Here is a 121,896-nt window from a genome sequence, read left to right as displayed (position 1 = left end):
GGAGACAGAGGGCCCAGAATAGCTGACCACCAAGGCGACCAAGGCCGATTTACACCTTCCAGCATCCAGGCCAGGAGGGGCGGCCTTGAAGAGTCAACTTCTGTCCCTCAAGCTAGGTTTCAGCAGCAGATCGCCAGGCCGGTTCTGAGGCGACCATTTCTCTCTGGGGACTTGCCCAACCCTCTGTCAAGCCATGGAAACCAAGATGGCGTGGATTAAATCCCATCCTCTCCAACATTCCGCTTGATTAACGGTCGCTCCCGACCTTCCGGAAGGAAGGAGAGCCTGGAGAAAGAGCTCCAGGCAGCTGGAGAGAATTGTCAACTGGCAACCAGGAGGAGCATTCCCCTCAGCTGTTTGTGTGGAGAGCATGGTGGGAATTCGCTTTTTTGTTGTTTACAAAGGAAACTTCTCAGGAAACCAACAAGCAGGTGGCTTGGACTGCTGCACCCACAAAGGGGCACAGAAGATTATCTGAAGCCACTTTCACGCAGCAATACATTGAGTTTCTACTCCCCTTTTCCCCCAGCTTTAAAGCTATATATTCTGTAATTGTTTGCATGTTTTACACATCGTATCTAAAATAAGCCAGCTGTCATTAACACTGTGTGTGTGTGTGTGTGTGTGTGTGTGTGTGTGTATACAGTGCTTTTTTCTGGGGGGATGGAAGGGTACGCATGCCCCTAAACATTTTGTGAATACAAGTTTGGCCTCATTGAGGGGTAGTACTTCAATATGTGTAGGAAAATGAGAGTACCCCAAACAATGTTTTTTTTTTTTTTAATAAAAAAAGCACTGTGTGTGTGTGTGTATTCCTGAAAATGTGCATTCCAGTAATCAACAACTGAAATTACAGCTTTCGTTTCTTGCACCAGCTTTTCTCATCCTTCTCAAAACTGTGCTAGGTGTGAGCTTAAGGGTATGTACAAGAAACCTCTTCAGGCATTCGGCCCAGGAACTTGAAGGCACAAATGTGTAGAAGGAAATGGTGGGTTCCTTCCTGCCCCCCCAGTGCATACCCTCCAACATTCCTCTGGTGAAAATAGGGACATTCTGTTCTACATCAGTATCACTGCTTGCGGATTTCTTCCAGGTCAAGTACAAAAGTTATTAGAGTACACACACATACAAAATGGCAGTAATTTAAGCAAAGAAATCTTTGAATTTATGCACTGCATTCAGGGAAGCCTGAGGGGGACGGACCCTAAATCAATAAATACAACTCACTAGCAGTGATACTGATGTAGAACAGAACATCCTTATTTTCACCTGGGAATGCTGGAGGGCTCCAGGTGTGCTGCCCAGTGATATGGGACAGGTAGTCAATGTGGAGTAGGTACTCCAGGTGTTGTTGGACTTCAGGTCCCACCGACACATGACTACAACATAGAACAAAATTGTCAAAGTGGAGAAAAGGGATGTTTATTTTGGGTAATTTTGTATTTTTGAATTTTCTTACATTAGAGAATGAATAGGGGTTTTGGGGTGGGGTGGGGTATTTGTTTTGTTTTGTTTATAAAATGCAGAATTTGTAAAACGTGAAACATACCTTCAAATAAGAAGTTCTTATAAAAATATTATACCGAATACACATAGACATAAGGCTAAAAATTATGTTGTTGCAAATTACTTTCCCTCTTGAACAGTAATATTTTCCAAATTGCAGATCTTTACACACACACACACACAGAGAGAGAGAGAGAGAGAGAGAGAGAGAGAGAGACCCCACCATTTATTGCATTAATTGCATTTATTGCATTAGTCCTTGCATGAATATGGGTCTGGGGTCTGCAAGGTCTGAGGCTGTTTGTATCTTAAGGTCATGTCTCCCTAGAGTGTAAAAAAAGTGTCAGCATGAAGGAGGGTGAGGGGCTTAAAAGATTAAAATGTGAAAGGAACATGATGATGATGATGAAGATTACTCATTTCATTTGTATACCGTTTTATATTTTTAAGGGGGGAAATCTCAAAGTGGTTTACAACCTACATTAAAAGACTGAATCAAACAAGCCAGAATAAAACATTACTGAAATATGTCAAATATAAAGTATTCATTCAAAGCAACATAATTAACAAGAAACTAAACTATTATCTTAAAGATTTCAAAATAAAACATTACAAAAAGAGGTCAACTACACAGAATGCACATCCAGTGTAGCAAGGTTAAGAAAAATAAATCTTGAAACATTTCAAAAGAAAACATCACTAAAGGAAGCCAAATATGAAATCCCCATTTAGAACAGCATAATTAGCAAGAGAATAAAATATCCTCATAAGCACAGAACATACCTGCTGCTGTTGCTGCCAATGGTGGTTCATAGCAGATGATCTCTGGCCTCTTCAGCTGCATCAGCTTTTGTAGATGGAGTCAGTGCGCTGCCCTCCCAGGTCAAGTGGGAAAAGGTCTGCAAGGCAGGTAGCAGGTCTTCCAGGATGGAATGATTGAGGGGATTTGACCCACAAATGCAGTTTTCCTGTGCTTTTCCTTTCAAAGCTAACTTGTGGTCTCTCATTAATCAGGTTGTGAGAACGTTGCCACCCCTATAAAAGCTGTTACGTTCTGTATGTCAGCAAAACACCCCAACGATCAGCTCAGAGGAGAGTCGGGCCGGTGATGAGGTCTTCTTCAACGCAACTGCCTTGTCTTAACAAACAGCAGACTTTCGCCCTAATCAAGATTTGATTTTTCTTCCACGTTACCCTTACATGACTTGTAATCCTGTCAATCAGTTTTAATACTTAGAACTGAGGTTTCCAAACTTTTCATTTTGGCGACACACTTTCTAGACATGCATCATTTCGCTGCACAATAATCCAGTTTTGCATCATTTCGCAGCACAATAATTCAGTTTTACTACCAAATCAGAGGTTAAACTAACCCTTTTCCAGCCCTGGGAGGAGATCGAGGAGTGTTCGCATGACATACCTACACACTGCATCTGACACATTAACGTGTTGCGGAACACAGTTTGGAAAGCTCTGACTTAGAGCATTACCTCCTTCCATACTTTGCCCCCACATATTTTTGCTGGTACTAATGCTTACATTTATTATAGATTGAAAGTGTACCAAGAAGTGGCATTCTGTCTTGTGTGAGAATGGGGAATACCTGTTCTGATGCCTACTGCAGCACATGCACTGCACCATCTAAAAAACAAAGTGCATAGGCTTTTCTTGAGAACATTTGTGCAGTTTTTCAAGTAATCAAATAGATTAATTAAAGCTTGAATCATATACAGACTTACCTGCCATTTAAAGCTCTGTGGGGCTTACATCTCAGTACACGTGTGTACAATTGCACTGCAATATTCTGTTATTTGGGCGAAACCTCTGTTTAAAACACTTTAATATTTTAGCATGTAAGAAAGGAAACTAAATATCAGGTGGTGAAAGTTTATTCCAAAGACTGGGAACATACTGTCTACTGAACATGAATGAGCAATGGAATGCCTTTACCAGCTGTTTGAAAAATCCAAAATCTCACTTTTGGTTATTTGTTTACATTATCAATCCTGTATACCTCCCTGCTCCAGAACTTAATAAATTCTCAGGAACCACCTCAAAAGTTTCCTTTTGTTGGCACTCATATTCCCAAATCAGACCAATCATATTTCAGCAGTGAAGAGTCATGTCCAAAGGATGTACTCTGCTTGCGACAGCTCTCAAGAACTTCCAGGTCAAGGCTGAAGAGGTTGATTTAATTCAATCATATTTTTTTCCATCAGTCCTCAGATCGCAATGTATTCCATGGACTTTCAGGCTTCTGCAAGCCACTACGAGACACTGTGATACCTAGACAGTGCAGATTACTGTACTGATTTATATGATTCTGGGGCCATCCCCTGACGCTTACACTGCTTCAGATGTTTCCATTTCTTCTCTTCCTTCATGTCCATGACCATCACTGCTTGTTTCAGTAGCCTTGTGTAGAAGTCGGGGCCCTGCCAGGCCAATTATCAGAGCTCCAATTGGAGCTGTGATCAGGATTCCCAGGAAAGCCACTGTCAAGATATCCATGCCGTATTTCATCTCTGTGACCTTTTCACCTTGACTTCGTGCTGCATCTAAGGCAACAGAACCAATTGCAGCCTGGCAGGAGACAGAACAACAAAACCATCATTGTGAAGACTCATACAATTGTAGAGTTGGAAGGGATCGCAAGAGCCATCTAGTCCAACCCTCTGCAATGCAGGAATCTCAGCTAAAACATTCAAGAAAAAACCCACCTTCCGGTTCAGAGTCTCCCTGTGTTGGTGTTACAGGGACAGAAGTGTGAAAGAGTGTCCCATGTGGGGATCCAACAGGTCCTTTCTTGTAGTATCTTCAAAGCTTGATTACATAACAGACCAGTCATCAAAGGTCCCTGTCATGTTCAATTGCTATGATTGATTCAGAATGCATCAGCTTGCCTCCTGAGAAGTCCATTATCAAAGCAATCGTTCGGGATCATCGCTGGCTTGCCAGAGCCTTAGGAGCACAATTCAAATGATCCACCTATGCCAGGGGTAGGCAACCTAAGGCCCGTGGGCTGGATGTGGCCCAATCGCCTTCTAAATCCGGCCCACAGACAGTCCAGGAATCAGTGTGTTTTTACATGAGTAGAATGTGTCCTTTCATTTAAAATGCATCTCTGGGTTATTTGTGGGGCCTGCCTGGTGTTTTTACATGAGTAGAATGTGCATTTTTATTTAAAATGCATCTCTGGGTTATTTGTGGGGCATAGGAATTCATTCATATATATTTTTCCAAAATATAGTCTGAGGAACGGTGGACCGGCCCACAGCTGAAAAAGGTTGCTGACCCCTGACCTACGCTTCTAAAGTTCAGATGGATTAATCTTGACTACCTTTGGTGGTGCAGGGGCCCAATCCACCTCTAGCAATGTGCCCACCTTTATTATGCAACTCGGTTGCTTTCTTTTAATCGAGGGACAAAGAAAAAAGCACCAAGAACTGGGGCAGAATGCTCATCTTATGTTCTTCATCCTGCTGACTCCTGAGCATGTGCCAAGTCACAACCAAATAGGAGCAAACCCATAGCAGAAAGGCTATTCCCTTTGGTGGCCATGGTGTGTTGTGGGTTTGTATTGCTGACTCCTTCAAAATATGACCCATTACCAGTTAGTTGTTGCCCAGGACTCGCTCTTGACACTTTATTAGATGGGCTAAAAATACCTATTTGTAGGCGCTGTGGTCTCAACCACAGTGCCTAGGGCTTGCCGATCAGAAGGTCAGCGGTTCGAATCCCCGGGACGGAGTGAGCTCCCGTTCCTCGGTCCCTGCTCCTGCCAACCTAGCAGTTCGAAAGCAAGCCGCCAAAAAGTGCAAGTAGATAAATAGGTACCACTCCAGCGGGAAGGTAAACGCTGTTTCCGTGCGCTGCTCTGGTTCGCCAGAAGTGGCTTAGTCATGCTGGACACATGACCTGGAAGCTGTACACCAGCTCCCTCAGCCAGTAAAGCAAGATGAGTGCTGCAACCCCAGAGTTGTCCGCAACTGGACCTAACAGTCAGGGGTCCCTTTACCTTTACCTTGTACCATAGTGTACCATAGCAAAAATACCTTTAACTAGTACACTGTTAACCCCCTTTTTTGTAGAACATACAGGTATGTTACTGCATACTGCACCTGGATGGTTGCTTTGGGAATCCATGCCAGTGAAATAAATATTTTCTCCTTGAGGTCAAAGCCGGCACAACACACCAACAGGAATGTTGTCACAATTCGAACTATCAGTGCAATGCCCAGTGTAGCCACACAAAGCCCTGCAACAGAGAAATATGACTCACTGGTCCTCCTGGAATAACAGGCCTGGCCTTCATCTTATTAGTAAGAACAACCAAAGGCGTGAGTCAATAGAGACAAGCAGATATTATTCAGATGAAGCAGCACAACTAGAAACCCTTTGCAATTGTTTTTTCCAAACACAGCCGTCAACAGCAACACTATTTTTACTAATCTGTTGGCATCTTGTCTACCTTCAAAATGAGAACTCAAGGTAGATGTGTTTGTTCATAACAGCTAATTAATAACCTAAAACACCTAGAGTCAACACTGATGCATTTTCATCACATACAACCTCTGCCAGATTTCATCTCTTTGTAAGAAAACAGAAAAGGGAAATCTATGTGCATTGATTGAAGGCTGCAGGTCGCTTCCAGATCAGACAAGACAAACACGGAAACAAGATGAAGCAGTTTTGCAATGCAGAGCAACACAAGACTGAGTATCCTGAGAACCGTAAGCCCAAATTTATATTTTACTTAAAACAATTATTGAAACACTGCTGTAATTAACCGATTTGATTAGGACTTTATTAGTTGCTAGTAGCTGTGAAGTCATTTAGGAGCAAGTGAGTTCAACTTCAAAGCTGGCAAGTGCTGGTGTCAGGTAGTGGCTTAGTCTCTAAGCTATGAATCGGGAAGTCCCCAGTTTGAATCTTGCACCTGCTATAAACTCACTGGATGACTTGTTAGGGAGTTGGTCTCTCCCAACCTCGGTTTCCCAACTATAACATGGCAATAACTGCCACTGACAAACTGGACTCAGGAAAGATCATTACTCCACCCATATGATAGAGAAGGAACAGGTGAAGGGAGCTCTCTTCACTGCCCCTTGCCCTGCCAGAAAGCACAAAACTGCAACAAACCCCATGGAATCCCAATCCATCAACCAGGGAATTAAAGGCTGCTGGGTTGTGTGCATTTTGAGATTATGTTTGTGTGTGTGTGTGTGCACCTGTATTGAAATCAATTCTAAACCATCTTGCACATCATTGTACCAAATGGTTGGATTTCAGATAAATAAACCAACCTACCACGTAGGGTAGATATAAAGATTACAACAACATAATAACATAAGATTTTTCACATTTTCTTATGTAAAGCTTCCAAATTTTCCTAGCTTTGGAAGGACTCTGAACTGCCCTGAGACCTCGGGGTATAGGGCATTATATCAATTCTAATAATAATAATAATAATAATAATAATATCCCTCAAAAGGTGAGCTAGCAAGCTGCCTAGTTCACAGAATGTCGGGGGTTTCTTTAGGAGACCTACCAACTGTTTCAAGTCCGAGAGATGAAATAGATATTTCAGCTCCAATTAAACCAAACAGGAAGGGTTCAAAGATTTCCCAGGCAACCGCAACAATTTCTTCAACTTTCATCTGCAGGGGGAGAGCAAAGACAGGCAGCATAGCTTCCCACACCAGTATTGGACTGGGGGGCTGGAGACACATGTAAAATTACCCCTTCGATAATCATATCAAACATGAATTTTAGAAGTTGTTCAAACAGTGCAAGTTTGATTCTATTTTTATTTATAAAACAGTATTAATTGACGTTCAAATACGTCCTGGAGGAACTATTCTGATAAATAAAGATAAATAAATAATTTCCTGGTTTCTACTCATAAGAGGCTACCCAGCCCCCTAAAGTTGCCTGCAAAAATGTTTATTGGCACCTGCTAAAAACATTCCTGTTTAGACAAGCCTAACCCAGATGCTTAGAAAGTTGAGGCGACTGTAATCTGTTTTTAGTAGGCCTATGGTTTAAAGCAGGGGTTGGCAAAGTTTATGTGGCTTGGGCCAGTTCATGGTCCTGCAGACGCTGCAGTGAGTCTGAGTGTGTGCGCACACACGCATGCGCAAACGCTATTTCCGGCGCTCTTTCTGGCGCGGAGTGCGCAGCTTCCCATTGGCTGCAAGACCTTCCTATAGCCAATGGGAAGCCAGCCAGCATCGCAGAAGGTGGTCCCCGCTCAGCGCGGTGCATGGGAGATGACCAAGCGGGCGGTGGGGGTCCATGGGCAGGTTAAACAACCCCCATGGGCCGCTTGTGGCCCATGGGCCTTAGGTTGCCGACCCCTGGTTTAAAGTATGGTTCTAAGTTTCTCTTCGTTTTATTGTTTTAACTTTATTGTAAACCACTTTCAGGGTTTTGGGTTGTGTTTTTTTTGCAATCAAGCGGTGCATACATTTTATTAAAAAGATAAATAATTTCCTGGTTTTTACTCATAAGAGGCACCTGTCAAAAAAAAAAAAAAGGTTGGAAAACATTTTGCAGATAGCAAGTTCTGTTCCTCCTTTGCTTGTACTCTCACCTGTGTGGAATTCCTGGTTGCCAATGGCTACCAGGCTTGTTTTTAAACGCAGGGCTGACTTGATAAGACAACTTAGATTATGAAAGACACACCTTTTAGAATAAATCCTGGCTGAATTGACATTTTTTGTGATGGTTTTAAAGCCTATTTGTTCAACAGCTCGTTCCAACATACCATTCCCTCTATTTCCAAAGCTCAGAGGCCACTGCTTTATGTAGCCAGAAAACAGCACCAGCTGCAGCCTCAGGGCAACCCCAAGGTTTGCAAAATTAACATCCTGAGCTGCTGCATTTTCTATTGCAACATTTTGCTGAAGCCGTTGCTTGTAACTGTCTATTTCCCAGACTTTCAGCCTCTAGGATTCACTGGCCCTGATCTCGCTCTAGACATTTGCAACAAACAGTGGGACAGAGATGCACATTCCCATTCTCATTGAAAGATGGACCCAGTCAGTTCAATGGGATTTGCATCGCCATCAAGAGGAGAAGCCCATCTTCATGCACGAATCTCCTTTGCTGGCCAGGACAATTGTTTCCAGTGCCTAAGTTAATAATAACCAGCTACTGTAAGGAAATCTTAATGGCATTAGACCTATTTCACAACTCTCAATATTTCGGAATCAGCGTGATTTTGGGAGTGTGTTAACTGAACGCTCACCTTCTCATCAGACCACACCATACCAGCCAGAAATGCCAAGACAATTGTGCAGAGCCCACCAGATCCAGGGAAGCCAAAATATGTGCTGCCAAAAACAGCAAACACAGATAGACCCAGCACAAAGAATACTCTCTTCCATACAAGGGATGCCTAGGATCAGGAGATAAAAAATGGAAGAGAGCAGAGAAAAATGTCATGCCACAGATGAGAAGAAAGCTTGAAGATAATAAAATGTTAATAGATCTGCATGAGCGAAAAATCTACCGTATTTTTCGCTCCATAAGACGCACCTAGTTTTTAGCGGAGGAAAGGGGGAAACACCTGTTTTTGGGGGGATCAGCTCACAGTTGTGCAGCTTCTTTTGCAAAGGGGAAAAATCCTGTTTTTATGGAGTTCAACTCACAGTTCTACAGCTTCTTAAGGAAAGGAAAGGGAGACGTTTCTACAGTTTCCAGACAGATAATCTAATCAGCCAGTCACATGTCTCTGGGGAAACAAACAGCCTCCTCTGCAGAACATTCAACAATGGAGGCCTGGGCGAGGGGGTGGAGCCAGAAAGGGAGCCAGTGATCACATTCGCTCCATAAGACGCACAGACATTTCCCCTTACTTTTTAGGAGGAAAAAAGTGTGTCTTATGGAGCGAAAAATATGGTATATTAATTTATTATTACTATTATTATTATTATTAATACATCACTTTTAAATATTTTCCAGCTAAAGCATAGAGGCTTCTTTTTAACCATTCCCTGCTTCTTATGCTCCAAAACTGAGAGTCTCCAAAATATTTTCCTCTTTACCTGATCCTTGCTTGGGAAGTAGCAAACGAAAACTCCCAAAAGGCCACCAGCTACTATACCGACAGCAACTTCCAGCACACCACGAAAGATATTTTCAAGGACGGAGCCTGTTTTGGCAAAGCGGGAGAAGGCGGCTCAAATGGATTTTTGAACAATCTCCTTACTAAGCAGGGCCGTTTTACCCATAGGCAATAGGGGTGTGGGGCACCCGGGCGCCAGGCCGAGAGTCCGGGTCCCGAGAGTTGAGTTCAGGGAAGAGCTCGCATGTCAGTTGTAGCACCGCGGCAGGCTCTTCTTCTGCGGGGGGCTCTGTGCTGCGAGTTTGGGGGCGACCGAGCCAGCGAGATGCTGAGGCAGCCGGCCAACTCTGCCCTCCTGCGCGCCTGGGACTGGGCAACCTGGGGTGGGGGGCGCGGGGCAGATCTTTGCACCCCAGCACTGCATATGCTTAAGACAGCCCTGTTACTAAGTAACTACCAGAGGAAATATCCAAAGCAGTGATTAGCTTTATACAAAAGGTAGGACTATGGAAGAAAGCCACAGGCATTCTAATTTAACTCTTTATGGCAGGAGTGGGCAATCTGTTGCCCTCAGCCACATTTCATGCAGGTAGCAAGGAGGGCAAGGTGGAAAAGGAGGTGTAAGTAAGAGAGAGAGAGGAGGGAGAGGAAAGGAGGAGAGTGGAAGAAAGAGGAAAGGATTCGTTGCATCCATTTTTTACTTCAGGCCAGCCTCAAAATTCGTTGCCCACTACGGCCTTATGGCAGCAGAATCAGCCTCCCACCAGCTTCCACCCTAAAGCACCAGGTTTCACAAGCAAAGGCAAGTGCCACTTCAGATTGCAAGTGGGGTGCATTGTGGGTTTTTTATTCCATGCAAAGCATCCATGCAATTCACCATCTGTATGTAGCAAACGATCACATCAATAAGAAAGGCATATTCAGGTGTTCATCGATTCTATGAAGTAGACAGGATACCTGAGGAGAACGCCATCCCTAAGCAGGTATTGAAGCCCGTAATAGCCAGGATGTCATCAAAGCTCCCAGCGGCCATGAGCAAGGTCGGGACGCCCTTGTCAACACCATAGCCCCCCGCTTGTAAAATCAGCATCGAGGGGACAACTACAGCAGGGGACACAGCGCCTAAAACAAATCTGAACAAAAACACACTATCAACTCTTCATGCCCGTTTGTGGACACATTTCCTCCACTTCCTCTTATGAAATACAAAAGTGGACCCTCTGGATACGAACTTAATTCGTCCCAGGGGTCTGTACTTACCCTGAAAAGTACAGTGGTACTTCTGGTTACGTACATAATTTGTTCCGGAGGTCCGTTCTTAACGTAACTCTTCTTAACCTGAAGCACCACTTTAGCTAATGGGTCCTCCCGCTGCCGCTGCGCCGCCAGAGCACAATTTCTGTTCTTATCCTGAAGCAAAGTTCTTAACCTGAAGCGTTATTTCTGGGTTAGCGGAGTTTGTAACCTGAAGCGTCTGTAACCTGAAGCGTAAGTAACCCAAGGTACCACTGTATACACTTCTGGGTTTGCCGCTTTCGTAACTCGGAATTACGTTACCCGAAGGTAACATAACCCGAGGTACCACTGTGCTGATTTTTGATGTTGTTTTCCCACAAACTGGCTTCCATCCAAACTGAGAAGAAGAATGACCTAGCTGTGTTTCAAGCCAATAATGTGTACAGAGCCTCAGCCTAAGGCAGCTTCCTATGTTTCCTAGAACTGCTAGAAGAAGGAGGAGGAGGAGGAGGAGGAGTTTGGATTTGATATCCCGCTTTATCACTAACCGGAGGAATCTCAAAGCGGCTAACATTCTCCTTTCCCTTCCTCCACCACAACACTCTGTGAGGTGAGTGGGGCTGAGAGACTTCAGAGAAGTGTGACTAGCCCAAGGTCACCCAGCAGCTGCATGTGGAGGAGCGGAGACGCGAACCCGGTTCACCAGATTACGAGTCTGCCGCTCTTAACCACTACACCACACTGGCTGAGAGCACGGATACTATTTTACAATGCAGAAATTAAAGAAAACCAAAATATAAGTGGCAGACGCACCTTCAATCAGTGTTTTTCATGTAAGGTAGTTTTAGTTCAAGAAAAAGAAATACATCGTTTCTAAGCTGGAAAAAGCTGCTCACCCTAACATAAATCCCCACTGCCAAGGCAGATGCATGAGAAAGTGGGACAAGACAGCTGCCGCACATGCTTCCACTATGCAGGGCCCCACGCTTAATCTTAAGCACACAGCCTTCAGTTTTTTCAGAGCCTGAAAGACAAGCATATTAACACATCAGCAGCGTCAGTGCAGAAGAAACCCCATTGAGTTTTGCTCTGCTCAACTTTCATAATATGGGACAGAAGAAGGGTGCTTGGAGGTAAGGGATGTGAAGTTCATCTCTTTCTGGGATCAACAGAGGTTCTCCCTACAAGAGCAAACAGGGATAGAGAGAAGAGATCAGGATATTATCAAGCGAGCATGTGGAGTTGGAATTGGTGATGGGGAAGAGTACTTCCCCCTGTGAGCTGAGCTTACAATGACCTTGTCCGGAAGCCATGCTAAACCATGGAGCCACATGTCTCTGAATAGAGACATTGGATTCTTATGTCATTATACATGACAAAGCTACCTTTAGCCATCTCGCCCCTTGCTTTTTCCTGTAAGACCAATTGCAGTCGTTAACAGTCGTTAACAGGTTTACCTCACCTATCAGCCAATCACCCATTCCCACCACCCTTTTGAGTAATACCCCTCCCCACCCTCTCACTATATATAAGGGTCTAGTGACTTCTTTTTCAGTGTATCTGAAGAAGTGTGCATGCACACGAAAGCTCATACCAAGAACAAACTTAGTGGGTCCCTAAGGTGCTTCTGGAAGGAATTTTTTTATTTTTATTTTATTTTGACATGGAGCCACAGTGAGCTTATGTGAGACAGCCACAAGAAGTGCAGAAGCCTTCATTTTATATTAACCACTGCTTGCTGTGTTGTCCAAACCTGGAGAAACTGTGACTGAAACAAGCCGACTTCATGCCACAGTTCATGAAGCTGGTTTCTTGCAACAAACCATAGTTAAGACTAACCATAATACAAGATTTGAACAATATGTTGAACTGTGGTTAATCAAAAACAGAAGCTCCCGATTTCTGCCTCACAACCACACCAGAAGAGGGCAGGTAAGGGATGTGTGTGAGAGTGCCTGATTCTTGCATCCAAACACAACTCATAGCTTATTAAATTCTGCCATCTGAACATGGCTTAGAAATAGATTGAAATTAGTTATAGGTTCAAAAGGGCCATGAACTGAACAATCAGTTCTCCATGGGGGTAACAGGCTTCCCCACACAGAACAGCTGTTTTCCTCATGCAAAATTTGCAAGAACTTAAGCTTAAACCAAGCCTTATGAGGAATGGTTTAGGGAATTTGATATGTTTAGCCTGGTAAAACAGAGACTGAGAGGAGATATGATAGCCATCTTCAAATATCTAAAGGGTTGTCACATGGAAGATGGAGCAAGCTTTTTTTCTCCTGCTCTGGAGGCTAAGACTTGAACCAATGGATTCAAGTTACAAGAAAGGAGATTCCAACTAAATATCAGTAAGAGCTATTTAACAGTACCATTTAATGCTCTACCTTTGGGTCAAGGCCAAGGCCAGCACGAGCCAAGATAATGGAGAGGGCGATATTTTTCAGGGCAACTGCCCACTTCACGTTGATACGGACTATGTTACTGATCAGTGGGACATTTCTGAGGAGAAATCCAACAAGCAGCATTCCTAAAAAGGAACAGAGAATGGGAAAACACACTGCCTGAAAAAATTCTGAATAAAATTAGATGCCTTCGCAGGATAAGCATTCTGTCCCCACAGAAACACAGCCTGTACCAAAAGTTCAAGAGGAAGAAGGTGAGCCAGTGGTTACACAGGGGTAGATTAATGCTAATTCCTGAATTTGCAGATCTAATGGAAAATCCCATTTCCATACTCCTGGCATTCAGTCAAATATGCTTCCCAGCATATAATTTTTCATATTTGTATTCCACCCTTCCTCTTAGGAACTCAGTTTAGGCATACAACAGGTTCTCCCCTATTAGCTTCACAACAAGTTAAGCAAAGTCAAGCAAAAAGACAGTGTACCTGATCTGAAAAAGTCACATTCTCAATGGAACTTAAAGTTGACATTCTGTAGATTGGCATATGTAGAATATGTAGAACTACAAAGTCACTCACTCATAGGACCATAGCCTGATAGAATCTACCTACCTTCTCAAAATGTTGCAGAAATTTTAAAAAATTAAACAACATGCTTCAATTTAACTAAAAATAGTACCTCCCCACTCCAAGAGTTTCTTCAGCACCAAGAAAATCTCTGTGAAAGATTTAAGTAGCCTAGTGGATACCTGCACTGTTAACAGAATGGATTCACATGAAGGCTGTCAAGTGATTGAAGCTGATCTTTAAGTGAGTAATCACTTGCCCTTTAGCTGATTAATCAATTCAATTTAACAGTGCAAATGTATTCTTGAGATTCTGTCAATTATTTTTGCTTATTAATTTTTACAGAAGCACCATTTCCTTTCTTTTTAACTCCATATTAAAGAAGTTCTCCAGGAATAATTTAGTCTACCCTCCACCAAGAAAAAAAGCCCCACCCATGCCCAAGCAATTAAAATTTGCCATCACCAAATAAAACTGTTCCTCTCTAATTAATCAATTAAAGCTACAGTTGATTAATCTAACACCAACAGGTTATATAATCTGACTGCAGATAAACCTCCCTGTAATCTCTGCCCTGTCATCTCCACAAATCAAACCTACGTAACAGCAAGATGATGGCAGGCTCATTGACAACTTACCAAGAAGGGGAGGGAATGGAGGCAGACCGGGAAGTTTAATGAGGCCCATAAATTTACCACCAATTACAGCGGAAAAGAAGAGGAACAAAATTCCGAAGAGGTTCCCACCAGGAAGGCACTCATGGCCTGTAATGGACCAGGCCACAGCCCAGACCAGCACGATAGCTGCCACTGGAAGAAGAAATAAAGTTGGAGAGGCATGAATATATTTCTTAGCATTCGTGGATATGTTACTAAAACAACTTCACACATTCCTGCCTCTTCCCTTTCTTTTTACATACCATTTGTCACAATTCTGGCAATTATGCCTTGTGGAGGACAGGCACATATTCGCCTCAGTTTCCCTGATGTCTTTGACTCAACCACAGGCTCTTGAGTTTGATGCCCACAGCTGTTCAGCAGAGCAGTCTCTTCAGTTTGCATATGGCCATCGACAGCTTTGGAGTCCAAAATACTGGCTTCCTGAATTAAAACGAGGAAATGTTATCAACAATAACAACCATAATCTGTAGACTTTCACCGAAGCACCAAATCACCAAGGGGAGTCCTCTGCATATTTACAAGGAAGCAAGCACTGCTGAAATTGATGGGGCTTACTTCTGAGTAAATGCATTTAGGGTGGCCTGTGCATTTCTCTGAAGAAGACTCAGATTTTTAGAGTTGAAGGGGATCTTGGAGGTCATCTGGGCCAACTCCCTTCTCAATGGCAGAGGTTCTTGAGTGTCAATGGAGGGGTTTTTAGCAGGACCCCATCTAGATAAGGTGTGAGTTGGAAAGGACCCCAAGGGTCGTATCTCTGCAATGCAGCAGGGATATGCAGCTGGCCCATATGGGGATCGAACCAGCGACCTTGGCGTTATCAGCATCACGCTCTAACCAACTGAGCTAACGGCCATGTTCCTGCATGGCAGATTTTTCTTCAAAATATAAGTGGCTTGCATAAGCATGATTTTTAATAAGCACACATAACATAACCTAGAGCCTGCCCCTTAGCGAGAACACAATTGGGCAGAGAAGAAGACCCCAGGACTGAAAAGACAGATATCTTGCTGTGCCTCTGGTACAGCAGGTTGAGAACTTGCAGGCATCCAACGAAGCAGAATGTTTGAAGATTCAGGACAGCCAAATTAAGTGTTTGCTCACACAACACATTACTTAAACTATGGAATTCACAACCACAGGGTGTAGTGATTGCCACCAACTTGGATGGCTTCAAAAGAGAATCAAACAAACTAATGGAAGAGAAGTCCATCAATGGCTTCTAGCCACAATATCTATGTTTTGCCTCCACTGCCAGAGGTAGTAAGTCTCCAAATGCCATTTGTTGGGAATCACAAGTGGGGAGTGTGTTGTTGTACTCAGGTCCTGCTTTCAAGGTTCCCATAGACATCTGCCTAGCCACTGTGAGAACAGGATGATGGATCAAGTGGGCCATTGTCCCTGTCCAGCAGGCTTTTCTTCTTACGTTCTTCTATTCAGGTCATCCATAGTTGTAAAAGATGTGAACCAGCAGTACCTGAGTTACTAGATGCATGGGAATAACATCTGAGCTGTCATTTGCAGCAGGTAGTGTTTCCTCACTCTCTGCCACCAGGTCCTCTGGCATTTTGACCAACCTAAGATAATACAAGAAACAACAACAACAACAACAAGTAGAGTTGCCTATCAATCAAATCAAATCAAACTTTATTCATGTAGCCAACAGACCATTGCGACTAAGAATACAGATAAAACAGATAAAAATACTGGAGCAAGACCAGTCAAGTACACAAATATATAAATATACTGATAAATCATATGAAACCCCCAGGCTAAAAGGCCGTTCAAGTAGTGACCTCGTTCTCAGAGAGTCAAACGATTTTCTCTGTTATCGTTTCTGTTCCTGCTAGAGATAAGGTAGAAAATGAGGCCCTAATTTGGCGGCCTGAAATAGTCAGTAAAGATGGTACGATACTCTCGTTCCTCAGAGCTATATAGATAAGCCGATCGAAACAAATATAGACCTCAGGTGCATGGGCTAGTCATATATGCCGAGTTGTCTTTCAAATTGAGGCCCTTAGTCTCATTGCCCTCTCAATGAACCTGGCGACCTTCTCTGTTGTCTGGATGTTCTGGTCCGCTAACAAGTAAAACATTGCAGCCGCTGATGAGCAACCTGGGACGGAAAGTAGGAGGGGAGTAATAATCTCGCTCCTCAGGTCTTTGTACAGGGGGCAGGTCAGAAGAACATGTGACGCTGTCTCCAAGTTTCCGTCTCCACATGGGCAGAGTCGTTTCTCCCTGGGGAGTTTCTGATATCGGCCTTCGAGCACGGCAGAGGGTAGTACGTCCAATCTTGCCAAAGTAAAAGCACGTCTATACTTTGGGATATTTAAATTATGCAGATAAGATGCTGGGGCATCGAAGTGCGAGGGGGGCAGGTGGGCAAACCATGCACAAAATTTCTTTGTTTTGGGTTGCCTATCAATCAACAAATAGAACTTTCAGGTATAATAAATCCTACCAGTTCCATATATATTTTTTTATCAGCATTATGACGTTCTGCTATTCATCTTTTAAAAAGAAAGAAAGAAACTAAGAAAGAAAATTGTCCTTTCTTGCTTGAGTTCATCAGTGGTTGTCTGCACTAAACCAGGATTGGTGAACCTGTGGTCTTCCAGATGTTGCTAGACTATATCTCCATCATCCCTGACCATTGGTCCTGCTGGCTGGATGGGGCTGAAGGGAACTGGAGTCCAAAATCATCTGGAGGGGGGACAGACAGGTTGCCCCTATTTCCTGATCACAGGGAAAGGCATACACCATACTATTCAATCTGAGCCATGGAAGGATGTCGCCAGTTTTGTATCTGGAAAATTTTTGAGTCACTTCATTGGAAAAACAGTGGCATACAAATACAAAAGCAAGCAGCAATAAACCCAAATTAGTAAGACCTTTCAAAGCTGTGCAAGGACTACACACTCCCAGCACACTAATGCTTTTTCAGTGGGCAAAATCAAGATTTTCTAAGCACCAAATGCTATAAAGTAATGAAGACCAAGGGGTCTCTAAATTATATTTCATATTCCCATAATTCAATGGCAGCTCCCCCACCCAGGTTAATTGTTGTTCTAAGCAGGGGTTTTTTTTTTATCAGGATCATGCCTGGAGAGGAAAGGATTAAATGTGTGCTGCCATCCTGATTAGAATTGCCCCCTTCCCTGCATCTACAGGTGAAACTCGAAAAATTAGAATATTGTGGAAAAGTCCATTTATGTAAGCAATTGTTTTCATTAGCTGCATGACATGCAAAGCGAGATATGTCAAGCCTTTGTTTGTTATAATTGTGATGATTATGGTGTATAGCTGATGAAAACCCCAAAGTTGAAATTGTTAATTTGGGGTTCTCATCAGCTGTACGCCATAATCATCACAATTATAACAAATAAAGGCTTGACATATCTTCCTTTGCATGTCATGAGTCTATCTCATATATTAGTTTCACCTTTTAAGTTGAATTACTGAAAGAAATGAACCTTTCCACGATATTCTAATTTTTCGAGTTTCAACTGTAGTATTAAATTTTAAAAATACTGGTGTCATTGCTAGCTGTGCAAGTAAAGTCTAGGTTGACCCTAGCAGGCCTGCTATGTGGCTTATGGCATTCAGATACCCTGATGGTGAGCATCTGAACCCACACCATAGCCCAAACTGTCAGTTTACACAACCTTGCAGGGCTGCTGCTGCTGGATTAAATTGGGGTGATATGCAGCTATGTGTTACCCAGGGTACAGCCACAGAAATGAATGAGCATGACTAAGTAAGGTTGATTAATTTTAATGGGTCTACTCTTGAGTAATCCTTAGTTGAAAACTACCCTGGGTGTACCGGTGCAGTGTTGACCAGCCACATGCATGCATTCAATATTTAACTGCCTGATGAACTGTGAGTGGCTGGGGGGGTCACTCAGTATGAAACAAGCAATCACAGGCAGGCAGGAGCGTGAGTATGCAGTGAAAATATGGCCAGGCTGACTTCAGAATGAATTGGCATTGCACATATGTCCCTTCTTGAGAGCTTCCCATGGACATTTGCTTGGCCAGTGTGAGAAGAACACGATGCTGGACTAGATGACTGGCCTTTGGACATATTCATCAGGGCTCTTCCTGTTTTCTTAAAGCTTTTCCCACCCTGTACTTTAAAATAAGCTACATGATGAATTTTGATTAGTGGGTTCTAAATGCATTTTTATATATGGTCAGAATATGGCTAACAATATGAAAGCCATAGCAGCATGCATCTTTTAAAAAAAGGTAAAGGACCCCTTACACTTAATTCCAGTCACAGACAACTCTGGGGTTGCAGCGCTCATCTCGCTTTACAGGCGGAAGGAGCAGGCATTTATCCACAGTTTTTCTGGGTCATGTGGCCAGCATGACTAAGCCGCTTCTGGCGAAACCAGAGCAGCGCACGGAAACGCCGTTTACCTTCCCGCTGGAGCGGTACCTATTTATCTACTTGCACTTTTGGGGGCATGCTTTCGAACTGCTAGGTTGGCAGGAGCTGGGACCATGCAATGGGAGCTCACCCCGTCGTGGGGATTTGAACCGCTGACCTTCTGATCGGCAAGCCCAAGAGGCTCAGTGGTTTAGACCACAGCGCCACCTGCATTCTTGTCTACCTGCAAATCTGAGAGCCAAATTAGACACAACCACCATTCACATAATTAGTAAGAACCATAGCTCAGGGGTAGAGCATCTGAGCTGAGTGCAGAAGATCCTGGGTTCAATCACCAACATCTTCAGTTAGGGCTGGGGAAGATTCCCTGTCTGAAACCCTGAAGAGTGTGATCTGACTCAGTGTAAGGCAGCTTCCTGTGAACTTAACCATGTGATTGGCATGTAAATTGCAGGTGCAGGCAGCACCCTAGTTTGGACTGGAAAACTAGTGTTGGGGTAAGGGATGCTTTAACCCATTGTGCAAACCTAAATTTTCTGGTATGGTCTTGACTCTCTCCTGCAAAATACTGGCAGTCTAGGACAGGCACCACCAAACTTGGCCCTCCAGCTCTTTTGGGACTACAACGCCCATCATCCCTGACCAGTGGTCCTGTTAGCTAGGGATGATGGGAGTTGTAGTCCCAAAACAGCTGGAGGGCTGAGTTTGGGGATGCCTGGTCTAGGAGCTTCTAATCGTCAGCCCTGGGAATACATTACAAAATTGAAAATGACTTTCTTTGCCACCATCCAAGTAGGTGACCATTCCACCCTTGAGGCATAAAATCGCTGCAAGGTTTCAGGAGCAATGCTGGTCCTATCATTAGACAAAGGAAGGTGGCTGAGATAGGCAGCTGACTGGAGAGTTGCGGAAGAGCAGCAAGTGAGGAGAGGCTTGCTGGCTTATCTGCCTCAGGTGCCAAAACCGGGTGATGGGCTGTGGGTATTTGGCATATTTGAAGAAGGTCAGTACCTCATTTCGTGCTCCACCCTGGAGGGCAAAATGTCCTGGGTCACCACTGTCCAGGAAGCATTCTGTTCCTTTGCTAACAACTGGAGTGTTTGTCAAAAAAAGACTGGTGGGGGCCAGCAGCGCCTGCCAAGCCACAAGAGCATGTGCTCATTCTCAAGAATGCCAAGCTGGTCACTGCCAACTCTCTGAGTTCTGCTTTCTGCAACTAGATAGACACGAAAAGGATTGCTTTTTCCAACAAGTCAGACTCAAAGCAACTGATTCTTAGCGTTGCCAAGGGAGGATGGCACGCCTGGAGGAGGCAATCCCCTGCCTACGTTAACAAAAACAACCCGAGAGATAATGTAAGGTGCATCTGAGCGCACATGCCCTTCCCCCGCGCAGAGAAATCTGATCGTCGGGTGCTCCCTCCCCTTCCGCTAAGAAGCGGAGAGAAGGGCGTCATCACGCCTAGATTGCCGCTAATTCCATGCGTCTGATGGAAAGCTTTCTTTGCCTCGATTTCGTTACATATATGCAGATGGTTTTATTTTGATCAAGGTTTAAATGCTTTTTAATGATCGCTTTTTCTATATTTTAGCGGTTCTATAAATACAATGGAATAGAACAGAATAGAATAGAATCGTGGGTGATAAATCGGCCGGTTCCCGGTGCGCGCGCCTTTGCGCACAGACCTGCTTCCAGTTCAGCTCCTGGGGGATTGAAAGAGGAGGACGCGCGGAATAATCGTGCCTACCTAGGAAAGGAAGAGCCTCAGGCCTTCTAGAGATTGCAGCAAGGCGACGAGGGTGGCTGCTTATCCGCAGGCTACCGGCTTTCTGCCGCTGCTAGCGGTGGGGGCCCAGAAGGCGATCTCGCCAGGCCGTTCAAAACGCTGTAGCGAGACGCGCGAGCAGAGCCGGCTTGGAGACGCCTATTCCGCCCGGGTTCCTTTGCCAAGCCTCCCTCCAACGCAGGTCGCGCCCGCCTTAATAAGGGGCCCTCCCTTTTTCCCATTTGGAGGGAGCGGGCTGCCAGGCTCCGCTTGCAGGGATCAGATGTAATAGCAAAGCGGCAGCGCGACGGAAGATACCCTGCACCTTGGAAAGCTCAGGCAGATAAAAGGGAAGCGGACATCAGTTTCCAGGAAGCAACCGGCTGACAGAGGGCAGGCCAAGCCTGGTCTGCAAATGCAGCACCGTGAGTGGCAGGATCCCAGCGGCCTATTCCACTTCAGACTAAGGGTGCACGCCAATTAAAGGTGGCCTTTCTCCTTTAATTGCGCTCTCCAGACCTATAGCAATTCCCTGCTGTTGCAACGAGAGAGAGAGAGAGAAACTCTAACAAGGGGAGCATTTGATAACATTCATCTCCGCAGATGGCTCTTTGAAGTGGTTTTGCTATCTATCCTTATACTGTCACAGAACTCGGGTATCTAATTCTGCTTTGTGCATCTCAAGGAAGTCCTTTTTGGCCTATTTCAAGCCAAGAGAGATGCACTTCCTGTGTTTTGGGAGACTGCCCAGGCTGTACTTTCTAGCAAGGCTGCTCTCTGGTGCTAAATGAATTTTGTTTTGCTTTTCTCTCTCTCTCTTTTTCTCTCCCACTCTCAGATTGCGCCTTAGAGACCAACTAAGTTTGTTCTTGGTACGAGCTTTCGTGTGCATGCATGGTCTCTAAGGTGCTACTGGAAGGATTTTTTAAAATTATTTTTTATTTTGTTTTGTTTTGACTATGGCAGACCAACACAGCTACCTACCTGTCTCAGATTGCGCTAATTGATAGCATTAACTGCATCATGTCACACTGGGCGCTTAGGAAACACGAGGAGGCACTCAAAGCATTTATTGCAAGTAGAAAGCAAACACGACAAGAAAAGTTAAACAGTCTGCCGCTGGTCGCCACTAAATTGATTTTTAAAAGGGAGGCGGGTTGAGACAAATTCATGGAGAATAAGAGTAGCATTGGCTACCGACCAGCAGTGTACACACTATACCCTTAAAACATATTTGAAGCACATTTCTCCCCTCAAATAATTCTGGGCACTGTAGTTTGTTCAGGATTGTTGAGAATTGTAACTGTGAGGGAGTAAACTACAGTACCCAGAACTCTTTGAGAAATAATGCTTTAAAGGTATAGAGTGAACACACAAAGTTGCTGGGAATCAAGTGGGTGGTACTATTGCACTTATGTCTCACTTGTGGGTTTCCTATGGGCATCTGGTTGGCCTCTGTGAGAACAGGATGCTGGACCAGATGACCTGAGCTCCTCTTAGGCAAATTAAGTTAGAACCTTTCACCCTAGAGTATTAGGGTTTGCCTTGTTTGCTAGGGAAGATGCATTTGTTTTAATGTTTATTTGTTCTTACACATAGCGGTCCGTTAATAAAACAGCAAGCACCCCCCACTCCACTGCAGCCTTAATGTGTCACATTCATTTACTTAAATGTCAGAGGTGCTCTGAAAAGCCTTTGCCTGTCCACACTGATGCTGCAGTGGCGTTTCACCGCCCCCAAAGCAGGTCTGAGTAAGTATTGCTGCAATGATTTGACAAACACGTGGTTTAGACTGGCTTGTAAAAAGCTCTGTGAAAAGGAATAGTATGGAAATGAAATCTCCTTCGCAGAGTGGCAATGGGATGGACCCCTTCCCACAGTTTCATGTTATGAGATGTTGAACAAATGAATACCTGAAGTGGCCTTCCACCAACACAGGCCATTGGTCCACTTAGGGTAAATATTGTCTCCTACACTGACTGCTCTCGTGTAATCATTATTACACGGGTGGGAAGCCTCTGGCCCAGGGTTCAAATCCAGCCCCCTCCAAGCTTCTCTAGCCTGCGAGATTCTCCCCAGGCCACCCCCACTACTGGCCTTGCTTCATGCATTTTTGCCTGGGTGGAATGTGTCCTGCAGCACTGATAATGCATCTTGCTTCCTTTGATGGAAAGGTGTGTTTGTGTGCATGTGGAAGCTACCCTTCTATGCCAAGACGAAATTTACTATCACTGTTGTGTCCACTGTTGCCTCTACCAAATATGGGCATGTGGCCCTGTGTAAAAAGATGCTCCCCTCTCTGAATTATAAGGTCTGCTACTAAAGCAAGGCGACTGTTTTTTCAGATGTACCCAGTTCTTTTACCCTGTACCAATCCTGGGCACAACTCTGGCACAAGCTAGCAAACAGTGAGACGGGAAATACAGTAAGCCTGTGATATTTTTTGAGGAAAAGGGAAAAGAGAGACACTGCAAGCAGCTTAAGCCTTCCTTTTGATTTCCAACTGGCAATTATTAAAAGCCTGTTTTTAGCCGTCACTTTCCATGTTGTTGTTGTTCAGTCGTGTCCGACTCTTCGTGACCCCATGGACCAGAGCACGCCAGGCACGCCTATCCTCCACTGCCTCTTGCAGTTTGGCCAAACTCATGTTAGTAGCTTCGAGAACACTGTCCAACCATCTCATCCTCTGTCGTCCCCTTCTCCTTGTGCCCTCCATCTTTCCCAACATCAGGGTCTTTTCCAGGGAGTCTTCCCTTCTCATGAGGTGGCCAGTGTACTGGAGCCTCAACTTCAGGATCTGTCCTTCTAGTGAGCACTCAGGGCTGATTTCTTTAATAATGGATAGGTTTGATCTTCTTGCAGTCCATGGGACTCTCAAGAGTCTCCTCCAGCACCATAATTCAAAAGCATCAATTCTTTGGCGATCAGCCTTCTTTATGGTCCAGCTCTCACTTCCGTACATTACTACTGGGAAAACCATAGCTTTAACTATACGGACCTTTGTCGTATAGTAACTTTTATATGCCTGTTGGCTTTGTCCATGGAGTTTTCTTGGCAGGGATACTGGAGTGGCTTGCCAGTTCCTTCTCCAGGTGGATCACGTTTGGTCCAAACTCTCCACTATGACCTGTCCATCTTGACCTGTCCATAGCTTCCCTGAGTAATTCAAGCCCCTTCGCCACGACAAGGCAGTGATCCATGAAGGGGAAGGCAGTGATCCATGAAGGAGTCACTTTCCATAGCCTTCCTTAATTCCAATGGCTCTCTGTGTTCTAGAAGAAGAAGCAGGGTTGTACCCACACGTGCACGGAAGTGAAAAGAACTACATTTAATTGGTAGTGGAATTAACTTTATTAGGCACTTATAAGACAATAGCATGTAGCCATTCTGGAACAAAGGCACACCATGTAATTGTGGAACTGAAAGGGCACCTAGTTCATCAAAGGAAGCTCCAGCATAAGAATGTTGAATAACAATAGATTCAGAAATCAGATTCTATGACTAAGAACTGAGATGAGGATTTTTGATTCCATTTCTTGTATTAATCATTTTATTAATGCCAGGATGCTTCTGTTGCCATCGCTAAAACTTTTTGCTTTATGCAGCTGCCAGCGTTTGTTCTTTATGCTCCTTTATTTGCCTCTGACCTCACTCCTCTGGATCCTCCCCCATCCCACTATGTGCGCATGCGTGAGTGCACACACCTAGCAATTTAGGATTGCATGCATCTGATTGAAGTGGACACAAAAGCTGGAGTGAAGATGTCATGATGAATGAGAAACAGAATGTAAAATAAATCCATTGCGTAGAGAAAGACTGGATTAGCACCTATTAGACGGTTGATTAAATTTTTCATTTTAGGCATTAAAACCGTTACAAGCTCTGACGTTCAGCATTTGCAAACAGAAATCTCCAGGCACCAGGTCACATGCTCCAGCCCCCATCAATGATGTACTCCCGGCCAGTCATGAATGCTGACTGAAGAAAGCAAGGACAAAGTTTGAGCATATAGCATTCAAGTCATTGTGTCCTCAATAAATAGAGTACTGTAAAAGTAGTAGTCCCAACCAATATTTAATGTTTCAGAAGCTGATAGAACTCCATATGACTAAATGACAATTGTAAAAGGATTAAGGCTGCAATCGAAATCCTGTTTGGGCAGGGCTGGAAGTGGAGGTAGATTGCCAGTGGTAGCCTGTGAAAATCCCCAAAATGGGGCCTTGAGAGGACCCAGGATCTACTAGATTCTTCTCTTGATGGCACTGGGCCCAGTCACAACACCAGCTTACATTAACACCAGTGCATTGCTCATTGCATTGATACTGTCATGCTTAGTTTGGCTCTCACTGGATGGGGCAGGGCAGCAGAGGGAGGAAGAATTTGAGACAATTGTGCAAGTATGTAAGGTGGGTTTTAAGTAGTAGGGATTGCAACTACAGTTTGTCCCGAGCACACACACCCCGCCCCAGTGGGGACAAGCGATTGAAAGCATAGTTCTTTATTGGCAAAGCACTTGATTACATCTGTTCCTAAGGTGCAAGACACACCAGGGATGCAACAACACAACCACACACACCCTCATCTGACGTAGTGCACGCAAGCAACTGACAACGACTCCTGTGTGGCAGCTCCAGCTGCTCTCGTCACTGTAAGCCCTTCCTTGTCCTTGGAGTCAGTGAAGGAGGAGATGGGGGAACTTCTAATGGCCCATCTCTCTCTGGGACTGCCTCTTCCACTTCTGTGGCTTCCTGCAACTCTCCCCCAACCTCCTCTCCTCCAGTCCCTGACTGCCCAGGCTCTTTCCTCTGGCTCCTTCCTCATGGGTGGCACAACTCCACAAATCGCTGACCCCTTTGCCTGGACCATCCTGTCCCACCAGCCTCCTTCATTCCCCGTGTGCAGTCATGGGATTGTTGTATATCACATGACAGGAATGGGATGTGGCGTAGACAGGATGTTTGTCTTACTGTGTTTCCTGAAGTGGGACTGTTGTCCTTTGTTATTTCTCTTTGCTGTCTGATGTTAGAGAGAGAGGGAGCCATGTTGAAGTGCTCTATGTGTGTTTATATGTAAATAAAGTAGATTAGCCTAAATACTGAGTTGCTGAGTTCTGTTACGCAACTGCACAAACCTCTGTGGATCCCTAAGTGTGCTGATGTCTTCTGGCATCAGTCGCTGTGATGATAGGGCTGAGGAATGCTTTTGAAGCTCCCAGACAATTGCCCAGGAGGGAGAGAACATGCCAGTCGGGCATGTGTCTCTGCCAAGCTCCTACTCGTGTGTGGGACATCCTGACACTGCCCACCCCTCTGACTTGCTGACACAGTTTGGGATTCAAAACCCCACTTTGCTAACATTACTTGCTTCGAATTAAAGGTTCTGAGTGGCTGGAACAACAAATGAACACTTTATCTTGGTGCCATAACTTTGCTGGTATACAAACACCCCTCTCTACCCTCCTTCTAGACAAATGAGTTCAGGGACCCATTTCAGCCAGTCAAAAGCACTCAAACATGGACTGGTGAGCAATGGGGCCTGTGGCTTGTTCTGGGGGGGGGGGGCAGACAGGGGGGGCTGAGGCAGGCCTCCCACTCAGTTCTATATTATTAGAGTTGTTGTTGTTACTACTGCTTGTCCTTCACCAGCAATTCCCAGGGTGGGTTGCAATAATTTAAATTTCAGAATTAGAAACAGCTGAAACCGATTACAGTCAAGGGAATAGGGTGGGCCCTGAAAACACATTATCTCAGGTGTCAACAAACGGAACCCTGTTGGCACTAGCTGTTAAAGAGGCACTATTTCAGACAACCTGGTGTACTGCCATGTGACTGACCCATTGTACTTACTTCATCAGAAGCCAGGTATACAAACAGGTGGGCTACTTCTTCAGCTGTCCCAAACCTACCTATCCTTTGCCTGGCCATAAAGTCTCTCAGTGCCTGGAGATAAAAAGCATTCACTGCATCAGTAAGCCTAGACTTGGTTCTCAAACACAGGACTTTCCCCTGGTGTTATTTTTCATCATGCGATACTTCGAATCCACACCCAGATCATCTAAAATAGTTTGGAAGTATATCAAACTTCCATGCAAATGTTGTTCCCAATATACCATTCAAAGAAAATAGAGGGGAGAGCCAAGGCAAATTGAGACATCTAACTGCCAAGGTGACCTGTACATGGGGTCAAGAGATGTCAATATTTTTAAAGGATGTGTGGTGGCTCTTAAGAAAAGCAACATCTGCCAGCAGGCAAAAGAGCATTCTGCCCCTTCTAAACGATAGGGTTGTGAGCTCAGTTGTTGCGGTTAGGCAAGCCTAGCTCTGCCTCAGACTCACAAACTTCCCTTATAATCCTCTTACCGACAAAAGCTTTCTCTTCTGCTTTTGAATAACCACAGCCAGTTGTGTTATCTGAACCTGACAAAACGGGCTAATATTAACTATGGTTTGCTCGCAACAAGCCCATCTTCACAAACCATGGTTTGAAGTTGGCTTGTTGCAAACAAATCATAGTTAAAATCATTATGGTTTATTAGTGCTTAACTAGGGATGCGGGTGGCGCTGTGGGTTAAACCACAGAGCCTAGGGCTTGCTGATCAGAAGGTCGGCGGTTTGAATCCCCGCGACGGGGTGAGCTCCCGTTGCCCGGTCCCAGCTCCTGCCCACCTAGCAGTTCGAAAGCACGTCAAAGTGCAAGTAGATAAATAGGTACCTCCCCGGCGGGAAGGCATTTCCATGTGCTGCTCTGGTTCTCCAGAAGCGGCTTAGTCATGCTGGCCACATGACCCGGAAGCTGTACGCTGGCTCCCTCGGCCAGTAACGCGAGATGAGTGCCACAACCCCAGAGTCGGACACGACTGGACCTAATGGTCAGGGGTCCCTTTACCTTTTTTATAGTTAACGCAAATGGGAAACGAGGAGGAGTGGGGAGTACATAAGCCTGCAGGTAGGCTAGGTTCATTCCCATTACAACCAGCTATGGTATTGTTTATGAATAAACCATAGTTTACAATGATGGCTAAACAAAGCCAATTAATACATTCTGCAAGAAAGACTTGTGAATAAGTTATCTACATTCAGAGGTGGGGAGGATCTGTGTCCTTTTTTTTACATTTTACTCTACTTTTTACTCTACTTATTATAAATCCTGTGTACAAAATGGTGAAAAATGAATGTTTTAAAGCAGCCTGTGGAGAACAAAGGTGCTTTAAATGATTTATCACTGCCAGATTGTGTGTCATAATGTAAAAAATTAAATTGTATTGCCCACCTGTTCTGGATCAGGGCTGCCCTGGATTCTCTCCTGCAGAGAAGGAGTGTCAATAGTGCCTAAGAAAATACCCAAACATAGTTAAATGGCATCAGGTATTTAAATGATAACTCCTCTGTATGAAAATATTAGTTACTTTAATAAATAGCCCAGAGGGCTTCACCCTTGAAATGTAAACTTTAGATGCCTTTGCACAAACTTGCAAGCAGAACAAAGATGGTGGGATGCGTCTTACCAGGACAAACACAGTTGCATCTGATTCCTTCCCCAATGAAGTCGGAAGCTATGGATTTGGTAAGTCCAATGACTGCTGCCTTTGAGGTACCATAGACACACCTCTTAACAGCTCCTGAGAAATAGATCAGGGGTGGGAATCAGGAAATCAAATCATACCAAAGAATGCAAATGCTCATTTTGCATCTCTGTATAGCCTTCATCCTGCCTTCTCATTGGCTGTCTCTAAATAGTCTTGTGATGAGCTGAACTTCTATTCCCTGTTCTCTTCTAAAAACATATTGCACAAAGATTGATTTTTATAGAAGAAAGCTTTTGGGGTGGGTGGGTGGGAGTATTTGCATTCTGTGCCCCTGAGAATATTGCCATGAACCATTTAGACCCCATTTCTCCAGCTGTTCCATTTCTACCCAAGGTTTCTATTACTCACAGATGTTGGGAAGTCACCCCAGTTTTGACTCTCCCCTGGTCAACCCATAAAAGCAAGGGGGTAAGATACCTGTGGCCCTCCAGGTGTGGTTGGAACACAACCCCCATCATCCCCAGCCAGCTTGGATGATAGCCAGAGACGATAGAAGTTGGAGTCCAACAACATCTGGATGCCCACAAGTCACCCTTTCCTGCTCCAAGTCTGATGCTTAATTCAGCTCCAAAACTTGGCAGTTCTCATCCCACAACAAAAGAAAGCTTAAACAGACTGCCAAACAAAGTTAGGTACACTATATTATTAGCGTTCTAGCATTGACAAGAATACATCAGCAAGGGCAACACCATCTTAGACACACTCTAAGAAGCCACTCTAGCCATCAAAACGTAATGGATGTAAGTATTAATGGAGTTGCCCTGAAGCTGACAGCAGCTTCCTTTACAAAAGGTCAGAAATGGCACTCCTCATTGTGGTTGGGCTGTATAGACTCATCTAAAAAACTTGGCTATATGCAACTACATCTCTGTAATTTGTTTTTGTTTTTATACTGAATATGCTCTTTGTATGGTTCTGTTATCATTTGTATGGTTATTGTTTGTATGCTTAAGTTTCTACATATGTTTGTTGTTGTTGTTGTTGTTTAGTCGTTCAGTCGTGTCCGACTCTTTGTGACCCCATGGACCAGAGCACGCCAGGCACGCCTATCCTTCACTGCCTCTCGCAGTTTGGCCAAACTCATGTTAGTAGCTTCAAGAACACTGTCCAACCATCTCATCCTCTGCCGTCCCCTTCTCCTTGTGCCCTCCATCTTTCCCAACATCAGCATCTTTTCTAGGGATTCTTCTCTTCTCATGAGGTGGCCAAAGTACTGGAGCCTCAACTTCAGGATCTGTCCTTCTAATGAGCACTCAGGGCTGATTTCTTTGAGAATGGATCAGTTTGATGTTCTTGCAGTCCATGGGACTCTCAAGAGTCTCCTCCAGCACATATGTTTATGATAAGTCAATAATATAATAAAATAAGAAATGGCATGAAAACTTTGTTTTTTCATGTCAAATTTACAACTTGCCTCCCCATTCCAAGGAAGCCCACGGGAACTCACAATAATCAAATTACATAGGAACATTTTGAAACAACTTTAACATGCTAAAAGACAGCAAGTAGTTCCTGCAGTAATAAACCTTCATAAAATGTGGGGCTTTTTTTTGCACTGGGTACCCATCACTTGTATTTAAGAATACATAGTCCCCACCAGACAAGATGAATACGGATATTCATGCGAAATGCCCCTTAGATTGGTATTAGACCCACAGGACACCAGAAGGACATAGCCCCCGAATATCCTATATCACAGGCACTAGTCCATTTTAAAATATGCCTTAAGAGTGTGTAAAATAAGGTAAGGATGACACGAACCTTGCTGTGCTAAAACAAACTGTAAAGCTACTGACCTTTGATACTAGATACCACAGAAGACATGTTGATAATATTACCAGATTTTTCCGCCAGCATCTGTTTAAAAAATGCAAACACAAAATGTTTTGACGCCACCAGAACACCAAACAGATGACTACTGTATGAGAAAAGCCTTGCTGAATCAGGAAAGAAAGGCCAGTGTAGGTCAGCATTCTGTTGTGCGGCTATATCCCTCCCTCCCAGGTGAATAATGACACAGGACACATTGTATCGAATTAAATGGGCGTAAAGGCCACAACCGATGCAGCTGGGGGGGGCAGCGAAAGGAGAGGGGGAAGGATTCCCGCCGTCTCCAGTTAAAGGGCTGTTGGCCCCTCCCCTCAGCCGACCGGATTGGTCAGCCACTGGGGAGAAGCGTCGGGAATCCTCCAATTGTGCAGGGGCTGTGTATCTTTCTCACAGTGGCCAACCAGAAGCCAATGGGAAGCCCGCAAGCAAGACATTAATGTAATACTGTGTCATTTTAAACAATTAAATTGAACTTTGGGTTCAGAAGTATAGTTTATCTTTTCTTTTTTTAAAAAAAATGGTGCTATTGAACTGAAAAAGAAAGCTTTTGTCAGATGCTTTAAACTTCACACACAAAGATCATTATAGGATTAAAACATATTTGATGGGCAAATGAAAGATCTGTATGCTGTTGGTCTCGTGCCACGAGTCTCGTGGTCAGCGATGGAATACGTAGTGTGGTTCTCTGCTCTCACATTATTTCATTAAAACTGATGGCATGAAAAGCTGTCCCATGACGGGATAATTCTTTAATGCCCCCCCCCACATCCTTTCATTTGCACATACATTGCTCACGATGGTCCTATGTGATTCTGTTTCTAATGCTCTTTGCACCCGCAAAAGTTTTGGGACGGCCACATTGCTTCATTTCCCATCAGTGCATATCCTGCAACTTCCTGCTGAAATTCTCTCACTTTTTATGCCACAAATGTCCTGAGGGATTTTTTTTTGGGGGGGGGGGCGTTTCCCACCTTGGTAGCACTATAGTCTTTCTGGACAGCAATAATATGATAGCATTGGGGGAGGATCACAACACACACCAAAGCAGAATTAATCCACCAGTAATGAACAATTGTCAAAACCATGTTGTAGAGCACACTTGCAATAAAACACTAGTGTGGAGGGCCCCCAGAAGAAATGCTTCAGACAATTTGTTAGTGGGTATGGTACAGTAAATAACTCAAAAAAATTAAATTATTAGTCAGGAGGAGGTTAGATTAAGGCCCCATTTAAAGCGGAATCATACCAGGTTAAACAGTCATGGCTTCCCCCAATGAACCTTGGGAAGTATTGTTTGCTAAAGGTGCTGAGAGTAGTTAGGAGATTTGTATCCCCCCCAAAGTGCTACAATTCCCAGAGTTCCCTGGGAAGAGAGATGGATTGTGAAACTACTCTGAGAATTGTAAGATGCAAATATTATCTCGGCCTGGCTCCTTCTCCTCCTACATCACTTTTGCTAGCCCTTTACTGAGCACACAGTGAGATACACCTCTAAAGGATAGGAGAACAGCATGCTGGCCTTACCTTAGGCAGGAATGTTTTGATCATCAGATACATACTGCGAACGTTGACATTCATAGTGAAGTCCCAGTCTTTTTCCTCACATTCCAAAATGGTCCCAGTACTGACAAATCTGGCATAAAAGACACAAGGAACAACAGGTTATTTTCCTGTGCTTTCAGAGCTTTTCAAATAAACCCTCAGAGGCTGAAGTTGTCTAGGGCTTTGCAGCTTTTATTTAGTTTTAGATATTTTTATGCTGCTTATGTTGTCAAAGCTTCTAAAGTCAGTGGGCTAAACTCTCATCTCCTCACCCTTGCAGGGTCAAATTTGACAGGTGGGCTGTGTTGCCGACCTTTCATAGAATTGTAGAGTTGGAAGGGACCACGAGGGTCATAGTAACATCAGGCAGTGCTGAGCTTTGAAGCTCCAAATGTTGGGACTTCAAAGCACAGTGTGGGGCTGTTTGAAAGCCCAGTGCTTCTGTTTAAAAAAGCACATTGAAAGAGAAAGGCAATTGACCCACGACGGCAGCTTACCCTGCAATATTACATAGAACGTCAATTCTCATCATTTCCTTGGCCAGTTTTTCAATTTGTTCTTTGTTGGTGACATCCAGCACACGAACCTGGATGCCTGTTGAGGAAATCAGCATATCAGAATATGCAATATTGTTCTGATTTCATGATAAAGGATGATTACCTTGCATGTATGTACACAGCTGTGAAGTGAGCGACTTTACAGCTCTGCACATACAAATAAATAAATGCATGTAAATGTTCTATACAGCTAGAAGCTCAGTTGTACAGGGTTCTCCATCACATCAAACACTCACTTGTGCAGGATTGCATGCACAGAGGAGCACCCTTTTTTGGCCCCTTGGCTCTGTGCATGAAGTGCAGTCAGTGGGCATATTCACGCCATTCTTCCAAGACATCTTCATGTGAAGAGAAGTTGCGAAAGGGGCTAGAATGTCAATATATTTCCAATAAAGTCAACAGGACTTCCAGGGGCAGCGTGATCACGTTTAACGGAAATAGGGAAGAGAAAACAAAAGCAATTCACATGCCACCTTTTTTTGTTTTAATAACCATGCAAAAAGCTGCTGGTCCACGTGGTTACTGTGGTGGCGGAAGGAAGAGGAATTCAAACTATCGAAAGACTCTCCCAGCTCTTTTTGTGGGTGGCTTTCATCCCTATCAGAGAGCTGTCCTCAAAGTACATTAAAGGTAAAGGTAAAGGGACCCCTGACCATCAGGTCCAGTCATGTCCGACTCTGGGGTTGCGACGCTCATCTCGCTCTATAGGCCGAGGGAGCCGGCGTTTGTCCACAGACAGCTTCCAGATCATGTGGCCAGCATGACAAAGCCGCTTCTGGCGAACCAGAGCAGTTTACCTTCCCGCCGGAGCGGTCCCTATTTATCTACTTGCACTTTGACGTGCTTTCGAACTGCTAGGTGGGCAGCAGCTGGGACCGAGCAACGGGAGCTCACCCCGTGGCAGGGATTCGAACCGCCGACCTTCTGATCAGCAAGCCCTAGGCTCTGTGGTTTAACCCCAGCGCCACCTGTCACATTACATTGCTGTAAATGTAGGCCTAATGCACACAGCTCCACCTGAATCTTGATGAATAATTTCCTTCAGCTGAAAATGTGTTGTTTTTTCGCATCGGAGTTTAACAAAAGAAAATTAACACTACCCAGGTGTCAGCAACTTAATAACTATAATCAAACCATTATTGCTGAGTAATAATTTTTTTTCAGAGGCAAAGAAATTGCCAGAGAATTTGCTGCCAAACCCAGCAGTGTTCAAGGCTAGTTTTATAAGGCACCTACAACAGACGTTTTACCCGGAAGCAAACCTTACAGAGTACAAAGATACTGACTCATACCCTCCAGCATTCCTCAGATGAAAATAGGAACATTTCTTGTTAGAGATTTCAAAATGCCTACATGCAGAAAGTCAGCTAATCACCTATAGCAATTAACAGTTGGCTGAAAGCCAAGATCTGCTCTCTCTCCAGACCCTTAGCAACGACCTGTGATTGGTCAAGGAGTTCCTAAAGAATGAGCTCTGTGTGAGAGCTGGTGTGGTGGTGTTTGTAGTTTTGGTTAATGAAGGTTGAGAGAGAGAGAGAGAGACAGAGAGGAGAGGTTTTACTTTTGTTTCTTTTATTTCCAAAGTCTGTACATAGTAACTTATGGATACTAGTTGCTTCAATAAATACTGTATATAGTTATCCAAGTGAGTTGCTGAGTTCCTGCGTTGTGCTGCCCAGTCAATGCTCTACAGCCAGAAGCTTCCAGAAAACCTGCGTTCACTCTTCTGTGTCCAGGACTACGTTATTTCCTGACACTAAATCTTAAGATTTCTCACTCACTCCAACTGACCCACCTTGACCCCCACAATTTTGTCATCCCCCCCCTCCACCACAGAGCATTTCCTCCACCACTGTACCAAGGGGACACAGCACACACACACCTTCCACCGCCCTGGGAACACCCCTTAATCCTGATTTTGTTTTATTTTATTCTTTGGTAGATTTACAAAAAGAAAAACACACACCAATAAATAAATTTTAGAAGGGGGCAAGAATAGATGAAGATGCACAAAGCATTAAAAAATAATAATAATTCAAAACTCCTTGCACTCCACTCTTCCCTTGTCTAATAAAATGCATTTTTGCATGTTATTTTCACTATTATATGTATTTATATGTGCACTTTACACTAGTATATGTATTTATGTACACATTACTTGGCTGGAGAAGTACACTGCAAAATTAAGAGAAGCGTGGGTTTCAATGGACTCTTGTTTCAAATTCTGCAAATTAGGTAAATTCACCTTTAAACTTGAAATGTATTGGATCCCCCCCCCCCCCCATTGCTGTTCACAAGGTATATTTCTGTTCTGCTCCACTCCACTCCCCAAATCCATCCAAAATCTGAAGTAGGTTCAGGCTCAAAATAACTAAAGAAATACCTGGATAGGCTTCCAGTTCTCTGAGCTTGGATTCATTGATATCTGTAGCAATGACCTTGGCTCCTTCCTTTGCAAAAGCCTTTCAAAACCAAACCAAATGTGGTTAATATTTGAACAGATTAAAACATGAGCTCTGCCTCTTAGCTGCCATGGTTAGTTAGCTGGTTTGATAATGTTCTGATCGTTGGGAGGAGCTACCATCAAAACATCAAACACAGAGTTAGGTGAGACTGATTTCTCAAAGAAGTGGCTTCAAATGACACATCCTCTCACTGCATTTATAGTTCTCAGTGTTGGTCCAATCAAACCTCTATTGTGAAAATTATGTGAAATAAATAAACAAAATATTTTTGTATTTGGAAAATTCCGTTTCTAAATACGAAGGCATTTTCACAGACCAGTTTTTCTGAATGAAAAAAAAAAAATCTTATGCTAGTCATTTGTGCTCCAAGGTAGAACTGAGACAACTTTAGATAATCCTACTGAACAATAAACAGCAAGTTTTTAAAGACATTTAACTCAATAAAAAGACAGAATAGAATTAAGAGGTATGAGAAATATGAACTTTCTGATGGCAAGAGCTGTTCAGCAGCAGAACGGACTCCCACAAGACTTTGAGGACTCTCCTTCCTTGAGGTTCTTTTTACTGTAAGCAGAAGTTGGATGGCCATTAGTCATGGATGCTTTAGCTGAGATCCCTGCATTGCAGGGGGTTGAACTAGATGACCCCCGGGGTCTCTTATAACTCTACAATTCTGTGATTGGACAGGTTGGTTTGGGCTGATGAGAGCAGGAGTCCAACAGTGTCTGTAGCGCCATTGGCTCCCCATCCCTGGTTTAAAATCTATAGCTCTGATCGCTTGAAGATTTCCCCTTTGTGACTTCTTCGCTCCCTCAGAGCGGAGGCTTACCTAGGCTCCCTTGTGCCCTTGGCAAGGAGCTGCATTGGCATTTGGCACCCCACCCCTTGCACCCTTTCTAAGGACCGCTCACACTTCTAATAGCGACTGGGGAAGTTGCTGCGATGGGGAGGTTGTTGCAGAGTTGCTGCGATGGCCCACGCCAGCGACTGGATGCCTCCAACGAGGCGCCCAGAGGAGCCTGGATGCCTTGCCCAGAGCAGCAGAGGGGCAGCCAAGGGGCAGCCAAGGGAGCAGACTGGTAGATGGCCTTCTAGCCACTCCAAACCAGAGTGGAGAGGCATGATTTTTGCACCACCCTGGGCCTGCGCCAACCCCTAGGTCAGGGGTAGGCAACCTAAGGCCCATGGGCCACAAGTGGCCCACGGGGGTCGTTTAACCGGCCCACAAGCCGCCCCCGAACCAAGCCGCCCACTCGGCGAGTCCCCGTGTGCTGCGCTAAACCGGCTCAGCGTGGTGCGGGGACTCACTTCCGTGGCACCGGAAATCACGTCTGCGCAGATGCAGAAAATCGCGGGCACATACTCTCACGCGTACCCGCAATCCAGCCCACAGAGGGGGCTCCGTGGCAGTGAACCAGCCCAGGCAAGGTAAACCCTAGGTACTCTCCTGCTAAAGTCCTCACCACTATCTAAATACATTCAAGCACAAGTACTTTCGTGAGGGCTGCTTGCAGATGCATTTGTACAAAACCCAACCCAAAGCAAACCCAGTAAGAGTTCCCAGACTTACAATAGCCACGGCTCGACCAATTCCTTGTGCTGCGGCAGACACCAGTATTACCTTCCCATCCAGCCGGCCCATCGTGCCCCCTGTAGGTGATTCAAAGAGATTGTGGTATCTGATTCATCAGCGCCTACCACAGAAGGAACAGCTGCAAGAAATGCACATTATCTTTCATGTTGGTTATAGAGCCGATCACACACATATTTCAATATATTTGCAGGGTTTTGTTTTTGCGTAACTAGGAGCTGATCAACTGCTTTTAATATATTTGTTGCGTGCCAACACATGCTCTGAGAGGTGCGAGACTCCAGGAGGTCTGGTTTCCTTGGTATGAGGGATAGCAGAGACTCCAAGGAAGGAGAGCCTCCTAAGGGAGACCAGTCCACTGTCAAACACATCTTGCTGTCCTAAAGTTATTCCTGGTGTTGTGTTGGAATCTCCTTCCTTGTAACTTGAATCCATTGGTTTGGGTCCTACCCTCTAGAGCAGGAGAAAACAAGCTTGTCCCATCCTCCATATGACAGTCCTTTAGATATATGGTTGCCCTCTTTTTCACATATTCCAGCTTGTCAACATCCTTCTTAAATTGTGCTGCCCAGAACTGGACACTGTACTCCGGGTGTGGTCTGACCAAGGCAGAACGGAGCAGGATTAGGACTTCCTTGATTAAGCATATGGCTAGACATTTGCTTTGAGTCCTTTATTTAACAATAATCCCCTTATTATTTATATGCCACCCATCTGACTGGGTTATTTTACTTATTTTCCACATGGGAAAACCTTTTTCTAAAGGCAGAGATACCGTAATTCAAAGCTACTTATGCTAACGGAACACACACAAACTGCCAGCGTGCACTGCAGACAATTCTCATCTGCCAAAATACATTATCAAATTAAAGAGTCTATTGTTTGTAATAAAAAAAGAACAAGAATGGATGAAAAATTCACCTCAGGAGTGCTGCGAAGACCTCTTTGGAGACCTTTGTCCAGGAGGCGGTTAGTTGTGTTTTTCAGAGAGCATGCTGGGATTCGACTCGTGTGCGCTGGCAAATTGCTTCCGAGTTAAGATAATTCTTTGCCGAGGTAGAAGTAGATACTGCCATCTAGTGAAGTTTAGGGTTAAGCTAGTTTATGGTAATGCATGAAAGATCAAAATGGCACTGCTTTCTATTAACCGGAGAGGAGTTTAAATGTGTGTCTAATATATCTCTAATTCATGCTGCTGACAATAGGCGGTTACTGACGATGGGTTTGTCAGCTGCAGTGTGTAGATGTGTTTGTGCAGACACTCCCCACGCTACTCCCGGGGCTGGAAAGGGGTTAGTTTAACCCAGGGGTCAGCAACCTTTTTCAGCCGTGGGGGCCCCCGGAATATATTTTGAAAAAGAATAATGAACGAATTCCTATGCCCCACAAATAACCCAGAGATGCATTTTAAATAAAAGGACACATTCTACTAATGTAAATGCACAGTGATTCATGGACCGTCTGTGGGCTGGATTGAAAAGGCGAATGGGCCGCATCCGGCCCCCGGGGCTTAGGTTGCCTACCCCTGGTTTAACCTCTAGTTTGCTAGCAAAACTGAATTACTGTGTTGCAAAATGATGCATGTCTAAAAAGTGTGTCACCCACATGGAAAGTTCTGGCCAATGTGGATTGACCAAGATGCTAGGATCAGGATAGCTAGCAGGTCTGATTTTTCATGCTAGATGTAATTCGTAAAAAATTGTTCAGCAGAGTTGGCCACGCCACACAAATGAATTAGATAAAATTACGGTATATCTGGTTGTATTCAACACAGCACCCCTAAATCTGTTCTCATGGCTCCCTCAACCACCTGGAGCAGATTTGGGGAGGGCAGGTGGAACGAGGGGAGTGCGAAAAATTCCCACGGCGCAAACCAAAATTGTTCCACTCACACACATTTAGTTGAATACCTCCTACTGCACTGAATGAATAGCAATAAATTACTTCTAAAAAGAAGATTTTTTATTACTACTGGCAGTTGCCAGCTATACTAAGGCGAATCCCAGGGAATGCAGACCATGATGAGCACTGTGTAAACCATCAGAAAAAAGGAAGCTTATTTCTATACCAGGCTAAACTCATTTACCTCACAAGGAAGCAAGCGGATTCTGCAACTTGCATACACTTAGGCAAACATCCACATGTATTTTGCCAATGCCCATCTGCACACCAAATTAAAATCTTGCTTAGGCCTTGCTTCCAATTTTTACCAGCAATTTAGAGTCATACATTATCATCTAGAACAGAGGTTCCCAAATTGTGGCCCATGAGCTTCATTCAGGTGGTCTGCCTTAACATTCACTTAAATTTTTAATTGTAATTTTTGTTGCTTTTTTATTTCCCATATTGTAGTTTATGGTATTACAATGAATGTAGTACAATGAAACACAAGAAATAAAAGCGACAATAAAAATGCAATTACAAGACCATACATTGTCTCATCGCAGCATGTTACAATTGCTACAATAGGCCGAAAAGCCATTAAATGGCGCACAAAGACCCTCAGCAATTTTCAAGTAATCCATGGAAGTTTGGGAACCACTGATCTAGAAACTAAAAAAACCCCCTATGCATCTGTTTTGTCTATGGCAGGCTTACCAACGGGACCCTGGAAGCTAACATGTGCTGTGTAATTCACCACTTGGTAACCTTGAGTTGCCTGTCTTATCTAGGATTTAGACTTCACATATTTTTACTTCTTTAGAGGGAAGATGAACCAACATCAGTGGAGTTGTAATTTCAGACACTCAGGAAAGTAGCTTTCTACCACAAGTTTAGCATAAGGAAAGCAATGTTCATGGCTTGCACAAGAGGCTCAGTAATAGGGGAGTGGATCATGCTGCATAGCTCAGTCCCATCTCAGCTGTGTGAAGGGCCCTATGTGTTCATCAGTGTGGATGCATGGAACTCCTCTTTGTGAAGGGGATGCTGGGATACTCGGGACCACCCCTTTGCATGAAATGGCAGGGGAAACTGATGGATTCTCCTTGCTGTGGCAAGCTAGCATAGGGGAAATGGGGAAATATTTGAGCAGAGGTTAGAAACTTCCTTTAACAGGATTTCTGCTTCATGCTAACCATTTAACACTTTGCAAGACTGCTTGCTGACCGAAGACCTTTGTTTAAAGCTCAGAGCTCTACAAACTGAGCCTATTTTATTCAGAAGCAAGCACCGAGTTAAATGGAGCTAACCCCCCACGGAACAGTGCATAGGACTAGTCATGCACGAGGCTGGGTTAATAACCCAAACCCAGGCCATCCGTTCCAAATTCCAGCACTCTGACTGCTATACCAGCTTTTGCCAGCTCAGGGATCAACTACAGCTGCCTACATTTTTGGATTCCTCTTGGAGTTGTGGCTACAAAGCGGTTGTCATGATGAGCTCACACACACCTCAGTTTATCTCTGTACCACCACACTTTAGAAAGATGACTTCAGTTTCAACAACAGAAATATTTGTGCAAAGGTATTATTTATTTATTCTTTTTTTTAACACATTAAAAATAAGTATGATTAAGTCAAAAAAAGATGGAAATCTATTAATCAACCCGTGTCCACAAAATATCAAGGCAGCTATTGTGTCTTGCATTTAGAAACATCGTCATTGTCTGAGCCTGCAAACCACGGTTTAAAACTTTCGTCTGTAGACTCTGCTGCTGTGTCAGTGGACTGGAAACCTGAAGACTTTGTGTCTGTTGGAGAAAAGAATAGTGGACATCTGTTTAAATAAAAATGGCTGCAATCATGTAGTGTACATGTTTTCAAGACATCTGTAATTATTAGAGACAACCAGAAGGCAAAACAATTGTTCAGAAGAGAATGACCATTTGTGGGTAGAGGGTTCTGGGCCTTTGTATAAAGAGTAGCACAACACACACCATTAATCGCTGTGACAACTGAAGCTCATAAGCCGTACTAATTCAAAATAAAATAATAATAATAATAATAAATTTATACCCCACCCATTTGGCTGTGTTTCCCCAGCCACTCTGGGTGGCTTTCAACGAAAAATTAAAAACAATACAGCATCAAACATTAAAACTTCCCTAAACAGGGCCACCTTCAGTTGTCTTTTAAAAGTAAAATAGTTGCTTATTGCCTTGACATCTGCTGGGAGGGCGTTCCACAGGGCAGGCGCCTCTACAGAGAAGGCCCTCTGTCTGGTTCCCTGTAACCTCACTTCTCACAGCGAAGGAACTGCCAGAAGGCCCTCGGCGCTGGACCTCAGTGTCCAGGCTGGATGATGGGGGTGGAGACGCTCCTTCAGGTATACAGGACTGAGGCCGTTTAGGGCTTTAAAGGTCAGCACCAACACTTTGAATTGTGCTCGGAAATGTACTAGGAGCCAAGGAAGATCTTTCAGGACTGGTGTTATATGGTCTCAGCGGCCACTCCCAGTCACCAGTCTAGCTGCCATATTCTGGATTAATTGCAGTTTCCGAGTCACCTTCAAAGGTAGCCCCATGTAGAGCGCATTGCAGTAGTCCAAGTGGCAGATAACTAGAGCATGCACCACTCTGGCAAGACAGTCTGCGGGCAGGTAGGATCTCAGCCTGCGTACCAGATGGAGCTGGTAGACAGCCGCCCTGGACATAGAATTAACCTGTGCCTCCATGGACATCTGTGAGTCCAAAATGACTCCTAGGCTGCACACTTGGTCCTTCAGGGGCACAGTTACCCCATTCAAGACCAGGGAGTCCTCCATACCAGCCCGCCCTCTGTCCCCCCAAAACAGCACATCTGTCTTGTCAGGATTCAACCTCAATCCATTAGCTGCCATCCTCCAACTGCCTCCAGACACTCACACGGGCAATGAGCTGAACTTGTGTGTCATTTAAATTTGTTGGTGTGCTTTGTGTTAGATGTCCTGCAATTAAATCTTGTCTGCTGTGCAGCTGAGAGCCCCATTTTGGAGGTGCGGAGATGAAAAACTGTACTAGGAGTGATGTTTAAGGAATTACACTGCCAAGGCTGGCAAACGAGGGCAGAAAGAATGCACTGCAACTATGCTAAAAACGATGCTTAAATGCTTCTCAACAGTTGCCTCTCTCAAAAGATGTTGAGATTTGAGATTTATCCCAAGCATAACAACCCCACTATATTTCAGACCTTGAAATATTAATTTAGTACAGCTGCAGACTCTTGAGTTTAAAGAGTCACAGGCAGATACGATTTGTACCCAGCTCAGTATTACGTTTCCAAGTTGAACTCACGTGCCAACAAACTGCTGTACTACAATTACTGAGCGAGCAATCGAAGGAGGGAACAAAGTCTGCTAGCTATTGTGTTACAAGATTCCAGAGCCTTTAAAACAGAATCAAAACTGCTCCGGCAAATGGCAAAGGACAACACAACCATGCGCACCAGTGTACCTGGAGAACCTCACAGCATGCTTTAATGAAGGCAGTTTTAACTACACACACCTGCTCCTCCCAGACCCTTGTACAGCCTTTTCTGCTTCTTGCTGTGGCATTTTGGCTATACTTTTTATCTCCGCAGCATATGGGGAAATGTGGGCCAAAAGGCACACTGAACACTGGAATAAGAGAGATGGTGTAACTGCTATTGCCGGCTACTTTGGACCTACCAGAGCCACCTATTCTGAGTGTGCGTATGAGAAGTAATTGAAGTTATTATTGATTATTCCTGCACTCAAGGTCATAGGGCACCCTTGAAGCACTTTACATGGCTGATCGTGTGGCACTTTTCATGGGATTTGCATTTTTCTTAGAGGTTCTTCCCTTTCAGGTATTACAGCAAGGGAGAACAGACTTCAGGCTTGTGATCTCTACCTCTGTAAAGAGTAATAAACTTATTTGCATCTCTAAATTGTAACATGCATGAAAGAACATGATGCCCCAAGCAGCTGCTAAACAAAGGGATTTGTTCTGAGTGCCAGAAACAAGCCATTCCTGTGGTTCCTGCTTCATTTCGGCAGTCTTCTTTTGTTTCAGTGGGTGGGGACACAGTTGTTTCGTTATTGCAGTTGTTCAGCTGCTGTAATTCATAAATCCTTGCCAAACTGCGTTAAATCTCCCAGAGATCTCCCAGCAGATCGCAGTCTGCCTTCTGCACACCCCTGTATCACACCATTACCTACCTTTAAAATCTCCTAAGCGAGAGTTATCAAAGAAGGTCGGACAGTTCAACAACACAGGAGCGGGCATGTCCAACGACAGAGCTGGTTGCAAGGAGCGCTCTCTACAGGGAGAAGATGGCAGCTCTGACACAGAAGGAGGAGCCGTCTTCCTTGGTGATTTTAGCTGTTGCTCCTCGCTTGTGGGCTGCTGTCTCCTAAAGGACCACTCTCTACAGGGAGAAGATGGCAACTCCGACACAGTTTTCCTTGGTGATTTCAGCTGTTGCTCCTCGCTTGTGGGCTGCTGTCTCCTAAAGGACCGCTCTTTCCATTTCCTAACTTCCTCCTTCCAGAGCAGCTCATTTCTGGAACACAAAGAAGAGAAGATACGTTCAAGAGAAGAGACATTTTGTGCTCTCAGCCTACAAAACCCACCCCTTACAAGCAGAGGGAAAGGCTTGGCGTCATCTAGCACAACAGTGGGGAACCTCAGCCCTGGGAGTCAAAGGCAGTCCTCTATGTAGACCTCTCTGCCTGGCCCTTGGGAATCTCCCCAGGACACTGGCCTTCCTTCATACCCTTCTTGTGTATTTTTGCCTGCCTGGAATGTGTCCAAGAACTTGCACTCTGATAAAGGCCTGGATGCAGAGGGATGTGCGAGTGTGTGTAGAAATTAGTGTACGAAGGTAAAATTTACATTCCTATTGCCCCAACCACTCCTGCTTCTAAACCTGCCCACCACTGGCATGTGGACCCTGGAAGGGAATGTGGCCCTCAGGCTGATCTACCTGAAGATCTACCTGTTTCAGTGTATCTGAAGAAGTGTGCATGCACACGAAAGCTTATACCAAGAACAAACTCAGTTGGTCTCTAAGGTGCTACTGGAAAGAATTTTCTATTTTGTTTCGACTATGGCAGACCAACACGGCTACCCACCTGTAACTACCTGAAGATATTCAGCTTGCTTCCACTGGAAGACTTCTCATTCTAAATATTGCCTCGCATGAAATTCTGCACATGACTCTCTGTGGTGGCCTAGATGAGATCAGTCTTCTTGTCAGACATGTGATCGCTGCCTAAGAACTACTAGTTCCTATTTGGAGAAAGGAGGCAAGCTAGCAACGGGAGGCCTGCTGCCAGGCCCTCTCTCTGGAGAGATTGGACTCTGCTTCTAACGTACCACCCCCTGAAACATGGAACCGGTTTCCACCTCCTCCCCTTCCAAATAGTGGCAGCAGCACTATTTAAAAAACACCTCTAGCATGCCTTCATTCAAAACGATGCAAGCTAAGTCGCTGGGCTTTGGCCTGCTTACAAACTGACGTGTCATGAACTGACACTGGAATAGACAAATGTATTCAATGGTATTTATTGGTTTTTATATTGTGTAGCTTGCCTTTCAACTCCAAGGGACACAAGGCAGCAGGCATGACTCTTCTCCCACACCCCTTTCCCCACTCACAACAGATCTGGGATATAGCTTGGGTCAAGAGGTCACAACTGAGCTTTGTGGCCGAGTGCAGATTAGTAAAGGGGGGGGGAAGCTTTCCTCCAAAATTCATGGTAAAAGTGGTCTCTTAGGTAAAGACACCTAAATGGAATGCGCTACACTTTTGGACCCCAACTTGTCACTTGTGGGCACCATAGTGCCCCCTAAGACACACACAAGTGCTCACCAAGGCTGTGGATTATTTGTTTGGGTTTTTTGGGTGGGAGCACAGAGGTGTTTTTCATACTGGGGGTAAGCTCTGTGAAATGGGTATTTTGTGGTGTGCACAACAACTTTAGACATCCACATGTGTCCTGATGGCCCAGAAAGTTTGGGGACCCCCATACCAAGGCATGGCACATTCTGAGAAGCCAGTCCACACCATCTGTACGCAACACATCAGCCACATACTGTGGTTCACCAGGCTGCTTGCTTTTGCAATCCAAGGCAGGCTGGCAGCTTAGGATTCTGTGATTCATGACCTACCAAACTTATGCACAAGCATATTTGTCTTGACAGAAATGCCACTGTTAAGAGCGTCACAGTTTTGAAGAACAGACATGCAACTGTTAATGGGAGAAGAACGACTCCAGATGAACCTTAGGGCTTACTTTAACATAATCTCCAGTTTTTTCTTCAGTTTCGCATGTTCCTTTTCCAGTTTTGCATGCTCAGATTTCAGCACAAGAAGCTGGGTACTTTGTACTATTCCACTTCCACCGCCACAAGTAAACGCTAGTGGTTCCTGAGAATTGTCTTTGTGCGATGTTATTACTGAAAAAGAGGGTTAAAGAAAGGAGCCTGTTAAAAACTTCACAGTGACTGACTGAAGCAAACAACATGAATGGTTGGATGGTAACTGTATCATTTAAGAACTCTGCTATGCCTATGTGTGCCAGTTTCCCAGGTCTGCAGAGGTGCCTGGAAGGTGGAGATGCATATATCCTCAATACTGAATACACCCTTTTCCAAGCTAGCAGACTGAGATTAGAAGATTAATCAAAGATCCAAATTTACAAGGTATATAGGTTCAGGCTGGGCATTTCAGCACATAATTTTCAACTTCCAAAATTTAAGAACTCTATAAAATCCTGGATAATACAATTGTTAAGGTAAGATGCAATTTAAAAAATACCGATTTTGCAATCAAATCAACATAAGCATTGCATCACATTTCAAGGGAAGCTATCAGTTGGTTTTACAGTAATTGTAAATACTTTGGAGACACATAAAGGAATCTGTGAATACTAGCCTTACAGAGATGAAATGCTCGCTTGTCGTTAGACATCTCATTTATTTATTGTGTTCCATAACTCAGAATAGTAAAAGAGGCCTTTTTTTACGATTGCCCATTTGGCCCTTTGCAACATGGGGTTGCATTTCCTTGGTGGTAACCTTTTGGAGGCTGCACCCCAGTGGCAAGAAGGGCAAATGGAAAAAATGGGCAAGATCAGCGTGGCTTGGAGGTTTGTACAGGAGGCTACATAATAGTCACCCAGAGACTTCTACACATACACCTTTCCACCCAGGCAACCAAAAGGCATTTATCACAGTTCAAAGACACTCAAAGAGCAAGTTAGTGATGGGTATGGCCTGGAGAATGTCCCGGGCATGATTTGATGGTAACTATCATTTGATTCCCCAGGCCTGAGGTTCCACCCCCTGATCTACACCTTAAAAACACAGTTGATACAGTCAGAATATTACTTTGTTCGATTGATATCTGCTTACCAGTCACATCCTGCTCTTGTTGCACTCTGCGAAGTTCTTCCTTGAGTTTCCTCAACTGCTCCTCTCTGTGCTCTGCAAGAGCTTTTGCATTAGCCATCCTGGAAAAAGAACAATAATGTGATTCTTCATTTTGTTTATAAAAAAGAAAAATAAATCAAGGCTGCAATCCCTCCCCCACCCCAAAGCCATAAGCATGCACTATTTAACACCGTGGGGCTTCCTTCCAAATAGGTATGCATAGGGTTGCACTGCAAAATTGTTGTTAAGTACCTATGAAAAGCCCAGCTGGGTTGGAGGCAAAGGCCTCTCTTCCCGTTTCCCACTGTGGGAAATTTAATGACATAAAAATGGAGTCAACCAAGGGCCAAGCTGTGCTTCATCAAAAACAACACACAAACTTTAAATACTAACTTATTTTACATATGTTTTCAGAGGCCATCATTTCCAATTGGCATTTGAGGAAGAGAAGAATCAGACAGCAATAACTGCTACCTGTACTCACTGCTGCTCTCAACAGCTAGATGGGGCACCTCCTCCCCATCAGTTCCGGCTGCCACTTAAAGAACAGACAAGAGGGCCACCTGCTTAGCGACCAATGTTGTAAACTAGGCTCCCCTGAGTTAAGGACCCAGTGGAGTCCAGCTTAAGCCCCAGAAGTCCAAGCCCCAATCCTGTAAGGCCAACAATTTCCAGGAAGTAGGATCTCCAGACTATTATTCAGGGGCTACCAAAGAAAAGCCAGCTAAGTAAAACAGGTCTTACTGTTGATCAAAATATTTGCTCTGCTTCATTCTTGCCATATCTGCTTTAGCAAGCTGAGTTTTGAGGTCCTCGATTTCGTCTCGATTTTTGTTTGATTCAGCACCTTCATCAAGTTTGGCCTAAAATTAAGAGGGAGGCAAGCAGAAGCGGAAGAGTTGCTATGCACCCTTGGCAAGCAGGCTATTCTCAAAAGCAACAGACAATGGTTAAAAATCACCAACAGTTTAAATGCCAGATGAGAACAGGCTACCAGAGTTGTATAGTAGCAGCAGCAGCATCTAGCCAAGATTAAGAATTATTCATTTAAGTAAACTTAAGAGTCTCACACTTGGGCTCTAGCGCTTTGGCTAAGGGCACTATCTGTCAGCATATACAAGGTACAATACATTCTTGTGTTTCGCATGGATTTATGAAAAGCCAGTGTTGATTCGTGGTCCGAGCAGGGATGGGAAGCTGCTGTCGGATGCACGAGGCCACCTACCTGTCAATCACCTGATGGTCGTTATGAAAAACACTGTCCACAAAGCGAAAATGAATTCAAAACCATGCCTGCAATTGGACAAAGCCAGAGTGGTGCATGTTCTAGTTAACTCCTGCTTGGACTACTGCAATGTGCTCTACTTAGGAGTACCTTTGAAGGTGACCCAGAAACTACAACTAATCCAGAATGCAGCAGCTAGACTGGTGACTGAGTGGCCGCCGAGACCATATAACACCAGTCCTGAAAGACCTACAATGGCTCCCAGTATGTTTCCAAGCACATTTCAAAGTTTTGGTGCTGACCTTCAAAGCCCTAAAAGGCCCTGGACCCAGTATATCCGAAGGAGCATCTCCACCTCCATCGTTCAGCCCGGACACTGAGATCCAGTGCCAAGGGCCTTCTGGAGGTTCCCTCATTGCGAGAAGTGAAGCTACAGGGAACCAGGCAGAGGGCCTTCTTGGTAGTGGCACCCGCCCTGTGGAATGCTGTCCCATCCCATCAGATGTCAAGGAAATAAGCAACTATCTGACTTTTGGAAGACATCTGAAGGCAGCCCTGTTTGGGGAAATTTTTAATGCTTGATCGCTTTATTATGTCTTCTTCGAGCTGCACAGAGTGGCTGGGGAAACCCAGCCAGATGGGCGGGGTACAAATAATAAATTATATTTATTATCATTACTAATTTATTATTATTATTATTATTATTATTATTGGGAGAATTCCTGGGTGCAGCTGATCCCAGTAGGGCTTGCTGAGCAGTACTCTCAAATAACAACCAGGAACCCACTTTGAGCTTCTGGCTGGTCCTTTCCAGTTGTGTCTATCTGCCCCCACATCCAGCATCATGTATGACATTGGGTGTGGGGCAGGTAGCATGTTTTGGGGGGAAACAGCTTCATGGGCCAAACTGGCTCCCCTGCTGGGTCTAATCTGGCTTGCGGGGCAGAGGTTCCCAATGCCTGGGTTTGAGTGCTGGCTTTGGACCAGGGAGATCAAGGTTAAAACCCCCACTTAGCCATGAAGCTCACTGGGGCACCTTGGGCCACTTACTATCATACTATCAGTGAACCTAACAGCATGAGGGTAAAATGGAGGTGGAGGAAGACATGCATGCTGCCTGGAGTAGGTGAGTGGAGGGAACATAAAATGTTGTAACGCAATATTAGGTTCTTTGGAGAAGCTTCACTTCCATCTGTAATAGAAAGCATGAAATCAAGAAAAGGCTTTCTTAGGAAGTCAGTGCATACCTTGAGAATTTGTTGCTCTGCAAGTGCACTTCTTAGGCTGTTCTCCTTCTCCTTTAATACAGCTCCAAGACGGACCACATCATTCTTGGATGCTCGCAGTTTAAGCTCCATTGCCAACTGTGCTGTCTTTCCCTTTTCCTGGAAATCTCTTCTCAATTCACTCATGGCATTTTCCAGCTCCTGGATTTTCAGCTTCAGGCTCTAGTTAGAGAGGAATAGCAGTTGGAGGCATCACTGATGACAACTGAAAATGCCTCTGAACAGGTGTGTCACCATTCTGCTGACAACCACTTTCCTCAAGTTACTAAACCAGAGTCTAGAACAGAGGTGGAGAAGACCTGACCTAATGCCACCGTGATGTTATGCTTTGAAGTCCTGATCTTTGGGACTTCGAAGCACAGCAAAGAACTTTCAAACGGCCCTTTGAATGCACCCCTGCACTGATTCTTAGGTGTAGTTTCCTCAGTATTGCGTTAAGCACCTCAACTTGCAATTAAGCAGCAGCAGCATGAGGCTGTTTGAAAGCCCTTTCCTTCAAACACCTTCAAGCAGAGACTTAGAGAGGGTCTTTGTTTGGGAAAAGGCTTTGTAACAGCCCCACATTGTTCTGTAAACCTCCAGTTTTCAGAGAACAGCATTAGGAGTGAAAAGTGGTATCCCCTGAATATCCCATGTAAGGCAGGTGGGCTGAGGCTTCCCAAAAATGGCCTTGTGCACCACATGTGAAGTCCTGGTTGGCCACATTTGGTTCACAGGCCAGAGGCTCACAACCCCTGATCTGAAAGGTATTTCACAGATCTCATAGAATCATAGAGTTGGAAGGGAGTGGGACCCCAAGAATCATCTAGTCCAACCCCCTACAATGTAGGAATATGCCCTTACTGGGATCGAACCTGAAACCGTGGCACTGCCAGCACCACTTTCTGAACGACTGAGCTACCCAGCCCTGTTCATGGCAACTCAAAATATTTCTCAGAATGCTGGGCTTTTAAAAAGGAAGGGTGACCAAACAACAATACAGGTGATCAGGGGATGGACACCCACTATTTGTACCCTGTTTCATACAGGAGTCACATGTTTCCTCTGTTTCCCCCCACCAGAGTATGCATGGGAACACAGCATCCAGTTTGCCCACTTTCTCAATCGGCAGCAAACAAAAACAAAGTCGGGCAAAGAAAACAACACAAGGTTGTTTTTGCATTTGGTAGACTTCAAGGGAGGTGACGCTGGGCCGCAGCAGTCACAACACACCCTACAACATCTGGGCCTGGCACCCATCACTACGTTTAACAGGATTAGCTTCTTTCACACAAGAGCCAGCCCCAGTGAGAGTCACATAAAGCAAATCCTCAAAAGATATGCATCAATGTGTCCTCTCATAGTCCTGAGAAAAACCAGAGTAAGATAAATAAAAGCACACCTTCTGTTGTTCTTCTGTTGATTTTAATTTATTCCCCAGTTTAGAGTTTTCTTCTTCCAAGGCAAGATTAGCAGCAGCACAATGTGTTTGCTCTTCTTTCAGTGTATTCAATTCTAGGAGCAGTTCTTGGGTTTGCTCCTTAGATGCTTTCAGGGCAGCTTCAGCTTCTCGGCAGCACTCGGCCTGTTTAGTATATAGAGACCGAGATGTCTGCAATGCACCGTTCATATAGATCATTCATGATCTGCTCTAGGCTTTTGGCGGAACAGCATGCTAAAATGCTTTAAGTAAGAATAACTTAACTGCCATCAATACGGGAAAGATCCCACAATAATATCCCATGTATTTTTGTTCTGACAGATGTCATCTTATTCTGTTTTTTAAAGCCCCCAAGCACTGAAGTTCAAAGTCAGTTATAAATTGCCCCTTCTCTCACAATGAAAAACCTCTCCTACTGTGAGCTTTTATTTTTAAGTAAGAATTAATGAGAAGGAAGGTGGCCCATTTTGAATACTCAAGTGTTATTATTATTATTATTTTTTAAAGCAAGCGTTTTCTTACTTCTCTCTTCTGTTGATCAGTTGTCTGGTCCAGTATCTCCTGGAGTTCTGAGGCCCGAGAATTCTCATCTAAGATCCTTCCTTCTGGTTTCTCTGCCATTCCACTAGCTCCTTCCTTATGGCTAATGCTAAGCTCGAGTTGTTCTTGCAGCTTCAGATTCTTTAAAGACAGAACCACCACCGTGCACTGTTAAGCCACCCATAGTTGTTTTTGCTCATGGTTTTTCTACAATATCAGAAAGGTCTCTCTCTACAAAAGGGGTGGGAACTTCCAGACCAAGGGCCTCATTAGGTCTAGCAGGCCTTCCCATCTGGACCATGAGACAGTTTCAGCTACATGGTGCCCACCTGTCTTCTACCTGACATCATACACATGCCAGGTGTGCAGCAGGTAGACACAGGTAGGCTGAAAAGGTTTGCAGGCACTGCTGATTTGCCCATCCAGTTTGATTTCAAACTGTGCGGGGAGAAAATGGGTCAACTGATTGATGTCAGGCAATTGAGAGCTGGGCAACCCCCCCCCCCCCCAAATCAAATATGCCACATGCAGCGTGTGGAAGATACGGATCCAGTCCACTGACTGGATCTCATTCACTGCCATTGGTCCAAAGGTGCTAAAAATGGACTCTTACATTTGCAACCATCTTCTCTATGCTCTCGCCAAGGCGGTGGATGGTCCGGACCATGTTATCCTTCTCAGTTTGAAGAGCATCTACTGTGGTTTTCAAATCCTCTTTTTCCTGATTTACAGTTCTGAAGTCCTGCACGGCGCTGTGAAGCTTCTGAAGCAATTCTGCTTTCTCCTCCTCCATGGCCTCTGTCTTGGTCTTCAATTGCTCCATCTCATTCAGACATTCAGCAGCCGTCCGACTCTGCTCTTCCCTCGACTCAAGCAGTTGCCTCAGGTCAAAATTCTTTTCTTCTAGCTGCTGGACCTGAGTCAGGTTTTATACAAAGAGAAACAGTCAACAAGCAAGTTCTGCTTTCTTACTCAGTTTTATGAAGGGTTTACTTTGAATGGTGGAACCTGGAGCTCCCTTTCCCTAACGCCCAAACCCTTCTCTAAGTAGCCTGCTGCCAGGGACACCATATGTTGAAGCAAGAAGACCCATCCCGACACTAGATTTGAAGCAGAAGCCTTCCCTCAATTACTTACAAATCCTCCTCTTCCTATATTTAAGGCCAGCTTTAGACCACCAGCTCCATTTCCACTCCACCAGCTGTTACTTTGCCAGAATCAAACTTACTTTCTAAGGTGGTAGGGGCAGAATAGGAAGCAAATTGCTATTTCTGCCATTTTGTGGCCCACGGCTATTTACCTTTGAAGTAGTTGCTTCCAGAAGTCTCTTGAGCGACTCACTCTCGGTTTGGAGAGCTTCCCACTTCTGCTTCAGGGCATCCATCTCCTGGCTTAGGGATTTTTTCTCTTCTTCGCTGCTGTGAAGCCTTTGCACCATTTCCAACTTATCCATCTTTTCAGCCTTGAGTTCAGATTCTGTGGCCTTAAGATCTGCCTCCAGCTGCTTCATGACACTCTGTTTCTGCTGGGCTTCGCAGAGCTGTTCTTTCAGTTCGAGTAGCTTCTCTAGCGCTCTCTCATCGTCTTGCCGCTTAAGAGAAAGCTTTCATGGGTTCAAAATTAACCATTAGTTTCAGAACACTGTCACTTTTCAAGATCAGTCTCATTTCTAACCATGCATCCCTTATGGCTTCAGGGTCTGTCCACCCCTAGCCTCAAGCTTTTTTACTCTCACCATGGTGTGATATAAGAATTATTTTTCCCCTACAATGAGTTGGGAGGGTGTGCGCACAATCTAGAGGCCCATTCCCCATTTCATCCTGGTAATATTCTGGAGACAAACATGCATCTGAACAGGCTCCTGGCCTCACATGGGCATGCACAACATTTCCCCAGTCTGTGCACATTATTTGGTCTATGAAAATCTACTCCCGATTCCTAGAACTGTAATTAACTTGCGATGGTAGGATATCCAACTGGTAAAGGTTTCTGGCTTTACTTTCCCCTTCCATTAAAAGACCATCACAATTATTAAAGTGCAAGCTATTAAAAGGATTAAAACATTGGGAAAGAAAGGTTGGTTGGCAGATGCACTTTTGCAATTTTACAAAAATCAATAAATTGTAAATAGTAAAAAAGAAAAATGAACTTAATAAAAACTAATAATATTTTACCATTGATTTTGCTGCTTGCATCTCTTCCTTGATGAGATCCCTCTCCACTTGGAGAGCATCCAATTTGTCCTTCAGGTAATCTCGCTCCTGGGTCAAGGCTCTCATTGCTTTTTCACGCTCATGAAGCACCTCTGTTTCAGCCTCTTCTTTGGCAAGCTTCTCCTGTTTTTGGAGAACATCCAGCTTCCTCCTCAAATCATCTCGTTCCTGGGTTAAGACTTCCATTGCTCCTTCATGCTTCTGAGCTACATCTGCTTCAATCTTTTCCTTGATGTGATCCCTCTCTATTTGGAGAGAACCCACAATGTCCTTCAAATTATCTCGTTCTTGCATTACGGCTTTCATCGCTTCCTCCTGCTCATGAAGTTTCTGAGTCAATGTCAGCTTGTCCATTAGCTCTGCTTGAATTCTAGACTCACTGGCTTCTAATTGCTCCCTCAGTTGTTCCATTTCGCTCAACTTCTCTAGAGCTTGGCGGAGTTCTTCTTTCATACAAAGTTTATCCTCTCCAGTGTCTATTTGCAGCTCTTGGATCTTGCTAGGTGGCTTAAGAAAAGGAAAACGGGCAAGATGTCAGTGATGCGCTCTAGCTCTGCAAGTGTCAATACTCATAACTCTATCCCAAAAATGTTATAAGAACCTTTAGCACACCACGTAGTCAGTTATTTGAATTCTTGTAAACTTGCTTGCAAAAAGCCATTTCAGCTATTTAAAGTTTATCTAAAATTATGGGCTAAAACTTTTAAAAATTCCTATTAAAATATCAAAGACTAACTTAATTTATCAGTTTCTCTTAAAGACAGACTCTAACTTGTGTCTGACCACCTGTGCACATCACTGTAAGTCATGACTTACTGTAGATGAGCAAATTATGTCTTCTTTGCCCCTCTCTGCTAGTGCTGGGGTAAGGGAAAACAAACTATGACGATAAACCAAGGTTTGTTTTTGGTGTACCAATCATGGTTTGTTTCACTCCAATCTCCATTTGTCTGTGCACCCTGGGTTATGGCTTGACATGACACTAAAATGCCCACCTGTAATACACAAATACAGGTGTACCCCTGTAATACACAACTGCCTTGCGGAATATCTTTGGGAGAAGAAAAAGCTAAGGAGTAAACCCTACACAAATCTGTAGTGGAGTCCCTAAGATGGCTGGATGATGCCTTGCACGCCGCCTCCTGGCAACTCCTGCTGCCATGTTGATGCTAAACGTATTGCTCTGCTTCTCTTTGGACCACATCAGTGAGGTCAAGAGGGGGGGGGTGTCTTGTCTTCTGGGCAGGCCAGGACCTCCATACACACTGCCTAGGCTTGCTCCCAGGGAGGTCACTTCTGTGCTGTTAACAGTGTGATTTTACTTCACCCCTGGAGGTGTACTCCATTGCCTCTCAGGACAGACTGATGCCAACAACAAGCAATACACAATAATTACCAGCTGACTGCTTTCCAGGTACCAGTTCTTTTGCTCTTGCAGACTCTCCAGTTGTTGCTTTAGCAAAGTCTTCTCTTGCTCAAGGCACAATATTTTCTCCTCCATTGACTGAAGCTGGTTATTTTCCTCCAGCTTAATTTTCTCTGCATCCCCGTCTCCTCCAGTTAACAGATTTTTCTCTGTGTTGAAGTAGTCCAAGTGCTCTGTTAACTTTAATATCTGCAAGATGAAACACAACGTATTTTTCTACCCCAGAAAATGTTTCATTCAAGGCAGGTAAACAACAGTGATCAACAATACAGTGCAGAACATTCAGAGATGTTTGGCAAGAAGAGGGCAGTGCTAGAACAGCCCTGCTGAATCAGACCAAGAGGCTTCTTGACTCCATAATCCTATTTTCCTATAGCAGCCAACCAGATGCCTCTGCAGAGCAGGGTATGAGGGCATTAGCCCTCTTATTCTCAAGCAACCAGCATTCAGAAAATTGGTGCCTCTAATGCTGGAGATAAAATATACATGGAAGTCTGCACTTTCGTGCCTCCACCCAATATAGCACCATTTCAACATTCTACAACACCCCAGACTTTCTAGCAGTGTTTAATAGCCTCTGATGTCTTAACATGTTACAGGCCAGCTAAAGTACATTAAGCTTTAGATAGTCACCATAGAAAACAAGTGGCGTTGCCTTGAATGGGGCTTGTCTCGGAACTGAACCCAAAACATTCACACTCAAAGCAAAAAGGACCACAGCTCAGCGACAGAACACTTGTCTTGCACTGAGAAGGTCTCAGATTTAATCCCCAGCATTTCTAGAGAGGGCTGAGAATGTCCTCTGTCCCAAAACCTGGAGAGCTACTTCCAGTCAGCAAAGACAATGAGCTACATGGACTAAGGATCAAGATTATATAGGGCATTTCTTATGCTTCTAATTATGCTCCAACCTAGACCAATAAACTCTGCTGGATGTCCTTTTCCAACCCAACCAAGATAGATGTTACCTGTTGCTTCTGTTCCTCAATAGTGACCCCTAGAGATTCTTTAACACTTGAAATCTGTGATTCTCTCTCCACAATGGTTTCTTCCAGTTCTTTAATTTGCTTCTCATAACGCTTCAGAGAATTTTGCGCACTTCTCAGTTCTTCTTGTGATTCAATGTTCTTTTACATTAAAAACAAAAGAGGGATACATGCATTAGAGCTCCCATGACATACACTTCCTTGCAGTAGTGCTATGAATTGTTCTGCTACCCTTTCAAAGCTCTCTAGTTTGATGTAGGGACAGATGAATTAGCCACATAATAATAATTTCATTTATACCCTGCCCATCTGACTGGGTTGCTCCAGCCACTCTGGGAAGCTTCCAACATATATAAAAACAGAATACAATATCAAACATTGAAAACTTCGGTTCCATGTGAGTTTCACGTGTACTCAATTATAGGTATGTTCCATCCCACCTCAAACTAATTACAGCTTTTAAAAGCTAAAACCAGAACTTTGATATGGAGAAGCACTGGTGTGATATGATCACATAATGAAGTCCTGAAGGGATTTTCAAATGCAGCATCATGTACAACACATTGCAGTAATCAAGTGGGAGGTTTTGCTTACCATTGACACAGTCTCTTGTATATCTTCTTTGATCTGATCTCTCTCATGTCTGAGAGCCTCCTCCTCCTGCTTCAGGTGATCTCTTTCCCGAGTAAGTGCCTGTATCTCTTCTTCACTCTCTTGGAGCCTTTGAGCTAGGCCCAATTTCTCCATTTCCTCAGCCTCCATTTTAGATGCCCAGGTCTTCAATTGGTCTTTGAGTTGCTCCATTTCACTCAGTTTTTGATGTGCTTCATCAAGTTGTTCTCTCATACCAAGAAGCTTCTCTTGCTCCAAGTCCTTTTCTTGCATCTCTTTGATCTTGCCAGAAAGCTTCGTTATTATTATTTATGGAAAGACAGAAAAACTTTGACATTAGTAATAATGAAGCTCAAGTCCAACTTAGAAACACCAATTTTTGAACCTTGTCATTAAAAGGGTCTTTATAGTGGTCATTTTCTCCCACAAAGCTTTTCATTACCTGTGGACAATATTGATTTCAGCGAAGTTACACAATGCCAATTTAAATCTAACACTAAGCCAATTTATGCTTACCAAGAATGAGCAAACTTGTGGGTTTCTGGAGTGAAGATCATGGCCACAGCTCTCCTCCCCCGTCCTGCTGCAGCTGAACCCAGGGCTAAACCAAGGTTTGGCCTAGTGTTGCACATGAAGAAGGCTTTGTGGTTTGCTTCCCCCAGACAAACCACAAGCAATAAACCAAGAATATGCATTGGCTATAAACTCATAGATTATGCAAAGCAAGACAAACCATAAACCCAGGTTTGGATTCAACACCAGTTTAGTCCTGGGTAGCATGAGAGCAGCAAGACTTGCGGAAAGAGTGCTGCAGTCATAATCTTTACTCCAAACAACCCATGTCATATTACTTTTGCTAAGCTATGGTTTTGCTTAGTGTTACTTACTATGAATCTGACTAGTTTTGCATGTAACACAAGGAATCTAGTGTACTCCAGTAGCCTAAAAGGGCTTACCTCTTGCCAGATTGCAAAAAAAAGAAATGAGAGCATGTCAGAATTCTGCTAAGGAGCAGAATACCCTAGGACAGAATTTATTCCTGGAATTAGTGGTTGCTATTATGTGTGTGCACTCAGGAATGTAATTATAATAACAACAATGATAATTTTATTATTTATACCCCACCAATCTGGCTGGGTTTCCCCAACAACTCTGGGCAGCTTACAGCACATATAAAACATAGTAAAAACATGTTTTGTTTACAAAACAGAAAATGCATCTGCTGTAGTAGCTACCACAAATAGCAATTCCAAGTCATATCCCTGCCTTGTTTTGAGAAGCTGATGGGGGATACCGTGGAACCCAGTTCCATGGGTTTGGTAGCTTCACTTTCCCATTCATTTCAAAAGGGGTAAATTGGGCTCCTTCTAGCTTAGTAAGTAAAATGGACATTTTTTAAGTGTGTAGGGAAAGAGTACACACAATAGGACAGCCAATTCCAGAATTGTGGGATTGGTTCATGTTTCCTGGAAAAAAAGTTTTAGAAATATTTCAGAAAGTGGTTGTGATCCAAAGCAACCTCATTAGTGTAGTAGGGTTGAGCACTTTGTGTAACAGCACATTTATGTGCCAGGCCTTGCTGCAATATAGGGAAAAATAGAAGCAAGGAGACAGTACCAAGGGCCCACTCAACTTTTCAGATAGAGCTAAACAAAGACTGAAGTCCAGAAATGTTTGCATCAAGAAAAGCCATCAGCTGCTGTATAAAAAGTCAAAGAACCAGGAAGGACTCACCTCTTGAGTCACTTCATGAATGGTTGCCTGTAGCTTGAGGTTTTCTTCAGATAGAAGATCTACTTGGCATTTCATCTGCTTGTTTTCTTCTGATGCAGTCAAGAATTTCTGCTCCAGTTCATCACAGTGACATTTCAGCTCTTGAAAAGCTAGGTCACTTTGGCGCATTGCTTCAGAACTTACAAAATCTTCTTTGGATTTTAGTGCAGTAGTTGCTTCGCACAGCAGTCTCTCCTTCTCAGATACTTGAGCAAGCAACACCTCTTTTTCCGAAGCCAGAGAAGCAATCATTTCAGATTTTTCAAGCACCTACATACACACATTTATATACACAGAGTATGAGCATGTAGTAGGCAGCTATCATCATCTCAGCTGTGCTTTATAACATGTGTTCTAGCTGAATGAAGGCTAAGTTTGGTTTTTAGATGTACTTTGCTCCCCTGAACTGGAAGAAAACTACAGTACCTTCTACAAGAGACTAGAGAAAAAAGCTTCAGGTTGACAGGTGATGACTGATCCAACAAATTACATAGCCTAGTACGGAACTGAACACAAATATCCCCAGCAATATTTATTTATAAAAATATTTAGAGGCCTCCCTTCATATAAAATATCAGGGCTGTGTATAACCAACTTTACAAAAATACACAATAAAAGCAACACAGAATAATCATAAAACCGACTGGCTCATCTTAGAAAGTTTAAACCACTGAATAGGCCTATTGATTAAAAAAAAAATATTCAGGAGACATCTGAAGGTTGATAACAGGATGTTGAGGGAATAGTCCATGGCATGGGACTAGAGATGGAAATTTTTGGAAAAATGGGAAAAAAGGCTACATTAGCACTTCTTTTTTCTTTTCCAGATTGAAAGTCATTCTGTTACTTTAGAAACATAAAATATAACTATGGACAATTTTAATGGGCATAAAATTATCACAACTAGCATATTAAAAAATATAGTGTATCCAAACAATTATTACAAACAATTTACTTTTAAAATAATATTTATTTGTATTTGTAAGAAATGGAGCAACAATCTCCTGAACTGTTTACTAGTTTATGTGGAACAAAAAAAAAAACTCCACAAAACAATTTTTAAAAATCCAGAAGTAACAATTATTCATATTTCCTCTCCACAGTATTTAAAAAAAACATTCTCATAAAAAGAATTGAAGAAGGAAGTGGGGCTAAGTTTCAATGAATGGGCATGAAATTTAATCAGAATCATTTTCTGAGCTGTAATTAAGTATATACTTTCAGGCCCTTTTTGTTGCTCTATATTTTCTTCCAGTACTTTGAGGCCTAGTGAAGAGGAACAGAACCAATGCAGAAACAAAACAAACATTTTTTCTTTTCTGGTGACAACAGCACCTCCTAAAGGAATAAATGTATCTTGTTCTTGCACTGGACAGTTCAGTTTGTAACCTAGGACTTGCTTATCCTTACAGAAATTAGAATAATCTGATATACCATACAAATTTTTTAGAAATGATTTATAAAATATTTGAACCCCTTATCTTAAAACTTTTTACTGATTAGAATTATTTACAGAAGTTACTGTAGTAGAAGCACCCCAGTCTTTCAGCAAAGATGATTAACTATATTCTGGGTGGGGGAAAAAACATTTCCATAAAGTTAAATGTGTTCTAAGAAAGCCCTGACCTAAGAAACAGCTTCATGGCAGCCCACATTGAATTAGTTTTTACCTCCTTCTGGAAGATTTCAGTGTCAGGTCCCGAACGGGCTTCTAACGATGCAGCTGCTTCTTTCCTTAAAGTTGAATTCTCTTCCAGGGCTTTATTCAGTTCATTTTTTAAACCCACAATCTTCCTTTCCAGTTCCATACATGAGAGTAAGTCTGGGGGTGGGGAGTTTAAAGATTTCAATTGATAAAACTGACAAGGATTCACTACCACTGTGTTGCAAGCAAACTCTAGATATACAGTTCTTGCTCCGTAGTTCTCAGCTTCTGTGAAAATATCCTGCTAAAGCACACACCCTTTCCACCAGTTTATACCCTGGTTTCTGACATGCAAACTTCCTTGAAAGACTACTTGCCTATGCACCCCTGAAGCTCAATTTCCATCTTCTCGGGGGGCTCAGCCTAAACCCACCAGTCCAACTTATCCCCCTCCCCAGTGCTCCCCCCCAAAAAAAATGTTTAGGCGTACTCTCATTTTGACTTAAGAAAATCACCATTTTATAGTTCAAATCGGGAAAAATAAATACAGCAAATGGACAAAAGTACAAAAATTGACAAAATGTTTGGGGGTATGCATCCCCCTGCACCCCCCGAAAACAGCACTGCCCCCCCAGACCTTACCCCCCTCTCTACTTCTCCAGCCCGCCCCACGGGCAGCAACTACTTTTATTTTAATTCCACGCAGCCACTGTCTAATGCCTGAATTGCACATCAGTAAAGCATGCTATCAGGACATAAACTGACTGAAAGCCACGAGTCTAAAGTCCCAAGTCACTAAGGTGTCTGCCAACCAAGTCCATGACTGGCTGGAAGGATGCAAGGGCAGAGAAGCGCAGAGCCATAAACCTCTCCAGGGTTTTTTGTTTGAACCCTGCTGCACTGTATCATGAATGAATGGTTAGTTGCTTTACGTCAGGATTGGCTAAATGAACCAACTAATCCCAGTTGAGATGCAGCAAATAATTAAATTGCTTGTTTGCCATGCCCCTTGCATCCAGCCTGCCTTTATCAGGGACCCAGACTTTAATGTGGCAGGACCTGCTATGTGGAACTTCTTGCCAGCAGAAGTTGAGCATGAGTCAGCCCCTGCTTTCTCTTAGACGTCTTTTCAGAACTGTGCTGTTCAGATAAGCCTTTGGGATGCAAATTCTGTGCCAAACCCGCCTTGATATTTTTTCATTTACATTATTGTAGCATTATGTTTCTGTGTTGCGCATTGCCTTGTTTCTTATTAAAAGGGTGCCTTATAAGTATTTAAACTAAATTTAAGGGGCCTGAACATGTGTGCCACCAGTTTTAATTCATTAAAAAATAATAATTCTCAGCTATCAGAAGTTCAGAAAAAAGCCTGATGATGTGAAGAACCTTCTTGTTCTAAATCAATTCCATAAAAAGGTACCATTTGGAACTCTTCCCTCCAAAAGCGATGCCAGATTTGCATTTTCCTGCAGGTAGTACTGCAATTCTTTCTGCAAGTCAGATTGCATTTTCTTGTAGGCGACTTTTCCAGAATCTAGCTGTCTTCTGTAACACTCAATGTCTTTTTCCATTTGCTTGTACGTATCTGAGAGCTGGTCCTACATGGGAGAGAGTTAACATGCCATTACCCTTGTCCATTTACATGCCAGGACAGTGGCAGATTTGTACACCGTGCCATGTACAGTGGTGCCCCGCTAGACGAAAATAATTCGTTCTACGAGTGTCTTCGTAGAGCGAATTTTTCATCTAGCGAAGCGGCAATGGAGCGCGGAGGTTTTCGCGCTAAAAAAAAAATCGTCTTGCGGGGCAGCCTTCCGCTAGCGAATGCCGTTCGTCTAGCGAGTTTTTCGTCTAGCGAGGCATTCGTCTAGCGGGGCACCACTGTACTTCAGTAACACCATCCTCTCTATCTTCCAGATTGTATTAGCACTGTTATCCCAGTCCATATCACCCCAAGGAGGCATCACTGGGATTCTACTTGAAAATTATCATAACTCACAGGCAAGGACCTACTGGGAGCTTATTGTTTTAATGTATTTCCTTAAGCTATTGCCATACTGCCCTTCATCAAAAATGGGCCACAGGGCAGTTTACATCTGATTTAAGGCAATAAAAAGGCATAAACACAAGAAAACAAAAATGATTAAAAAATTCTCATAAATTGCATGAAGGATGTAACTAGCAGCATCACAACTCAGAAATTACTTCACCCATCAGCCTTTTAAAACCTGACTCCAAAAGGTGAGTTTGACCTGGTTTCTAAGCAAATATAGAGGCACACCTCAGTGGTGAAGAAATTCCACAGACATAAGCCACTAGGAAAAGGTGGGTTTTTTTTGTCCCTCTCCCCCCCCCCTGCTTATATCAGGTACTGACAAAAGGCCACAAAAAGAATTGTATCTGTTCACTCAGACATTACATAAAAGGCAAGTAAAAAACTACTCCATCCCAAGTCCACACACCATTTTTTCTTTTAGTGCCATGTTTTCACTTCTGAGGAATGAAGATTCTCTCTTGGAATCCAGCGCTACCGTCTCAGCATCCCTGAGAGACTGCTTCATTTTTTGCATTTCGGCCCCCGAGTTATTCAAAATCTGCTGAAAGTATGAGAACATGAGGGTAGTGTGTAAGTGTATGTATATGCCACCCACCCACCCTGCAAGAATCCCCAGGAATCAAGGACAAATAATAAAAAAGCCCTGCTTAAATAAAGAAGAAAGATTCAGACGTACTGATGACATGTCTCTCTCCCCACTTTCTGTCTTTGCTTCTCTCGTAAGATTTCTTAGCTCACTGACGTGGTCTTCCAGTGCTTTGATTTTATTCTTTTGCTCCTCGATCTTCAAGACTTTTGACATTACTTCCTCCTGATAAAGCAAGAAAGGGGAAAAACACCAGAAGTGTTTAGGCACACCATTCCATTTCCCAGCTTGATTGGGGGGGGGGGCCTCAGGTGTTGCGCAGCATTAAAATTTACAAACTGACCGAAGAATTCAAGGCATTTGGCTAAGACTAAACAATAGACTTCCATTTCATTATACATGCAAGGCCTACCACCACCACCAGCTCACCTGAAGATCTTGATTGCAAACTTCAGCATTTGCAATGATAGCCTTTAAGCTGGAAATTTCATGCATTAGTTGCATCTGTGGAGCAATCAAAGCAAAATGGCATAGGCAGTTAGGAAGCACCTTTCAGTCAGGTTTACCTGCAGTCACCCACCACAAAAACAAGCAGCCCCTGCATTCAGCTCCCCTCCAAACCACAGCGGAGCCAGGTTGTTACTGTAGAACACATAGCAGAAAATTTTGTGAGCATCCATTGCTTACAGTGGTGAGAAGCCCTGGGAAATAAAGTCTTAACGTCTCATTACTAACAGAGGGCTTTTCAACCCTCCAAAACAATAAGGGCAGAATGCACTGCTAATATACACTGAAAAGTGCTTTTCAGAAGAACAGGTCTGCTCTTTTTCTAGCATGCATTAGTTGGCCGCTAACTGATTTAAATAAATTAATATCCAATCCTCGCCTTTCTTCCATGCTGCAACTCAAAAGAGTGGCTGTTTTCACATGTCACAACAAACCATGCTTTACTGTTAATGCAAGATGGTGCCTACTTCACTCCTCTCATAGCACAGCCTACATACCACAATATAAGCACAAAAACAAGTGCCATTTTGGTTTGTTTGGTTTTTTTTTTTGCTTTCTTGGAGTTACAGGAATAGCATTTGTTTTAGTCTCATGTTGCTAACTTATCTCGAAGGGTCTCAAACTGAAAAGGGTGGAGTATAGGTATTTTAACAAAATGCAGGGTCAAGACAATTGCGTTAGACCCAGTTTTGTTGCTGAGGGTGTGCGATGCAGCACTTTTCAGCAGCTAAGGGGGGGTCCATCAGCTGTGCATCCCTGTCCCCCTAATGGTCACAGTGATCCATGCCATCACCATTTTCCTGACTAGACTACTGCAGTGTGTCGTACCTGGGGCTGCTTTGGAAGACTGAAAAAATTAAGACACTTCTTAAATACAGGTGAAGGGAACACATCCCATCTTCCCTGAAGGAAAGGTACTGACTGCAAGTCTGGCTGAACCCAATTTACCGTGCCAGCACTTACTTTTAAAATCTGATGTGGCTTTGAGCTCCAATATCACCAGAGCCTGCCATTTTACTAGCACCAAAGGATGTTTTCTGCCACCCCCTTTCTAAAGAGGGCATAAAATTAAAATGACTGGGTTGATATGATTTGAGAAGGGCAGTGATCAGGGGATATTCTCTGCAGTGGCTCTCCAGGCATTCAAGCGTATCTCTTGCTTTAATCCTGCTGATGTATATATGCACTACTGAGTTTTACTGTTTTGATACATTTAATTGCTTCTGCTGCTTTAATATTTAACTGAGTTCAATTCAGACTAAGTTAGTTGCCATAATCCCATTGCTTTCAATCGGAGTTCACTTAAGCCATAAAAGAATGCTCATATTAATTTAAATGAGATCTGCAGGCAAAAAGTCAGGATCCAGCTAATTTAATCTTCTTTAAATGATTTTGTCAGCCACTCAGAAAGTTGTAAAAAGAAAAGATGGCCTAGAAATAGGATTATTTACACACCCACTTTGTCTTACCTCTTGCTCGTTTGCTGTCTCTCTTTCGAGAGCCACAAACTCGTAAGTGGATATTTTCTCCTTGAGCTCTTTGAGTTCACATGCAATCAGTTCTTTCTCCATTTGCAGGTTTTTTAGTTCTACTTTTAACGCTTTTTGTTCGGTGACAGCATTATCCTAGCCAGGAGAGAGGCAGAGTGAGATTAAAAGGTTTTACCTACTCTTTCAAATTAAATTCTTAAGAGAACGCTGAAGCTGACTTACCCTCTCATCTACTAGGGTTTCACAAAGTATGACAGAATCTGCAAAATCTTTATGAATCTAGAAGAAAAATATTTTTGAAAGTTACAAGATGGCTCCTCTGTTACCTAGTTCAATTTCATCTCCTTACCAATATTTTATTTAAACTCATTTTTACTGGTCGCTTTTCACACCATAATAATCTCAAAGTGACTTACAAATATGTAAAAACCTTAATACTGAAAGCACTTGCTTGTTCCTTCAGCAATATATTGGTAGCTCAAAAGTGTTGTTGCCAAAGCCATACTGAGAGCTAGACATTATTTGTATACTGTACTAAGTTCCAGCCAGTTTTCAGGACTTCCAAAAAACCCTGAAAAGGAGAGGTGAGCTTTCCAAACCACAGAATTTCTCTCCCCTAAAAATGCTGACTCAGTTCCACCCCATCAAACTAAATGTCGATCCAACATAGTTAACAGGGGTAATTAAGAAATTGTTGCAAAAAAAGAAAAGGGGAGGAAGCCTGCAAAGGGGATACTCTCCGCTCCCAGCTTTGATCTTGTAATAGGAGTGGGAACCTTTTCCATTCCAGGGGTGACATTCATTTCTCAGCAACCTTCTGGGGGCCATATCCATGAGGTGGGAGGGGTCAGAGAAATACTGGGTGGTACAATGAATGTAAATTTCACCTCTGGTGCAGCAGGCTAGTTTCCACACACACAAATACCACTTACCAAACCAACCTCAGATCCTGGAATCCATTCCTCTTCAGGAATTGTAACACTGGCTGTCATCCACTGATCATCAGGTTCAGAGAACTCCGAGGATACAGCTGAAAGACAACCCATTTTGCCAGAATAAAAGTGTGTATACTTAAGATGCAGATAAGGGAAGTACCGCTCTGTTCTGCCTTGGTCAGATCACAACTGGAAAACCGGGTCCAGTTCTGGGTACCACAATTTAAGAAGGATATTGACAAACTGGAACGTGTGCAAAGGAGGGTGACCAAGGTGATTGAGGGTCTGGAAACCAAGTCAAGTCTTATGAGGAAAGTTTGAAGGAGCTGGGTATGTTTAGCCTGAAAAAGAGGAGACTACGGGGAGATATGATAGCCATCTTCAAATAACTCAAGGGCTGTCACATGCAAGACAGAGCAAGTTTGTTTTCTCCTGCTCTGGAGGTTGGACTTGAACCCATGGCTTCAAGTTACAAAAAAGGAGATTCCGACTAAACATCAGGAAGAACTTTCTGACAGTAGGAGCGGTTCAACAGTGGAACGGACTCCCATGGGAGGTTGTGGACTCTCCTTCCTTGGAGGTTTCTGAGCAGAGGTTGGATGACCATCTGTCATGGATGCCTTAGCTGAGATTCTTGCATTGCAGGGGTTTGGACGAGATGACCCTTGGGATCCCTTCCAACGCTACACTTCTTGAGACAAATGCAGAAAGATGTAGAGAAAGGAACTGAGCTTTGGTTACCTTGGGACCCAATGGGTCAAATTCTCCCCTGCCATGGGAGAAAGAACATGAGCAGCCAAATGCAAGCAGCAAGAGAATTAGCTACAATAGGCTTTGATAGCTTTTGCAAGGAAGCCAGCTATCCCTAGTGCCTAAAGATCGATCTCAGAATCAGATCTCTGGAGCAACCAGGAGATAAACGGAGCATGCTAAGTTATGCCAAGAGCCCTCTTGCCCTTCTCTGTCCTCTTCAGATCTAGCAATAGCATTCAGTAGAATTAACATATGCAGCTTAAAGACAGCCTTCAAAATAGGTGCAATAGTTTGATTCACTGTGGATATTGCTTAAACAATGTATTACCTAAGTTCTAACCTATCCCAACCTACAATTCTTCAGCCCATATTTTATGTAACACCTTTTTAAATAGTTTCCACGCATAACAAACTTACACTCTTCCATCTCTGATAGACAAGACAAAGATGTTTTAAACTGTTTGGCTTTTGAGGGAAAGCTTCCCAGCAGACATTCCCCTCCTTCTTGGTTTATTGCTCCTGGAGCCCAGGTCACTCTCCTCTTCCTTCGAATCTTAAAAAAATAAAAATCAAGGCATGTAGGAGAATTAAAGGAAGTTAGATCTTTTTATAAGCACAATCCCATTTGCTGATGTCTTGGAATTTGTACATGGCCTAGTGATGTCAAATTCAGTTGAAGCTAGTGTTTGTAGGTTCTACCATCCATAAGCATTTGCAAAAAAAGTTGCAAATGAAGAGGGGAAACTTTCCTACAACACGTTTGCAAGCACAATAAGCAACATGAACTCACTGTGTCTCACTAGTCGGGTGACAAGTAGCAGCTTCAGAATACTACAGAAAGCTCTATTTTGCGAGGCTGGGAGTCGGGGAGAGTGACTTCAGAAAGACACAACTGCCACATGCCCTTTGATCCCAGCCCTCGGGGGTGAGGCTGGGGTTGAAGGGCACATGGCATCCTTCTCATGCTGCCCTCCATGAGCCGCAAAGTTGTGCAGGGCCCTTGGTGGCGAGGGCTGGACTGGAGAGCAGCAGGCACCATTAAAGCACACTCAATCGCTGGTGCCTGTTCTTATACTAGCTTCCCAGTATGAGCTTCTTGCTTCAAGCATGATTTAACAGAGCTATGTTAAGCTTCCACACATTGGAAGGGCCTTTTCTACAGTGGCACCCTTCTAGTCATTCCCAGGTTTCCCTCGCCCCCATTTGGTTACTTAACAGCTGCTGCAAGAAATGTGGAACCACCACCAGTTTTCCACCAAAGGTCCCACAACACTTAATTTTTTAAATATTACCTTGAACTCTTGCGCTGATGCAAAAGAAGGTGCCGTCACCAGCATCTCAGTGAAAGTCCTTATTTTCTCCTGCTGTTCTTTTTGAAGAGCGTTCTTCTCTTCAATGATCTGTGCCAGCTGGGATTGTGATGAAACCTACAAAGGGAAAGCATTAATACCAAAGGCCGAAAGGCACACAATGTTGTTCATAGTAAGGTGTACCTGATTTCCCAAACTGTTATGGAGGGGTTTTTTGTATACGACCCGCTGAAAACTTACACACACTTTTGGGAATACTTTACTACCCCAAACCAAATTTTCAATCTATCTTGGGATAGTAAGATCCCTCAAAAGTAAAATTCCTCAAAACAAACCCATGTGTGTGGTTCCTGGAGAAGGTATTGAAGTTTACATTACAGAAAAATTTACTCTAACATGCTACATTGGCTAGAATACCCGTGTGCTTTTGTGTAGACCCCTCCTTGCTTGTGAGGATTGTGGTTGTTAATTTGTGTATTACTGTGATGGTAATAACGTACTATAGGTACTAATGGCTGTGAAGGTTAAACATCAGCATTAAACAATGGAAGCATTTAAGTTCCTCAGTCAGTTCTATGAAATTGAGTCTGCACCCCCCAGTGTGGAAAGGGTTGCATACACGCAACAATCACTGCACATCCGAAAGACACGGGATTGCATATGGTGATGAACCTGGAAGTGACCCAAAAACGTTGCTCAGAATGTCACAAAAAGGGCGTAACAGGGCTGGGGTACACTTATACATGCTCCTCCAATGTATGTGGAGGCTGGGAATGGAACCCCCGCACGAAACGATTGTCAACTTTATTAAGAGTTGTCACTGAAATTTGGCCAGACTCTGAAAATGGAGACTGTGTCTAAAAACAGGTGACACTTGGTATAGGCAGCTGACCCAAAACAGAAGAAGTTTTATAATCCGAGTCACCAACTAAAAGAATGCTATTGCCACAGGCATTCGAAATATTTGAACTTCTAAAAGATAAATGTGTTGTGCTTTTAAGGTATAATTGCTGGCAAAATAGAGCATGATCCTACTTAAAAAATAAAACAAAATATATAAAGATGTAATTTGACCTGTTCCAGCCTAGAACTCTTCGATTTCAAGGTAGACAACTTACTTCTTCTAGGCGTCGTTTCAGGTCTTCTATTTCCAAACGATATCTCTTCAGAAGGGCATCCTCAGTCAGAACTTCGTTTACTATGGGGCTATTTTTCATATTTTTAGCTGTACTAGCAAACTAGGGGAGATGGGCACATGGGAGTCAGAACCGCTCTTTGAAGAAGTCAGAAAAAAATACATTTGTGCAAAATCTCTTTTCGAAAATTACAGAAGTATGGAATCATAAAAATCAACACTTGCTATTACAGTAAATACAAATGGGATGCATTAAACGAAATGTTGCAGCATACCTTCACCTCCCCACAGAAGGGATAAGCCTAGGTTAGCCAACCTGGTGCCCTCCAGATGTTGTTGAACTGACCATGTTGATCACGGCTGATGGGAGCTGGAGTCCTCCAACATCTGGAGGGCAACAGATAAGCTATCAGGAGCTCAAGTAGGCCATTCCCCTCACCTTTTCCTTTTCCACCTGATATTCAAGACTCCATGACTACCACGAAAGCTTAGTCTTCACAGGCTCTCTTTTTAAAAGGGTTGGAGGGGCTGCTTCTGCAAACGTCAGTATCCACCCCAGCTATTAGAGGAAGTGCTAGACTACTTCCCTTTGAAGCGGAAGTCTGATTTCTCATAGTTCTATAACTGCAGATACATATACTAGAACAAAGCATGCCAGTTTAAAGAGAGGGAACTAACTTCTTGCCTACTTGTCACTTTGGGCAACTTCGCCCACAAAACTTTTCGGGGAAGGAAATGGAACTGTATGGTTTTACCTGGAGTGTGCTAAGAGTTTCTTCTAGGGATGCCGGAGTGACTGTGCAGATAATAACAGTCTTAGCATTTCCACCCAGTGAATTCTGGAGAATCCGTGTCAGCTTGCTATCCCTGTAGTTAATGTAGCCTCTGGTGAAGGAGGATGACCAAAAAAGGAACAAGGAAGTTTTTACTTATTAAGTAGAGGTAAAACTGGCCCAAGAGCTGACCTATTACACTGGACAGAGACAGCCCAATGTGGTCCTTCCAAAGGTGGTTGGATGACAACTCCCATCAGGCCCAGACAGATGTCATGCGGTGGTGGGAACTAATCAAACAACCTAGGGATGGTACTACATTGGCTGCCTGGTCTAGAATCACGTGAGAACACTTTTCAATACAGCACAAACTAAACAACCTTTCTTAACTACATTGTCCTTACCCAGCCTGATCGTCACAAAGCTTCTTGATAACTTGGCCCAAGATGGAGAGGCTCCGGTTTATATTGCAGCCTTCTTTGAGACGAATCCCTAGGCATCAAACACCAAACATAATTTTATTTTCAGACAGCTCCTTCCACAAAAGTTGTTTTCCTACCATACTGGGAGTTAACATAGTCAAGAGCTCCTGAATTTGATTGCTTTCTTCTTCATTCTCCATTCCTCCCCCTTCTGTATTGTTTTTAACCTGCCCATAGGCTCACAATCTTTTCAGATATGAAAAGAGAAAGTTTTAGGCACTTTATAAGTGTTAAATAACAATACTGGGCAGTATCCAAAGTTGCCAGTCTCCTGACAGAAGGCAACTATCAGCAGAATGGGCAATTTTCAGCGATTCCCCATTCCGTCCTTAAATCTGCTCTAGATGGTTCCTCAATACTCTGCAGCAGATTAAAGAGGGGCACAGGGTCCTGTGTAGGGTGAACCACCAAATTTTTTTATCTCCCCTGTTTTGCCAACCGATTCCTTCTGTCAATGAAAGGACAGCATTGGAGACACCCAATAAGACTTCAACATTGACTTCCGGCGAGGTCGCCATCACGGCGGTCGTGGGTTGCCTCGGCAGTGAGGCGACCCATCCAGCCCGGGGGTTGGAGCCCTGCCACCGCTACGCGGGGCTCCGGTGAGGCACGGGAAGAGCGTCCCGTGCCTCGGGCTCCCCGGCGGGCCCGCTAAGCTACGCGCCCTTCCCTCGCTCCCCCTGTAAAGGGGGAGTGGGGGTGAAGGGAATGCGGAGCTGGGCCATTAGGGGAAATGCCCCAACCGGGCGGAAAAGCGGCGAGAACCGGCTGTGGTGAGCGAGACGTTCTACCTGAGAGAGATGAAAGGAAAAGAAGCTGAGGGTCGTAAGTACTTAATTGGATTAACTGCTGAGTTCAAAGACTTAACGACTTAACGACCCTGGAGGCTGCAGACAAAGGCAGACCGCCTGTCTCCCTTCGGAACTGAGAAAAATAACAGATAGTGATGCTGTTGCTATTGAATGGATACATTGTTAAGACTTTTTGAGGAGTGAGACTTTATAGATCTCCCTTGGGGGAGGAAGAGGATGGAAAATATTCCTTTTGAAAGTTTTAGTCTTTGCGTCCCGGTTTCAGAGAAAATGGCCGCGAAAGCTCTGAACCGAAGTGGAAAAGTACTGAGTACTGTTACATTGAAATAGAAACTGAAATTTGATACCTATGCCCATCCTCACCATGCTGGGCTATGTTTTTGAAATTGTTTTGGACTCTGAACTAACTGATGAAGAAAGGATTATTTTACTGGAACTGGAATTGATTAATCGGAAATTGAAGGTTTTGAGTGGGGGTTTGAAGGAAAATATATTTCCCACAGAGGAGACCTTCCAGATACTTGACACTATGGAAGAATGTCTGGGCAAAGAGTTGAAGGAGTTGTTTGAGAAATTGAGTGAGTTGGCATGGCGATCCCTGGAAAAAGGAGCGTTTCTCGGTGGTGGCAGCTCGAGAACGGCAAGGAATGTTATATCCAGCCCCCGAGGTGTGAGCTCGGGAGCGATGGTCAAGAAATTAAGATATTTACAAATAGAAGAATGCAGCATTGAATGGGAGAAGCCGAGAGATGAACAGTGTATCCTGATGCTCGATGCAAAGATGGTTGGGGACGGTGTCTGGCTGGTCTGGCCCTGTGGACGTATAAGAAAAAAGGACAATCCGAGGAGCGGTTCCGGTGAAAGACGGAGAAGGACACTAGACAGAGGGGGGATAGGGTGAACTTTACTAAGTAGAAAATATAAATGCTTTGTTATGGTAATCTGAAATCGGAAGGTTAAGACTGTAAGCTTTATTTTAATTTTCAATAAGAAAAGGGATATGCTGAAACTTTTTGATATTAGCAACAGTTTAAGGGAAGAAGAATAATTTAGATTTAATATAAGAGCAATTTGTTAAGACCCAAAGAATTGTTATTAAGATTGTGGTTTAAGGTTCGAATTGTATTAAGTGAATAAAATTTTTCGAGAAAGGATGTTATTAAAGTAGAATAATGGATATAAAACTGAAGGAGAGAGGGTGGGGGAAGTCAATTGTTAAGATTTGGAACTAGAAGATTTTCTTAAGTGAGGAAATAAGAAGAATTGTATTTGTGTTTGTATTTGATTTATATATGTGGGTGTGGGTGTGGGTTATGTTTTGTTATGAAAATGACAATAAATTCTTATTAAAAAAAAAAAAATAAGACTTCAACATTATTAGTGGTGTGATGAATTATGCCATTTAACTCAGAAATGTTGAATAACTTCAGGCAAAAGGAGGAAGATTAACACTAGAAGGCCTATAACCAAATATTATATTCATTAAATTTATATACCAACTTCCATCATTGCTGACCACTGGTCATACTGGCTAGGATTGCTAGGAGTTCGTATCCAACTTCTACAGTACGACAGATTCCTCATGCTTGCCATAGAGAAGTTAGATTTTTGTGCAAGAGTCTACTGGTTGGGAATGTTACATCTGCATCAGTCTTGTGTTCCAAATATGAATTTTGCTGTTAAGCTGTAAATGGCTTACATAAGTAAGAGCAAGCATGCCCAGCAACCGAACCCTGGGGGTGGGAATTACTTGTCGGTTTTTTTTTTTTACATGTTTTACAAGTTAGGATTTAGCAGATTACCAGAAAAGCTCAATCATCAGTTACATACCTTCAGCACCTGTTTGGCTAGCTCTTTCACTTCCTGCCAGATCTACGAAATTCTGAAAATTCAAGTAAGACTGTGTTAAGACACCATGCTCACACAAGATCTATTCAAATCACCTGTTGATTGAATAACTGAATTCCAAACAGCGGCAGATGAAATCCTGAGGAAAAATGAGTTCCTGAGACTGTACATGAGCAGAAAAAAGTCCCTGGCCAGGAGTTTAAATCAAAGGAATAATAACAATTTTGTGCAGCACTGGTCACTACATCTGGGAGAAAATACCGTCAACTGAACAACATTTAACATTTCATGAAAGTGAAAGAACAGAGGAAATGTGTGTTAAAGGGAGCCAGTCATTTGTAGATTGCATCTCAGATTCAGGATGGTCTGCAACAGAAGAAAAAGGTAGAAGGTTGTGCATACTCTCCGATTTGATGTTTTGACCACGTTAAGAAGAAACATAGCTTGAATTTCTACTATAGTCCAAGGAACCAATGTGGCATAATGGTGTCTGGCTAGGACCTAGGAGGCCATGGTTCAAATCCCCACATGGCCACAAAGCTCACTGGGTCACCTTGGTCTCTCAACCTAACCCACCTCGTAGGGTTGATGTAAGGATAAAATGGAGGGGGACAAAATCAAGTAGGCCACCTTAGCTTCTTGAAGGTGGGACATAAATGTAATAATATGGGCATTGTTTAGTCTGCAACTCTTCAGTATGTTCCAGCAATGTCAATGGAACTTGGTTTTGAATAAGCATTAGGACTGCTGTGCCAAACGGACATGAAACCCAGAGCAACTGAATTTCTGCTGCTGCTGTTTCCCAGGCAGAAACACTTCAGAAGTTCATTAGCCTTCCACAGTCCCAATATATCTCAAACAGAAAGTACACACACCTGGCCCAATATATTTCGCTCCCTGAGCTGAAGCAAAAGATGGCACCCCTCCCCTCCCCACCCCTTCCTGTATAGCCAAGTCAACCAGATTGGTGGCAAGACAACACCCTCTACTTCATCTTAGGGCAGCAGCCTAGCTTAGGGGGCAGAGTGGGTCATATGGCACACAAACCTCTTTCCTCCAAATGTTAAAGCATTTGGGGCTTTCAGAGGAAAGGCAAGTTAAGGAGGGACCTGCTAGAGGTGTGTAACATTATGCATGGTATTGAGAAGGCAGATACAGTGGTGCCCCGATAGACGAAAATAATTCGTCCTGCGAAAATTTTCGTCTAGCGGGTTTTTTGTCTAGTGAAGTGGCAATGCAAGCCACGTTTTCGCTAGACAAAAAAAAAAAAAAAAAAACATCTTGCGAGGCAGCCCCATAGACTTTTTCGTCTTGCGGGGCTGCCTTCCGCTAGACGAATGCCTTCGTCTACCGGGTTTTTCGTCTAGCAAGGCATTCATCTAGCGGGGCACCACTATAGGGCTAAGTTTCTCTCCATCTCTCTCCTATAATACTAGAACTCAGGGCTAGCCAACAAAGCGAACTTCTTCAAACAGTAAAGTTAAACTATGGAATTCACTCACCCAATACGTAGTAATGGCTACCAACTTGGAAGCCTTTAAAAGAGGATCAGACAAATCCATAGAGTACAAGTCTATCAAGGACTACTAGCTATGATGGTTAAGTTCCACCTCCACTACCAGCTGCTGTGAATCATAAGTAGAGAAACTGCTGTTAAGCTGGGGTCCTGCTTGGATCTCCGCCACTGAGGACAGGATGCTTGAATAAACAGGCCGTTGGTCTGACCCAGCAGGGCTCGTCTCATGTTCCTGTAATGCACACAAGCTGCAGCATCCTTCAATAGTAGTTTTTTCTACCAACCCATTTACAAACCTCAGTTCTATCTTTCAAAGAACTCACCAAGTGTGACACCATTACAGCGCCGTCGTAGCTTGAACTATCCGTCTTCTCTTTGCTTTCAATTATCTTTAAAAAAAAGCAAGCAAAGTTGTGAACTTGTTTTACTATCACATCACAGAATAGACCAACAAAAATAGCCACCATGAATACCAGTTTCTGATGTGTGGGTAGCTGTAGCACACCTACCCTCGACCAACAGAACCTAGAACTGGCATATCTTGTGGAATGCTCTCCTCAGGGAGGCATGCCTGGTGCTTTTGTTACATATTTTAGGTGCCAGGCAAAAACATTCCTCTTCTCCTAGGCCTTTGGCTAATTAAACGATCAATGGCCTTTTAAACTATGTGTTTTATTGTTTTTGTTTATTATGGCATATATTTTTGTGTTTTTATATTGTAAATTGCCCAGTGGTAGAACTGTATAGTTAATAAAATAAATAGATAAATAAATAAATAAAATAATCTCTCCCTCTCATATCATGCCAGACATCATAGTGAGGTACTAACCAGGAATAGGGAACCTGCTGCCCTCTGGATGTTGTTGGACTCCATCTCCCATCAGTATGGCCAATAGTCAGGGCTGATGGGACTTTGGGGTCCGGGAACATCAAAGAGAGCTAGAGGTTTCCGATCTCTGAACTAAAAGAAATCAGTAAAATAAAATTCATGATCACTTACCATACGGAAGATTGCATGCGAGCGGCTACTTCTTTCATTCATTTTGGTCTCACCATAGTGCCTGTTTTCTATTCAGAACAAAACACAGAGATAAAGTTGGTGGATTTAGAAGTACAGTGGTACCTTGGGTTACAAACAGCCTAGTTAACAAACTTTTTGGATTACAAACACTTCAAACCCGAAAATGAGTATTCCGGGTTGCGTATTTTTTTTGGGGGAATACAAACGTACTCCATTTGGGGGTGCACTTCCGTTTTGAGTGCCACACTTCCGTTGTCTGGCAGCAGAGAAAGGGGTCGCCACGGCGTTTCCCGCAGCCGCCAGGGAGAGAAGCTGTGCGCCCGCCAGCCATCTGGTTGGTGGGCGCACAACTTCCCCCTATGCCGCTGTGGGAGGTGCGTGCTCTAGGGAACATTTCCCACAGCAGCGGGGTGGGGTGTGTGTGTGTGTTCTGTATGGATCCCAGTTCAGTTACTGCTTGATTGTGTGACTGCGGAAATGGATAAATCCAAAGACCATCATCAGTGCAGGTAAGAAAATTTTTTAATTCTTATTTTTATCTACAATACTTTTTATTTATTTTATAGTACAGTACATTGACTATTGCTTTCATTTTATGGACCAATGGTCTTATTAGATAGTAAAATTCATGTTAAATTGCTGCTTTAGGGGTTGTTTTTAAGTCTTGAATGAATTGATCCATTTTGCATTACTTTCTATGGGAAGGTGCGCCTAGGTTTTGGAACGCACTTCTGGAACGGATTAAGTTTGTAAACCAAGTTACCACTGTATCAGAGCTGCACAGGAAGTTCTGTGTGTTTAAGTCACACCAGATATAAAGTCTTACTTTCTCCTTTCTGCAGCCAGCTCACAACTTGCTCTGGAGAAACCACCACCTCTTCACTCAGATCTTCAACAAAGATATTCCTCTACAAGAGATTTAAAATAAAAAAATGACACCATATTGATTCTAGGTGTTACCTGTAGGTATTTAGGCAATGCAAAGCTATTAGGCAGTTAGCTAACTTTAGGTCAACTTTAAGACAAAGAGATTTTAATCAATGTAGTAGCAAAATGGGCAGAGTCCAAGTAGGCAACTGTCAACAACATGCTGACTTCCAGAACTTTACTTTCCCTGTTACAAGGCCATGTGGGAGCCTTGGCACTGTCACTTGGAAAGGTAACAATGGTTACTCACACTGATGTCTTCACGAACAACCAAGGGTTTCTTTTTCCTTATGTTGCTGCACAGTAGGTCCTGAACTGTATCATTGTGGATTTCCATATATGACACACGGAGTAGGAACTCCCTGTCAGGAATCTAAAAAAGTAAAGAGCATGCATGCATCAGCATCCCTAATTGTGGAGAACTAATGTAACATGGCTCCCTGCCCCCCCCCCAACCTCATCCAATGCTATCACTAAAACATTCCCACCTGCCTTATGAACTATACTACAGATGGGGAACTATGGACCTCCAAATGATGTTGCACTGCAGCTCCTATCAGCCCCAGCTAGCATAGCTGATGGATGTGATGGGATCAAACTCCAACAACATCTGAAGAGCAACAGAGTTTCCCATCCCTGATCTCTATACAGTCGTACCTCATTTTGCGGCTGGGATCCGTTCTGGAACCCCGGCCGCTAACCGAAAAGGATGCAGGGCAAAGTGCTGCGTCTGCGGAGCAGTTTGTGCTTCTGCGCGATTTAGCACTTCTGCACATGCACGAGCAGCAAACCCGGAAGTAATCCGTTCCGGAACTTCCAGGTTTGCCACAGACGTTTGCTGGAATGGACGCTAGACAAGGCGGACGTTCGCGGAGGTATTACTGTATTGGTTCCACTCACAATACTTATTGGCCAACAAGATTATTATGTGGGAAATGGAAACTGCTATATGGGGGCTGCATAGCCTTTTCTCCTGTGGAGCTAGGAAATCATCAAAGCAGGTTCAATATGCAGCTTTGCAGCACTAATGTGGTATCTGAAACTAAGTTCAGCTAGTAGAAAAACTTACTCCACAGATGCTATTGAAAACATCATTGATGGCCATCGGTAAGATTCCTGGGCAATCTTTGGTGCCCAACATTGTGTAAGTTTTCCCTGAAGCAGTTTGGCCATAGGCAAAAATAGTTCCTAAAAGGAAAAGCAATGGTTAGCTCAGACCACTACACAAATACAGTGTAAGCATTCAAATGTGTTGATGTTTAATGTACCATTATATCCCTGAATAGCAGACTTTATAATTGAAGCAGCTACCCCTTTGTAGACTTCTGTGGTATTGTCTGAAGAATGAAACACCCGATCTTCAAAAAAAGAAAAAGGTTCAGTTCACAGAAATCAAACTCCATCTTCAAGATTTGTCAAATTGCCAACTTGCAAGTTAGACTGGAAGAAGCACACCTGGCTGTTTTCAAAAAAGTTGTTTGCATGTTTTTATGGTATACAAATATTTATGTACTTAATAAAATTTATACAGCACTTGATTGTAAACAAACAAACCCTCAGAGAAGTTTACAAAGTATTTCAGTGTTTAGCAAGTGCTTACCAAAGGTGAAAGATTTTGTCCCATCAACCTGAGATATGGTGCATTCCTCAGTTTTCCACAAAATGTTCCGTTTCTCTTCAATGTCTGCATTCTCTCTTAAGGAACAAAACAGTTAATTCCAGAGTATAGAGAAATTGATGGTGTTAAAGAAATACTTAGACCCACACTGATCCTCTAATTGTCTGGTCCTGAGACTATCTCAGGGGCCCACACTCACCAGCCCTAATGAAGAGGCTCCTCATGAGGCCAAAGAAACATCACTTGGCTGTGAGTGTGAAGGCTGGTCCCTGCACTCTATATTCTTCAGATTGTTTTATGTTTTATTGATTTTATATATGTAAACTGCTGTGATATTTTTCTTAAAAATATAAAGCAGTCTAGAAATAAAGTATCTAGAGATGTTTGCAGCTGTTGACTAAACATTATGACAATGTGCAAGTTATATTGAATACCTTGCTGTGCAGAGCATGTGCAAAGCGCATTGTAAGCACTTATTTGTATCCAAATTTAAGAGTGGTGGAACCAGTCCTAGGAATGAAGCACCTGTGAATAAGAGCTCTGTCCCTCTCAGAACAACTTTTAAAATCCAGCTCCCATTTGATTAAATGCCTTTTTAGAATTATGCCTGCTCTAGAGTACCCATGCCCTTCTGGAGCACTTTAGACATAATATTCACATTCTGAAGATTATAAAACAAGTGCATCTCACATTTACAGCAGAACCCTACACATGCCTACCTAAAAGACAGATAGCATTTTTAGGATATGGTTTTATTGACATGTACTGTATATACAACCAGAGCATAGGATGGGCTCACAGCATTAACACCCTAGCAGATCTTGCTTCCCATGAATCTCTAGGGCTGCTCCTTCCACCTGCTGCCAGAGCTTTGGAATTTAGCACATGGAGCATGTCAAGCCATCCATTCCACCCCAAAACTCACACACCAATTCTAGCTATAGTTTGCCTACTGTTCTTCTGGCTATTGTTCTTCTGCTTACAAGATGATGCTGCCTCCAACCAAGTGAAGGCAGTGGGGAAATGCCTATCATTTCCTGGAGAACAGCATCACCCTAGTGGTCGCTATGGAAACGTGGCTCACTCTCTGAGATGCTGATGATGCCATTAGCCTCACAGATAAAGCCATAGCCCCCCCCCCCCCATAACTGAAGTTACATGAAACTACACGGTAAATAAAAAAAATCCTTCCAGTAGCACCTTAGAGACCAACTAAGTTTGTGATTGGTATGAGCTTTCATGAGCATGCACACTTCTTCAGATACCAAAAAAGTGTGCCCCTGAAGAAGTGTTTTGACTACGGCAGACCAACACGGCTACCTACCTATTACAGTGGCTGAAAAAGGTTCCTGGTCTTAGATGGAGAACAAAGGAGGCTTTCTGTCCACCTCATGTCAGTCACCCAAAGGTAACTGGGGGCTAGAACAAGAATGGCTGCAAGCAGCTGAGTTTTATTTACCGTACTTAACTTATATGCCACCCTCTGCAAGGAGACAAAGTGGCCTTGCACGTCTCCCCCTTCCCCCCACAATGGCCCTGCAAGGTAGGTTAGGCTGTCAGTCGACCCAAGCAAGCTACATGGCCCAGCGAGTATTTGAACCCTGGTCTCCCAGCTCCCAGGTGGTGCTGTGGGTTAAACCACAGAGTCTAGGGCTTGCTGATCAGGTCGGCGGTTCAAATCCCTGCCACGGGGTGAGCTCCCGTTGCTTGGTCCCAGCTCCTGCCCACCTAGCAGTTCAAAAGCACGTCAAAGTTCAAGTAGATAAATAGGGATAACTCCAGCGGGAAGTTAAACGGCGTTTCCGTGCACTGCTCTGGTTCGCCAGAAAGCGGCTTTGTCATGCTGGCCACATGACCCGGAAGCTGTCTGCGGACAAATGCCGGCTACCTCGCCTATAGAGCGAGATGAGCGCCGCAACCCCAGAGTCGGACACGACTGGACCTGATGGTCAGGGGTCCCTTTACCTTTACCTCCCAGCTCCTAGCCAACGTGGGGCACCCCCCCACACAGGGGGGCAATTTGAGAATTAGTTATCAACAGTCAATGGCCTTTTTCGCTTCCTCCACGTGAATAGTGCACTTTTTGAATAGTAAGAATTGTATGCCATGGGGGAGGGGGGCATCAGGATTTTAGAGATGCTTAGGTGGGGCATGGTCAAACAAAGGTCGGGAACCACTGCTCTAACCACAGCCAGATGGGCAGGGTATAAATAATAAAATTTAAGGAGAGTGGGGAAGCAGAGTTGGAATGACTTTCATGATTATTTTCAACATCAAATGTATTACCCGCCCTTCACCATCAAGCCGGGGTTACAGCAATTTAAAAACCCAGTTTTTTTCTCTTTTAACCCACGCGCATTAAAAAAAAAGGGGGGGGGAGAAACACTTAAAAGCAAATAGAAATAGAAACAGAGGACAGTCGCAGGAAAAGAGTCAGGCTTCCTTCTCAGAGCTTCGCATGCACGTTTGGTCCGGCTGTTAAGGCCGCGCACCTCTCCACGCGTGCTTACTTCGAAGTAGACCCCTCAGAAACACCGGGGCGTTACTTCGGAGTAGACGCGAAGCAAGACATGGGGGAATTGATTTGCACTCCCATTTCCCCACACCCAGAAACTCACCTCGCAATGAGCGGGCGCACCCGCACGCAGACCGTGACGCCGCCTTCCTCAGCCATCTCTCCAAATGAAGCCGCCTCTGCCCTCACCCGCCACAGGCCCTCGATTTCACTTCCACAGTTTGAATTTCCCCCCGGGGCCCTTTTCTATTGGTCCGTTGGTGACGTAGGCGCTCAATCCCCGCCCACAAGTTGGACCGCAGTAATGTCTAAGAGGAGGGGGTGGGTGGGCGAATCGATCTCAGGCGCCTGAGCGTGGGGGAGGCGATGAGACAAAGAGCGCTCGATCCTATTTATAAAGTATACCAGAGGGAGTTTCGACAGATTCGAGCTTCCTTCTTGTCCCTCGGGAAATGAGTGAGGCGGCGGCGGCGGGGAATTCTCCCTTGGCTTCCCCCTTTCCCTTGTTTTAAAACGGCCGCGGTGGTGCTAGGGTTAAAAAAGTTCCTTTGTTGTTTCCCCCCCTCCCCTCTGCTCCGTTGTCGCTCTTGGGTGGGGTCAGGCCAGGCAGAAAGCCGCTTCTTGATTGGCTGGATCGGATTCTCAGCCTTGCGAGCGCGTTGATTTAAAGCGCTTCTGTTGTTCAGCGGATGAAGCTGCTAAACCTTGTTTCTTTACCCATTTTGTTCCAATAGTTCCTCAAAAGCGTTTTTGGATTGAGAGACAGAGCGGGGCATATTTTCCTGTTTATTTAGAGCGCCTCCCCCACCTCACCCAGCTGATTGAAAGTGCTAGATGCCCGTAGGAAATTATTTCTTATCGCTTTACGCCCTTGGCAAGGACTCAAGGCGGCTTACAGATAAAATAAGAGCAGCCTAAAAACAACGGGGAACTCAAGAACGTATAACGAATGTAATTGGGTAGCGGTGTCACCCTCCTCCTGTAGAATAAATGGCAGGAAAACCCCAGGTCGGGTCGGAAATAAGCATGGGGGAAATGTTAAACATCCCCATCCCTAGCACTGCTACAAAAAAAGGAGCCCTCAGAGCAGCTTTAAAGTTGATTTTTAAGTTGGGAGATCAAGTTACCATTCCCAACCCCCACCCCGCCAAATGTTCTCGTTTGGGCCTGAATGCTACCAGAAAAGTATTTGCCTGACTTCATGAAGAGTAATTATGATACCCTCCTATGGTTTGACTCATAGAAAAAAACCGGTGCTGTTATACAGTGTGAGAAGGATTAGGACAAAGTTTGTCTATCTGTGATCATTCAGCACTCTGTTTGTTCTAATATTATTAATTAGGATATTAATGAGATGTATTAGTTGCTTGTTGCCAAGGTCTCCAAGTGACTCTATTAACAGGTAAAGCTTTTCATCTACTACAATAAAAGCACCAGTCCCAAAAACAACAAGACAAAACACTTGTTTGAAATTAATCCAACAGCTATCCATTTATTTCTATATATTATACTTTGCATATTCTAATACATTAGTAGAAAAGTTTATACATGCTTAGGAAAAAAATACTATAGCAATTCTTGGTCTTTGGAGTTTAATCATCATCCTCTTCATCCTCTTCCTCATCCATCTCTTCCATCTCTTCAGCTGCCAGTGCTTCCTCTTGTGCAGCCTTGAGTGCCATCTCTTCTTCCACAGTTGGGTCTGTTGTTTCTGTAATTTCTGGCCCGCTAAGGTACTCAGTTTGCACAGGCGGTGGCAACTGAGGGCTGAAATTTTCTGCACTGTATTTGTGACCCCAGCCAATGTAGATGTTATCAAATTTCCTAAAGGATGAAGTGAAATATCATAATGTTTGACTTGAAAGGAAAAATCCAACTGTCCTTTCTCTCCAAGGCTTGAGGCTGGATCTATATTTTATGTATGACATATGGCTACTGCCAAAAGCTTAACTGCAAGGTTTCCTCTTCTGTACTGCCTTACCATCTGAAAGGTTAACAGCTGGATCCTATGCATGCTTACTCAAAAGAAAGCCCTCTTGAGCTCAGTATAGGATTCCTACCTTAGTAAAGTAAAATATGTGAAGTGACATTGCATTACCTTCCCCCAAAATCACAGCAAATGAAGGAAATGCATACCCTCATACCATAGTTACAGGAATTTCCCCGAACCACCCAGTTCCACAAGCACGACACTTACACTTACACACACAAACACACTTTAGTGAAAATATTTCTTTCCCTATAGTGTTTCTGTTAAAAATTCATATAAAATTAACTGTATATCAGATCTAAACCGTTCCACTGTTGTTCTGCACTATCGAAGGGGGGAGGCCTGATGTGCTCAAAGGGCAGCCATAAATCTCCTAGGCCTTCCGGACACAGCGGAGCCCTGCCAGAGGATGTGCCCACTCAAAACTGCCAGACTATGGGTCATTTCCCTCACAAAGGATCTACCACCTGAAAATGGATTTAGCCCAGGCTCTAGAACAAAGGACAATCATTAGCCCTACCTGGCCAAGGCAGGAACTTTGGAACACTCTTGTTTTGTAGATATGTGTGCCTGGGAGGGATTCAAGGAGGGATGACATAGGTGTCAAGACACTCAGGTTACTTCCCTTGACCCTCCCAATTCGTGATGTATCTATGATGTAGTTTGGGGGTGTTACTTGGGGGATTAGTAACTAATAAAGGTCGGGGTCTTCTTTTGTTAAGCGCTTTCATTTTGCTCCACCTGGTGGCAGGTGGGGGCCCTGCCGCGACAGTCTTCAATAAAGACGAAGCCTACTGGCTGCTGTTTTGCTCTGGCACTCCTGGCTGGTGTCCTTGTTTTTTGTCCAAGGGAGCCCTCAGATTTCTCCTTTAACACCATGATCACATAACATCATAGTCTTGTTAGTTGTCTTTTTGGGAGGGGCTGTATGCGTCCCCTTCTAATTTCTGGATCCAGCATGGATTTGATCCAGGCCAGCCTGGTAATGGCCCGTTTTAGAAAGACAAACAGAGGGGAGAGTTGAGTTATGAGAGCTAGAAGCTTGATGCAAAAGCAGCAGGCTGGAAAGGCAGAAAGAACCAGGCCTAATTTCTGTTGGAATTCAAGGATGTGGCTACAGGAAAAGCAAGAACCTCCGGGGTGATGTGCTGTGAACCCCTCCATTGTAGGCTCAGGTTGTATAAATCACAAAGACACCACAGTCTCCACTTTGGCTCATTTCCAAAATGATTGGAACAACAATATGCTCCTCCAATTAATTGATACAAGAAGTTGTACAGAATTGCACATTACAGTTCAGGTGACAGATACACTGACTGCTTGCTTCTCCTTCCAGATATGACAAAAAGTAACTTAAGGCCAAATGAAAGGCGAGAAGTGAACGTTTAACCCTTTCGCTCCCTTCCACAGCCTTGCCAAAAATGCCTTCCCTAAAATTGCTATTAGCATTTCAAAAGAAGCCTCTACTGGCATCAGTTCCTTGGAAAACCTAATAGCAGCTTTGGAAAGATTACACAATTAGAAAAAGAAACAAGATTATCAAGCAACCCAAGCGATCTCTGCTTCTTACCTTCCAATAGCAAAGGCATGAGCCCCAGGCCATAAATTGGCCTGAAGAACTGCAAGGGCATATTGAGGAACTAAGTTTGTTGATGTCTCTGCTGACCATGGTGGGATGTGCTGAATGTCTGTTTAAGAAACAAATTTATTCTTGGTTACTTGAGAAAAATTAAGTAAGACATTTTGCATGTGTAAAACTTTTACCTGAGGAAAAAACATGCTACCGTACATTTCTTAAACGGTGTTCTTAAATCACCAATTTGATTTTGAAGAAAAAGCAGCATCAGGACAGTGAGGGATGTTTTCAGGAAGGACGGGAATAAACAAAAATGTTGCCTAATGTGAGGCGCATACAATATTAAGTCTTCCAAGCTGGCTCAAACCCTGAACAGGCACACTTCTCTTACATACCGGTACATCACACCATTTGTAACTTTATGTTGATATCAACCTACGGAAAACAATGTGAGCATGGCTGTCTCTCTGAGAAAAATGCTTTCAATCTTTTTAGTTTCACTGATATTTCAATGAGAATGCCCCCATGTTCTCTGAATGCACTGAGGCAAGCAATGCTAAGAGAGATCGATTAAGCCAATGATTTATTGAAGATGCCCTGATAAAAATGTTCTAAACTTACTGTATCTTTACATTTCCTGAAATTTTATGTGATTCATTGCACCTGTGGATAGCCTTTATAATGCTACTAGGCTTCTGCCAACAGTATCAGTATCACCTATCCACAGGTGCAATGAAGGACATCTGTAATGTGCAACATCTAGCAAAGAGAACACAAACAGTAGCTATCTTATCAGAAAACTTAAACAAAACAAATGAAATCTAATTCAGTATTCAAACTGCCCGGGTGCAGGGATTTAAATAATTAAATCAGTCTGGTTTCTTGTTGGTGCAATAATTCAACATGATCTCTCCTCATCCCAGTTTTTCTCTGATTAACCCATAGGACCGTGTAAAGTAGGTCTGTATCTGCATGATGATGTTTTACAAAATGCTCAACTAGAGGTGCCTCCACAACTTGATTCCTAATGTAGGATCGATGCTCTCCTATACGGAAATTTAATGTGATTCATTGTACCTGTGGATAGCCTTTATAATGCTACTAAGGTTCTGCCAACAGTATCAGCTTGCTACACTTTTAAGTGACTGCTGATCCATGGCTAATTGATGTACCTTTAAGGTACAATTAATTTGGTATGTATTTATTATTGGTTGTTTATATGCAGGCCTGCCATTTCAATCTCTGTATTGTATTTGAATGTAATGTATTTCATTTTATATCATTGCCAGCTGATGAAGTATTATTGAAACAGTTCATTATCCTGGAAGAACTGTTCTGTTTGCTGCTGTGCTTGGAGTGCCCTACTGCTACATTCAGAGCACCTACCATCTTAGATTTATAGGATATTGACCTTGGAAAGGCGTTTTGCCTCCATCTCAGTGATTAACCATTCTTTGTTTATGGAACAATTATTTGATACCTATTATTTGTGACTCCATGCACATATAACATGTCTTCTGTTTATGAATTTTGAAAGAGTATAATGTTATAAAGATTTTGTTAGTATATTATTAGCCGATGTGTTGCTTGTTGTTGTTTAGAGTGTTCTGTTTCGCAACACGGGATTTTATTTGGCTGATAAAAATGTTAGCATTAATCTACATTCCAACTGAAGTCCCTGTTGTTGCCTTACTTTCATGTTTGATTGAGGAAAAATGAGTTCCCCCTTTTCAAACTATACTACTTAAAATCACTATGAAGAGTTGATTTATTTTAGAAATACTATACACTTAATGATATACAATCCCAAACCACCACCTGCTTTCTGCACTGGCCAAAGCCTCCAAGTCTGTAATATCTGTAAAGGAAAGGGGGGAAAGCATCAAACATGTCTGGCCTCTGGTGTACCTGCATCTTCAGAGAGTGGTGTGAGAAGTGGGGGTCCTACTTCTTGTGATTCTTCTTGTTCATCTGGTCTCTCCTCTTCCTCATCCTCCTCTTCTTCTTCCTCTGATTTTTGATAGGGATTAACCCAAGTACAGCGTCCCTACATCCAATATACCATGGGTTACAAAGCAAGATTAATGTGAACTCAGTTATCATCCAGTCAGGCAATATTCCTTTGCTAATAATATGAAGCCATGGGCATCTTACAAAAAGGAAGGAACACAGGGAATTTATACTCGATGGGATTCTTAAAGCACTCTTTATTTTTTTCTGTTTCTCTTTGTGAGTGTTCATTTTTTGTGTTACCCTCCATCTCTGCTGTGCCTTTTGACTGTAATCCCATAAGGCACAGGTGGCTTTGCTCCTGTTTCTGCTGGCTTTCATGCACAGGCCCCAATGTGAAATGTTGAAATGTTTCAACTGGAGGACACTACATGCCATGGGCCAAAAGGAGGACTAAGCAGCTGGATGCTCTAAGACAGTGTTATCTATCTAGAGCAGAGGTGGGGAAACCTTTCAGCCCAAGGACCAAATTCTATTGTGTATGGGCAGAGCCAGAAACAAGTGAGCAGAGCAATTAATGTAGATGTTACCTTTGTATAGTAGGCTAATTTCTATGTGTATTCACACATTGATTTATTTTCTCCATCCAGATGAGCAACAGGCCTCATCAGAGTTCAAGGAGACATTCCAGTGAGGGAAGAACTTGGGGTGTGGCCTGGAGAGTGTTCCAAGGGCTAGATAGATAGATATCTGGCTTCCCAGCCTGATGTTCCTGACCATTAAAAGAGGGCTTGGCAGCAGTGGAAGATGGGGAATGGGGAAAGATACAGTTGTACGTCGGTTGTCGAACAGAATCCATTCTGGAAGTCCGTTCAACTTCCAAAAACATTCGACAACCAAGGTGGGCTTCTGATTGGCTGCAGGAGCTTCCTGCACGCAATCAGAAGCTGCGTTCAGGTTCCAATGAACATTAGCAAACTAACACTCACTCTGGGTTTGTTGCGTTCAGGAGCCAAAACGTTAGAGTCGCAAGGCATTTGGGATCCAAGGTACGACTGCACTGATATTCTTTAACATCAGCCCCCTACCCACCCATCCCTTGTAAAAGCAGAGGCCTCTAAGAGGGTGTTGTTTCTGGGAGGTTACTTTCATCAGGACTAGGCACTGCTGAGACTATATAGACCATCAGGCTGAGTAGCTCCAGCTGCTCAGGACACTCACCAAAGCAGCCCATCTGCATTGGTGTTGGAAAAGGGAGGATATAAGGCCATCCAGTTGAAACTGATGGGTGGTACAGCATTGTTTAGGCAAGCAAGAAGCAATGAAGACAATGTTTCTTCTAAATATATTCTTGGTATGATTGTAAGTTGTATTTATCACTATTTATTGATATATCCCTTAATAAAAAAGGCACTTAAAGAGTTTACAGAGCATCACATAGGGCTCACTAAGCATACCTGCATTAGAATATTCTGTACATGGTGGACCCAGTTGGCAAGGGATTCTATCAACTCTGGCACGGAAATAGGTTCAAAGTCAGGATTTTCTTCATAACTGTCCCTTCCAGCTCCTCCCTCTTCCTCTTCATCTCCTTCCTCTTCTCCAAATTGATAAAAGCCCAATGGGCTGATATGGGTCGCTGCTGAAATGCGGGCAATCTGGGCTCGCAGGTAATTGGACTCATTGCCTGGGAAAGGTGGGTAACTCACAATGGGAGCATCTAGTCTTCCAGTGAAGTATTTCTTGATCTTCCGGGCATTCACTATCTGCGCAGGTGTCACATGGGGTAATCTCACCCAGGGTTTCCCTGCTTCATTGCAAACAAAATAAGTGTATTTATTGGCCCCGGTTCGATTATCTTCTTTTGGTATTACTGGTGGTGGCTTGTAGTTTGGCTTTGGTGGCTCATCTTTTTCTTCTTCTTCATCTTCATCCTCATCTCTGCCTTCGCTCCCCTCTTTTTGCCCCTCCTCACCCAATTCCTCCTCCTCTGCCTCTTCCTCCTCCTCTCCCTCACGGAACTCAATTTCAGCTACAATATAGTTTGCTTCAATGCCTAGGATTTTGCCCCAGAAGCGACAAGTCTGGATTGGATGTGTGTTGACCAGCTGTTTGAGGGCCAGGAATATGTGGTAATATTCTTCTAAGCTCAAGCCAATTCCAGCCTGTTCAAAATAGAAGGCTGTCTCCATGACGTTGGGTAGAGGAGTTTCTGGCTAGGGGGGAAAGTGCCAGAATTTGATAAGCATAATTATAAACAGCTTTTATTGTAAATAATTATTTACTTCTATACACAGCGACCCTAAATTTATTTGCAGTCCAATCCTGTGCAAGTTTACTGAGTTCAATGGGATTTACTCCCAAGTAAGTATGAACAATATTGCAGCCTTGCTTGTATGCATGCAAATTAATGGGCCTGAAAAAATAAGCATGTTAAGGCTATGGTGAGCTTAATAATTAAGTTTAACCAGACACAAATTCCTTATGTTCTTTCTACAACAATGACTGAGCCCAGTGGTTCTGACAAGGACCTTTGAGCTTCCAGGACTTACAGAATGTTGAGAGAAAGCTGAGGGGGAGAGAAAGAAAACTGAAGAAAGGGGAATTGGCCTGTTCTATCTTTTAACAGTTTATTGGTAGCATTCTGAATGGGGAAGAGTGTCAATGAGTTTTTCAGTTTTTATGTGTTGCAGTGACTTACCATTTCCTCTTCCATTTCTTGGTCTGTTCCTTCTCCACCAGCTTTCTGGAACAATGCCTTATATATTTCAGCCAGTTCAAAAGTTGGATGTTTCTCATATTCATCTCGGAGAGTGTCCAATTTCTTCTGGAACCGAGCACACTTCACTTCCTTACTGATGTTCTCAATTATGTCAGCTGGGTTTTCAGGCCGCTCATCCAGAATCTTGGCCAGCATGTCAGCAAGATGGTCATACCTATAAAATTAGGAAAATAGATACCACGCCATCCCAGAGGATTATCGGCTTACAGCAATGCATTCTGAATAGAATTGGTTTCATATATTTGTGAAAGCACAATGTATTCTCTAAGACAGTGGTGAGGATACTGCAGCTCTCCAAAAGTTGTTGGACTCCAACTCCCAACAGCCTCAGCTACTATGTCCAATGGCCAGGGGTGATGGGAGTTGTAGTTCACAGGAGAGCCACAGGTCACCCACCCATGCTCTAAGTATTTTCTTTGGAGACAGCATTTCTGTTGTAGGGAAATCCTAATTGCAGTATTATATTTGGTTGCTGGGAAAATGCAATTTTCTACTTCAGTCTAGAGAAAACTGTGTGGAATGTTGTGCTTATCTCTCAGGCAACTATTTGACATAGTTGGACAGCAGCACAATGCAACGGCTGACAACTGGCACAAGTTCCTCACATCAATTTATCACATTTAAAATGAACAATTATTTATCAATTACAGTGGTATCTTGGGTTACAGATGCTTCAGGTTACAGACTCCGCTAACCCAGAAATAGTACCTCGGGGTTAAGAACTTTGCTTCAGGATGAGAACAGAAATTGCATGGTGGCACAATGGCAGCGGGAGGCCCCATTAGCTGAAGTGGTACTTCAGGTTAAGAACAGTTTCAGGTTAAGAACGGACCTCCAGAACGAATTAAGTTCTTAATCCAAGGTACCACTGTATTGCTAAAACTCTTTAAAAGCTATGTGCTCCATTGCTTTAATATTATAGTGTGAGGGCACTCAGTCCACCATTAAGAAACAGTTACATTTATGAACAATGTTATCCTCTCTGCCATAATGTCTTGCCATCTGAGAACCTCCCCCTTATTCCAGCCCTAAAGCACACAGAGGGAACAATGCCTTTGGGTTTTTTATGCTGAATTACTGAGCATTCCTATGTATGTTTACATGAAAGTGTCACTGTGTTTCAAAGGGGCTTACTCCTATTTAAATGTGCAGTGGATTGCAGCCTATAAATTGCATGTGCTCCCCATCTTACTATCTGATCTACAGCAGGATGAGTCCCTTCCTATAATCAACTATATACAACGAAAGTCTACATATATAAATTTTTCTGCTGTTCATATGCCCATTCCACATAAGCTAAAACATAATTGGTGGGTGCTTTGGCACATAAGGCCAACAAGAAATTAGTGGGACCTGCAACAAAATAATGCAGTGCACCTGCTTAGGCTTCCATGCCCTCTTCCAAGACATTCAATTCTGCTATTAGGACTACAATTCCCATCATCAAATCACAGAATTGTAGAGTTGGAAGGGACCACAAGGACCATCTAGTCCAACCCCCCCCCCCAATGCAGAAATATTTTGCCCAATGCGGGGCTCAAGTCCACGTTCCTGGAATTAAGAGTCTCAAGCTCTACTGACTGAACTATCCTGGGTCTAATGATAGAGCCCAAGAACACCCAGAGGGCTACAGCCATTTCCCCAGCCCCAGGATCACATCCTATGACACAGTTATTCTATTTCGGCGGACTCCTTTACTTTGCTACCCACATTTTTGCCCAGTCCCACTTGACGAGGTTCTTCCTTTATCCCGCTTGGGTTCCATTTCTACCCCATACTCACAAGCTCACGCCAGTTTTGAGGCTCGTCTTCAGCAGGTAGGCTTTGGCATTCTTTATCGCCAACGCTCTGGGTCCTGGATCTGGGATCTGATCTTCCATCAAGGTGGCCCCCAACTGGTAGAGGCCTATGCCAGGCTCGTGAGTTTGGTAAGGGCCGTGAGCTAAGCTCTCCTGCTGCATGATTTGGCTGCCTCTTGACATCGGCACGTGGAAGCTGCCTCTTGTGACCGGCTGCTGCTGCTGCATTTGGTCCTGATACATGCCTCCCATTGGGTCTTGAATCTGAGGGAAGCTTCCCCTGGCCAGGCTCGGTGGTTGCAGCAGCTGCGGCTGTTGCTGCTGAAAAGGCATGGCGCCCCTCGCCTGAAAGAGGGCGCCCCTCGCCTGTTGAGGTTGGTACATGCCGCCTCTTCCGTCTGGCTGATCGTAGACGCTCAGCCTTGGCTCCTGGGGTTGATACATGGTGCTTCGGGGTTGCTGATCCGGGAATTCACCAGAAATGGAGCCGTCCTGGTCAGGGCCTTGGCCTCCGTCAGGTTCAAAAACCACTGGAGGGGCTGCCTCTGGTTGCTGGCCCCTGGCGTCTGGCTGGCTAGGCTGCCTGGGGGGCTCCTGCTGCTGGGTGTTCTCCCCATTCTGAGGCTGGTCGCCTGGAGGATCTGCCATGGGGAAGTGGGAGATCTACTGCCTTCCTTAGCTTCGCCTCTTTCCCTGTCTCTCGTTAGCAACGGCTCACACCACCAGCAGCGGTAGCAGCAGTACGGGCGTTGCTAAGGTAAACCTGACACCGTTGCTAGGGGGAGCGGATTGGCCGCGACGCCCAGAAGGGGAGGAGCCACAAGGAGAACCAACGGCTGCTGAAGTTGGAAGTGGGAGCGGGAGGGAACGGGGAGAGGAGGACAACAACCCGAAAGCTCATCCTGATAGGAGGGTTTCTGAGGGAAGAAGGGGGAAAGGACCCGCCTCCTTGTGCGCTCATCAGGCGATATGTGTGGACAAATGCTTTGCCACTCAAAGATGAAGCTCGTTGGTCGTCGTCTGGGTACTTCTGGAGCTTGGGGGCGGGAGGGAGATCCTAAAAGTAATTCCTGTTCATATTCATTCATACATGAATTCACAATTAAAAAAAAAAAGAAACAAACACAGAGAAGCATATTTCTTATTCTTGTTGTTGTTATTTGTGTGTGTGTACAGATATATATATACACACATCTGTATATATGTTTATGACATATATAGAGAGAGAAAAAAGAATTTATTTTTTTATTGTGCTACATAGATTATGTTTTTAATGTTGTACACTGCCCTGGGGTCGGTATAAATGGCAATTTACTCCGCAGGATCATTTACTCCAACCGCCCTGCAATGCAGGAATCCACAGCCTTGGCATTTCAGCACTATGCTCTTAACCAACTGAGCTATCCATGGTCCCAAATGACTCAGATTTTTATCCACCAGGAGTTGTGCATTCGGTTTTGTGGTTCCCAATTCTATGGAACTCCTGGCTGAATCTGAGATTAAACAGCTTTGTGGGATCTCTGATCAGCAGCCCTGGATTGGGAAGTTTTTAATTTGCGATGCGTAGTTGTATTTTTACATTTTGTTGGAAGCTGCCCAGAGTGGATGGGGCAACCCAGTCAGACAAACCACTTTTTAGGACCAGGTCAGTTCATGCTACATGAATTCTACATTCCTCATAAAGAAATAGAAGTCACTTTGTAAACAAAAATACTCTATGCTAGCCACACAACCTTGTTCATCTGATGAATGGGGAAGTGTAATGTCCTAAATGCTAACTGCGGGCAAGACCTTTGTATCCTCTGCAGCTGCTGAGTAATATCATTTGATTGCATTTCCTTCAGGCGCTAAGACACTTTCTTGGAAGAGCCTGAAAACCCCCAACAGAGGCACAATTATTTGCCTATGAGTCTGAAAGGCTTTTAATTGGTACTTGGGAATGGCACTATTGGAAATCCTCTCCCGTGTTTAACAAGAAGGTTAATTAATTAGCTACTAGATTGGATAATTGGATTCATTACAAAAAGCGTGCAGCTTGTATGGGCTCAATGGTGGATAAAAGGAATTGTCCTAAATCCTAACAGAATTACCTACAACTAAGATAACCTGGTGCAACCAGCATGCCTCATCCATGAGTGCAGGAGGAGAAAAATAGCAGAATATATAAAAGAGAAAGATGGCATGCATGTATGTGAACCCTACAATCAGGTATGATTGTAAAACTTCTATGTGTAGAAGAGAATGAAAGCACAAGCAAGAACACCCTTATAAAAGGGAGGTTTTGATGGACTTCTGCAGTGTTGAAAAGGTTATTGGTGTTTCCCCCCAGAAACCATTCCCATTGTGTTCAATGGGCTTATTCTTTGGTAAGTGATGTTTAGGAATGTGGTTGGCATGTATGTTTGTGTCACCATTGGGCTAGACACTGTGCAGAAGAAGGGTGGCCAGATGTAAAAGAATAATTGTAAAAGATGTAAAAGAATAATAGATGTAAAATAATAATAATAATAATAATAATAATAAAGAATAATAGATGTAAAAGAATAATAGAATCATTTAATTGTAGAGTTGGAAGGGACCACAAGAGTCTAACCCCCTGCAATGCAGGAATCTTTTTGCCCAACGTGGGGCTCGAACCCATGTCATGCTCTACTACTCATAAGCTACAATTGTCATGATGGTTTAACATTCAACCCCTTTCCCTAGGAAACTCTGGGGGTTTTAGCTTTGTGAGAGGAATATAGGGTTCCCTAACAATTCTGATCACCCTTAACTGACTACAGTTCCCAGGATTCTTTGGGAGAAGCCAAAGTAGGATGACACTACTTTAAACGTATAGTGCAGGTGAGGATTTAGCATAGATAATACTAAGCTAGATGTTCTAATTGTCTAATACTTGGCCACCTCATGAGAAGAGAAGACTCCTTGGAAAAGACCCTGATGTTGGGAAAGATGGAGGGCACAAGGAGAAGGGGACGACAGAGGACGAGATGGTTGGACAGTGTTCTCGAAGCTACCAACATGAGTCTGACCAAACTGTGGGAGGCAGCGGAAGACAGGAGTGCCTGGTGTGCTCTGGTCCATGGGGTCACGAAGAGTCGGACACGACTAAATGACTAAACAACAACAAGATGGTCTAATGGTCTGATTCAGTATAAAGCACTTTCCTATGTTCCTATGATATAAATGTTGGTATGTATAAATTCATATATTTCTTAGCAACCTCAGTCTACCCATGAGGACAACCAAAGGGAATAAAGACACGGCGGATTGCTACAAACAGGGGCAGCCAGAGACAACCAGTGAATGTAGCAAGGCATGTGCCCAGCAGATGGCAGCTGTACACTAGAGGTGGCAATCTCTGATTTTGTAGGTCTGCACAAATAATATTTTCTCTTGGGAGAGTTTCATATGAGGTGCGAGGGAGGGAAGAAGTATTTTGGGGCTCATTTATAGGTGAACATTATTTCACTGAGAACTCATTCTCTTATTTGTGAAATCACCACTCAGTGGAAGAATCTGAAAGGACATTTTCCCCAACAGGACTAACTTTCCTGTCTAGTCATATTGGGCCCCAGATTCCAAAGGAGATATCATTTCCTTTTCCCCACCCAACCTACCCATATTTCTAGGCAATTTTTTAAAAAGCGGTAGTGTGTGTGTGTGTGTGTGTGTGTGTGTGTGTGTGTGTGTTATTTTGATGCTTGGCTTCCTCTACAGATGTGCTTTCCAACGCATGGAGGAAAGGGGTGAGGCCTCAAATGTATGGGGGGAGCCAGTGGATATAGCCCCACCCTCTTCCTTCATGCAGTTGTTAATCCAGTGAGGACGAATGCCTGAATCATAAATAAACTTGAAACACTGATGGCATGATAAGGCTCTTTCATGCATATGTCAGTAAGTTTCTGTAGTCTCAGTCAGGGGAAAGCTAAATGATCAATTTTCATTGAATCATTTTAATTACCGGCACAAAAATGTTAGCATCTTGATGAGTAAAATTCCAATGTTAATTGTTCCCTGCCTTAAACAGGTTCTGTGCTGCCCCAATGGAATTAAAAATCAGACCCCCCCCCCAAATCACTATAATTTATTTGCAGTATGTTTCCTAAAAAGACCTGAGAGCTACACCTGAGACCTGAGTTTTTGTGGCTTGGGCCGGTTCATGGTCCCGCAGATGCCGCGGTGGGCCGGAGTGTGTGCATGCATGCATGCGCAAATGCTATTTCTGGCGCTCCTTCTGGTGCGGAGGAGGTGTGCGCAGCTTCCCATTGGCTGCAGGAGCTTCCTGCAGCCAATGGGGAGCTGCCCAGTGTTGCGGAAGGCGGTCCCCGCTCTGCTCCATGCCAGTTCAGCTTGGCGCACGGGAGCTGACCAAGTGGGCGGCGGGGGTCCATGGGCTGGTTAAACGGCCCCTATGGGCTGATTGTGGCCCATGGGCCTTAGGTTGCTGACCCCTGACCTACACCAATTATTATCTGGGCAGACAAAACTTGATCTTATTTTATGAAGCCACCAAACCTAGATGTGGGAATTTGCCCTGAATATAAAATCCTTGATGAAGAACATGTACGGCTTGAACGCCTTCCAAACATTTTTTTTAAACAACCAGTAAATATAAAGACCTTTCTTTTTGACATTTTCTAGGCCAACCTTGGCAACACGTGACTTATTTGCTATCTATCTGAACGGGTTCCTATTGAAAAGCAAAGCTAATTTGAGTCAGAAGCAGATAGGCATGATTTCTGGAGAAATAGTTTATCTGCCAGAGAAAGAGGACCAGACACTCGGAGCACAATTAGGATCTTAAACACTGAATTGCAGCTAATTATAATGATGTATTAATGCATCACTCATTAATTTTGACAGAATTCTGCTATGACATAGACTCAAATCACCCACTTTGTCCTCCTGCATACAGTTGACTAAGTTAAAGGGTCACCCCGCTGTGACCGAAGGCAGAAAGGTTAGCGAAGGCACTCAATGTGGAAATGCTGTTGGGAAGCAAAGAGGAGGCTACTGTTCTGCAGGGGGCTGATAGGCAGCGCAGCTGTTGCTCAGAAGAGAATAACGCATTTGTAGAGCTCTTAGGGCTCTCTCTCAGCTGATGACAAGAAGTGGAAGCCTTGCCATCAACGTAGGGTGCTGAAGAAACCATTAGTATGCTGGTCAAGAATAGCCTGATTGCCATGTAAAATTCAGCTTTGGATATAGATTGGCATATGACCTGCATATATCAGCATCAATACTTTACCCATGAAGCAAATTCTGCAAAATACTATTCGGACAAAAATTAAAGCACTTTCAAGTCCAATGAACTTCAGTGGAAGAATTAGACTCATGCTGAACTCTCTCCCACTGAAATCAACGGGACTTCACTTTGGTTGGATTGTATGATTATGGCTGTGGTTTTGATTGCAGAACTCCGCCCCCTCTTACATTTGTGGTATTGTAAATTGTGATGCCTGCAACAGATGTTCATAACTAAGCCTTGACTATACTCCATTCCAAATGTTGCCACAACAAACTAATGCGGCAGTGGGGCCAAGAAATATGTAAATTATTAAAGGCATGCTTTATTGAAAATGTGCATATATATATTCTGATTGCAGAATTTGTGCTTCTTTGATCTTACATATAATTGTCCTGCCAACATCTGTGTTATTGCATGCAGAATAAGACCTCTATGCTGTAGATGTGTGGGTTTGGTGCAGCCATTCAATAACAATAATCATTTCAAAAGTTTTTTGTTGATTTTGTTGATTTTTTTTTGACAGAGGGGGGTTTCCATATTGCTCAAGATTTGCTTTACTTTAAAGGAGGAGGAATTAAATAAGATAAGATTTCTTTATTGTCATTGTACAAGTACAACTACAACGTTGTACAAGTGCAACGAAATTGGATGCCATCCCATAAAAACAAAAGAAAAAACAGCACAAAAAAGCAAAAAAGCACATTTTCAGCCACACATGCACATACATACACACCCATCACAACTCTCCAAGGTCATATTATCTGGTTACAGCATTTAAGATGGTTATAGCTCTTGGGTAGAAACTATTCTTCAGTCTATTTGTTCTTGATCTAATTGTTCTATATCTCTTGCCCGAAGGCAGTGGTGCAAAAAGACTATATCCCGGATGATATGGATCCTGTAAAATATTGTTTACTTTTTTAAGGCAACGGGAACGGTATAGTTCTTCCAAAGGTGGGAGAGGATGACCAATAATTTTTCGGGCTGTGGTTATGACCTTCTGGAGTACCTTCCTCTCCCTGGCTGTGCAGCTGGAAAACCAAGCACAAATACAGTATGTAGGAATGCTCTCTATGGAGCCTCGGTAGAAGGACACCAGCAGTCTCTCACTCAGATTGTTCTTCTTTAAAAGTCTGAAGAAATAAATTCTCTGCTGGGCCTTCTTTACCAGAGCATTCTTGTCCACAATGCTGCTGTTCTGATTGAAACCAGAGTCTCCTGCAGCTGCTTTAAAGTTGAAAAGGGGGAAAAAAAACCCATCAGAGTTGATTGTATCTCCCATATGTTGGCACTTAGAGCTCTGGTTTACTGGAATTAAGGCATTGCCCATGCTAATAAAATGCATTAATTGAATGATCCCCTACTTCTAGATCAATGGGCTGCTATTGCAAAGCATACAAAGAGGAAAGCAGACCGAAGGGAACCTGTGGCTCATGTAGTCAAGTTATTGATGAATCAGGGTTGATGTATCAACCCTGATTCTAATGTTTGGTATGCATCTGTTATTATATTTTGCAGAAGAATTGCAAATAGGATTTTCACAAACTGGATGTGGTCTCTTAATCTTCATTTCCAACGTAACCAAGCCTTAAGGATCTACGATGGCACTTAGTCACAGTCGTCCCTCGCAGCCTTCCCCTTTCCCTCTCACCCTCTGTCATTTCCCCATGATCTGTTTCACACTTCAAGCTCCTTGACGGCAAGAGCATATTGATGTTGCCTATACTGTTTCAGCAGTGTAATTGGCACTTTTCAGGGCACTGTAGATTTTATTTTTATTTTTTTTACTCTGTAAGATGCTGTAACTAGCTTGGGGGTACTTCTGGGTCCATTGATGTTGCTTGATGCTCAGGTGGTGTGGTGGCCCACTCAGCTTGGGCTGGTGGCCCAGCTGTACTCCTTTCTGGACCCCTAACATCCGTTGTCTTTGCTCTGGTAACATCTAGGTTAGATTACTGCACCGTGTTATATGTGGAGCTGCTTCTGCAGACAGTTCAGAAACTTCAGCTGCTGCAAAATTCAGCAGCCAGGTTGCTCACCAGGACAAGACACTTTGAGAATATAACACCAATCCTGGCTGCCAATCAGTATCTGGGCCCAATTCAAAGTGCTGGTTTTAAACTACCGGTATAAAGCCTTAAACGCCTCAGGATTGCAATACCTCAAGGACCACCTCTCCCAGTGCTGGATTTATGTATAAGCTAAACAAGCTATAGCTTAGAGCCCCACTCTCTTGGGCCCCCAAAAAAATGTAAAGGAAAAAAATAACTGGATGTACATTTCCAAAATATAAGATAAAAAAACAAATAAAATAAAACCTAGATACAGCAACAGTGGCAAATGGTTTTAGATACCTATTAGGTCCATAAATTACCATATAACATATAGTCAACTCAAAAAACAGCGACAATTTGTTGTTGACAAAGGATAGCTGGACATATAAAGGGCTCTATTACCTTCATTAGCTTAGGGCCTCATCAAACCTAAATCCAGCCCTGACCTCTCCCTATATGATGCCCTTCTTTGTGTGCTTTCTCCATAAGTAGTGCAGTGTAAGGCAATATGAGAAAAGGCCTTTTTTGCAGTGTCTCCACATTTGTGGGATGTTCCCCACAGGAGGGTCATTTGACACATGCATTATACATCTTTAGGTGCCAGGCAAAAACTTTCCTCTATAACCAGGCCTTTGGCCTTCAACTGTCTGTGGCCTTTTAGATGTGGGTGGGATGCTTATTACAGTGGTGCCTTGCAAGACGAAATTAATTCATTCCGTGAGTGCTGTCATATAGCGGAAATTTCGTCTTGCGAAGCACGGTTGGAGGAAGCGCGACTTTATGAAAAAAACAAAACAAAACCGCAAAAGGTTTTCGTTTTGTGAGTCGCGGCCAAAGGGAAATTCGTCTTGCGAGTCAGTGTGGTGTAGTGGTTAAGAGCGATAGACTCGTAATCTGGGGAACTGGGTTCGTGTCTCCACTCCTCCACATGCAGCTGCTGGGTGACCTTGGGCTAGTCACACTTCTCTGAAGTCTCTCAGCCCTACTCACCTCACAGAGTGTTTGTTGTGGGGAAGGAAGGGAAAGGAGAATGTTAGCTGCTTTGAGACTCCTTCGGGTAGTGAAAAGCGGGATATCAAATCCAAACACTTCTTCTCTTCTTCTTCTTCTTTCATTAGCGAATGCCTTTCATCTAGTGAGTTTTTCATCTAGTGAGGCATTCGTCTAGCGAGGTACCACTGTAATGTATTTCTCTTTCCTCGTGGTTTTAATTTATTTATATGGGGTTTATTTTCTGTTTGTCTGTTTGTTTTTAAGTCACTTTGGGTTGCCCCTGGCAAAACAAAGCAGCTAACAAATTTAATAACAATAATAACCAGTGCTTTTTTCTAAAAAAAAAATGTTTAGGGGTACTCTCATTTTGACTAAAAAAAAAATCACCATTTTATATTTCAAATGGGGAAAAATAAGTACAGTAAATGGACAAAAGTACAAAAGATTCACAAAATGTTTAGGGCTATGCGTCCCCTTGTGTCCTCCCAGAAAAAAGCACTGATAATGATAATAATATCAGAAGTGAGGAAGTGGATCCTTGCCTCCCCCCACTGCCAAACCAACTTTGACAGGTGGGTGAGACTTTGCATGCCTGGACAATCGGCTGATTGTGGGTGCTTGCCAAGTCCTTTCTCTTTGCAAGTGGCAACAAGCATGGTGGTGCTTGCAAGCTGATTATCAGGTGACTGGCAGGCCACATCTTTTACTGCCCCACACCTCAATTGGAGGGCAAGGGTGTGTAGCATGGCCAAAACGGTCTCGTGGGCCAAATGGGGAAATCTGGTGGGCCACTTCTGCTGTCATATACTCTGACAGGGCAATAGAACTGATCAGTCAATGCAATTTCCCCATTTTGTGAATACAGTGGACCCTCTGGATATGAATTAAATTCATTCTGGGGGTCCATCCGCAACCCAAAAAGTCCGTAGGCAGAGGCGCCACTTCTGCGCACATGCGTAGTGTGCAGAGCGCTACCCAAAAGTTACGTATCCAGAGCAGTATGTCACTAGAGGGTCCACTGTATGGTGAATTTGCTCAACTTGTAAATCTACGCAGTTGGAACTTCATGGATTTCAGCTGCTGTAAAATCATTTCATTGCTCTTGCTTCTATCATCACTTAGTAGTCCATAACATCCAAGACAGCCATTTTACAGTACAGTTAAAACTGTACTGTAAAATGGCTGTCTTGAGATGACAAAGAAACCAGAAAAAAACTTTTACCTGTTGCAATAAACATTTCTGAGGTGGATAAATGATACAGAATGTTCTGTCTGTCTCTCACTCACTCTGCAGACACTTGATTCCCTTGTGTAACATAATTGCTGGTGGGGGGGGGGGTTAAGACAATATACTTCATTATCCAATGCTGCATTTCAGTCTCTTGTAAAGTCTATATACTGTATGTTGCAGAATCAAGGTTTAGATTGTGCCTCATCATGGTAATGTGGCCTTTTCATTTACAGAAGTCAATGCATCCGGATGAGGTTAATCATAGTAGTTTCTTAGGTGTCAATTACGTTCATCAACCCTTTACAAAAGAGAAAGATAGGAGCTGGAATCCTTTATTTTTATGTTCTTGCTATGGTCTGAAATCTATATACCCGGTATATAAAAATGTTCCCATTGCGTGCGCGGGTGTTACCAACTTGCTCCGTAACCGCTGGACCAAATAGCATCAAATTAGGACACAGCATTCCATGACCATCAGGGAATAACATGGGATAATTAAATTTCAAAAAAACCACACCTGACATACCTAAAATAAAGAATAAACGCAAAAAAATGGCACCCCTATTACACGTCACCAGCAAAAGCACTGAAGACTCCAACACCATCCAATAGAAAGGCAGATTGCCCAGCAGCGTCACAGAACCTGCACGGACAAAAAAACCTCTGTCACTGGGCTGGAGGGGCGGGAAGGGGCTGGGGCCGGTGGGGGGCCGGGCTGACAGGGCAGGATAGGCCCAGTGGGCGGCGGAGGCAGAAGCCGCTTCCCCTTCTCCTCCCCCTGCGGAGTCCAGGCTGAGCTTCCCTCTCCACCTCCCCTACGGAGCTCTGCCCGTTCCCACACAGGGTGGCTGAGGCGCGGCTGCTTCACATGCAGGAGGAGCCGAGGACGGGGAGCCGAGAGAACCCCTTCCATTACACAAAATCAGCCGCAGCAGGGCACGGCCGGGTCAGGTAGTGATATTATATTATGCAGACTGCAATCTTATGCATTAAATAAACCCCACTGCATAGGATCCCATGTAAGGTCATAGCTAATGTATTAAAATGTGACACATCAAAATTCCTAGATTAACCCCAAAGGAATTAACTGAAATAACCAGAAATGATATGGTACAAATATGTAGTAGTCTCAAAAATATAAAATACATACAAAAGGTATCTCAGATAGGTATAAACTTACAACAGGAACTTTTATAACCTAATTCCTAAAACTTCAGAGTGTATGTTCACTTTAATTAAGGCTGAGGTACACAACATGATGTAGGGATGTGGGTGGCGCTGTGGGTTAAACCACTGAGCCTAGGGCTTGCAGATCAGAAGGTCGGCGGTTCGAATCCCCGTGATGGGGTGAGCTCCCGTTGTTTGGTCCCAGCTCCTGACCACCTAGCAGTTCGAAAGCACGTCGAAGTGCAAGTAGATAAATAGGTACCACTCTGGCGGGAAGGTAAGCGGCGTTTTTGTGCGCTGCTCTGGTTTCATCAGAAGCGGCCTAGTCATGCTGGCCACATGACGCGGAAGCTGTACGCCGGCTCCCTCAGCCAGTAAAGCGAGATGAGCGCCACAACCCCAGGGTCGTCTGTGACTGGACCTAATGGTCAGGGGTCCCTTTACCTTTTACACAACATGATACTTACTCTGCAGCTGTCTGACTTCAACATACATCATGCCTGACCTCTGACCATGCTCAGAAGGCTTATAGCAGGCGGAGTCTAACAACATCTGGAGGGCACAACTCTGGCTACTCCTGAATTAAGGCCCAATTCTCATGTTACTCTTGGGGTGTGGTGGCTACTTGCACATAGTGCAGCCCCAAGTCACTCCAGCAAGGTATGAAAATGAAAAGCAAAATTGCAATACTGTAGCCACATGGTTACCAGTGCTGCTTGCCTCTAAGAAAGGACACCGCAATTTAAGAAGGATGTTGACAAGTTGGAATGTGTGCAGAGGGGGCGACCAAGATGATCAAGGGTCTGGAAACCAAGCCTTATGAAGAACGGTTGAGGTAACTGAGTATGTTTAGCCTGGTAAAGAGGAGACTGAGAAGAGATGTGATAGCCATCTTCAAATATCTGAAGGGCTGTCACATAGAAGAGGGAACAAGCTTGTTTTCACCTGCTCTGGAGGGTAGGACTCGAACCCATGGCTTGAAGTTACAAGAAAGGAGATTCTGACTAAACACCAGGAAGAACCTTCTGACAGTAAGAGCTGTTCAACAGTGGAATTGTCTCCCTTGGGGGTTGTGGACTCTCCTTTGCAGGTTTTTAAGCAGAGGTTGGATGATCTTGGTTGCTTTAGCTGAGATTCCTGCATTGTAGGGGGCTGGACTAGATGAGCCTTGGGGGTCCTTTCAAACTCTACAATTCTATGGTTCTGTAACATGGATAGGGCAAATTGCCATATCGCTCATACTAGTTATCATCCAGTGAAGTTGAGAGAGACAAAAGGAAGTGCGTCTTCACCCAGTTAAAGTACAGAATTTTGCTTCCACAAGATATAACTTCCACCTACTTGGATTTAAAAGGGGATTAGACAGATCTGTGCCCCTACCAGTTACTGGAGAACAACAATGGCAGAGAGGTACTGTCAGCCACTCAGAGGATGGCTTGCGGGAAAGAGGGTTCTGGGCTAGATAGGCTTTTGGTTTGATCCTGCAGGGCCTTTCCTATGTTCAGATGGACATTTTTTTAAACAGGAAAAACATAATGGCAGCATTCAAACTGACTATGAGCGAGGTTTCAAAAATTCCAATCCAATTTGTTATACAGCTTTGCCTGAATTAACTCAAATGTGCATAAGAAATAAAGGTTATAAGATTCTTCTGGCTCTTTTCAGGCACGTTACTGAGTTCATTTTTGTTCCTTTGTATGCTTCACACCTTTAAAAATGGCTGCAGAAGCACAGATAGTTGTTTGAAGTTAACAAAGAGGAGAGTTCGACTTAATGGTTCAGAAGCAATCACAGACATCAGAAGAACCCATTTAAAGGCTGAAATTGTGAAGTACATCAGCAGGAAAGGAAACTCAGCAGTTTTGAAACAATAATTCTGATTTTCTTGTTGGCTGTAATAAATAGAACCAGCCGCCACCCCACCCTTAGCATTGTGTTCAGTAAATTAAGTTGAGATTGACACGGGGCAGTGGCAAAGATTCTGCGTTTAGGAGTTATCAAAGCAAAATGCTACTGAAACAATAATGCTTTCAATTTGGCTTGCTTATGCAGTAGATCAGGATTCCTCAAACTCGGCTCTCCAGATGTTTTTGGCCTACAACTCCCATGATCCCTAGCTAGCAGGACCAGTGGTCAGGGATGATGGGAATTGTAGTCTCAAAACATCTGGAGGGCCGAATTTGAGGAAGCCTGCAGTAGATAGTCTCTACAACCACAGCAGATGCTGTATCAGTCTCTACAGCCGCAGCAGATTCTGTAACCTTCTAACAGTTTGACTTCACCTACAAAGTCACACTCCTCCATTGTCTCCTGAGACAGATGGATGCCAGCAAGAATTGTGCAGGGCTGTGGAGTGGACATCTGATTGAAAGGCTCTTTATTGACCTTCAGAATACTGTATCTGACTTCTCTTTCCTTCCATATTTATGCACACTTACTTTAAATGCTACTTAGATGCTACCTACTTTTCCCTCAGCCTTTTTCTCAGCGCTATTAGGGCAGGGGAAACAGTGCCCCCCCCCCCAATGTTGTTGGACATGGGATCCCACCATCCTTAACGATTGGCCATACTTTCTTTCCAGAAGGAAAAGAGCCCCTATGTCTTATATAGATTGTGCCAACAATTCTGCACCAGCATTACAACTGCCTGTGCCACGTGACATCCCAGATAGCTCAGTTGGTTGGAGCATGGTGCCCATAATGCCAAGGTTGCAGGTTCGATCCCCATATGGCACAGATGCACATTCCTGCATTGCAGGGGGTTGGACGAGATGATCCTCAGGGTCTCTTCCAATTCTATAGTTCTATGTTTTATTGTGGAGAGGCTTGATCCAACACCGACTTATCTGCATGTGTACTTTAACTATACCAAATGTATTTGAAGAAATTTATATGGCGTACTCCAAGTGTTGTTTTGTTTGTGTTTATTGTTATACTGTTGAAAAATCAATGAAGATATTGATGTAAGTCTGAGCTGCTTCAATGCTAAAGTTCCATCTCCAGCCATCCCCTCCAGGGGAAGTAGACAGTGGCATTTGGCAACTAAAAGAGGGCACAGGTTCAGAAGTACGCGTCTGGACAATGACTCTCCAGAAAAGTTATAATGATGGCTGGCTATATCATTTATATGAGCCTCAACACACTTTCCAGCAGGATGGCAAGTCACACAGATTTTAGGCAGTGTGGTCACATCGCCAGAGTTCTTCCATGAATAAAAAATAGCAGTTGATTACAGCAGATAAGTATTAGCTGCTCTGCAAAGTACTCTATCTCATGTAAACATTTGTTAGGCTAACCTCATACAAAAGGGGGCAAGCTCCCTTAAATACATGGGATGGGATTCAAATGGGGCTGCAGCTCTGCCAGAAACAATAGCTGTGCCAATTTGCAACAAGGGTTTCTCTTTATTTCATGGAGCTGTTTGCTTTCTGCTGTCTGCCCCTTCCGAATGGAGAATTGGTCAATACTTCTCTCTCTCTCTCTCTCTCCATTATCTTCTTTCCCACCCACCCAGCCCGCTGCCAGTCTTTTCAAAGGGATCACTTTTCCAAGGAGGGATGCAGCAAGGTTTCTATATAAGCCGGGCAGCTGTTGGGCCATCTGCTAGTGAGACCAGCTGATTAGCATTCGAGGGGAGGCTCACAGTGCTGGCTATTGATACAAGAGAAGAGAGGAAATTGCAGGCATGGTACATTGTGTCAATATCCCAGTCCTTCATGTGAGGATGCACTTTAGTTTCAGGCGAAGGCCAAACCGGAATGCAGTGGTAGTTAGAATGCCCACCAGGCAGTTGAGTAGGCCCAGTATAAGTTTCCAAGTTCAGGCCTTGGTTGCAAGGTTAAAAATGGGAGTGGGGTGGGCTCTGAAAAGCAAAAATGAAAAGTTCCTAGCACACTTTATTTCGGCTGCATTCACACCATGTGTTCAAAATTCTATGGTGCCAGTTTAAACAGACATGGCTTCCCCTCAAGGGTTCTGGGAGCTGTAGTTTGTTAAGGGGGCTGAGAGTTCTTAGGAGACCTCTCTTCCCCTCACAGAGATACAATTGGCAGAGTTCCCTAGGAAGAAGAATTGACCACTCTGGAAATGGTAGCTCTGTGAAAGGAATAGGGGTTTCACACTTTGGGCTGGCTGAAACCAATCAGAGTAAACAGAGGGGAGTCAGCCAATGAGGAATGACTCCTAGGGTCACTCTGGGGAAGGTGCACAGGAAGGACACCTAGGAGGAGTTGTTGTGTATGCTCCAAAGCTAAGAATTTGGAAACACTGAAAATGCAAGGTGCTTCTGTTTCAAGGGAATTGCATGCAAGTTCTGTTATGTACAATGGGACTTCAAGGAAAGCCCAACTTAAGTCACCCTGAAAGAAGATGTTGGAGTCCTCCAAATCTTTTGGCCATGTATGTGCACAGAAAATAGTAGATCTGGCTGAAAGGCAACACATGCAGATCAGCATCGATCACTGCAGTGCATCCCTAATTATTATTGTTAATTTATAAGATTATTATATAATCTTAGATGGTTAAAAGGGGCATAGCTGTGAAGAGCTGTGGTTGCTACTGCCATTTCAAGTTTGCCTTTCTGTGATTCTGCAGTGTTTCCACCACAAGCTCCTTGGCAACGCATGGTTACCATTTACTTCTATGTGCAAGTTCTGAGGGCTTACTCAAACAATTCTGCAAAGAGCTTTTCCAAGTTCACCGGGGATCTGCTTTTGTTGCCATCCATTCCAATGTCTTCATGTAACTGTGTGTCTTTTTTTAAAAAAGTTTCTCATGAAAGTCTAAAGTGTTGCAGAAATCTAAAATGAAATGAAATGAAGTGTTTACCACAACACAATGGCCACATACAAGAGGGCTCTGCAGCAACATCTTGCCACAAGGAGGTCTTCCTTTTCAGGATTCCATCCACTCCATTCTGCTACATTCCATCAGTTTCCTCCCTGTCTCCTCCACTCCCTGGTCAGTCAGCATTCAGTGTCCACTGAGCATGTTCAGTCATCATTGGGCTGTTATTGGAGTCCTGTCTCCTTAGGTTTGCCACCCACAATACTTTTTGTACTTAGGGTTTCCTTAAGTCTGCTGATAACCTCCCTTTTGGCAAAATAAGTGCCAACACTTGGAGAACTGAGATTACTTTCAGTATAGACCAATGGTTCCCAATTGGTGGTTTGCAGAAACCCGGGGTCTGTGTAACCCAACTATCGTAAAGATATAAAAAATTTCAGAAGTAGGGGGTCTACGGCTTGGCTTTTGAAAAACAGGGGGGTCTGCAGTATTTAGCTAATTGGGAATTGCTGGATAGGCAATTACCGGTAGTACGTACACCGATGCGGATCCTATTGTTAGAAACTGGTGGTTGAGTTGCTGACCACTATCCATTTCAGAGGGAAGCATGGATGAGTCCATTGATTTAGATGGGCTTAAATGTGTTGGATTGTGAGCTTTGTTAACATTGACCTGTTATATCACATCTAGAGAAAAGAGGTGATTGGATCTTTGGGTTTCTTCCCCGGCAAAGAAGACTAACCTTTTGTATGGTATTGGAAGAGGCATTTCCCTTAGATATTTAGTCAAATAACCAATAGGGTCAGAAAAATCACCGGGCTTTTTGTTTTGTATACCTGTCATTCGGATCTATTTTTTAAAGCTTGTTATACCTTAATCAAATATTGGGAAAATGCCCACAAAACACTGTGTTTGGAAGTTTTAAACTCAATTGGTGACTATCCCCTTAGAATATGGAACTACAATAATAATAATAATAATAATAATAATAATAATAATATGAAGAATATGGAACTACACTAATTAAAATTTCATGGGCTGTGAATTTGGTGTTCACCTGCTGGGGGACAAAAGTTTGATTTCCTACCAAGTGATTATTAAAGTACAGAAACGGCAGTGGGAATCCTGGATCTCACATCTAGGTAGTTTTTTCTTTGCAATTCCTCTAGAGGGAGTTCCTTTCCCTAGATCCCCACAGTGGATCCAACAGATCTGGCCAATTTCCCAGCTTTTTAATAGACTCAGAAATTGTGGCTTGACCTAGACATTGAACATCAAGTGAATCTGGAAAAGCACAACAGAGGTGGGTCTAGTAATTAGTCACCTTGGAGTTGCTTTCTGTCTCAGAGGAAAGGCATGATATGCATTACAGAATAAAAGCAAAATGAATTGCCTTTCAGCAGTTCCAGACCTGGTGAATGCAAAATAAATAGGGGTTTTCCCTTGTGATTTACTGATTGATTAAAAAATAGACCCCCCCAAGAATCAGCCCCTGAAAATTCTATAAGGACACCCTACACTGTAACATAACCTATGATCTATCATTGCTCTGCACACCTCTTTGTAGCTGGGAAAAAGGCCTTCATGCATATCCATAGAAACCAGAGTTACCCATACTCTCAGTCAGTGCATTTTTCTGGGGGTACGCAGGGGTACGCATACCCCTAAACATTTTGTGAATCTAAGTTTGACTTCATTGAGGGGCAGTATTTCAATACGAGTAGGAAAATGAGAGTACCCCTAAACATTTTTTTTAAAGAAAAAAAAAAAGCACTGCTCTCAGTGCTGCAGTATTTTTCTAGAAAAAGAGGTGTCAGAACTCACCACAAACACTTCCCTTGTTCTCTTAGAATGGCAGGGGCACCCACCTGCGAGGCCCGCATACTCTGATAACCTCCAGATTAAGCTACTGCAGCTTTCTCCAACCTGTTCCCTTCTAGAGGTTTGGAATACAACTCCAGTCAGCTCCATCCAGCATGGTTACTGCAATGTGTTGTACATGGGACTGACTTCCAGTCCATGCTGGAAACTTCCGTTAGAACACAAGGGCTAGGCTGTCAACTGGGACCACCCCTAGGGAACGCATCTTGGCGGTCTTGTCAGTGTCCAAGTTTCCTGCCTCATGGAGACCATGTCCTTTATTTGACAGGCTGTCTGGTCCAAATCTAGTTTAATTCCTTGTGGTTTGGGTCACTTCGGTAAGATGCCTCCTGGGCTGCCATGTATCCCTTGTGCTTTTTAAAACTCCTGTCTCATAGTTTCTTTTTCTCCTCTCTACACCCAGTCAAAAACAAAAACAAACCTAGACATTTTGCAGTATCCCATATTACGAACTTATTTTATATTAATGGTTTTTTAAGGGGGTAAATGTTATTATTCCTTTCATGAGGTGATTTGACTGCATGGGGGAGAGCAAACAGTTGGCATTCTTGTTTCTTTTTACGAGGTAAACAGGGAGAAAAGAAGCCAGGGATCAGTACTTTAGCACTGGGTTTATTCATCATCTGTTGCCTATTCTGTCTTTTATATTCAGGAAAATGTATCAGTGGTGGCAAGTGGTCTAGGAAGAATGGAGGAATGAATGCTCCCCCCCCCCTATTGAGCAGTTATTTACCACAAATAGTAGCCATGGCAACTTGGTTTCTATATAAAACTGAATCACCTCTGCTCTAATAGGAACAGCACAGTTTGGAAATCCCATTAAGAACATTATTCTGGTATAAAAGAAGACATTAGCCTCAAAATATAGATCAAAGTCTATGACTTAAAACGCTTTTAGCTGGGATAAAGTAAGGAATCATTTAAGTTTAGATAGAGGTCAAATCTCACATGTCTTTTACTGTCACATTTTAAAATTAGCTCCATAATAGGGAATGTAGAACTTTGCAAAAAAAATAAAATAAAAAATGCAGGGGAAACGATTATGGATCTCCCTGCTTTAGGATATACTCCCAAATATCTGGAAATATGTGGAACAATGGATCCCTCTCCCTTCTTTCAATTTGGCCAGGCCAGACATGACCTTCAGTTATTGCAATTGAAATGGCAGTGTGGGGGGTAACTAGGATTTTAACTGAAGTTTGAAAAATGCTGGAAATATTTTTAAAAAGAAAGGCTGAGCAATTCCTGTTATGCTGGCAGACGACTGGTCGTGGGCAGAGGGGTGAATACTGCCACTAAGCTGATGCAATGGATGCTGGGTTAGTGCGTCTGACTAGGACCTGGGAGATTAGGTTTCAAATTCCTGCTCTGCCACGAAACTCACTGGGCGACCTTGGGCCAGTGACAGTCTCTCAGCCTAGCCTACCTTTGTTGTGAGCATAAAATGGGGAGGAAGGGAACCTTGAGCCTCATGGAGGAAAGATAGGACACAGCCAATTAATCATGTACATACTGTACCTCTTTCTTTCTTTCTTTCTTTCTTTCTTTCTTTCTTTCTTTCTTTCTTTCTTTCTTTCGGCTACATAGTACGGTGCACTGATAAAGTTACAGCGCAAAGCTAGAAATTGCTTAAAACAGGGAAAGAGGCTGAGAGTTCTTTGTTTGAGGGCTGGTTAAAAAGGGGGGTTGGGACACATGGTGAAATTTACCCACTTTTTAGGAAGGGAGGAAAAGAACAGTTAAGATTAAAAATCATTAGGAAGATTGAAATCATATTTTATTATCCAGGGATAGACATGCTGCTGAAAACATTTGATCAGAAAGATGGTTGTTCTGAAATTATTTTGTTTGTTGAGTCATTGTTTATATATCTGGATTTATCCCTTGAAAATCTTTTTTTTAAAAATAAAACTAATAATAATCTGCTAGTCTAACAATGCAATCGACATTATTGAAAGCAAGTTCCCGTCATGCCACATCTGGCATGTTGGAAAAAACAACAAACAAGATTGTTCATGATCAGCAGTGTTTGTGGACAACCAACGAAGCTGACTGTTATAAGATTCGGGACGGATAAAAGAAAGCGCTTGCTCATGCAGTGAATGGTTAAACTGCAGAACTCACTTCTGCAGGAGGCAGTGATAACTTGAATCCCACCCCCCATATCTATTTGTGGCTTCCCACTTATATTGCGAGGCTACACTCTTTACCTGTAAATGGCTGCACAGGTAGGGACCAGAAGACAATTTTTTTTAAAAAAGGAAATAAATCAAGCACCCCACACTTTCGGGATGCTGTTTAAATAACTGAAACTGCTCAGGGGAGTCCTAGGTGAAACTTTTGAGCAGAGAGCACTGTAAATCTCCTGCTAGTTCTGGTGACCCTCTTTGGTTTCCTTTCTCTTTTCCTGTTTGTCCGCCTGCAATACATCGTGTGTGTGTGAAATGGTCTCTCAGCAGCCCCATTTTCTTATTTCATTATCTGGGCAACAATTAATCAATCCCAATTAAAAGCAACAGCAGGCAGCTTCATTACCTTTGTTAGCAAGTTTATTAGTCTCATTCATTTTAAGGTTCTGTTTACCACCAAGCTGTCTGCATGCAGATTTTTTTCAAGCACACACACAGACCCTTTAAGTTTCCCTATTTTCCAAGGGTGCCCCTGATTTAGAGAAGCCACCCTGGTTTCTGATTTGCTACCAGAATGTCTCACTTTTCCTTAGGACATCCCTATTTTCATTGGAAAAATGTTGGAGGGTATGGAGTTATCTGACCCCCTGAGCTATCTGAAGGCAATCCTGTATAGGGAATTTTTTTATGTTTAATGTTTTGTTGTGTTTTTACATATGTTGGAACAGGGGTAGGCAACCTAAGGCCCAGGGGCTGGATGTGGCCCAATCACCTTCTCAATCTGGGCCGCAGACGGTCCGGGAATCAGTGTGTTTTTACATGAGTAGAATGTGTCCTTTTATTTAAAATGCATCTCTGGGTTATTTGTGGGGCATAGGAATTCGTTCATATTTTTTTTTTTAAAAAAATATAGTCCGGCCCCCCACAAGGTCTGAGGGACAGTGGACTGGCCCCCTGCTCAAAAAGGTTGCTGACCCCTGTGTTGGAAGCTGCCCAGAGTGGCTGGGGCAACCCTGTCAGAAGGGCAGGGTATAAATAGTAAAATTATCATTATGGAATGGGAGGTCCCTATTTTCATCAGAGAAATGTTGGAAGATATGCACCCAAGTTTTGTTTAAAGATTAAAATGGACACACTTGTCTTTTTCATCTGCTCCTTTCTGCATCATAAGTGAGCACTATGCCTTCACCAGGGAAAAGTTCTCTTATTTTGAGCCAATTCCATTCTTCAGAGATTGGCACCAGTGGAGCCATTTTGCCATCCACTTGTATGATCACTTCCTTGTGCTTATAACTAGCACAGCTTTTCCTGAAAATACCCAGAGGAAGTATGTTTGGAAATAAATCACTATAAACAAGCAGTAAGTAATACTGAAGAACAATTCAGCTCTGATTAAAGCAGTATTGAAAGAGGGATTCCGTATAACTGCCCCGATACTATCACAAGTTGAAATAATAATAATAATAATAATAATAATAATAATAATAATAATAATAATAACAACAACAACATTTATATCCCGCCCATCTGGCTGGGTTTCCCCAGCCACTCTGAGCGGCTCCCAACAGAATATTAAAAATACAATAAAACTACAATAAAACACCAGACATTTCAAACTTCCCTGAACAGGGCTGCAGGTGTCTTCTAAAAGTCAGGTAGTTGTTTATCTCCTTGACATCTGATGGGATGACCGAGAAGGCTCTCTGCCTGGTTCCCTGTAACCTCACTTCTTGCAGTGAGGGAACCGCCAGAAGGCCCTCGGCGCTGGACCTCAGTGTCTGGGCTGAATGATGGGGGTGGAGATGCTCTTTCAGGTATACTGGCCCATTTAGGGCTTTAAAGGTCAGCACCAAGACTTTGAATTGTGCTCAGAAACGTACATTCATTATAAATGTACAGCTGGTGTCTCTTCAACATCAGAAACTGGTGCAGAACAGAGCATTGTTTCACTTACTTGGTGTTGATCGCAAGGTGAAACTGGCAGCGGGGGACTAAAATTATGCTTTAGAGTAGTATCTGATTATCTTCACTTGTGTGTGATTTCCCCATGGGCAGATGAACAGCCTACTTTGTCATTCTTACTGTCAGGATTTTACTGCCCTGAAACACTAATGACAATTGCAGAGCTCATTAATGGAGGCACATTTAGCATTAAATTAGGCATTTGAAAGTGGAGCAGGGAAATAAAAAGTCAAAACAAACAATCAATAGTGCTCCAGGAAAAAAGGAAGAAAAAAAAGGAGCAGAGTTATGTGCCAAACCAGTATGGCAATACAACAGAGCTCAAGCCACCGCGTCTCTCCCAGGAGAAAAGCATAGCTCAGGTGCGCTCCAGGCCCTGTGGTGAGTGCCGCCCGACATTTTGTCACCCCCCTCAGTGGTGATACCCGAGGCGGACTGCACCCACCGCACCCCCCTTCCTCCTCTCCTGTATGTGCCTTGACCTCTGTTCAGCTGGTGAATTATTCACATCTGGGAGGGAGAGGATAGAATTCCATTGAGCTGATTCCCACCGACAGGGGGATGGATTGTGCGCTTGTAGATTTTGTACTCATTTCCAACCAGTGATTAGCTGACAAGAATCAGACTCTGGCCCTACCATTAGGCAGACTGAGGCAGCAGGTGATGGGGGAGCATATAGCCATGCGCTGGCACCTTTTACAGGGGCTCTGTTTTCTGTGCAGACACCATTTGGTGTATAATGGAAGGCAGCAAATGGTAACACGGGACAGAGCTTTCTCCACAGTGGCCTCAAAGCTGTGGAACTCCCTCCCTAGGCAAGTTTCTCTTACTCATCCTTGTCCTTTAGGCACCAATAATGTTTACAGCTTTCCAGGAAGCTCTTGAGTTGATCTGATTATTCCCCCCACCCCCATTTCTGCTGTTAATTCAGCCACTAATTAGTTTTTATTGGACCAGTTTTATTGGACCAGCACCAGTTACCTTTCTACAGGAGATTGGCCCATGTATTTCGATCTGTTTTGATTTTTATCCTGGAGAACTTTTATCCAAAGTGGTAAGACACACGCCCCATGCAGAAGATGTGATTGGTTACCTGCAAAGCTGCAGAACACAACAACCCAGTTATGGGTTCTCCCCACTAGTTAGGAACATAGGAAGACAGTCCATCTAGTTCAATATTGCCTACCCTGAGTCTCCAGGGGTTTGAGAAAGAGATTGAGTCAGAGACCACTTGCATGCAGAGCAGGTGCTCTACCACTGAGCTAAGGCCCCTTCCTTGGGTGTGCCAGAGGAAGAAACACAAAGAGACCTTGTTAAAATGCAGGCACACTTGCACATGTAACATGTTACGTGGATTCTTATAGCACCAAGTCAAATTTGATTTGGAAAGTGCTGTTATCATCAACACCAACGGCATCCTACAATGTATGCAGTGCTTATATGTTGCCTGCTATGGGATGAGATGAGAACTTAGTGGGTGCTTGTAAGAGCGAGCTAAAATCCTTATACCAAAGAAGGGTGCCTGCACAAAAAGTGGGCAAGGGTAACCGTTCAAGAAGACTAATCATGGCATTTTACAGATGCAGGAGATGTAAGGGGTGTGTGTGCTGTTACTATCTCTTTTTATATTCTGATAAGTGCGTACATATGGGTAGAGCTGGAATTCTGTGCGTGCCCTGGAACTGTGAGTATGATTTGGCATTGCTCCGAGCAATAAGATCATCATTGTTGTACATCAGGGGAAGCCAATATGGTGCAGGCCAGCATGTGTAAGCCACCAACAGGAGGTTGTAATTAGTTTAATTAATTCTGGAGCGCAGCACCATACATATTGCAAGTAGCACCTATGATCTGGCCATTAATCTAATTGTCCTTTGTAAATGGATGAGGCCAGCCTGCCAACTATCTTGCCTTAATTAAACCCAACTAATCTTCCTTGTATTTTCAATGCGCCTAATGCAAAGGTTCTGCCTCAGAACTTTCTACTTCTAGTCTCTCCCTTTCATCTCTGTAATTGTACCTAAATTTACAGTCCAGACAACATGTGAGTAAGATGAGCAATGCATTATTATACCTTCCGGTTTTGTACGGTTGTGTAGCAGTGTTTCAAGTCTTCATTTATTTATTTGCTTGTGTATTGGCATGTTTTTACTTTTTAATATTTTATAAATAAATACTGCCACTGCAACTAAGATGTGGTCATTGCTATTACAATCCAGTTCATGTGCACACAATCATCTTCCAAAAGTTCCCAAGAGTTGCATTGCTAATTCCCCAATATTAGCCTTTCTGGGCAAACACATATAGGATACCTGTCGGCATATATGTATATACAGACATCCTAACAGCTCTGGTAACACCTTGGCCATTCCTATGGATGGAGAGGTGCTTGTGCCAGCTTCTGTTGATGCACTTGGTACTGGGAGACACATTTTGACTTTCATCAGGTTCTCTATGCTCAGCTGAGAAGTTTGGCTACATTCTTTGTCATACTGTTGATTCTGGGGAGCTGTCCAGCAAGGCAAGAGTGGCAGAACAGATGCAAGGTATGCTGAATCAGCAGGGGCACTGTCTAGCCAAGGAGCTTGACATCAGGAGCAAGGCAGAAGAAAAACCCTGGCAGCAACTGAGAAATTTGAAAGTGGACATTTCTCCCCTGCTGCATTCAGTATGCTGGGGCTTCCTTGGGCTGCCTCCCGTTGCCTCAGCCAATAGCGGGGAGCACAACAACAGGGTGCCATTTTCTGTTCTGCCTCAAGTGCCAAAACATCTTGAGCCAGCTTAGATATGTGTTATTGCCTTTGTGTTGCCCCCGTCTCTGTGGCAGCAGACTCTCCTGTCCACACACACATCCGAGCCTCTGCAAATAAGTTAAGATAAGATAAGATTTCTTTATTGTCATTGTACAAGTACAACGTTGTACAAGTGTGATGAAATTGAATGCCATCCCATAAAAACAAGGAAAAAACACATTTTCAGCCACACATGCACATACATACACACCCATCACAACTCTCCAATATCATATTATCTGGTTACAGCAGTGTTTTTCAACCACTGTTCCACGGCAAACTAGTGTGCCGCGAGATGTTGCCTGGTGTGCCGTGGGAAAAATTGAAAAATTACTTTATATATAGTCAATATAGGCACAGAGTTAATTTTTTTAACATTTTCTAATGGTGGTGTGCCTCGTGATTTTTTTCATGAAACAAGTGTGCCTTTGCCCAAAAAAGGTTGAAAAACACTGGGTTACAGCATTTAAGATGGGGTAGAAACTATTTTTTAATCTATTTGTTCTTGCTTTAATTGTTCTGTATCTCTTGCCCGAAGGCAGTGGTGGAAAAAGACTATTTCCCAGATGAGATGGATCCTGTAAAATATTGTTTACTTTTTTAAGGCAGCAGGAACTGTATAGTTCTTCCAAAGAGGTCAGAGGGTGACCAATAATCTTTTGGGCTGTGGTTATGACCTTCTGGAGTACCTTCCTCTCCATGGCTGTGCAGCTGGAAAACCAAGCACAAATACAGTAAGTAGGAATGCTCTCTATGGAGCCTTGGTAGAAGGACACCAGCAGTCTCTCACTCAGATTGTTCTTCTTTAAAAGTCTGAGGAAATAAATTCTCTGCTGGGCGTTCTTTACCAGAGCAGTAGTATTTGCGCTCCAAGTCATACCCTGCTCGATAGTCACTCCCAAAAAGTTTGGAAGTTCTTCAAGAATTCTCTCTCGATTCTTTTCCCCACTCCCAGTTTAGGATTCTGTGTTCCACAGATTGTCCCTTTCCACAGGCCAGTTCCAACAAAACCATCAGCGCTAGTTTGCCGGGGCCTTTGAAGGCAGATAATGTGCCTGCCCCACTATCTCACACTGAGTGGCAGGGCCTAATTGGCCATTTCAACTTATCCGCTGCTACTTGGAAGCACAGATTCATTTCTGTTTCTTTCCTCATATCATAGCAGCACAGCCAATAAATCCTTGAAGCAGCTTGCTGATGCTGAAAGCGTGTATCCAGGAAGGCTTTCATTAAAGGGGTGCTTTTGTGTATCTTTTACTCCTTCTCTGTTCAGAGTGGGAAAATGCCCTATTACAGCCAGCGAGGGGTGGAATGGGGAGACCAGCAATAACAAGCCTTTTCCCTTAAAACAGGTAGATCCCCTTTGAAGCACCAGGCATAAAGTTGTACCATAGGCTATTGCCACCCATGATATTATTCTGAAACAAATTCTCCTAAATTGTGCTTTTCCCTCTTTGGATCGCCTAGTCGCATAACCCTTCTCCAGAAATATGTGCTTCACAGCTTTTCCATTTAACACTAAAAGGCTTATGCAGCTCACAAGGGCATGGTCTGAAGACACATGAGATAGGAACTTTTCTGAAATGAAGCAGAAAAGCACTGAGTTCGGTCAGTGGCTGGGTCGAAACCTGACAGGGAACAGCATGTACAATCGCTTTCATTTCAAGAACGGCAGCAAATGAATGAATGAATGAATGAATGAATGAATGCTGTATTATTAATATTTCAGTTGTACTGAAAAACTGTACTTCCTTTCTTGCAGAAGGAAGTGGCTTTACACAAATGAGAGCCCATCAGTGTATCAGTTGTGAGTCAGGGAAAATTCACACAATTAGCATAATCATGGGCTCCTATTTCCTTTTTAAAAACCAAGTTGATGGGGACATTGACTCTCCATCCACTATAGGATAGTTAAGAGTGTTGTGTCATGCCAATGTCTATACTACTGACAAATTATTCAGGTGACTGGTTTGCCTCAGCGTAGTTTTCTCAGGAGTTGAAAACCTACCATACACCTGCTGTATCCAGTGGTTGTCTGGGTTGGGCCTGATCCTTTCCATTACTGCTAGAGTGGGGACAGGAAGTAAGGTCACAGTCAGGGTCCTTCTGGGGCCAAGTGAATTTCTCAGGGCCAGAGATAGCCTAAGGCAGCTTGGTTCCTGAATTGGGAAATCCAGATTGCTTCCCCCTGCCCATGGTGGTAAAAATGGAATAATAAACTAAACAATTAACTTTGCTCACATCAGGTACCATTAAACAGCAGCAATCTCATATGGTAGAGCCAGTCCTTCTCAAGGCCACTAAACATATTACGTGCTGGACAATTATGAAGGGGTTCAGCTAATATCTCTCTCTCTGGTTTGTTCAGGGCACCAGAAGGAAGCAGTGAATTAATAAAGCATATATGTATCGCACTGATTAATGTTTGTATATCTTAAAAGATCTCAGGGGTGGCTAGCCTGTGAGCTTCCAGATGCTGGACTGCAACATCCACAATCCCTATCACTTGGCTATGTTGGCAGGAGCTAATGGGAACTGTAGCACAGCAACATCTGCCGGGCCAAAAGGTTAGTCATCTCAGATAGCTGATTGGATCAGTATAGATTAGGGATGGCTAACCTTTGACCTTCCAGATGTGACTGAGCTACAATTTCCATGAGGTCCTGCTAGCATATCCGCAAGATAGATCCAGCTATGGGATTTGCTGGCAGGCATTTATGGGAATTGCTGTCCTGCCACATCTGGAGAGCCCAATGTTAGTTCTTTCTGATTACCTGTCTGTCTATCTAGATCGTGGGTAGGCAAACTAAGGCCCCAGGGCCGGATCCAGCCCATTCGCCTTCTAAATCCAGCCCACGGACGGTCCGGGAATCAGCGTGTTTTTACATGAGTAGAATGTGTCCTTTTATTTAAAATTCATCTCTGGGTTATTTGTGGAGCCTGCCTGGTGTTTTTACATGAGTAGAATGTGTGCTTTTATTTAAAACGCATCTCTCGGTTATTTGTGGGGCCTGCCTGCTGTTTTTACATGAGTAGAATGTGTGCTTTTATTTAAAATGCATCTCTCGGTTATTTGTGGGGCATAGGAATTCGTTCACCCCCCCCAAAAAAATATATAGTCTGGCCCCCCACAAGGTCTGAGGGACAGTGGACCGGCCCCCTGCTGAAAAAGTTTGCTGACCCCTGATCTACATCATACTAGGACACATTTAGTTTTCAAAAGAATCCAGTGTTCAGGGCTGTTTGAATTAGCTAACTTCATTGCAGATTTAGAGCAAACTGTTTTAACATTCAAATCCCACGTAATCACTGATCCTCTTACTAATTTCCAGGCTTATGTGAATCTCTATTCAACCAAATACCTATTAGTGTTTAATCTGTTTTTATTACAAACAAGACAGTTGGTTTTTTACCACATTCCCCAGTCTTCAGTAATTTGTTTTCTTTTTGTAAGGTTCCTTCCATTTGTCCCATCGCACCCCCTTTTCTTTCTCTTATTGGAGGTGGGAGGACTGCTAATCTCTTCTTCATCCTTTCTATGAGACTTCGAAACTGACAGCCGATTCCTTTGTTGTTTTGATTAGGGGCAACTTCCAAGCTCTCAGCATCTGTTAAAATTTTATCATTCCCTTGAAGAGCGTTGAAAATTAAACGCGTCTCCAGAGTGCTTCACCCCAGATAAGTGTCATTGTGATAGAAATGAATGAACACAGACTTGTAAACCTACTGTGTCTAATCCCTTAATCCTGGTTTTTAACAAAACGCAATTCAGTATCATGGCTGGGTATCACAAAAGCGGAGGATGTCGGAAGATGTAAGGGCCTTTTTTTTTTTTTTTTGCAAACTATATGAGAAGATGGGATTTTGCACAATTCTCTGGCTGCGCCATTCAGTGCCAGCCATGCTGACCACCCTGTTGAAACCCATATTGCATGACATGCTCATTCACATGTTGCTAGTATATATATATATATATATATTTAAAAAGATTATATAAAGAGAATTAAGAGATTAAGGCTACAATCTAAAGTTAAAGACTGGTGCAGAGGAGGTGGTAGTGAGTAGGGAGACAAGTTCTTTTAAGTCTTTTCAGTCCTGTCTTCTCCCCCCCCCCCCACCATCAGTAAACATACTTCCCCCACCACAGCTGATTTTCCACCCTTCTGGGGAAATGATATGGGCTTGGATCCTAATCCTTGCCACCTGGAGCAGAAGACCCAGGCAACAATCTAAACCAGGGGTACATACTTCTTATCCATGTTCCCTTTGGGTGATTATCCTACTTAAAAATCCAGACCTCCATCTTTTTTCCTCTGCTGCTGATGAGAAAAGATGCAGAGGCCCATGGTTTGGATGGCAAGATAAATTAACTTTCTGGAGTATAGGGAAGAAAATCTTTCTCCCTCCCTCCTTCAGCTGTCGCCCCATGGATATTCTGGGCTCCTATAATATTGCTCATTAACATTTATTTTTTTAAAAAATGGCTCTGCTATGAAATTTATGCATAGGTGTTGTTACTTTTGTTCTATGTCAGTGGCATGGAGCATGGAGCCTTCTTCTTCAGCCAAATAACATCATAGGCAAATCTGCATGCCTGTGGTGGCTGCGGGCAGCAGCGATTTTATTCTCTCATCTTCTCATTTAAACAAACTCTTCAAGTTCAGTTCTGCGCATGTTGACATCAGTGCGTGATTCTTTGTTGTTTTATAAATCCGCATGCAAATTCACCATGATCTTAGTGTGAATTTCTCCTAGCACACACTTCTGCAATGCACTTTTAATTTTTTTTGCATGCGTAGGCATTTTTATGCGCACTTTTCCCTATTTTAGGCTAATATAGGGACATGGGTGGTGCTGTGGTCTAAACCACTGAGCCTAGGGCTTGCCGATCGGAAGGTCGGCGGTTTGAATCCCCGCGATGGGTGAGCTACCATTGCTCAGTCCCAGCTCTTGCCAACCTAGCAGTTCAAAAGCACATCAAGTGCAAGTAGATAAATAGGTACCGCTCCGGTGGGAAGGTAAACGGCGTTTCCTTGCGCTGCTCTGGTTTCACCAGAAGTGGCTTAGTCATGCTGGCCACATGACCCGGAAAAACGGTCTGCAGACAAACGCTGGCTCCCTCGTCCAGTAAAGCGAGATGAGCGCTGCAACCCCAGAGTCGTTCGCGACTGGACTTAACTGTCAGGGGTCCTTTACCTTTTTTTTTACCCTATTATATGCTCTTTTGGGGTGCATCCTTGTGCTTTTTTGAAGTTGACAGCTTAATTTTTTTCCAGCTAAAGCAACATTCCAAACCCGACCATTTTATGTTATTGTTTGGTTCTGATGTCAATGGTCTGCCAAGACTGCAGGGTCCCATTTATACATGCATACAACAGGCGAAGACCATTAGATGCTTCTGCAGTTGTTACTCGAGAGCGAGTTCCCAGCTTCCATCCCACCACAGACTATTTTATAAGATAATATCTACTACGTTTCCCCAAGGAAGATCCGAGTTATTGATTTTAAAATTCCATTCCAGAACCACGACTGCCTGAAATTTCAAATATGATTCATTCAGCATGCAGAGGTCCCATTTACAACTGAATAGAAAGGGCAGTGTAAGGACGTTCAGTGGTTGCTCATGAGAAATCGGCCGAACGCAGAACTTCTAAAAACTAAGTTCTTTATTGTGCAGATATTTACAGTGGAGCAAAAGTTCAAACGTCCATCTCATCCCTCCGCAGTGTCCGGGAATGAACCCTTCTGGTTCTTGGTCCAGCAAAAGAGGCGCGGGATCCTGAACCCCCGCCTCCCGCTTCCACGTCTTTCCTGTCTGCGAACTCGGGGCACGGGAAACTGTCCCTGTTCCCCGCTTCCCCCTTGGTGCTCAGGCTCTGCGATCTCTTCACAGCCCCTGCGCCGACTTCCTGCTTCCAACTCCCCCTCCCCACTAGAGGAATGGTTGCTTCCTCCTGAGGAGGGGGATGACGAACTGGTGAACAAAGGGGGAGGTTCCCTGTACTGCAGACGATCCCGGGATGCTACCTGCCGTGGGGAGGGGGGTTTCCTGACAGGCAGATATACTTAATGGGGGCGAGTCTGCATGAAAAATTTAATGAATCTTTATCTTCAGGTAGCTGTCCCCTTTTACCTGGTGAGGTGACATAATGCTTTGCTATGAGAGCCTGGCTTCCTTCCAGGTATCTTCATCCCAATCATCTCCATTCATTTTGGTCTCTTCATTGCTTCATAGGCAAAGCCCAGAAACAGTAAAAGCATACAAAGACAAGTGTAATACTACAGGGCTAGTTTTATTTCACGGAAAGTTATTCCTCTCTGCACAAGGAGCCAGCAGGCTTTGGCATGGGAAGCTTTCTTGCTGTGTAAAAAGCTTACATTTAGGAAGCAGATTTATTAATCTCAGCTGGGGAGCCAGCCAGCAAATCACAGACATGTCATTCCTTGAAAGCCACTGCCTCTCTTGAGCTGAATGGCTTTTTATGAAATCACAGGTAATACGGCTCTGAAGATATTCATCGATGCAGCAAGCTGTCTGGGTGGCTTTGCCGAAGGTACAGACAGGCAGCATGAATTAGGAATAATGAATTATGAATTATGCAGAGCACCTCTGGCATGCATGGAAGGAATTGCAATTAACAAGGAATCCCAATTAGCATTAACTCAGCTAATTGGCTCCTCCTGGCTTCCTAGAGTTTGGCTCACAAATCGGCCAAAAACTCTTTGTACAATTCTTCCGAATCGCATCAAAGGTCTGAAAGGGGAACAGGCGGCTGCCCACAGATTAGGAGGCATGCGTTCACGAGACCCCTTGATAATATGGCAGCCTTTGGAAAGAGCTCCACGTGTCTATATGCTTCATAAGAACAAGAAGAGCCTTGCTGGATCAAACCAAACACCTAGTTAGTCCAGCATCCTGTTTTTCACAGTGGCTGTGCAGATGACACGGAGGAGGCTGAAAATGGAGTATGAGCTCAATAGCCCTTCCTTGCTGTTGTTTGCTAGTATCAAGAGGCATGTTGCCTTTGGTCCTGGGGGTAGTATAGAGGACCATCATGTCTCAAACCCACCAGTAGCTTTATTCTCCACACTTTATTCTCCCTTTCAAAACCATTTCCCCATGGTTTCATGCCAAAGGTGGCTATTCTAAAGGTTAGCTAAGTTGAAGTAACACACCGGCTGCATTCACATTGCAGTTTATTCCATTTTCTGAACATTTCCCTAATGGTTGATTCCCGCATCGTATTTGAGCTTTCGCACAACATAAAAGCCAATTCTGGGAATATAGCCCGAGTTTAGTTATTTGCATTTCCATGTTATTTGCAAAAGGGTTTTCTCAAATAAGGGACACGAACCAGATCAAGACCATTCTGACCATTCATCCTCATGGACCAACATAGGAGTCTTGGTGGACCACACATTTTTCTGCTCTCTCTTCATATTTACGCTGTGGCAACTTAATTATGATGATGCAATGGCAATCTGTAAGCGCTGTGATCCCAAAGGGTAACTGCATATAGTATAACTCACATTTAGCAGAGGTAGCTTTGCTTTTACATCTTATTTATGCTTTTAAAAACCAAATTAAAGGAAAATAGGGGAGATAGTTAGTAAAAAATATAATATAATACAATAATGCTCTTTGGGACACAATAACTAACGTTGCATGGAGAATGTTGTCAAGACAATATAGCAAACCTACTGACATCTATGTTAACCAAGTTTGTTACAATGAGGTTTATTGATGCAGAATATTAGAGCACTTTCCCCTGAAAAGCACAGACGCCAAAGTGCAGTGAAAAGGAGTTTTTAGCTCGAAGCTCTGTAGTTTTAGATTTGCAAAGTAATTTGACAACTGGAAGGAACAATTCAATACAAGCTTCTATTTTGTTTATGACAAACAATCTCACTGACCTCTGTAACTTCAGATGTGTATTTCAAGAAGCAGATTTTAATTGAAAGTGCCCCGAGTATCACAGACAGTTTAATATAAGCTACAGAGAGTGGTGTTCTTTTTTAAAGCAGTGTAATAATGCGCAAACAGCAGCACGGACGGACTGCGCATGTGCGGCATCCCGCACATGTGCAGCCCATCTGTGCTGCTGATTGCGCGCGGCAACCTTACAAGCCGCCAAGTGAGGCTTTACCAGGTGGCGGGGCTCAGCTTGGGGGTCACGTGTGGGGGGGGGCCACCGAGTGTCACCAACCCTCCAGGGTGGCAACCAGGGCGCATCACCCCCAACGCCCCCAGAATCAAATCAACCTTACCCAATGGCTGAAGTGGGAGTCAAAGGCCATTCTTGGGGGCAGGGTGGGGAAGAGGTGCACCCTGAATCCATTTCAGGTGAGTGCAAAACCTAGGAAACCCCAGAGGGCAGCCCCCACTGTTTTCTCTCTAGATGTGGGAGGAGACAAGCACATACTTTCCAACATTTCTCCGATGAAAATAGGGACGTCCCATTCCATAATGATAATTTTACTATTTATACTCCACATATCTGACTAGGTTGCCCCAGCCATTCTGGGCAGCTTCCAACATATATAAAAAAAAACAATAAAACATTAAGCATAAAAAACCCTTCCCTATACGAGATTACCTTTAGACGACTCATGGGTCGGATACTTCCATAC

The 121,896-nt window shown here is 43.6% G+C and overlaps 5 protein-coding genes across 7 annotated transcripts; all 5 read right to left on the bottom strand.

Annotated features, from left to right (window-relative positions):
* Window positions 1-3,380: 3,380 nt before the first annotated feature.
* Window positions 3,381-20,952, bottom strand: LOC117053298 (sodium/hydrogen exchanger 9B2-like). Its single transcript, XM_033160932.1, has 12 exons — window positions 20,610-20,952; window positions 15,942-16,041; window positions 14,707-14,887; window positions 14,426-14,596; window positions 13,204-13,346; window positions 11,710-11,837; window positions 10,535-10,710; window positions 9,558-9,664; window positions 8,759-8,908; window positions 7,058-7,166; window positions 5,628-5,764; window positions 3,381-4,089 (listed from the first exon to the last, which is right to left on the bottom strand). Exons 2-12 carry the CDS (start codon window positions 16,029-16,031, stop codon window positions 3,850-3,852), a joined length of 1,632 nt encoding a protein of 543 aa, XP_033016823.1. The 5' UTR covers window positions 16,032-16,041; window positions 20,610-20,952; the 3' UTR covers window positions 3,381-3,849.
* A 3,002-nt stretch (window positions 20,953-23,954) lies between these two features.
* BDH2 (3-hydroxybutyrate dehydrogenase 2) lies at window positions 23,955-37,206 on the bottom strand. 3 transcript variants are annotated; one of them, XM_033160573.1, is made up of 10 exons: window positions 37,119-37,206; window positions 36,177-36,256; window positions 34,525-34,603; window positions 32,082-32,178; window positions 31,567-31,675; window positions 30,009-30,069; window positions 28,132-28,245; window positions 27,897-27,955; window positions 26,474-26,566; window positions 23,955-24,605 (listed from the first exon to the last, which is right to left on the bottom strand). In XM_033160573.1, the coding sequence occupies exons 2-10, from the start codon at window positions 36,246-36,248 to the stop codon at window positions 24,552-24,554; spliced, it is 738 nt and encodes a 245-aa protein (XP_033016464.1). In that variant the 5' UTR covers window positions 36,249-36,256; window positions 37,119-37,206; the 3' UTR covers window positions 23,955-24,551. The 3 variants fall into 3 exon arrangements, with proteins under 3 accessions (XP_033016464.1, XP_033016463.1, XP_033016466.1); XM_033160572.1 differs by having other exon boundaries at window positions 36,177-36,318; window positions 37,119-37,190; XM_033160575.1 differs by lacking the exon at window positions 34,525-34,603 and having other exon boundaries at window positions 37,119-37,146.
* Window positions 37,207-39,703: 2,497 nt separating this feature from the next.
* Window positions 39,704-45,052, bottom strand: LOC117052599 (centromere-associated protein E-like). The gene is made up of 4 exons (XM_033159568.1): window positions 45,022-45,052; window positions 44,376-44,538; window positions 42,297-42,640; window positions 39,704-39,888 (listed from the first exon to the last, which is right to left on the bottom strand). The coding sequence occupies exons 1-4, from the start codon at window positions 45,050-45,052 to the stop codon at window positions 39,770-39,772; spliced, it is 657 nt and encodes a 218-aa protein (XP_033015459.1). The 3' UTR covers window positions 39,704-39,769.
* Window positions 45,053-45,340: 288 nt separating this feature from the next.
* CENPE (centromere protein E) lies at window positions 45,341-79,150 on the bottom strand. Its single transcript, XM_033159567.1, has 34 exons — window positions 79,027-79,150; window positions 76,391-76,485; window positions 76,059-76,148; window positions 75,860-75,978; window positions 75,041-75,163; window positions 74,690-74,771; window positions 73,843-73,910; window positions 73,166-73,231; window positions 71,309-71,360; window positions 68,589-68,676; window positions 68,167-68,296; window positions 67,395-67,514; window positions 66,259-66,393; window positions 65,384-65,519; window positions 64,211-64,308; window positions 63,501-63,557; window positions 63,258-63,413; window positions 61,711-61,785; window positions 61,372-61,506; window positions 61,102-61,233; window positions 60,060-60,237; window positions 58,665-58,816; window positions 56,956-57,264; window positions 55,204-55,515; window positions 54,592-54,750; window positions 53,594-53,812; window positions 52,159-52,704; window positions 51,285-51,587; window positions 50,598-50,900; window positions 49,967-50,125; window positions 49,406-49,588; window positions 47,986-48,186; window positions 46,258-46,376; window positions 45,341-45,593 (listed from the first exon to the last, which is right to left on the bottom strand). The coding sequence occupies exons 1-34, from the start codon at window positions 79,080-79,082 to the stop codon at window positions 45,341-45,343; spliced, it is 5,409 nt and encodes a 1,802-aa protein (XP_033015458.1). The 5' UTR covers window positions 79,083-79,150.
* Window positions 79,151-80,388: 1,238 nt separating this feature from the next.
* LOC117053083 (radial spoke head protein 6 homolog A-like) lies at window positions 80,389-89,716 on the bottom strand. The gene is made up of 6 exons (XM_033160590.1): window positions 89,004-89,716; window positions 87,141-87,375; window positions 85,897-86,655; window positions 84,398-84,536; window positions 82,484-82,601; window positions 80,389-80,747 (listed from the first exon to the last, which is right to left on the bottom strand). Exons 1-6 carry the CDS (start codon window positions 89,666-89,668, stop codon window positions 80,516-80,518), a joined length of 2,148 nt encoding a protein of 715 aa, XP_033016481.1. The 5' UTR covers window positions 89,669-89,716; the 3' UTR covers window positions 80,389-80,515.
* Window positions 89,717-121,896: the final 32,180 nt, after the last annotated feature.

The sequence above is a fragment of the Lacerta agilis genome, chromosome 9 (assembly GCF_009819535.1).
Source record: "Lacerta agilis isolate rLacAgi1 chromosome 9, rLacAgi1.pri, whole genome shotgun sequence".
NCBI classification, from domain to species: Eukaryota; Metazoa; Chordata; class Lepidosauria; order Squamata; family Lacertidae; genus Lacerta; species Lacerta agilis.
Note: the sequence above shows the minus strand (reverse complement) of the source record. Positions and strands in the feature narration are given on the sequence as shown.

What these genes read in the sequence shown, in the direction of transcription:
- LOC117053298 (XM_033160932.1), bottom strand. Translation starts at nt 16,031, where the DNA reads ATGCCAGAGGACCTGGTGGCAGAGAGTGAGGAAACACTACCTGCTGCA. An exon ending in CCATGCATCTAGTAACTCAG is followed by an intron (nt 14,888 to 15,941) that starts GTACTGCTGGTT and finishes GTTTTAATTCAG; the next exon opens with GAAGCCAGTATTTTGGACTC. An exon ending in ACTTCCCAAGCAAGGATCAG is followed by an intron (nt 8,909 to 9,557) that starts GTAAAGAGGAAA and finishes TCCTGATCCTAG; the next exon opens with GCATCCCTTGTATGGAAGAG.
- BDH2 (XM_033160573.1), bottom strand. Translation starts at nt 36,248, where the DNA reads ATGGGCCGGCTGGATGGGAAGGTAATACTGGTGTCTGCCGCAGCACAA. An exon ending in TCAAAACATTCCTGCCTAAG is followed by an intron (nt 30,070 to 31,566) that starts GTAAGGCCAGCA and finishes TTTTTTAAACAG; the next exon opens with ATGCTGGCGGAAAAATCTGG. An exon ending in GCAGCCCTGATCCAGAACAG is followed by an intron (nt 26,567 to 27,896) that starts GTGGGCAATACA and finishes TTTTATCTCCAG; the next exon opens with GCACTGAGAGACTTTATGGC.
- LOC117052599 (XM_033159568.1), bottom strand. Translation starts at nt 45,052, where the DNA reads ATGTCTAACGACAAGCGAGCATTTCATCTCT. An exon ending in AAACTGGAGATTATGTTAAA is followed by an intron (nt 42,641 to 44,375) that starts GTAAGCCCTAAG and finishes TTTGTGTTCCAG; the next exon opens with AAATGAGCTGCTCTGGAAGG. An exon ending in TCGCTTAGGAGATTTTAAAG is followed by an intron (nt 39,889 to 42,296) that starts GTAGGTAATGGT and finishes TTTCTCCAACAG; the next exon opens with ACACAAAGTCTTCAGGTTTC.
- CENPE (XM_033159567.1), bottom strand. Translation starts at nt 79,082, where the DNA reads ATGGCTGAGGAAGGCGGCGTCACGGTCTGCGTGCGGGTGCGCCCGCTC. An exon ending in TGGCACTAAAAGAAAAAATG is followed by an intron (nt 60,238 to 61,101) that starts GTGTGTGGACTT and finishes TCTCCCATGTAG; the next exon opens with GACCAGCTCTCAGATACGTA. An exon ending in TACAAGAGACTGTGTCAATG is followed by an intron (nt 54,751 to 55,203) that starts GTAAGCAAAACC and finishes TTAATGTAAAAG; the next exon opens with AACATTGAATCACAAGAAGA.
- LOC117053083 (XM_033160590.1), bottom strand. Translation starts at nt 89,668, where the DNA reads ATGGCAGATCCTCCAGGCGACCAGCCTCAGAATGGGGAGAACACCCAG. An exon ending in CTCAAAACTGGCGTGAGCTT is followed by an intron (nt 87,376 to 89,003) that starts GTGAGTATGGGG and finishes CTAATTTTATAG; the next exon opens with GTATGACCATCTTGCTGACA. An exon ending in TACAGAATATTCTAATGCAG is followed by an intron (nt 84,537 to 85,896) that starts GTATGCTTAGTG and finishes TATTGGATGTAG; the next exon opens with GGACGCTGTACTTGGGTTAA.